Source organism: Haliotis rufescens, unplaced genomic scaffold, assembly GCF_023055435.1.
Source record: "Haliotis rufescens isolate VD_foot unplaced genomic scaffold, xgHalRufe1.0.p SCAF_67, whole genome shotgun sequence".
NCBI classification, from domain to species: Eukaryota; Metazoa; Mollusca; class Gastropoda; order Lepetellida; family Haliotidae; genus Haliotis; species Haliotis rufescens.
The window spans coordinates 1,014,692-1,142,500 of NW_025964358.1; the positions used below are offsets into that span (position 1 = coordinate 1,014,692).

The 127,809-nt window shown below is 41.7% G+C and overlaps 4 protein-coding genes across 12 annotated transcripts; 2 read left to right on the forward strand and 2 right to left on the reverse strand.

Annotated features, from left to right (window-relative positions):
* Positions 1-17,613: 17,613 nt before the first annotated feature.
* Positions 17,614-76,034, reverse strand: LOC124110674 (apelin receptor-like). 3 transcript variants are annotated; one of them, XR_007218895.1, is made up of 3 exons: positions 27,507-27,631; positions 18,178-19,587; positions 17,614-18,078 (listed from the first exon to the last, which is right to left on the reverse strand). XR_007218895.1 is itself a non-coding variant. In XM_046470014.2 (2 exons), the coding sequence occupies exon 2, from the start codon at positions 19,527-19,529 to the stop codon at positions 18,333-18,335; it is 1,197 nt and encodes a 398-aa protein (XP_046325970.2). In that variant the 5' UTR covers positions 19,530-19,587; positions 75,266-76,034; the 3' UTR covers positions 17,614-18,332. The 3 variants fall into 3 exon arrangements, 2 of the variants coding, with proteins under 2 accessions (XP_046325970.2, XP_046325971.2); XM_046470014.2 differs by lacking the exon at positions 27,507-27,631 and adding an exon at positions 75,266-76,034 and having other exon boundaries at positions 17,614-19,587; XM_046470015.2 differs by having other exon boundaries at positions 17,614-19,587.
* On the forward strand, positions 47,712-94,504 carry LOC124110676 (serine/threonine-protein kinase PAK 3-like). Of its 6 annotated transcripts, XM_048387163.1 has the most exons (16): positions 47,735-47,853; positions 53,038-53,107; positions 63,061-63,161; positions 74,521-74,597; positions 80,563-80,672; positions 82,218-82,374; positions 83,029-83,090; positions 83,953-84,063; positions 85,576-85,748; positions 86,845-87,031; positions 87,456-87,548; positions 88,981-89,080; positions 89,869-89,965; positions 90,229-90,328; positions 92,925-93,062; positions 94,374-94,504. In XM_048387163.1, exons 3-16 carry the CDS (start codon positions 63,106-63,108, stop codon positions 94,455-94,457), a joined length of 1,545 nt encoding a protein of 514 aa, XP_048243120.1. In that variant the 5' UTR covers positions 47,735-47,853; positions 53,038-53,107; positions 63,061-63,105; the 3' UTR covers positions 94,458-94,504. The 6 variants fall into 6 exon arrangements, with proteins under 6 accessions (XP_048243119.1, XP_048243120.1, XP_048243123.1 ...); XM_048387162.1 differs by lacking the exon at positions 53,038-53,107 and having other exon boundaries at positions 47,712-47,853; XM_048387166.1 differs by lacking the exons at positions 53,038-53,107; positions 63,061-63,161.
* Positions 94,505-104,715: 10,211 nt separating this feature from the next.
* On the reverse strand, positions 104,716-113,272 carry LOC124110671 (eukaryotic translation initiation factor 4E type 2-like). 2 transcript variants are annotated; one of them, XM_046470008.2, is made up of 8 exons: positions 113,183-113,272; positions 112,684-112,747; positions 111,757-111,879; positions 109,002-109,106; positions 108,045-108,197; positions 107,299-107,435; positions 106,584-106,622; positions 104,716-105,391 (listed from the first exon to the last, which is right to left on the reverse strand). In XM_046470008.2, the coding sequence occupies exons 1-8, from the start codon at positions 113,200-113,202 to the stop codon at positions 105,385-105,387; spliced, it is 648 nt and encodes a 215-aa protein (XP_046325964.1). In that variant the 5' UTR covers positions 113,203-113,272; the 3' UTR covers positions 104,716-105,384. The 2 variants fall into 2 exon arrangements, with proteins under 2 accessions (XP_046325964.1, XP_046325965.1); XM_046470009.2 differs by lacking the exon at positions 113,183-113,272 and adding an exon at positions 113,092-113,150.
* Positions 113,273-113,371: 99 nt separating this feature from the next.
* LOC124110670 (mediator of RNA polymerase II transcription subunit 4-like) lies at positions 113,372-119,485 on the forward strand. The gene is made up of 6 exons (XM_046470007.2): positions 113,372-113,484; positions 114,436-114,557; positions 115,042-115,157; positions 116,133-116,277; positions 117,258-117,368; positions 119,269-119,485. The coding sequence occupies exons 1-6, from the start codon at positions 113,420-113,422 to the stop codon at positions 119,457-119,459; spliced, it is 750 nt and encodes a 249-aa protein (XP_046325963.1). The 5' UTR covers positions 113,372-113,419; the 3' UTR covers positions 119,460-119,485.
* The last annotated feature ends 8,324 nt before the right edge of the window (positions 119,486-127,809 follow it).

Here is a 127,809-nt window from a genome sequence, read left to right on the forward strand (position 1 = left end):
TAATACATGTACAACTCGTGACAAAAGACATGGGATAATTTAATTAAATACACGAGACTGCAGAATAATATCAGGTACGGTAGAATTAATCCGCGGGTTGGCGGGGCAGGAAAGACTGGCACTCTGTCACCTGTCAGCCTCCCGCGGGAGCTTGGTGCCACGCCTCGTGGTTGTATATACAGATCAAGATGAGATGTGTACCTTCATGTATGTCAGATATAAGCAGAGCTGTAAGACTGTGTCAGGTATAATCAGAGCTGTAGCACTATGTCAGGTATAAGTAGAGCTGTAACACTATGTCCGATATAAGCAGAGCTGTAACACTATGTCCTGGACAATAGTAGGGCTGTAGCGCTATGTCAGGTATAGGCAGGACTGTAACACTGTGTCAGGTATAAGCAGAGTGGTAACACTATGTCAGGTATAAGCAGAGCTGTAACACTGTGTCAGATATAAGCAGAGCTGTAACACTATGTCCTGGACAATAGCAGGGCAGTAGCGCTATGTCAGGTATAAGCAGAGCTGTAACACTATGACCTGAACAATAGCAGGGCTGTAGCGCTATGTCATATATGAGCAGGACTGTAACACTATGTCAAGTATAAGCAGAGCTGAAACACTATGTCCTGGCGATAGCAGGGCTGTAACACTATGTCAAGTATAAGCAGAGCTGTAACACTGTGTCAGATATAAGCAGAGCTGTAACACTATGTCCTGGCGATAGCAGGGCTGTAGCGCTATGTCAGGTATAAGCAGAGCTGTAACACTGTGTCAAGTATAAGCAAAGCTGTAACACTATGTCCTGGACAATAGCAGAGCTGTAACACTATGTCAAGTATACGCAGAGGTGTAACACTATGTCCTGGCGATAGCAGGGCTGTAGCACTATATCAGGTATAAGCAGACCTGTAACAGTATGTCAGGTATACGCATGTCAGGTATATGTCACGGACATTAGCGGGCTGTGGCACTATGTCCAGGACAATAGCAGGACTGTAACTCTATGTCCAGGACAATAGCAGGACTGTAACACTATGTCCAGGACAATAGCAGGACTGTAGCACTATGTCCGGGACAATAGCAGGACTGTAGCACTGTGTCCAGGACAATAGCAGAACTGTAGCTCTATGTCCTGGACATCAGCAGGATTGTTGCACAATGTCACGGACAGCTGCAAGACGGTAGCACTATGTCTAGGACATTAGCAGGACTTCCATTGTCAGCTATCGCTTCCTGTATGAAAGAAGTGCTATTGTTCATACGGCCACAACACTTTAAAACCTCAGCAGGATACGAACCTGCAAACTGCTGATTTGACATCATAACACTACCACCTGCAATATTCTGTAGTCACCATGTAGTCCTCTTATCAAGGAGATCGTTGGGATAGTAGTTGGGCGCAGTGTTGGATAGCAACTATGTGCTGGCATTGAAGTGTGCGAACCTTGGATCGTTACATATTGTTGTAAGCGTTGTTTCGTGCCTGTACATATACATACACATGTTAATATTGTACCAATTTCGTTGTTAGTCCTGGTGGTATATGTGTTAAGAGAATCCAATTTTAACATCTGATTCTTATCCATATTTACCTTAATGATTTACACTTCTCATAGCTTGTATAGTATACACCCCAGGGAGCTGATAGTGCAAATTTAATCCACACGGATTTCTTGGCTTGGTTTCCATAGCGTCTTAAGCATTCACTTGGTGAATGGAATCTGGCGCATTATAAATGGACTTATATCTTACAAGAAAGTCAACGCTCATTGAAGCAAAGTGTCCTGTAACTCCCTGTGAGACTACGTATTTTCCAGTAAACAAGAAGACAGAGCATTAGCGTGCCCGACCTCGACAGAGGAACTGGCAGACTTGATGGAGGAGAGATGCTGACAATCTCTTGGCCAACAGATGACCTACAGAGGGCACACGACCCGTCTGTCTGGCTACAAGCCCGCAGGACATTAAACGATGTGGTTGGACTACAGAGAGTTCTAACATTCCAGCTGAAAGTCAAATCTTTGAGTGTCTGTGTGAGTGATTGAGTGACTTGTCCTTCCCCTTATATCTCCCGGCCTGTCAGCTGCAGTTCCGTATGTGTAGCATCTTCTCGAGGCAAGGGAGTTAACTGAATGTAAAAGTCCAGTTTCAATCAATGCCGAACTGGGCTGTAATGTCTGGGTTCGATTGTAGTGCCACCGGTGGATATTATGAGTTATGTCCCCTCTATGTCCCTCCTATTGACCAATCAGATTCTACCTCTCATATCACTTGCATTTGCTTCAAACAAAATGGCGGCGCAAAATCTTTATTGTAATAATATAACGGGTCTTACATGTATTTCGCGAAGTGCATCAAATCATGTGGGCACCTTGATTTAAAACATGAAAAGGTTTGGAAAATATCAGTTGACTCCGAGTTGGCGGTACACATTCTCTGCCAATCTGCACTGCAGCCTACCAACTATTGGACTATGCATAGCCTCGTTTGTCCAGCCAAAATATAACTCCATAATTCCAGTTCGGCAAGGGTGGAAACTGGACTTTTATAATCAGTTGACTCCCTTGTTGACTTGGGAAGATGTATGGGTAGGCTCGCATATTAAAAGGAGAACTAGGCTCAGGCAAATTTGAACTGCAAGCAAGTTTGTCCATCAAACACCGTGTAAACATGCACAGATACAAGATCACAATTCAAACACAGTCCTACTAGAACCGCAGATTAGACAGCAGACTGTGTATACCCAAGGGCCTATAAGATAACATGCTGTGACTTCACCCACTCCACTTGCAATATATTGTTAGCATTGAAGAAATAGTATTGCAATAGGGATTTACTGGTGTAATAATATGGCAATAGTGATTATACTGGTGTAATAATATTGCAGTATTTATATCTCAATATTCTGCTGGTGTAACACTATAATAATAGTAATTAAATAATATGCCACTATTGCAATCACTTTTTCGCAAATAGAATTAATAAAATTAAATCCTTGTCTTAAAGATAAACCACAATCCTTAACACATTCAGGGAAGGACTTTCTTTTTTTCTTTCACAGAAAGTATTAGAGTCAAATGGAATTAATACCATGTGGATTCTTACAAACTCAAAGGATTTGCTTGTTTTTTTCTGTAATCTCATAAAAAAAACAAATTCAATTCTGTCAAAACATTTGATTTTTCAAATTTGTATTCCACACGATAAACTCAAGGAAAAACTTTATTCCTTGATCCATTGAGCTTTTGTTACAACACATGGTGACCATAGATATAGTTACAACTCTCTCTCTTCAGAGATTCAAGACAATTTGTCAAAAATGGATGCAAATGTCATCTTAAAAAAAATCTGTAAAATGCTTGACTTCCTCATTGATAACATCTATGTAAACTTTGAGGATAGGACATTGGAATAGGCCAAGAAGTGTAACTTGAGCTTCAGGTATATCGGTGATCTGATATCGTTCAATGAAGGTTAAATAGCCAATTCCCTTCCACTGATTTACTCACCTGAACTAGAAACAGAAGATACAATTGAAACTGCCTCATCTGTTTGATATTTAGATCAATGCATACAAATTCGGAATGAAAAAACCTATTGACAAGAATGTATGACAAGATGGGTGTCTTCAACTTTCCAATTGTCAACTTTCCCTGTACGTCGAGGAATATTCCAGCAGCTTCAGCCCTTGGTGCCTACATTAGGTACCTTTAGGGTACAATTGAGCATACTCTTTCTACGAAGAAAGAGCGTCATACGACTCTTGCTGAAAAGTTACACATTTGAAAAAAGCTCATTAAAGCTTTCAAAGTGTTTTATGACAGACATGTGGCGGACATTTCCAAACTTGAAGCATCAGTGACAAAAAGGATGTCAGATGCAATTTTCTATTTTGACATATCATATGTTTCAGTGTTTTCCCAGATGAACACATGACTTGCCTTTGCATGTGTTTGGACGGGACCACGAATTGGGCCGGATACGCTCAAGTGTTCGAGAACACCTGGTGTCATCACTATTTTACAGTGAGTCATAACGACATACCCAAGATATAGTCGATATCGTCCAATCGACTCTGCTTTTCTTATATTTCTTATGAATATGGAATGAGTTTTGTCGCTTTTATTTACTGGTGTAATACAATGGCAACTGTGTTTTCCTTGTGTAATTTTATTGCAACACTATTTTCGCCATTGTAATACAATTGCAACTGTGTTTTCCTTGTGTAATATTATTGCAACGCTATTTTCGCCATTGTAATACAATTGCAACTGTGTTTTCCTTGTGTAATATTATTGCAACACTATTTTCGCCATTGTAATACTATTGCAACAACGTTTTCCTCGCGCAATACAATAATAATTGCAACAGTGTTTTACTGTGTAATACTATTGCAATATTGGTTTACTCTTGTAATATTATTACAATAGGTAGAATGCCTTTCAAAGTCACGCCAACACAGGCAGGGAAGGAGATCGTTGGGATAGTAGTTGTGCGCAGTGTGGGATAGTAACTATGTGCTGGCATTGAAGTGTGCGAACCTTGGACCGTTACATATTGTTGTAAGCGTTGTTTCGTGCCGGCACATATACATACACATGCACACACACATACACGTATAATAATTTACACAAACACTCATACACATTCACATACATACTTGTATATACACACTTACACATTTACACACATACGTTTATATACACACTTACACACTCATACACATTCGCACACATACTTGTATACATACACATTCACATACTGGTATATACATACATACACATATACACAGAAACACATGCACTATTACCAAGGTTTTCAGTTGGCCACGTTTTACGGAGAGGTTTACCAAAAGACGTCTACTTCAGAATAGTTAAGCGATACCACAGTGTTGGGGCATATATGCATCCGTGTTTTAGTGCCGGCTTCCTGGGGACTGCCTGCAAGTCCTATCTGGGAGGAACCTGTCTTCTTCTGATGTCCCTGCCAGACAGCCGTACTCGTGCTGATGTGTTCACCAATACTACTGTCGGTACTGCAGATGGAAACAGAGAAGTTCAAGATGGAATTTACTGAAGTTTCTTCGGAACGTTTTGGGAAATATCTGAAACACGTATCATGGACTATTCGCTACATGTCATTGGAAGCATATGTTATTCCTGATGTTGGATCCTGCCTCGTGATATGGCTGGCATAACAATATTCACTCACTCACCACACTCCCTATGCCAACCACACACGCCATACCGGCCATACTAACTATACTGACCACTCTCACTATACCAACCACACTCGCTATACCAACCACAATCGCTATTCTGACCACACTCACTATACCAACCACACTTGCTATGCCAACCACACACGCCATACTGGCCATACTAACTATACTGACCACACTCACTATACTAACCACACTCGCTATGCCAACCACACACGCCATACTGGCCATACTAACTAAACTGACCACTCTCACTATACCAACCACACTCGCTATACTGACCACGCTCATTATACCAACCACACTCGCTATGCCAACCACACACGCCATACTGGCCATACTAACTATACTGACCAAACTCACTATACCAACCACACTCGCTATACTGACCACGCTCACTATACCAACCACACTCACTATACCAACCACACTCGCTATACCAACCACAATCGCTATTCTGACCACACTCACTATACCAACCACACTCGCTATGCCAACCACACACGCCATACTGGCCATACTAAATATACTGACCACACTCACTATACCAACCACACTCGCTATACTGACCACGCTCACTATACCAACCACACTCACTATACCAACCACACTCGCTATTCCAACCACAATCGCTATTCTGACCACACTCACTATACCAACCACACTCGCTATGCCAACCACACACGCCATAATGGCCATACTAACTATACTGACCACACTCACTATACCAACCACACTCACTATACTGACCACGCTCACTATACCAACCACACTCGCTATACTGACCACGCTCACTATACAAACCACGCTCACTATACCAACCACACTCACTATACCAACCACACTCGCTATACTGACCACGCTCACTATACCAACCACACTCACTATACCAACCACACTCGCTATACCAACCACAATCGCAATTATGACCACACTCACTATACCAACCACACTCGCTATGCCAACCACACACGCCATAATGGCCATACTAACTATACTGACCACACTCACTATACCAACCACACTCGCTATACTGACCACGCTCACTATACCAACCACACTCACTATACCAACCACACTCGCTATACCAACCACAATCGCTATTCTGACCACACTCACTATACCAACCACACTCGCTATGCCAACCACACACGCCATACTGGCCATACTAACTATACTGACCACACTCACTATACCAACCACACTCGCTATACTGACCACGCTCACTATACCAACCACACTCACTATACCAACCACACTCGCTATACCAACCACAATCGCTATTCTGACCACACTCACTATACCAACCACACTCGCTATGCCAACCACACACGCCATACTGGCCATACTAACTATACTGACCACACTCACTATACCAACCACACTCGCTATACTGACCACGCTCACTATACCAACCACACTCACTATACCAACCACACTCGCTATACCAACCACAATCGCTATTCTGACCACACTCACTATACCAACCACACTCGCTATGCCAACCACACACGCCATACTGGCCATACTAACTATACTGACCACACTCACTATACCAACCACACTCACTATACCAACCACACTCGCTATACAAACCACAATCGCTATTCTGACCACACTCACTATACCAACCACACTCACTATACCAACCACACTCGCCATACTGACCATACTAACTATACCAACCACACTCACTATACCAACCACAGTGAACTATACCAACCACACTCGCTACACCAACCACAGTGAAGACATTCCTCGAAGCAAATGATTGATTGATTGTGACCTAAACGTGCGTGAGTGAGTATAGTTTGACGTCACATACAAAACTGTTGACACTTGTTGTAGACCAGTTGTATCATAGTGGGGGAAGGACACTTGCGCATGCGAAGACACGGACACGATCTTGGAATATTGCTGAGTGCGGCGTTAAACAACAAACGAATGAACGAAAGAATACTATTTATGTGAGATTAACATTGTGTCTTAGTCAGTAGTTGCCTAGTCATCTAGGACGCTGCAGCTCGCTTTGCAGAGTTGCGTCCCTTAGATGTGCCAGAAACCAGCGATCGTGGGTTCGAATCTCAGATTTGTTTCTTCCCGTGTTCGTGGGTTTCGCCAAAATGTTAAACTTCTGAGACCTGCTTCACTTCGGGCTTTCCTCCCACATTAAGCTGACACGCCGTGGTGTAACTGAAATAATGTTAATATTTGCATTAACCCCAACTCACTCAGCTGGTGGAGTTTTGGTAAAGGACCAGGTTCTCCTCAAAAGAACTGTTAAAGGCGGCGTTAAACCCAACTCACTCACTAGTTACAGACTGAACAAAAGTTGTTATTCTAAACTAACAATCACAACAGAATATGGGTCAGATATTCAGTGGTAAAAGACCGTTTTGGGATGATGACGTCCGTATAAGTGTGGCTCAGTTGCAACATGTGAGTTATCGTCTTTAGCTAGCACTTAATGTGTGGTGTAAACTGTGTTGAACAGAAAAATAGCTCTCCAACAACGGATATTTAAAACATTTCACACCCTCTTTGCAGCAGGTTTTAACCTGTGGAAGCCCCGAGGACTCTCTGTAGAATATCCTTGGCAGTCTCAGGCGGGAAGCACAAACCGACATTAGTCACGACTAATACACGCACGCACGCACGCACGCACGCACGCATGCACGCACTCACGCACGCGAGCGCATACACACACTTGCATGCACGTCGCGATATAATTTCACAAATCTTCAACGCGAAGTCAGATCACAGGCTTTTTAACACTTCTGAATGTGAGACAAGTAACTGTATTTTACGTTGGCTTCATGTACTTTGTAAAAAAAAACGGCCCGAGATAAGAAGGGACATAACTCCTATCGACGTCTGTGATTGTATCAGGCAGTATTCAACGGGCAAACATAAATATCTGTTTTACGCATCGCTAATCCTGTTTAAGCTACGGAAACCTTTCAGGGCCATTTGTCTTTTGGATATAGTTTCTTTTTAAATTTCAAGTTACTTAGTTGATATTTCAAGATACTACAATTACATTTCAAGATATTAACTTGAAATTTCAAGATACATAAGTTGAAATTTCAAGATACATACTAAGATGAAATGGGTGGCCCAGTCGTCTACGGCGCCGCGCTCCGCTGTGAAGAGTTGCGTCCCTTGGGCACGCCAGAAACCTATGATTGTGGGTTCGAATCCCGATTCGCCATGATTATGTTTCTAGGTTTGTCAGCACCATACCCGTCCTCGTGGGTTTCAACGAAGTGGTAAACGTCTGAGACCTGTATCACTTGGGGCTTTTCTCCCACATTAAGCTGACACGCCGTCATTTAGCTGGGATATTGTTAAAAGCGGCGTGAAACCCAACTCACTCACTCACTAAGTTGAAATTTCAAGAAAATGTTCCTGAAATTTCCAGATGTTATGTTTAAATTTCAAGATACTAAGTTACTAAGAAATTTCAACTTAGTAGCTTGAAATGTCACATATTTATCTTGAAATTTCAACATAGCATCTTCACATTTCAAGCAAAAAGTATATAATCAAATGGCCCTAAAAGGCTTACGTATAAAGCTTTACATGTTGGTTTATTATTTCCTAAGTAGGGGCGGTGGGGTAGCCTAGTGGTTAAAGCGTTGGCTACCCGCCGAAGACCCGGGTTCGATTCCCCACATGGGTACAAGGTGTGAAGCCCATTTCTGGTGTCCCCCGCCGTGATATTGCTAGAATATTGCTAAAAGCGGCGTAAAACCATACTCACTCACTATTCCGGGGTTCGATCCCCGACCGCGTCTTACCAAAAGACGTTAAAAGATGGTACTTGTTGTTACCCTGTCTGGCGCTCGGCATTAAAGGGCTAAAACAAGGACTGGTCGGCTCGGAATCAGTATACTGTGTCTGAGTGGGGTATTCATGTTAAACTGCGGCATGGTATCTCAGTGAGCTAGCACTATAAATCGGCATCAGTCCGGCCTGGTACAAGCAGCCACACACGTGCATGCACGTCGCTATATAAGTTCAATAATCTTGGACGCGACGTTAAACCCCATTTCACCTCATCAGTATAAGGAGGAGGGATGTAGTCTAATGTGCCGGAATTTTGTGTAGAGTTGTGTCCACACCTATGCTCCTGGGTTCGAATCGCTCTGTATATGCTTCCAGGTTTGCCAGTACCAGACCTGAACACAGGGGTATCACCAAAGATATAAACCTATAGAATCAGCGTCATGTCGGAATTTCAGCTGAGACGCCGTGATGCACGAGTGTAAATATCGATATAATCTGAGCCTCACTCCTTAAGTTTGTCCTTTTTCCCAAGGTCACGGACCCCTGCTTATTCTCTGAATTGCTCAATCAAGTTTCAGTGAGTGAGTGAGTGAGTAAGTGAGTGAGTGATGAGTGAACGATTGACCACTAGGTTATCCCACCGCCCTCAAGGTGTTGTGGATAAATTTGCACGGCACCGTGTTTTGTTTCTTTGTTGTTTAACGCCGCATTGTGTGTTTGTTTGTTGTTTAACGCCGCACTCAGCAATATTCCACCTATATGACGGCGGTCTGTAGATAATCGAGTCTTGACCAGGCATTCCAGTGATTGACATCATGAGCATCGATCCACGCAATTGGGATACGATAACATGCATCAACAAAGTCAGCGAGCCTGACCACCCGATCCCATTAGTCGCCTCTTACGACATGCATAGTCGCCTGTTACGACAAGAATGGGTTGCTAAAGACCTATCCTACCCCGGATCTTCACGGCACCATGTAATGTCCACAACGACAAATTTCACTATAACGCCTTTCCTTCTATGTGAAGCTCAGTTCAATCAACCCTGGGTGGAAAGCTGTTGAAAGCGGCGTTAAACTCAACTCACTCAACTCTAGACTAAGATACGCGAGATATGTGCAGCGAGGCGTGAACCCAGCCAACAAACTCGCACACACGGTTGACTAAACACGTCTGTCAAGTCCCGTATGAATAGCTTGAGCAGACGAGATACAAGTCATTGTCGTCTGATCGTCCCCTATAGATCTTCCACAAATCACGGAAACAGGGCCTCTAGCGTGAGTATTGCTCCAGTTTTGACACTGTTCTGATTATCATAAGTGATTAGTAAACCCCCGTGATAAACAACCCCGCCGTGTGGTTGGCGGTGATGATTTATAGGAGTAATTCACCTCTGTGAGATTATTACCTGTTTGAGAGTCACGTTCAGTCGTTCTGAATTCTCACTGTTGGGTTCGTGTAAACAAGACGTGTGACTCGAGAGCCTTCCCGTGATGCATAGCTGTTAACAACGAATTTTTCTCCTATTTAGGAAATCTTAGCACTTTAGAAAGTAGTTTGGTAGTGCAAAATGGCCTAAGTCCTTGCTGCTTCTTCAAAGTAGGTCAAGCCCAGTGTAAACAGGTATGTCTGTTTGTAGGCCAGGTAGACATATGCTGTATTTGTGTCTGACCCAGTGTTTGTTTAGTGTTCGGGGGCCTGTTGGAGAGGATTGTTAGGCTGTCTTCAATCGCGGAAGCATCTTTTTGGAAAAGAAGGTGCATTTGGTGATATGGTAATCTCTCACAGTAGCTGTACTTGTGTTATTGTGTGGAAAGTATACGTATATCACCAAATGAGTTAACCTTGTTTCACGTTGTTTTGATTTTTATTTAACCCTATAACCTATACAGTTTTCGAATGAATGCATGTTTTGTATGCTTCAAATGAGATGCAGGTGCGCACCCCTGCACCCTCTCTCACCCCTCCCACCCCCTTGAGATCCTCGCATGACATATAACATTCCTACGAAAGACGTCATGTGATTTCGGAGTGCGTCATGAAAGAACAGTTTGCTGGTGGTCTGTGTTCAAGTTAGGTGAACGCTGGTAATATGTCTGTCTGTTTGTTTGTTTGTTTGTTTGTTTAACGCCGCACTCAGCAATATTCCAGCTATATGACGGCGGTCTGTAAATAATCGAGTCTTGACCAGACAAATCAGTCAATGACATCATGAGCATCGATCAACGCAATTGGGATTGATGACATGCATCAACCAGGTCAGCGAGTCTGACCACCCGATCCCGTTAGTCGCCTCTTACGACAAGCACAGTCGCCTTTTACGGCAAGTATGAGTTGCTGAAGACCTATTCTACCCCGTATGTTCACGGTCTGGTAATATGTAATATAATAAAGAGATACTACCCCTTTATCATCTTTGTACGAGTGAGTATGGTTTTACGCCGCTTTCGGGAATATTGCAGCAATATCACCAGGCTTCACACATTGTACCCATGTGGGGATTCGAACCCGACGTAGCGAGCGAAGGCTTTAACCACTAGGCTACCCCACCGCCTGATCTTTACAGAAAGATTACAGAAGGCCCTTACCCCACTTTATGTTGTCCGTATACAAGTTGTATTTCGGAGTGAAAGTGAGATATTGTATTTCCGGGTATAAAGATATTAATCACAAAGATTGAGTTAACAAATAAAGTCAACTTTGAAAGATTTGAATGAAATGTGCTTGGATTGCCAACCAGAACGATTCTCGTCACCCTGTAATTATGTACCGTCGGAGTCGAAGACGTTCTGAAACCGGTTTGTGCAAGGGAGTCATGTTGCACCAACTGCTTTCACCAGTACTATTTTCAACATATCTATATATCTATATTAAAATAGTGCTTGCAAAAATTAAAATAATCACAATTCTTACCTTTTTAGATTGAATTCATGAATGTTTGTGTGTGTTTTAAGCAAAGGTGTGGTTTGGGAGTCGAACCTTTTCATGTAAAGCCAACGCACTGACTCTATTGTCTATAGTCCTATTGGAATTAGCGTTAACTCATTCTGTATCATGGCGGGATAAAACACCCGGCATGCATGATGAAACAGGTTCGTTGATTGCGACGTAGACTAACTAGTCTATGAAAGTATATAACTTTGATAGAAACAAACTACATATAAATTATAAAGGGACCCCTGTGAGATGGGATATTCAGAAATCTAGACTTGGTTCATTTAGGTTTATATTATTCCAGTGAGGACTGTACAGAAGGGAGAATAGCATGGTTCATGACTGAGTAATTGTATTGTTATATGCAGAGCAAGATTTAAAGTTCCAAATTACCCAACGCCACCTGTTTTACTTCTTAAAGAGGCGCTATACTAGGTCATATCGACAGTCCCATCACGTACCATTCGAGACACTGGAACATGTTTTGTTTCTTTGCTATTTCAAATTGTACGATTGTGAAGCTGGTTGTTAATGATAACCCCACTTGGCAAATGTGTTTTGAAAAAACCCTGTTCGGCTCCTTCATTCAGTGGAAATAGTCGTATGTCTTGTATGTCTTACACATGTACACAGACAAACAGACACGGACACGCACACGGGAATGCAGACACACACGTACGCGCACACATGCACACGCACCACACTCGCAGACACAAACGTTCACGCACACGCGTACACATGCACACACGCGCGCGCGCACGCGCACACACAAACACACGCACACACACGCCCGCACACACGCATGCACACACACGCGCACGCACAAACGCACACACACGCACGCACGCACGCACGCGCGCGCACACACACACACACACACACACACACACACGCACATAGTACCAAATAGTCGTGCTTTTATCACCGACACCATTAAGATTACAAACAGACTTTGTTTCCTGCTTGTAAGAAATGTACGCACCCAGAAGTGACGATCGTCCAAACCTGGTAGAATAATTTATGACACAGGTCTTGAAACATGTCCCCGCTCTCTGACATCCAGCATGGGGTACTAGTGTGAGCGCTGGCAGACAGAAGAGGGCTTGTAAATGCCAAGTGTAGTCAACTCAAGTCCTTGCATGTAGCCTACCAAGGGGAATAGTGCATAACAAACAAACAAACAAACACACAAACAAACACACAAACTCTAACCAGTTCATTGTCGCTTCTCGCCTGATAATTGCACAACTTCTTAACTGAGCATCGTGTTTACATTGATTCTCACCCAAACCCACGGAGTCGTGTTTTATCCGTAACAAAAGCAGTCGTCGTTGGCGTCCATTGGGCACGCCAGAAACCTATAATCGTGGGTTCGAATCCCGGTTCGCCCCGACTCTGTTTCAACCCTTGGGTTTCACTTAAATAGTACACGTTTAAGGCCTGTATTATTCTTTGAGTTCCTCTCACGGGGGATACCCGTGCTCGTGGGTTTCACCGAAGTGGTAATCGTCTGCGACCTGCATCACTTCGGGCTTTCCTCCCACATTAAGCTGACACGCCGCGATATAACTGGAATACTGTTAAAAGCGGCGTTAAACCCAACTCACTCACTCACTCACTCACTCACTCACTCACTCACATGGGGTTGACACGCCGTGATATGAATGGAATTCTGTTCAAAGCGGCGTTAAACTCACTCACTCACTCACTCACTCACTCACTCACTCACTCACTCACTCACTCACTCACTCACTGAGGTTATAAACGTTGTTCACGTTTTTCCTTCTCGTACAGTTCACGACAACGATGGAGACACCGGAGAAGCAGTATCATGCGGACGAGGAGCTAGTCATGACGTCAATGGACAAAATGAAGTTCGGCTTCCTCGTCGCATTCCCAGTCGTCATGTTTGTAATGACTGTCATCCTCATGGCGAAGTACAACTAGGTCAACGTCGAATATATGATGAAGGTCAGTATATTAGTCATTGACCTCCACCTTGCCAGGGTTAGTCCCCAGCAACATATACTGGTCGTAAGAGGCGACTTAATGAATCAAGCTCGCTGGCCTGGTTGACGGCGTGACATCGTTCCCAGATCGCGTAAATAGTTGCTCATAATATCAATCCCTGGATTGTATGGTCCAAACTTGTTACTTACCGGCCGCCGTCATATCGGTAGAATAGTGCTGAGTGCGTTAAACAAGAAACAAACAAATAATAATAAAATATCTTCACTATGAATAGTCTGGTTCATTAAACTGTCAGTTGCCAGTTTACAATATCCTGTGTTTCAGATGCAAGGAACAGTTAGAAAATGGGAGCCATCGGCAACACCACGGCCATAGCGGCCACAGCAACATCACGTCCACGGCAGTGACAACAACAACTGAAGCTATTAGGTGCAACAACGTATCCATTCATCATGAATTGTTTGTCTATCAACAATACGTTGTTGCTTTTGTCCAACGATGTATCAGATCTCAAGGAATTGCATTGTTAGTTGACCTAATGTTTCCAAGTAATATATTTTGTATACAATTTTAATTTCTATAAATAAAACCAGTAATAACAGCTCGTGTTTTGATTGAGGTGAGGTGAAATGGGGTTTAACGTCGCGTCCAAGATTATTGCACTTATAAAGCGACGTGCACGCTGCTTGTACTAGTCCGGACTGATGCCGATTTATAGTGCTAGCACACTGAGATACCATGCCGCAATTTAACATGAATACCCCACTCAGACACAGTATACTGACTCCGAGCCGACCAGTCCTTGTTTAAGCCCCTTAATGCCGAGCGCCAGACAGGGTAACAACAAGTATCATCTTTTAACGTCTTTTTGTATGACGCGACCGGGATATCGATCCCCGGGCGGACGCTGTACCACTAGACCACGGAAGCGGTCTATAAGCCTAAATATCCACTTTGGTTGTAGTTTTTTTAAAGAAAGGATAAGTTTTCGGACACTATTTTAAACAACGCAAAAAATTCTCTGAAAGGACCTGAACAAATAATTCTGACAACAATTCAGCATGTTTGGCCAACATTCTTTTTCTTGAGGCAAATTTTTTTTTTCTGTGTATTTTTTAACAAATTGTTTTGTCAGAAAATATGCAGGATTCGTTGAATGAATGTTGAATCGCACGCTATTCGGCATCAACAGCCGGGCACGCCTGGTCATAGAAATAAAAATAAAAAAACACCCTCATTCTGAAAATATTATGTCTTCAGCACAGACCGAATCGCTTCACGAATGCAAAATATAAATGGTTTGTCTGAAAACATTGGCAAAATACGTTTTGTTTCCATGCAAAAAACTATTTTATTCGGTAGTCGTGTTGTACAGGATGCTGGCTACATAATGATGAAACAAACATCTAGTAGACTAGTCCTAGTTTGCATGTTACTCGCTCATTAACTGTAACAACATGAATTTGAAATATCACAGATATTGTTTGACTGACATTCTAGACGTCGCTGAGTAGATAAGAAAATATACAACTGTATGGATAACGGTGTAAGTATTTACATCGAAACGTCGCTTTATGCAATAAACCAGAGGTTGTTATCCATAAAGTTGTTTGTGTTCTTATCACATATATTGATGATTTCAATGTAACACAAATAACAAAAGTCTTCGAAAGGGCTAGTAATTATATCATAATAATTAATAAACATGTCAATTTATGTCTACAAAATAGTACTGTGACGTATATTCATGAATGCTGATACGATATAGTACTGTGACGTATATGCATGAATACCGGTGATGTAGTACTGTGACGTATATGCATGAATACCGACGATATAGTACTGTGACGTATATGCATGAATACCGATGACACAGTACTGTGACGTATATGCATGAATACCGACGATATAGTACTGTGACGTATATGCATGAATACCGATGATATAGTACTGTGACGTATATGCATGAATACCGGTGATATAGTACTATGACGTATATTCATGAATACCGATGATACGATATAGTACTGTGACGTATATTCATGAATACCGATGATATAGTACTGTGACGTATATGCATGAATACCGACGATATGGTATAGTACTGTGACGTATATTCATGAATACCGATGATACAGTACTGTGACGTATATGCATGAATACCGATGATACGGTATAGTACTGTGACGTATATTCATGAATATCGATGATACAGTACTGTGACGTATATGCATGAATACCGATGATATAGTACTGTGACGTATATGCATGAATACCGATGGTATAGTACTGTGACGTATATGCACGAATACCGATGATGTAGTACTGTGACGTATATGCACGAATACCGATGATATAGTACTGTGACGTATATGCACGAATACCGATGATGTAGTACAGTGACGTGTATGCATGAATGCTGATACGATATAGTACTGTGACGTATATGCATGAATACACCACCAATCTGTTCTCGCGAGTGTATATGTACGGGACGTTTGCTTTCACTTGAGGCCATAACTACATACATGCATGTGAAGTACATGTCCAGACAATAGCACACACGTAGATGACGTAATGTCCACTTGAGTAAATACGTAGATGACGTAATGTCCACTTGAGTAAATACGTAGATGACGTAATGTCCACTTGAGTAAATACGTAGGTGACGTACATATCCACTCGAGTACTTACGCAGGTGACATGCATGTCCACTCGAGAACTTACGTAGGTGACGTACATGTCCACTCGAGAACTTACGTAGGTGACGTACATGTCCACTCTAGTACTTACGTAGGTGACGTACATGTCGACTCTAGTACTTACGTAGGTGACGTACATGTCCACACTAGTACTTACGCAGGTGACGTGCATGTCCACTCGAGAACTTACGTAGGTGACTTACGTAGGTGACGTACATGTCCACTCGAGTACTTACGTAGGTGACTTACGTAGGTGACGTACATGTCCACTCGACTACTTACGTAGGTGACGTACATGTCCACACTAGTACTTACGTAGGTGACGTACATGTCAACTCGAGTACTTACGTAGGTGACGTACATGTCCACTAGAGTACTTACGTAGGTGACGTACATGTCCACTTGAGTACTTACGTATCTGACGTACATGTCCACTAGAGTACTTACGTATCTGACGTACCTGTCCTCTTCAACCCTTACCTATGTGACGTACTTGTCCGCGTTAGTCCATACGTTGGTGACGTACCTTTCCAACAATACGTTAAGTTCAGGTAAACCTGACCACATACGTATGTGCGTGCCCTATCAATGAAGCCACATAACAGTTCGCGTTGATCTTGAGGCACCGGTTCTTACCGATTTCATCTTAAACCATATACACAGTGAGTTACACTTTAAAATTGTGTCAGCCATGTTTTAGCCATATACCGATGAAACACACGAAGACTATACAAGCACACAAGCAGTTAAGCACACCTTTTCAAAGCAGCATGGTACCCTGGCATCGTTATACGTCATCCCATGGTAGAACCGCCATGTCAACATCAAGTATACAGTGAGTGAGTGAGTTGGATATAACGCCGCTTTTAACAGTATTCCAGTTATATCACTGCGTGTCAGCTTAATGTGGGAGGAAAGCCCGAAGTGATGCAGGTCTCGGACGTTTACCACTTCGGTGAAACCCACGAGCACGGGTATGGAGCTGACAAACCTAGATACATAATCGGGGCGAACCGGGATTCGAACCATCAATCATAGGTTTCTGGCGTGCCCAAGGGACGCAAATCCACACAGCGAACCGTGGCGCCTAAGACGACAGGGCCACCCGTGCCTCCTCAAATATACGTATCCTTATCACATCCAGTACAATCGACCTGGAGTAATCGAGTCTGGATCACAGAATCCGTGATTGATAGTTAGAGCAGCGACCCGTATCAGTACAGTGATACTGTCACGGGAAAGCATACTGATCATCGTCGAGGAGAATCTGGATTTCGAACCCTCGAATAGCGGATACTGGCATTACTAAGGGAAGTAACTCTAAACTCAGAACTGTGGCACCTTATTCACTGCTCTAGACGTGAACGCAATGTATCCCGTTTACTTTTGTTTTCACATATTGAAAAAAGTTCCAAACTTCTGTACCGTCTCCAAATAGAATGTAAATCTGATGTTAACCTGATGTAAACCTAATGTAAATCTGATGTATATCTGATGTAAATCTGATGTAAATCTGATGTACATCTGATGTAAATCTGATGTAAATCTGATGTTAACCTGATGTAAACCTGATGTAAATCTGATGTATATCTGATGTAAATCTGATGTAAATCTGATGTATATCTGATGTAAATCTGATGTAAATCTGATATAACTCATGTATGGTGGCCAGATCAGATAGTGATCGGACTTAATGTCGACGGTGACTTCTTTCAGTGATACGGATCGAGTGTGACGCTTGGTTCAGCATTAACTTTGTTTTTCGGGGACATCATTCGGAGTAACTCCCTCCTGAATCGTGGTCCCGTGAGACAGTAGAGAAAGAAATGAGCGGCATTGTTCGTGTACTGCAACAGATTCACCAGACACCAGCCCAGATGGAGCCGAGCCTCGGTTTGAGGATCAGGGTCCTCGCGCCATGTTCCGAACCCGATCATGTACACAACAATTGGTGACGTCAGCAGCAAGAACAGGCAGTTGACTGATAATAACATCACCGTGAGGTGGGACGATTTCGGACAAGCTGATCTGGCTTTTGTATTGTTGTTGTTGTTGTTGTTGTTGTTGTTTGACTGCGTGCTTATGACGCTGATCTTCGGATGTTTTGATTGGCCAGGCGGAGTACTGATGTGGTGTACGTTCTGATTGGTCGATTTTAGTTCATATTGGAACCTCTCACGCTCGGAAACGGTGTGCCGACGAATCTTGCTGGCAGAGATGGCGAGCTTCCTGATAATGATGACGTTGCAGATGATCATGATGGTGAACGGGACGAAACATACGATGAACAGATCAATCCAAGGCCAGATGACAGTAACAAATTGTTTCATGTCGTCGTTAGCAGCATAACAATCTACCCCTTCCCCGAATATCGTACGAGGACTGAGACCATACGACCAGGCGAAGTGAACGTTGATCACCATCAAGAAACCCAACATGGCGGCGGCGGTAATTCTCGCCCTCCGCAGGGTACAGTACTTCCGGGCTTTGAAAGGTGCGAATACGAAGAGACACCTATCAACGGTGAGCGCAACCAGTATCCAAGCTGCGAAGTCTAGAGACACATACACAAGAAATATATGGAATTTGCAAGAAAAGTCTGAATAAATGCGAATATCTTCGTCAAACGTGTAATTTAGCCAGTAACGCAGTAACCCTGTATACAACACGAAGACGTCAGTGACCGCCAACACAGCCAAGTAAAACATCGTCGTCGAGGTTCGCATCCGCTTGCGGCATAACACGATGACAGACAGCAAGCTTCCGAACGTACCAATCAGAATGAGCAGCGGAGAGATCGACTTCCACATAATCACCCCTGTCTGGTATTCGGGAAAGTCCTTGTAAGTCAGATCAGTAATGTTCATTGCAATGGGGACGCCATCGGGTTGAAGGCGGAACTTGATCATCGTGAAGTCACGGGATCAGTAGCACCAGTGACAATGGCAGTCCGAAGTTGTCAGCTACCTGAAACAGATAAATGACTGATTAAAAAAATGAAGCGTACTTCACATTTTGTTTGCTTGTTTGTTGTCTAACGCCGCAATCAGCAATATTGCAGCTATATGACGGCGGTCTGTAAATAATCGAGTCTGGACCAGACAATCCAGAGACTGATATCATGAGCATCGATCCACGTTGGGATCAATGACATGCATCAACCAAGTCAGTGAGCCTGACCATCCGATCCCGTTAGTCGCCACTTACGACAAGCAAAGACCTATTCTACCCCGGATCTTCACGGGTCCTTTTCATTCGTCGGTGAAAAGTGAGAAAAGTAGGTATCTATACAAATGTTATTGTTTCCTGTTTAACGCAAATGCCGCCTTGACAATGTTTAATATAGGACCTCGGGCTGAAAAAAATCTGGACTGGACCGGACAAACCAGTGATCACGATAAGGATCGGTTAACGATCTTAATTTCTGAACCGAAATTCCGGGGGACAATCAAAATGTCAGAACATACCAGTGAGTGAGTGAGTGAGTTGGGTTAAACGCCGCTTTTAACAATATTCCAGTTATATCGCGGCGTGTCAGCTTAATGTGGGAGGCAAGCCCGAAGTGATGCAGGTCTCAGACGTTTACCACTTCGGTGAAACCCACGAGCACGGGTATGATGCTGACAAACCTAGAAACATAATCGGGGCGAACCGGGATTCGAACCCACAATCATAGGTTTCTGGCATGCCCAAGGGACGCAACTCTGCACAGCGAATTGCGGCGCCTTAGACGTCTGGGCCACCCGTGCCCTCTCATACCAGTGTCAGTAAGTAAAACGGCGTTTTTTAATGTAGGGAACGACCCACTTTACATCATCAGTAATTAAGGGGCACGATGGCGTCAAAGGGTTCGATTCTCTGGGTCGTGCTGATTATGATTCCTGGTTAGTCAGCATCCTGCCAAGTTTCACCAAAGACCTGCATCCTCTCGAGCTTGCCTTCCACGTGTTAACTCACTCACCGTCTCAGACATTAGGAAGTCATTGTTTGACATACCCACACCCGTACTCCATGTCACCATCGATCCCAATCGCGTGGATCGATGCTCATGATAACAATCATTGGACTGCCTGGTCCAGAGTCGATTATTTACAGACCGCCGTCATATAGCTGGAATATTGTTGAGTGCGGCGTAAAACAACCAACCAACCAACCAACTCCATGTCATCAAATCCAGCTCGTGGCGACATGTAAAAGGATTGTCACATGAATGTTCGTGCCATACCTTTTACCAAACAGGTATCAAAGATTATGTCAACAGTTGTGTCTATCTCAGGTTATCACGTCCCCAATGGTATTATACTGAGTCAAATTAAAAACTTCACATTTTTTAAAGTAATCCCATATATGATATACAACGGACGAATGTATCAGAGAAGGTAATTTTTAATCATTCATGTCCAAAGAAGGATTTTAATTAACGTAGGTCACCATAATTTGTTCCAAACACCTACGGTATTCGGTAATAACATCAACAGTTTAAATCATAAGTCCCAAGCACGAGAATCTGATGGCACACACGTTCAGTAGCGTGTATGGCTACCATGTGCGTTGTCAACTGCCACACAACGCCTCCGCATGGACCTTGTGATGCTTGTGAACACATGATTGGGAAGACGACGCCATTGTTGCTGCAAAATGGTGCCAAGATCTTGCAAATTCTGTGGTTGGTTCTGGAGAGTGCGTAGACTTTTGCCAAGAGCATCCCAGACGTGTTCGATGGGATTGAGGTCGGGAGACCTTGACGGCCAGTCCATGACGTTGACTCCCGCATTCTGAAGGAAATTCCTTGTCAAAATTGCTGTGTGGGGTCTGGTATTGTCGTGTTGGAAGATCAAACCGGGTCCATGTGCTGCCACAAAAGGCAGAAGTTCTGGTGCCAGTACCTGGTCGCGGTAAGCAGCAGCGTTGAGGTTGCCACGGATGACAAGAAGCCTTGAACGTGCATTGCCACAGAAAGCACCCCACACCATGACACTTCCGCCTCGAAATCTGTCAACTTCCTGTACACAACACTGGGCGTAACGTTCATGACGGCGCCTCCACACCCTCGCCCTAACATCAGCAAATCGAAGATTAAATCGGGATTCATCACTGAAGACGACTTCATTCCAATTCCTCTGAGTCCATCGTAAGTGTCGTTGTGCCCACAATTGACGTTGACGTCTGTGTAATCGAGTCAGAATCGGCCCGCAGTCGTGCTTGAAGGTTAGCAGTTCTCAGACGGTTTCTAACAGTTTGCGCACTCTGTCTACCCCTAAACAGTTCATTTCTGGTTGATGTAGCCGTCAAAAATCGGTTATGGAGGTGACGTTAGACAATCTGACGATCCTCTGCATGTGATGTCACACGTGGTCGACCTGGCCGAGGGCGATCAGCGGTGATAACCGTTTGCCGTAGACGCGTCTGTAAATCATAAACAGTCCGCCGACTACAACCCATCGTCCTTGCGACTTCAGCTACGGACGTTCCCGTCTGCAACATGCCGATGGCACGTTCACGTTGCACATTTGAAAGGCGTGGCATGACAAATGGCCGTAAAGACTTTTGTTTTCTTGTGGTTTTCTTTATTTTGTTAATGACTGCTAACAAGTATGGCTGAAAACACGTGCGGTATTATGGCCACGTGACCAGTTGCACGTGAAAAAACACGTTTGCCACTATAGTGCTGTGCACATGATTTTGATCGATTCACCTGCACAAAAACGGGTGTTATCTGAAGACAATACGTGGCCATAACTGTTTAAATACACAATAAGGGCCCACAATGATAACTGGTCAAAATGTTAAAATTTTAGGATTGTGAAGTTTTTAATTTTGTTCAGTATATATAACATCAAATACACGTCAACATTCTCATTCACGTCAACAATGGTATATACCCAACAACAGAGGTAACGCTTACTACAGAAACATATAGACAAGTATGTACGTTATGAAGACACTTAATGACAAACCTATCACAGAGTGACTTTAGTCTCATCACGATATGCTGCATGTGATTTCCAAACTTTACACGCTAATTATCCACGAAACAAGCATCTATATATATTATAGTTCGTCAACAATAGCGTCTAAAGTACGTCAACAATGATGTCTCTATTACGTAAACAATGGTGTCTCCATAACGTCAACAATGGTGTCTCTATTACGGCAACAATAGTGTCTCTATTACGTCAACAATAGTGCCTATAGTACGTCAACAATAGTGTCTATAGTACGTCAACAATGATATCTATATTACGTCAACAATGGTGTCTATAGTACGTCAACAATGGTGTCTATAGTACGTCAACAATGATATCTATATTCCATCACTAATGGTGTCTCTTTTACGTCAACAATTGTGTCTTTACTTTGTCAAAAAGTGTGCCCATCTTAAGTCACCATTTTCATCTCTGTTGCGTCAACAGTGGTGTCTGAACCACGTCCACAATATGTCTATTTCACTTCATCAATCGTGTCTGTATAAGTAACAAGGGTGTTTGTCAACAATACATGTCATGTTGGCAATACCGTCTTTATTATGTCAACAATGATGTATATTATGTCAACAATGATGAGTATGATGTAGAAAAATGATGTGAATTATGTAAACAGTGGCGTCTTGTTTTACGCCTACGTATGGCAAGCCGTTTTCACATTCATTACGGAATTACAGATATCTTCAATTGTTTTAAAGATATCTGTATTTTATTTAAAGATATCAATAATGTTTTAAGATATCAAAAAATAATTAAAGTTATCTTAAATTCATTTCTAATATCCATAATACAGTTACTGTATCTTAAAATGTTACAGTGATATCAACAAATTAGTTTGTGATATCTCTAAATGTATTTAAGATATCATTAAACAATTACCATCCTACTGTACATAAAATTTATATATGTTAGAAATAAATTCAAGATAGCTTAAGTTCAATTCAAGATACCTTGAAATAAGTTGTACATATCTACAAATGCATTGCATCATTAATTCGTTTTAGATATCTTTAATTCAATTAGAGATATTTTTAATCCAATTTAAGATATTATTAATTCGAACCGTTATTGATATTAAAATGCCAATTAAAGATATCATTAATAATTTTGATGATATATTTATATCAATTATTGATATCAGTTATCTAATTAACATCTAAGTAACATTATTAAAGTAATTAATAATTGATATCTGCCTTTAGTTTCAAGATATCAGGAATTAAACTACTGACATAACAAAACATGACATTTTGATGTCTTTAATTATATTTTGACATCAATAATCGAATTCAAGATATCAGAAATTCTTTTCAAGATATCAGTAATACGCTTCACCAAATCCTTAATTCATTTCGTGATATCTTAAATTTTATTGCAGATATCTACAATTATCTTTAATTAAGATATCTTCACCTACATTCACGATATCTTCAATTCAATTCAGGATATCTGTAAAACAATTGAAGATATCTGTAATTCCGTAATAAATGTGAAAACGGCTTGCCATACCTACGTAGGTTTAGGTCTGAGTCTGTATTGTGTCAACGATGTCTGTATTATAAAGGGGCACGGGTGGCCCAGTCGTCTAAGGCGCCGCGATTCGCTGTGCAGAGTTGCGTCCCTTGGGCACGCGAAACCTATGATTGTGGGTTCGAATCCCGATTCGCCCCGATTATGTTTCTAGGTTTGTCAGCACCATACCCGTGCTCGTGGGTTTCACCGAAACGTCTGAGACCTGCATCACTTCCGGCTTTTCTCACACATTAAGCTGACACGCTGTGATATAACTGTAATACTGTTAAAAGCGGCGTTAAACCCAACTCACTCACTCACACTGTATTTAATGAAGTCAACAATGAAGTTTATATTATGTCAACATTGATGTATGATAACGTCAACAATATTGTGTCCATTACGCCAACAATAAAGTTTATATTATGTCAACATTGATGTATGTTAACGTGAACAATATTGTGTCCATTACGTCATCAAAGATACTTTTGTTATGTCACATTGATACATTTTTACGTTAAAAAAATGTCAACATTGATGTATGTAAACGTCAACAATATTGTGTCCATTACGTCAACAATGAACTTTATATTATGTCAACATTGATGTATGTTAACGTCAACAATATTGTGTCCATTACGCAAACAATGAAGTTTATATTATGTCAACATTGATGCATGTTAACGTCAACAATATTGTGTCCATTACGCCAACAATGAAGTTTATATTATGTCAACATTGATGTATGTTAACGTCAACAATATTTTGTCCATTAAGTCAACAATGAAGTTTATATTATGTCAACATTGATGAATGTTAACTTCAACAATATTGTGTCCATTACGTCATCAAAGATACTTTTGTTATGTCACATTGATACATTTTTACGTTAAAAGAATGTCAACATTGATGTATGTAAACGTCAACAATATTGTGTCCATTACGTCAACAATGAAGTTTATATTATGTCAACATTGATGCATGTTAACGTCAACAATATTGTGTCCATTACGCCAACAATGAAGTTTATATTATGTCAACATTGATGCATGTTAATGTCAACAATATTGTGTCCACTACGCCAACAATGAAGTTTATATTATGTCAACATTGATGTATGTTAACTTCAACAATATTGTGTCCATTACGCCAACAATGAAGTTTATATTATGTCAACATTGATGCATGTTAACGTCAACAATATTGTGTCCATTACGCCAACAATGAAGTTTATATTATGTCAACATTGATGTATGTTAACTTCAACAATATTGTGTCCATTACGCCAACAATGAAGTTTATATTATGTCAAGATTGATGTATGTTAACGTCAACAATATTGTGTCCATTACGCCAACAATGAAGTTTATATTATGTCAACATTGGTGTATGTTAACTTCAACAATATTGTGTCCATTACGCCAACAATGAAGTTTATAGTATGTCAACATTGGTGTATGTTAACTTCAACAATATTGTGTCCATTACGCAAACAATGAAGTTTATATTATGTCAACATTGATGTATGTTAACTTCAACAATATTGTGTCCATTACTCCAACAATGAAGTTTATATTATGTCAACATTGATGTATGTAAACGTCAACAATATTAGGTCCATTACGCCAACAATGAAATTTATATTATGTCAACATTGGTGTATGTTTACGTTAACAATATTGTGTCCATTACGTCAACAATGAAGTTTATATTATGTCAACATTGATGTATGTTAACGTCAACAATATTGTGTCCATTACGCCAACAATGAAGTTTATATTATGTCAACATTGATGTATGTTAACGTCAACAATATTGTGTCCATTACGCCAACAATGAAGTTTATATTATGTCAACATTGATGTATGTTACCGTCAACAATATTGTGTCCATTACGCCAACAATGAAGTTTATATTATGTCAACATTGGTGTATGTTAACGTCAACAATATTGTGTCCATTACGTCAACAATGAAGTTTATATTATGTTAACATTGATGTATGTTAACGTCAACAATATTGTGTCCATTACGTCAACAATGAAGTTTATATCATGTCAACATTGATGTATGTTAACGTCAACAATATTGGGTCCATTACGCCAACAATGAAGTTTATATTATGTTAACATTGATGTACGTTAACGTCAACAATATTGTGTCCATTACGCAAACAATGAAGTTTATATTATGTCAACATTGGTGTATGTTAACGTCAACAATATTGTGTCCATTACGCCAACAATGAAGTTTATATTATGTTAACATTGATGTACGTTAACGTCAACAATATTGTGGCCATTACGTCAACAATGAAGTTTATATTATGTCAACATTGATGTATGTTAACGTCAACAATATTGGGTCCATTACGCCAACAATGAAGTTTATATTATGTCAACATTGATGTATGTTAACGTCAACAATATTGTGTCCATTACGCCAACAATGAACTTTATATTATGACAACATTGATGTATGTTAACGTCAACAATATTGTGTCCATTACGTCATCAATGATACTTGTGTTATGTCTCACTGATACATTTTAACGTCAACTGTGTTGTATCCATTACGTCAACAATGTTTATATTACGTCCGCAATCTCAGTAACGTCATCAGTGTTATTGGACGCGTCGATATGAAAATTAACTGAGCCTGGATTAGGTAAACCAGTGTTAATGGTGCGAGTGGCGGTCGGGTAGCCTAGTTGATAAAGCCTTCGCTCGTCACGCCGAAGACCCGGGTTCGATTCCCAACATGGGTACAATGTGTGAAGCCCATTTCTGGTGTCTCCCGCCGTGGGAAATTGCTGGGATATTGATTGCAAAAATCGGCGTAAAATCAAACTCACTCACTTAAAGCGAGCACTGATCCCCGCCACGTGTGCAAGATGACACACAACTGAAGGCAGTATTCCCTGGTTGTAACGCAAGTAGAATCCAAACTCAACGGCCATTCTGACCACTGCATTCGAAACGTTTAGGCGATACTTCCGCAAAGCTTACATATGGCCCTACCTTATGTGAAGAAACACCGCCGTCACATCGCTGGACTATTACTGAGAGCGGCGTTAAATAACAAACAAATAAAACAAAAACACACAACCTACTTGCCATATGCGTGTTTATACTGAAAGAGAGACTATCCACGAATTTCCAGTCTAGATTGCGGCGTTGTAGATACATGGCAACCTTTGTCAAATTGTGACCCTGTCACACTGTGTAATTTGGATAATCGTTAAAAATGCAAGATTGATAAATATAGATGGTCCCTTATAAATATCGTAAATTGCAAATACAAAATGATTTTTGAATGACTTCATCCAAAAGGACTAGGACTGGTTCGAACCTTGTCCTCATTTAAGGAATAAGGTGAAGGTCGTACTTACGCAGTTTCGTTCCACCGTAGTGATTTCGTACGCATTGTCCAAGTTTGAACTACGAGAGCGACAAGTAAAAGCATATAAGGAACGTACACACCGGGATCACAATGCATGAGGTCCGGACTGTGTAATCTGAGTCGCTCTCAACAATATATTGTGTCTGACAGATGGTGACAACATAAAAATAACGATAACTTTAATGACACACAAGAACGCCGTTGTTGACGCTGTTCTGTTAATTGTTCAGACCCCCGAATGTCGTCGAGCCGTCGCAAACAAGTTTTTTAAAAGAGTGTATACATCTTATTTTTTTGGGACTGGGGGTACCTTTGTGGGAAACGGGACAACATAATGTGTTTATTGTTGTTGATGATTGCAAGTGGCCTTGAAACAGAGTGTTTGCGGGGGTAAGAAGCAACAGCACCATTAAGTGATGTCGTAAAATGTGAAGTACAATTTCTGGTACTCGACATGCCGTAAATCAAACGTTGGTCAGAACGTCAAATAGCGGTTCATAGCGATAATCTATCGTAAAACGGAACAAGAGGCAGGTGTATCCTCGTTCTACGAGAGTGGGGACGTCGCATGGAGGTTTTATGATGCAATCGCCAATCTTTACAACTTTCGAGCACTAACATATGTGAAACAAGGCGAGCCCGAATGGTGCACGGAATAGGGCATGTCGTAAAGATCCGAGTCAAGTCGCTTTTAATGTGTTTTTGCTAATAACATTTATGAGCATCAGATATTTGTGTTCTTAAAGACTCAATAATACAACTGAAATACTGCTTACCAGATTTTGGTCGGATTTTGTCAGTCAAAGTTGTATTGGTATCTTCTTAACCGTACAGTTGTTGGTTTGTTGTTTAACGCCGCACTCAGCAATATTCCAGCTATATGACGGCGGTCTGTAAATAATCGAGTCTGGACCAGACAATACAGTGATTGACATCATAAGCATCGATCCACGCAATTGAGATTGATGACATGCATCAACCAAGTCAGCGAGCCTGACCACCCGATCCCGCCTTTTACGACAAGCATATGGTCACCTTTTACGGCAAGCATGGGTTGCTGAAGACCTATTCACTTTTTACCGTACAAACACGATATACATTATGTTAGTATACTCTGCACACACAAAAACCCGCAAAAGTAGTCAATCGTAAATATCTGACAGTGTTGCCGACATCCATACAAAATTAATACCAAAAATGAATTGGTCATTTCTGCATGGATTGGGATTGATTTGTGTGGAAAGAATGAGGTACTACAAAAATTTGGTGAAACGATTGAAAATCGCAAAAGCATAACCACGTGAGAGCCTGGCACCAACATGGCATGCACGTGCAACATCACTTGTTGGTCTATAAAAATGTTAGGTTTTCATTTGCATACCATCACAATCTTACAGCAAGTGAACAGCGAAAACATGCCACGACTGACGCAACAACGCCACCGGCCGACTGCAAAATGGAGAATCATCTTCAGCTGTAGCCAGGTTTTTCCACGTAGCGCCAAGCACCATTACACGACTTTGGAACCATTATCAGACACGCGGGAGAACACGTGACGTTCCCAGAGCCGATCGACTAAAGCATAGGACATACGGCTACGTCATTTACGTGAAAGAACCACCACGGCCACCTCTACAACTACGACAGAATTGCGTAGGATATCAGCCCAGACATAGGCTTGCTCCAAGGCTGTCCATGGGTTTATAGTAATTCTTTCCTAGTAATAGGATAAATAAGCGGACGCCAGTCTCTTAATTACAGGGAAAACTTGTTCTTGTTATTTGTATAATCTAGAAATTATGAATTAGTCTAATAATTTTTGCCTTAGAGCCTTGTGTTACATGGATGAGATTCTTCGGCCACACGTCCTTCCCATTTTTCAACAAGCGAACGTCATTTTCCAGCAAGACAACGCCCGACCTCACACGGCAAGACTGACAACAGCCTCTTTCAGGAATCACAACATCCAGGTACTGCCGTGGTCCAGGTCTCATGATTTAAACCCAATGGAACATTTATGGGATGCACTGGATCAACGACTGCGAGCACGTCAGCAATAACCACAGAACCTCCGACAGATGGCACGTGTACAGCACTGCAGGCAGATTGAGTGAATATTCTCCAGACCATAATTCGGGATCCGATTGCTTCCACGGAGCGACGATGCCAGTCGGTTTTTTTACTCTTATGGTGGCAATACACGACATTGACCTTGCCATATGGAAACGATATCACAGGGGCTTGTAACGCAAAAAAATAGCAGCTACAAGATATATGGCCACACCCAGTGTCAGTATACTAATATAAAAGGAAAGGGGTGCAACGAGACCAACTCGAGGACGAATGAAACAGTGAAACTGTAAATACCCTATAAAACTATACACTCATTTCAAGCCAATACATATAGCTACACAATGAGACATAGATAGAGAAAATGGAAGCCGTACTCTTGGAGCTAGCGTCTTCAGAAGCTCAAAATATCGTGCTTTTTCGATTCCGAGCCAAAATCCCTGCACAGAACTTGTACCGATAACTTGCCGATTTCTTGGTTTATTGGATCGTGTACACAAATACCACGCGCCAAAGCACGTTCAATCGATGGCACCTGTCAGCCCGCCCATCATCATTATTTCCGAGACACATAATCCTGATGGTATAATGAGTTGACATACGTTTAATCGTTTCAATAAGCCCTTTGCCGTGCCCCGTCCGCCGTAGACGACCTTGGCCTTGATATACCCAGCACTGAAAAAGGCAAAGGTTTTTCTTCTACATTGCCTGCTCGATGAATGGCGCGACCGAATGAGATTGACCAATCAAAGAGCAGAACTACTGCCCTAAAATGAGACCGTGTACCGTCAGTAACAGCCATCTTGAATTTTCCAACACCAACTTCACATATTTCGCATGAAAATTCTGGTACAGAGGGCGGTCGGGTAGCCTAGTGGTTAAAGCGTTAGCTCGTCACGCCGAAGACCCGGGTTCGATTCCCGACATGGGTACAATGTGTGAAGCCAATTTCTGGTGTCCCCCGCCGTGATATTGCTGGAATATTGCTAAAAGCGGCGTAAAACCTCACTCACTCACTCACTCACTCTGGTACAGAAATTCGTTATTCGACACTGTTGTGTGTTTTTATATAATTAATTGTGATGTGCAAGGACATTAAACTTTTTTACATCACGTTCGTGACTCTATTGATAAAGATTATAGGAAACGTGTACTGGTCCTGTCATTAAACTTTTTTAGATCACGTTCGTGACTCTATTGATAAAAATTATATGGAACGTGTACAGGTCCTGTCATTAATATCGGTTGTAATGTTTGAAGAGTAGTCTCCCTTTGACCCTTAAAGTCAACGGTTGTAAGTGTCAAGTTTTCATTTTGGCATGACACGTGCGATACGGATACCCACAAAAAGATTGAATCAACTGTGCAAATTGTTTCGCTGGGACAAGTAAGTAAAAAAAGCAGGTTTCTGTGACCTTTTGAAAATGGACGAACTTGAGGGACTTGCATACTTAATTCTTGTCAATCAACACTTTTATACGTGATCCCATCCAGGTCAGATTGTGTGATGCCTTCACAGACCGAATAATATCTCAAACAAGGACAAAATATCCGCACTGACAAAGCATTTTGCCCACGAGATTTCTAGTGGTTAAAGCGTTAGACCGTTAAGCCGAAGTCCCTGATTCTATTCCCCACAAGAGTACAAAATGTGAGCCCTTTCTTGGGGCCAAGTAATGTGATAATGGCGTATTAAATCACAGGTATACAAACACCACAAACTCGCACGTTATTTAGTTTACCCCGAACTGTTCGGGAATGCCGGGAATGAACGAGTGCTGACGAAAAGTCCCGAATGGGAACGAGACACTGAATTACGTCATTGGTACGGGTCCGTCATCCCGGAATGGTTGTCAGATATTGCAAGTGACGACGGTATCGAATTCTGGTACCAAATTATCATCTTATTAGTCAGTATTAATATTTATGTAAATAATGCAATCTTGTCTGCATGCGTGCGTTCGGCGTTAAAAAAGCATACAAAAGTATTTTAAATGTTGACTGATCACGAAATATAAACTTACTACACACTCCTTGGAATATTTACCTTTTATTAAAAACTAACAAATTGAAGCGCATTTCAATCTCCAGGCGTGTATCGTTTAGGGGAGACAACTCTGTCAATCGCTCGTGTAGCGCGTGATTGACAGCTGACTGTGTTAAACATTCCTGACAGATAAGAGCAGGGGGAAAACGTGCAACTATGTGGAACCGACACTGCTGAGTTACAAAATTCACACACCGCCGCTTGGAGCCGGGAACATTATTTAAAGCGACGCCTCAGAAACACACCGTGCCTGGCTGAGAGTGAGAACGTTTTATGGTAGCGTTCCCTTCTGTATTTCCAACATTTATCGCGAGTCAAGGTTAAATAATATTAATAAATACGAGATCTGCAGTTTATTAGGTAACGTCTACTACTACTACTACTACTACTACTACGACTTCCAGGACCTTTACTTTCACCATCACCATTTCTTCTTCTACTTCTACTACTAATACTACTACTGTTGCCGTGCTTCTATTACTGCTGTTGCTACTACTGCCTTTGCCACTACTACTACTGCTGCTGCTGCTGCTGCTGCTACTACTACTACTACTACTACTGCTGCTACTGTTGCTGCTGCTACTACTACTACTACTACTGCTGCTACTGTTGCTGCTACTACTACTGGTGATGATGATGATGATGATGATACTACTACTACTACTACTGCTGCTGCTGCTGCTGTTGCTGCTACTACTACTACTACTACTACTGCTGCTGCTGTTGCTGCTGCTACTACTACTGGTGATGATGATGATGATGATGATGATACTACTACTACTACTACGCGATGTTAGTATTAACAGAACCTGTTGTTTATTTTATTTGAAGTAGAAAATGCACAAATAGTAGTAGCTGTAGTAGTAGTAGGGATGGTAGTAGCAGTTCTAGTAGTAGTAGCTGCAGTGGTAGTAGTGGTTGTTGTAGTAGTAATAGTAGCTGTAGTAGTGATAGTGGTAGTAGTTGTAGTAGTAGTAGTAATGGTGGTAGTTGCTGCAGTAGTAGTAGTAGCAGTAGTGGTAGTAGTAGAAGTAGTAGTAGTGAGTGAGTGAGTTAAATTTTAAGTCACATCGGCAATATTTCAGCCATATCATGACGGTAGTAGTAGTAGTAGTAGTGGGAGAAGTATCAAGTATCAGCAGAAGTAGTAGTGGTGGTTGTAGTAGTAGTAGTAGCTGTAGAAGTAATTGATAGAAGTAGCAGAGCGAGTGGAAGTAATTGTAGCAGTGGTGGTAGTGGTAGGAGAAAAAAAAGTAATAGCAGTCGTAGTAGTAGTAGTAGTGGAAGAAGTATCAGCAGAAGAAGTAGTGGTGGTTGTAGTAGTAGTAGTGGTTGTTGTAGTAGAAGTGGCTGTAGTAGTAGTAGTTGTTGTGGAAGAAGCAGCAGAAGTAATAGTAGTAGTTGTGGAAGAAGTATCAGCAGAAGTAGTAGGGGTGGTTGTAGTAGTAGTAGTGGTTGTTGTAGTAGTAGTTGTAGTAGTAGTAGTAGTTGTAGTAGTAGTTGTTGTTCTTGTTGTTGTGGAAGAAGCAGCAGCAGCAGAAGTAGTAGTAGCAGAAGTAGTAGTAGTAGTCGTACGGGGCAATCCCGTGGCAGTGGTTGTAGAAGAGGTTAAGGGTATAGAAGTTATTATTACATCTATAGTATTTCCGACCTTTATATCAGCTGACAACAGCTGACGGTTCCCTGTGTTCTCTGCTGCATACAGAATCTAGCAGCAACCCTTTGAATTCTTCAGGGATATTCGTGCGGTATGTTTATCCATTCGGCTGTTGACGTCCACCTATCTTGTTACCAGACACAAGTAAAATTCAAGCTGTTTACCACGTGACCCCTCGACCTATGACGTCAGATAACGCGAGAAGACGCTTGAGATCTCCCGCATCAGCGCTCAACGTGTGCGTAAGATTTAAACGCCCATATCAGTGTTTCGACTTTCTTTGGAAGATTTCATCTTTTACGATGAAATTTTCATTTGTAAGGTCGTCTAAACATGTTATAAATATTTTTTGAAGTTTTGAATTTTGTTTTGTTTCACTTTTGCTCTCATTGCGGTCGTGAAGCTGAATGTCAGAAAACGTCACTCGTTTCACTCCTTTCTCCCAAAGACTGTAACTTATTGTTCAAATACTCCCGTGGGAGGCCTGGGTTAGATTTAACCCCCAACAACCGACGCTGGTCCTAAGAGGCGACTAACGAGATTGGGTGGTCAGGCTCACTGAGTTGGTTGATGCATGCCCTCGTATCCCAATTGCGTGGATCGATGCCCATGATGTCAATCGCTGGATTGTCTGGTCCAGACTCGATTATTTACAGACCGCCGTCATATAGCTGGGATATTGCTGAGTGCGGCGTTAAACAACAAACAAAACAAAACGTTAGAGATATGGTGGTCTGTCTCTGTCAGTTGGTTGTTAGGTGTCATCGTACCCCGTCGGTGTGGACCGCTGACCACAATATCGATCACTGGATTATCACGTACAGGCACGGGTATTTACAAGCTGACGTCATATAGCTTGCTGGAATATTGGTGAGTGCGGCGTTTAACAAGAAACTAACAAACAAACAATAACAATGATGTTCAAATGTATCTACAGCAATGTTCTCAACTCAGTAATGGCGTCGGGGGTACGGGTGGCCCAGTCGTCTAAGCCGCCGCGATTCGCTGTGCAGACTTGCGTCCCTTGGACACGCCGGAAACCTATGTTTGTGGGTTCGAATCCCGGTTTGCTCCGATTATGTTTCTAGGTTTGTCAGCACCATAACCGCTGGTGGGTTTCACCGAAGTGGTAAACGTCTGAGACCTGCATCACTTCGGGCTTTCCTCCCACATTAAGCTGACATGATATAACTGGAACACTGTTAAAAACGGCGTTAAACCCAACTCACTCACTCGTCACTGCATCCAAATAATTCAGCATATGAATAATATGAGCCTCTAGATCAAACATTAACTGCCGGCGAAACAAAGTATACACATGGAAATTGGAATTTACCAAAACGTTATTTGGGTTGAAAGCAGTCGGCGAAACACTGCACACCTCAGGTTCAAAAACACAACATTGATACCCGAATCGTTTACATCAAACGTAGGTGTATACTTTCTTTTCTCCGGCAGTTTAGTTTGGTCACGGGTAAAATACCTTCATTACATAGTTGAATGTGTTCATTGTGTTACGTGTCGATTCCCAAATTGAAACAATATGTTAACCCAGAAGTCTGTACGTAACAGATTTTAGTGTAAAACCAACAAACAACCAACAAGTGGTATACAATCAACAAATACATTACAGAATTAACTAGGTTTACAAATCAATACAAATTACTGTAGATCAATTACAATGGCAGTACACAAGAGTGTGGTAGTACAATATTCAGTGCACTATATAATATTATAGCAGGGGTCAGTATCAAATATGAAAATTCAGTGGTTACAGCAATAGTCAGTGATAATAGTATAGTGGTCACGCTACTGAGAAAGGCCAAGGAAGGGAATCTTGGATGATGAGTGATCTTCACACGAAAGCTGGTATTGATGTAATGAAATATGTGAGAGACACGAGAGGCATGCTCCTGTCTGTGCCCTAATGTGCAGTCTAACTTGCTTCTGGAGCTTTCTACACATTGCCATCACTAGTCTTTACAGAATATTCCATATCAGTCCACGGTATATCACACTAGGATCTAAATATAGTAACTTCCTCAAAACTGTTTACGCTAAACTACTTCATTCCTGACAACTAACCACAGTCCAAACTCAATGCAATGCGCTTAATAACCGAATCTCAACAGAAACAATGTAACAGAGCCACAATCACTGTTCACCAAGAAAATACACAGCAATATAACGACTGAAACACCTAACATGTCCACTAACAATTGTTCTCGTCCATCAATCTAGTAGCAGCCATTTACCCTACTTAAACACCCGGGACCTAACTTCAATCTAGACTTCGACCCAAATAGGCACAGAAACACAGAACGAGTTCGTGTGGTACCTGAAGCCTGTGCTTCCTTTGAATGCTGCCTGTAATGACGTCATGCTTGACTCCTCGCGCTGTTCCCCATCCTCGATTGTCCAGTGTATTATATCTTCTAACTACCCTGGATCTATTTGTTACCATGGCTTCGTTTGGAAAGTGACGTGTCCATACCCATCCCTCTTTCAGTTGCACCCACTGAAGTTATCTCGCACATTTGTGTAATTTGATTGGACAGTTATTTTTAGCGTTCTTCCATTCAGATAAAAAGTAAAATGTAATTCTAGTTGGGAATGGTTCAGGCGTATTGAACATAACTGAGACATCTAATACAATTTATAATCGAATGTGAGTCACTGAGGTATGTTTGTTTGCTGTGTAACGCTTAGGGCTGGAACGAGTCCGAATTTACTACCCGGGTACCCAACCCCCTATTATCCGACCCTACCCGGGTACCCACTGTAGGTCTCAAGAGATAGTACAAAATGTCCGATTGGGCATTCACTGACGTTGTCTCAAGTTATATATTTAGTCAAAGATATGAAAAGTCAGTAGGAATGAGTGCATAGTCAGAAAGAAGTGTGACTTGTAGTGTAACCATAGAGTTCTAGACACTTTTTGTCATTAAACAATATGACACGTGACTAACCACGGGTCTGGGTAGTCCTGTGGGTACGCGGGTCCTACTCAGTACCCACCCGACCCGAGTACCCGAGTTACCCGTCCAACCCCTAGTAACGCTGCACTCAACAATATTCCAGTTATGTGGCTGTAATCTGTGAATAATCGAGTTTGAACGAGAAAATCAAGTGATTGATATTATCAAAAACCACCCACGCCGTCGGGGTACGATGACACCGAGCTTGGCCACCCGATCCATTCTGTCGCCTCTTACGACCAGCGTAGATTGCTGGGGACCCATTCCATCCCGGAATCCACATCAATATTTGTTTGTTTGTTGTCTAACGCCACACTCCATTCGTCACCACTCGCCCCTTTCCGTAACCTTCAAGATGATCGCTATTCGGCTTGTCCCGGAATAACACGAGTTGGTCACGAATGGCCACACTCATCAATATTCCAGCTATATGACGGCGGTCTGTAAATAATTGAGTCTGGACCATGACAATCCAGTGATTGACATCCACTTGTTGAGAACAGAGTGAGAAGCGTTCTGTTGCCATGGCGACTTTATCACTTTTCTAAAACTAATCTGATTATTTCAAGTGATTGTGACCAACACATCATTTTTATATAGTTTTTAATTAATATGTTCCGATCACCTGGGACAATTTTAGGAAAGTGGCCGGAAAAGGAAACTTTAATATGTTTCAATGAGTGATTATAAAGGCAAAATCCATCAACAGTACTAGATCAATAATTTTCATCGCATTTGTAGAACTGACTGATTTTATATAAACGACAAATTAAATTTCAGTAATCACTTCAGTGCGTCCAGCGCAGGGCGCCTGTCTAACCAAACGAGTGAAAACCGCTAAGCTGACTGCGCAAACTGACAGGGAAACCAGTTTATGTGATACATTACAGAGACTACCAGCAAAAACACAATCTCATTAAAACCAGAGCTTAATGCTCGCTACACAAACTTGTAGCCGGAGCAAGCATGTGCACTAAGATCGGAATTTGATGAGATGGACAGAAACCGGTCATGCTGACATTCATACAGTCATAGATATAGACAATTTATATGAATAGAAATAGTGAAAAACATAATTTGTTTGTTTGTTGTTTAACGCCGCACTCAGCAATATTCCAGCTATATCACGGCGGTCTGTAAATAATCGAGTCTGGGCCAGACTACCCAGTGATTGACATCATGAGCACCGATCCACGCAATTGGGATAGGATGACGTGCATCAACCAAGTCAGTGAGCCTGACCACCTGATCCCGTTAGTCGCTTCTTACGACAAGCAAAGTCGCTTTTATCAGCAAGGCAAGAGAACATAAGTCCTCCGTTGTATTTGATTTAGCTATAGGATCGGTGGTCGAAACTTACAAGAAATAAAATCGGTGGATGAAATAAAAAGAATTAAAGAAAGACACGTTGCTTCACAAATCCAGATGTATATGTAACTTGGAAGTTGTTTGTTTATCTGTGTTAACAGACGATTCAGAAAGGGCAAGAAAAATGTTCTTAAGATTTTGTTTTTGATTCACTAAACCAAATATAAACATTAATAAAAAGGATCACATCTTAGAAGCAAAAAGAGAATTGATCCAGGTTTCGTGAACCCTGATCTTGTATTAACCTTCAAGTGAGCATATTTCGGATTTTTTTATTTGCTTCCTGGGGAGGAAACTTAGAAGTTTTACTGAGGTAGTATAAACGAGACCTTTACTTTCTACCGGGTACCCATAAGCAGGAAAATACCAGTGGTGGGTTGAGTAACATTGATCCTCGGAGAAGTGCTGGAACAAACTTACACCATGGCATGCACAAACATTTACTAACGCTCGAGAGATCATTCCTTGTTGCCTGGCAACAGGTATATGCATATAAAAACATATATTTATCATAAAGTTAGTGCGGTTGTATCCCGTGATATAAATTGTATTTATATACTGAACAAAATAAGATAGCGATCATGAATATTTTGGGGGATATTTTTGTAGTGGAGCCTGAGCACACAATTTCATTCAAATATTCCCAAGAACATCCGTGATCTCTAACTTCTTTTGATCATTATTCATACAATGTATTGAAATGAAACTGAGTCTGCAAAGTAATCCAAAATAAATTCAAATGTAAGTTTTGATCGGAATATTCTCAAGACATTTATGATATGGAAATATGCGTAGATGTGTACGTAAATATATTCGGTTCGACGTCGAATCAGTTGTTCCAATCGAAAGCTCCAGATGTGTTCTCGACAGGGAGGCTTTTCTCTCTTTGAGCATTCTACACCTCTCTCAGATAGTATCGTGTTGGAGTACCGCCTAGAATTACACTGCTACACCGCCAGGGAGCCTTGCTCCAAGGCTGTACTGAAGGAAAAGTCCATGGATGTGTAGTAATTATATCCTCCTAATAGGCAAGTCTAGATATCTGGACAGAACAAGACTCCATTCTCTTATAGAGACAACCTGTTCGTATTATTTACATAATCTCGAAATTATGATTGAAACTGATAATTATTGCCTTAGAGACTTGTGCAAGTCTAACCGCCAGGCAACCGGTTCCCAACACGATTCCACAATATTTACAGTCGGTCTCCGCGGTAACCCACGTGCCTTTTCGCGTACTGAAGTTACACTCTCTTTCTGTGAATAGTTTTGAAGTGAACGTACCAGAAGCTAGTTTTCGAGAGTATTGTAAATGGCTATTGAGAGAGTAATATAATGTCCCGGAAAGAAGTTGTGTATAATTTCAGAACAAAAAATATTATGAAGGATGTGTCTAGACCCAATAAAAACGTCAACCGTTCCTTCCTTTGCCTGTCCGTGTGTTGCAAAGACTACCTGTCATATCCATACGAACATACACTGCCAGGCAAAAGAAAGTATACACTTATACTTATCAAAACGTTAAGTCGCCAAACAAATGTAAAACTTAATGCCCAAGACAAAACTATGATACCCGTATCAAATACAACATCATTGAATAACCGTTTTGTGTTCGTTTCATTTTTTCACAATCAAGCATGGGTGTATGCCTTTTTTGCCCTGTAGTTTATTAAAACTCCTCTGCAAGTCTATATTAAGCAAGTCTAGATTCTCTAGGCTTCTTTCCATTATTTATCAAATGGATTTAAACATGTTTTCGTAAAATAGTTTAACCTCCGGGTATCCATATCAGATCTACTGGTACTTATAGTATACCCTACCCATAAGGGCATTTCGAGTCTACCGGTACTTATAGTATTCCCTACCCATAAGGACATGTCAGGTCTACCGGTGCCTATAGTATGTCCTACCCATAAGGACATGTCAGGTCTACCGGTACCTATAGTATGTCCTACCCATAAGGACATGTCAGGTCTACCGGTACCTACAGTATACCCTACCCATAAGGGCATGTCGGGTCTACCGGTGCCTATAGTATGCCCTACCCATAAGGGCATGTCAGGTCTACCGGTGCCTATAGTATGCCCTACCCATAAGGACATTTCAGGTCTACCGGTACCTATAGTATGTCCTACCCATAAGGACATGTCAGGTCTACCGGTACCTACAGTATACCCTACCCATAAGGGCATGTCGGGTCTACCGGTGCCTATAGTATGCCCTACCCATAAGGGCATGTCAGGTCTACCGGTGCCTATAGTATGCCCTACCCATAAGGGCATGTCAGGTCTACCGGTGCCTATAGTATGCCCTACCCATAAGGGCATGTCAGGTCTACCGGTGCCTATAGTATGCCCTACCCATAAGGGCATGTCGGGTCTACCGGTGCCTATAGTATGTCCTACCCATAAGGACATGTCAGGTCTACCGGTGCCTATAGTATGCCCTACCCATAAGGACATTTCAGGTCTACCGGTACCTATAGTATGTCCTACCCATAAGGACATGTCAGGTCTACCGGTACCTACAGTATACCCTACCCATAAGGGCATGTAGGGTCTACCGGTGCCTATAGTATGCCCTACCCATAAGGGCATGTCAGGTCTACCGGTGCCTATAGTATGTCCTACCCATAAGGACATGTCAGGTCTACCGGTACCTACAGTATACCCTACCCATAAGGGCATGTCGGGTCTACCGGTGCCTATAGTATGCCCTACCCATAAGGGCATGTCAGGTCTACCGGTGCCTATAGTATGCCCTACCCATAAGGGCATGTCAGGTCTACCGGTGCCTATAGTATGCCCTACCCATAAGGGCATGTCAGGTCTACCGGTGCCTATAGTATGCCCTACCCATAAGGGCATGTCGGGTCTACCGGTGCCTATAGTATGTCCTACCCATAAGGACATGTCAGGTCTACCGGTGCCTATAGTATGCCCTACCCATAAGGACATTTCAGGTCTACCGGTACCTATAGTATGTCCTACCCATAAGGACATGTCAGGTCTACCGGTACCTACAGTATACCCTACCCATAAGGGCATGTAGGGTCTACCGGTGCCTATAGTATGCCCTACCCATAAGGGCATGTCAGGTCTACCGGTGCCTATAGTATGTCCTACCCATAAGGACATGTCAGGTCTACCGGTACCTACAGTATACCCTACCCATAAGGGCATGTCAGGTCTACCGGTGCCTATAGTATGCCCTACCCATAAGGGCATGTCAGGTCTACCGGTGCCTATAGTATGCCCTACCCATAAGGGCATGTCAGGTCTACCGGTGCCTATAGTATGCCCTACCCATAAGGGCATGTCGGGTCTACCGGTGCCTATAGTATGTCCTACCCATAAGGACATGTCAGGTCTACCGGTGCCTATAGTATGCCCTACCCATAAGGACATTTAAGGTCTACCGCTACCTATAGTATGTCCTACCCATAAGGACATGTCAGGTCTACCGGTACCTACAGTATACCCTACCCATAAGGACATGTCAGGTCTACCGGTGCCTATAGTATGTCCTACCCATAAGGACATGTCAGGTCTACCGGTACCTATAGTATGCCCTACCCATAAGGGCACGTCAGGTCTACCGGTACCTATAGTATGTCCTACCCATAAGGACATGTCAGGTCTACCGGTACCTACAGTATACCCTACCCATAAGGGCATGTCAGGTCTACCGGTACCTACAGTAAACCCTACCCACAAGGGCATGTCAGGTCTACCGGTACCTATAGTATGCCCTACCCATAAGGGCACGTCAGGTCTGCCATGCAAGTGTACTACTATTGCGTTTGCAAGTTTTGTCATTTGTAGTTTCGTTTATACCTTGATTCTACGCAAAAATATCCGTTCAGCGAAAGATTTGTTTGTTTGTTGCTTAACGCCGCATTGAGCAATATTCTAGCTGTATGGCTGTGGTCTGGGTCTGGGCCAGACAATCCAATGATGCGATGACATGATCAGCTAAGTGAGCAAGGCTGACCACCCGATCCCGTTAGTCGCCTCTTACGACAAGCATTGTTTCCTGAAGATAAATAACCCGGATCTTCACGGGTTCGTTGTCAAGGTTTTAATGCACGTGGGGTATATTCATAAATGTGTATTGGCATGCAAACTCAAATATTCATTCACGCGTTTAAATATTTGTCGTAAATGAGCTTGTATCTCTTAAATTGTATCTCGAACCTTAAGCATGATTAACTCTGCGTATCATTTACCGATGATATATACTGGGTAGTGCCAAATGAGCTTGACAAATAAAAGTTTTTTTCGGTAAATATATGTATGGCTAGGAAGACCACGACATGGACGCGCCATATGCAAGCGAACACTTGACCATGTTCAAGGTGAATGCAGAATGCATGTGTACCATCTTGATGCATACTGCATACAGTTGTAACGACTGTGTGAAGATGGGAGCTTGCTCTTCAGCCGCTACGTTCACCGTGAGTAGATGTTAATGAGTCTATGATCTGGGACGAGCCAGACTTACTACAGCGTCTCACATCACACAACAGCTGTGTGGAGCTTTGGCTAACCGCAACACGGCTGAACCTAGTCCGATTCTCCCGGTCGCGGAGACCCTTCTCGTGTTGCACGGCTGTTCCAGCAATCCGACTAGCGAGGTGTAAATGACAGCAAACATTTTCGAGCTAGGATCAACATCACACATTGATATAAGCACATTCAGAGATATCAATGAATTGCCCTACGTGGCACAGAGTACAGTATATAAAGCTATTTGATTATATAAACAACAAACAAACAAACATATATCTGTAATAGAGACATTGCTCGAATTTGTTGATTCCGAAACCAAAAGATTTGAGAGATGTCAACGTGATTGGATGTGTTTCAGAACACACAATTAAGTGCAACACGCATTTACCACTGTGCAGGGGCTATTTTGGCAGCCATGTTTAGCCACGAGTGACGGAAGTTCGGGTTGGAGAGATAGTTATTCTGATTATGATTTACTGTTTGGAAGATATTTTAAACCAGCTGACAGGTGACTATGTTAGTCGTAAGAATGGTCAGGCTCGCTGACTCGCATGTCATCGATCCCAATTGCGTGGATCGATGCTCATGATGTCAATCACTGGATTGTCTGGTCCAGACTCGATTATTTGCAGCCCGCCGTCATATAGCTGGAATATTGCTGAGTGCGGCGTTAAACAACAAACAAACAAACCAGCTGACACATAAGTACAACTTCAAATAAATAAAATCCTGTTTCTTGGGGAAGTAAATTCTTTCAGCATTATTATTATTATTTTTCTGGAGGCACGGGTGGCCCAGTCGTCTAAGACGCCGCGATTCGCTGTGCAGAGTTGCGTCCCGTGGACACGCCAGAAACCTATGATTGTGGGTTCGAATCCCGGTTCGACCCGATTATGTTTATAGGTTTGTCAGCACCATACCCGTGCTCGTGGGTTTCACCGAAGTGATAAACGTCTGACACCTGCATCACTTCGGGCTTTCCTCCCACATTAAGCTGACACGCCGCGATATAACTGGAATACTGTTAAAAGCGGCGTTAAACACAACTCACTCACTCACTATTATTTTTCTACAATCTGACACCCCTACAATGGGAGATGTTTTATTGATATATACATGTCGCGCTAATTTCCATGAAATGACTTGGTTATGTCAAAACTGTGCAGTACTATGTTTTGAACCGACATTTTGAACTAGTCAGTTATGACTATGAATATTTTAGTCTTGAACTTTAGTAATATTTATTACATTTAAAACGACCTATGACCCCTTTTCGGAATGTTCTAAGTTGACGGACTTTTGTTCTCATGTAACCGCCTCCGTGGTCTAGTGGTAGAGCGTCCGCCCAGAGAGCGGAAGGTCCGGGGTTCGATCCCCGGCCGCGTCATACCAAAAGACGTTAAAATATGGTAATTGTCGTTACCCTGTCTGGCGCTCGGTATTAAGGGGCTAAAACAAGGACTGGTCGACTCGGAGTCAGTATACTGTGTCTGAGATGGGTATTCATGTTAAACTGCGGCATTCCGGACTAGTACAAGCAGCCACACAAACACACACACGTGCACGTACAGATAAGTGCAATAATCTTGGACGCGACGTTAAACCCCATTTCACCTCACCTGTTCCCATGTGTAATTACGCCTTCCGAAAGAGCACCGTTTTAACTAGGCTCTTGACTTAATGGTAGAATGGTGATAAACATGCTGTTTGTAAATTTGATGTAGTCAAATTTGGAACCGAGTTGGAAACATACTACACTGGATTATCGAGGATGATATCCCTCGAATCGTGGCATAAATCGGAAGTCGGTCCTGTGTTCGGATAGTGAGTGAGTGAATGAGTGAGTGTGTGAGTCGGTGAGTGATGTTTTAGGTTGCTATATGCAATATTCCAGCAATATCACAGCGGCAATCGAACCCGGGTATAGTTGCGAACGCTTTAAGTGCTATATACTACCTGACCGCCCCAACCGAGTATAGTAAGGTTTGCCAAATGACGAGGTTCCCACGTGGTGTACCACATGTGGTGCCTCCTTAGGTGAGTGACTTTGTTAGAAATGTGCCTCTGTTCACCCAGCAGTGAGTGGGTACCCGGTAGGAGGAGATGGTAATGTGGTTGTTAACCTTCTAGCGCTTCACGGGCAGCTTGAGTTGTATACTCCCCAGGGAGCTGAGAATGAAAATCGAGTGCTCACTGATCCATTGACCGGTGAATAAGAGTGTAGCGCTATGAGCATCCACTTGGTGAATGGAATCTGGCGCATTATTTATGTATTTATTTATTTATTTATTTATTTATTCATTTTTTATTTTTTATTGTTTTTAACGGGGTTCCACTTTCGAAGTTCCATTGTGATCAACAGTATCTCACAGCACAGGAATTTGGTCGCACTATGTAAACTGTACTACAGCAACCTATGTTGGTCGTAAGACGTGATTTCGTGGATCGGCTATTTGTGTGATTGCAAGTCATTAGGTCCCAGCGGAGTTCATCAATGACAATACCAATCACTGGATTGTCTGATCCATATTTGATTATATACAGACCGCCGTCATATAGCTGGAACGTTGCTGAGTGCGGCGTTAAACAACAAACAACAACAGTATAATGAACTGTCGTGAATTTCACTAAATATTACTGGTCTACCATAGGTTTGTGGAGGCTTGAGTGTTCGGACTAGGTTGAGCGATATCTTAATATAACAACGCTTCACGTAACATCTGTAGTAAGCATCAACATTCTCAGCGACCTCGCGGCGCTCTGTTGGCCGATGCTGCGAAAAGGCAATCTACTTGTGTGCTGACAAAACAGCGGTAAAGTTCAACCAAACCGTGGGCCTGGCTCATTTCTCTCTGTATTTGACAAAACTCTTTAGTATACAAGACGCTCCTACATATACACGAGTAGCTACTCTCTTTCCAAAGATCAAGTGGGACGCTTATTGCATTTATCGGATCCATGTTAGCTCACCATAACTGATGGTAAGAATGCCATGTCCGTTCTATGCGAGTTGTAAACTTTTTACATTTTCAATATTTCCCAAGAAACAATAAGGTCAGTTCCGACCCGATTTTACACGGCAGCTTTTACAAAGTGATTTTGTCCCATTAATTAATTCATAGATCAGTTGGAAAATTCATATATTCAGTCCACGTGTATATATGTGCGATGTTAATGCTGCCATGCATTGCTGACATTGGCTGTCTCAGGCGTCGCATTCAACCGTGCAGGGTTGCGTCCTTTCGTCCTGCCAGTATCCGCTAATAACTGGTTCTAATCCCAGATTCGACCCGATTAAGAACCTGTGCTTCGATAGCAAGCTGACACGTTGTGATATTAATGAAATACTGTTTATAGTGGTATAAAGGCCATCTCACCCTCGCCTCGACTGGTGACAACCAAGAGACACATTAAATGATTAATTCATGTGCAATTGGCCATTATAGTCAAGGTAGACCGCCTCCGTGGTCTAATGGTAGAGCGTCCGCCCGGAGAGCGGGAAGGTCCGGGGTTCGATCCCCAGCCGCGTCAAAGACGTTAAAAGATGGTTACCCTGTCTGGCGCTCGACACTAAGGGGCTAAAACAAGGACTGGTCGGCTCGGAGTCAGTATACTGTGTCTGGATGGGGTATTCATGTTAAACTGCGGCATGGTATCTCAGTGGTCTAGCACTATAAATCGGCACCAGTCCGGACTAGTACAAGCAGCCACACAAACACACATGCACGTCGCTATATAAGTGCAATAATCTTTGACGCGACGTTAAACCCCATTTCACCTCACCTTATAGTCAAGGTAGACAGAATTTTGTCTATATCCTTTGCTCTAAGTCCCATAGTGACAATGACTAAGCGAGACCTGATCCGGGACTTCAGTTACCCTTCTCAGTGGTATACAGACTTGGGTGTTGACGGAAGTGTGATGTATACATTCTGACAGAGACAGAAGATGTTGTCAGAGAGACAGAAGACGCTGTCGGTGTGACAGAACACGTTGTCATCGGGGTTTCACATCGCCGAGTCTGTGACTCTTCTATCTTATCCGCGAACCTTGTCCCCATTACATCCGGGCTGTTTTGGGCGGTCAGACTCGCCTTCAGTTGTGTTGTGGCATAATCATGTAATGTGTTGTACATGGGGATACATCACCCGATAATGTTGTGCACAGATACAGATATTAAATATGATTAAATCTCACAAAGTAACAATATAGCAACACTGCCACAGCAATATTGCAACGATAATACAGCAATATATGACGACAATACTAAACCAAGACCGCAGCAAGATCATATCATCGCCGCAATATCACAGTCCAACTCAAGTCTAGAATGATTTGGCAAGTCTAGATTGCCTCAGCTCTAGCTCTGACATTAAGGATTGTTCTGGGCTCCATTTGGATTATATAATTTTATTTTGTAGAGATATATTTTTAAATAATAACTTTATTTCTGGGACTAAATGTCAGTCTAGCAACATCACAGCAATATATACATTTATACCGCAGTAATTTTACAACATCACAAAAAAATATTACGGCAATATAACATAACTATTACAGGATTATTGGATTAATATCTTAGTAATATGACATAATATTCGTGACTATGCTATGTCTGGTTTGGGTCAGGTAAACATGTGGTTGAGTATATGAGCATCGATCCAGTCGTCAGAGTGTGACACACCGCCAGCATGGTCAAGGCAGCAAGCAAATGTGTGCAAATAGTCCCACGCAAACATGGATCCACGCTCAGCTTTTCCATGTACTTCAGATGCATAAGAACGGAACGCGTGAATATGGTTTTAGGTCGCTTTGAACAGTGTCTCAGTTATGAGTGAGTGAGTTTTGTTTAACGCCGCTTTTAACATTATTCCAGTTATATCACGGAGTGTTAGCTTAATGTGGGAGGAAAGCCTGAAGTGATGCAGGTCTAAGACGTTTACCACTTCGGTGAAACCCACGAGCACGGGTATGGTGATGACAAACCTAGAAACATAATCGGGGCGAACCGGGATTCGAACCCACAGTAATAGGCTTCTGGCATGCCTCAAAAAGTGACGCCTTGGACGACTGGGCGAGTTGTCTTAGTGTCAGTGAAAACATCGGGAAATTACTATCTTTCCCTTTAGAGAAATTAGGGAATTGTGTGTGTGTGCGTGCGTGTGTGTGTGTGCGGTGTGTGCGTGGGTGCGTGTGCGTGCGTGTTAACAATGACATTTAATGGTTTTAATGCGGTCTTTTTCATTGTTAATAACTATGCTTGAATAGTTTTAACAATTTCCATGAAAAAGTTCCTTCTTTATACAATATTTAAGGTTTGCAGTCATCACTTCATAAAATTCGATGAATATTGAATAGTGAGAAATTGTTTTCAACTCTGAGATGATAAATATTTTTGCGGGCAAGTACAGCACCAAAACTGCTTTTGTCTTCTTCGTTTTGTCGTATTTTAAATAAATTAAACTATCCCGGCCTTTGAATAACCAATGATTACGGTGCGCTGGGTGAAACACATTCTGATTCACTTTTGCCCAAGCCCCGAGAGATGAGATGAGATGATATTGTCTTTCAAGTCTCGCACGCACCTGCGAGAGTTCAGCGAGATCGATGCAGCCATCTTGTTGACTTCCTGGAGTTTCGTGCTGCACCTAGAACGAATGTCTGTCTCATTGCCGTTGTAATCGGCATATTTATACATTCTTACCGTAAGTACTTTTGCGGATAGTATGTTCGACTTGATTTTTATTGTTAATAAGATTGTATTGACTGTAGTTCTTGATCCTCTGACTAATGACAGACCGGCATGACAGACGAAGTTCGTGGACTGGATGTTTGGTATTGATCGCGACACAACTTATAATTTAACATCACTGATTTAATACTTGTAACATTGTTGCAGTGAATTTCAAACAGAATTAATTCAACTGTAATATTATGAATCATTACTGGTTTTATTGAGAAAACCTTTCACCGATAGCTACGTTATTTAGTAAAATAATTTCATCTTTTTTTCTGTCTGTAAATTTCGCCTAAGACGTTTCCATTTATAAACATATGTTTTTTCTTTGGTTTGAATACGTTTGTTAATATATTTGGTGAACAGTAGTTAATATTATCTCGTATAAACACTGTGATTTTGTCTTTTGATAATCTGATAATCCAACAGAGGATTACTCATCAATTGTCAGTAGTTAGGAAAGTAGTCTGGCTGTCCAAGCTTGAGTCACCAGTCGCCCACAAAGGATGGGCATGATACGGAATAAGTCAAAATATGTTTCACGCTTGTGCAGATTAGCACAATGAAACATTTGCTATCTACTCATGTATACTAAAAAATACAAACATATCACTCTGACATGATTGAAAAGTTCCATTGAATGATATGTCTTAGCCCGACACCCAAATGTTATTGAAAATAAAGCCATTTGAAGTCTCTTGGAACGAGATTATGGCACTGTTTATCACTGACACAGTTGTCAGTGACAATATAACAGATAATGACTCACTTGCTTTTTTTGTAGATTAATGACTGTGTCTACAAAATAGGAAAGAGATAGTACATGACATAATATTTATCAATAGGGCTGGCTATCGATATAGATCTTAGATTCATAGAGCATGTAGAGATCGATAATTGCTTACTAAATATCGATCAATTATTAATAAATATCAGAAAAGTAACTTCAAGTAAATATGCAAGAAAGTTCCGAAAGAAATCAACATTTTAGGCCACTGGTGAGCACTGACACGTGTGCATGGATCAGTTTGTGGACATTTGAGATATAACAAAAAAACAGTTGCCATTCGTCTTCGGCAATTGACATGATTAACATTTTGTTACTGACGTGTTTCATTTTCCTTTTGAATGTCCTTATTTTCAGTTGAGTAGAGAAATATTTTTGACGCCCTTTTATTATAGTTATACTAATCCTTCCATTGATAATTTATCCCAGCTTCTTTCATCAGCGACCCTGCAGTTATTAAAAGTGTATCTTTATATTTATAAAGAAACCAACCCAGATAAGCACCTTACTGGTATATCTGTTTAGTAACAGTGTACTGTATGCATTTTTGTATATGCAGCACTATGCATGCTATGGGTCATGTGGCCTCTTATGCAAATAAGAAACTTGTCACTCAAATTTCTCACATGATTGACGATAATTCCAATTATCGATCCTTTTAGCCAGCCCTAATTATTAATGGCATGAGACATGCTGGTAGAGATATCACTTCTTAATCATGGACAGCGGAGCAGTGCTCCTGTTTACCTGTTTACTGCAACATGTACAGTTCGAAGAGCCAAAGATTTAAGGTGCAGCATGGAGAATCATCATCATGATCATGGATCACATGATATTCAGGTTGTGATTTTCAATCCCAGTTTCACTACCTAATGATTTCCTTGCACTCGATACAGTGCTAGCTGGCTTTTCAATTGTGGTAGACATCCACTGCCTGCAACACTGTGGACTACTCCATAATGATGATTATTTAGCAAACGTAATTTGAATATCAGAACTGAAAATAGTTAAATGAATAGCAGAGTTGACTCCTGAGTTGTGTGGGTTGTGGTCTCAATAGGAAATAGAAAAGATTATGTCCCATACATGCCATATCATCATTGTTGGCAGCTGAGGGGTGGTAATGATCAGGTTCTATTGTTTGTGATCTGGCGAATTGTGTTGTGAGTGAAGTCTGTTTTTGACACAGATAGCAATATCATGCACAGTTTTGTCACACTTCTGTCATGACACGGGGGGCGGTCGGGTAGCCTAGTGGTTAAAACGTTCGCTCGTCACGCTGAAGACCCGCGATCGATTCCCGACATGGGTACATTGTGTGAAGCCCATTTCTGGTGTTCCCTGCTGTGATATTGCTGGAATATTGCTAAAAGTGGCGTAAAACCATACTCACTCCCTCATTCACTCACTGTCATGAGCATCTGCCCAGTTGCCTAAGAAGCGGTAATTCGGTTGCATCCCTTGGGCACACCAGAAACCTGTGATCAAATCCTGATTTGCCCGATTATGTTTCTGGGTTTATCAGCACCATACCCTTGCTCGTGGATTGAATCGAAGTGGTTATCGTCTAAGACGTGCATCACTGGATGCTTTCCTCCCACATCAAGCTGAAACGCTACGATATATTTGTTTGATAGGCATTTTTGATGTTGACAGATGATAAAGTAGACACAATTTATGGATAACAACTTCCTTATTTTACTGTAATGGTAACGTTTGGGTATAGCTCCTTATTCCGTTGTTAAGTAAGGCTGAATAATGAACATGGTACAGAATATATGTGGTAGGTTAACACTAACAACGATTGCATACATGACAGAGGTTAACATAAGAAGGTTTAATAATAACAGAAGGATAATACTGTCACAGCATGATGGACAGAAAACACAAGATGAGGAAGCCAGTGTCAGGATCTAGATATGTATTTTGTCGTTGTTTTGTAGAAAGTTTGCCACCTTCCTCGCCATTGAGATTGATAATACCATTTTCTGAACATGCCATTTAGCTTGTGAATCGTACGGAAAATTATTTTCCATGTTGTCTTATGCCCTTGTGGGGATTTCTGGTAGGAATAGGTCCTATCAACCTATGCTAGTTGTAAGATACGACAGAATGGATCGGTGGTCAGACAGAGTGACTTGGTTGATACTTGGTCCCTGTCCTACCGGACTCGCAGAGTAACTCATGAGCGTCCACTCTCAATTTGTGTCATATATATATACTACTCAAGAGAAGTTAAGGGTCACCTGATTCTTTCATATTACTATAGTTAATCTCTCATGTCATGACAGATTAACTTTACCATTATGAAAGAATCGGGTGATCCTTAACTTCTTTTCAGTAGTATATTATGTCCAATAAGACCGCGAAGACACAGGTGGTGGTCAGATTATGAATATATCAATATGTTCCTGATAACTGGTCATGACTCTTTAATGTCTGCATTTAGGTACAATGGCAGTCTTCATTAACCTCAAATGTTCTTTGTTGTCATTTATCATCTGACATGTTTCAGCTGAAACAAGCATGTGGTTTAGAATGCTTTTGTATAGCATTGTACAGATAATGACCTAATAATTAAGATTGTCTACTCAGAAAGTTTGAAAATATTAAACTTTTATACATTTTAACTACTCTATTTACTGTTATTAATTGTGTGTCTGGGCCGGCATTTGTCTTGGCAAATGTGCTAGTGCCTCTTTAATTTTTTTAAGAACTGATTTCTGCCTACACCATGTATACAAAGTGTGTACAATGGTTTTTAGGTTTGCACCCAATAAACACACGGATCTGGTAAAGTCATTCCTTGTGAATAAATAAGTCAGTAATAACTGCTTATTTAATCATTAGCACAAAATCTGTAGACGTAACAAAGTCGGTGACATCTATATCAGTGTAATCATGCAGCACAGGCCCCACCTCCCGGTATATGTTTATCAGCCAATCAGGGAAACAGTAGCTCACAAGTGGATGCCACCTAATTTTTTAGATTACCATATTCGACGTAATAAGCGCCCCGCTCTAATAAGCGCCCACGGCGATATTTGCTAATATACTGACTCGTGAACAATCCCAGTTAGCACCCTTACCGATTGATCAATGTACACAAGATTTATGTATTCGTGTATAATACACACTCGTTTGTTATATGCACCCTTAATTATGGGCAATTAAATTCTCGAAAATATATCTATCGTGTATAATACACACACATACTTCTTTTATATCATTTCAGGCTGTCTGCATAAACCACAAAATTTACAATCTTTCAACCTCGTTTTTTATCGCACCAAAATTATATTCTAATAAGAGCCCCCTATTTCTAATTTTGAGAGCGCCCTGGGCGCTTATTACGTCGAATACGGTAATGGAAACAAACTCTAGTGCTGGGATGAAAACTGTGTGATCAGATACATATCACGATTCTTGCATGTGCTGTTTCCTGTGGTGTATAAGCCATCTTTTTGAAAGACAAGAGGGCCAAATACCTGGCACACTAACGATTTACAGTTGGCAATGCCAAGTTTGGCACAATGGATGAAAATATTTTCGCTATTCATTTCACCAGTAATTAGTGATTTGGTTTAACATTTATTGAAGAATACATTTAAGTTAAGAATCGATACTTTTTACTTTGTGTGTGACTGTGATCGATATTTGTATAGAGAACTAAGAAATCACATTCGACCGAAACATCGGTGTATCATCCCGATACTAATAAACGCTTCAAATACTGCTTGGTTAGCCAATCAAATGGCACATGATGACATGGAATCACTTGCAATATATTTATTTTGTAATTTTATTTCTGTTTAGATTGCATACATATTGTTAAATAGATTACTACTTTGTGACAGTAGGTAGAAATATTCTGATTGTATCAGAGCTCCAGATAAGCTTTTGGTGTTATGGGTATTTTACCCATGCATTTTAAAATCATTGAGTATCAGTAATTCTATCTGGGTATTCAAATTTCTGTTACCCACTAGTTTTTACACATGTGGGTATTTAAGTTAAATATTTAAAAACACTATTCATCTAGTCCCTGCAAACTGGTGTTGTGTTTGGTTTCGAGAGCTTTATAGGACTCAAAAGTACCACGATACTTCCACACGAAAGTGTGATGGCAAATGATCATGATGTAACTGTCATCGTGGAATTTGGCAAGGTTGACGGAATGCCCGTTTATAATTTCAAAATAAGTTGCTGATTTGCTAATCGAATACGCAGGGTTACTTCACAATAATTTGATGATACACACAAGTTTTATTTTTGTAGCATATCTGTAATGTTTGTTGCGTATTTGATACGCTTGGATTATATTTGACTGCATATTTCTGTATTTCTGATGCATATTTTACGCAGATACACAGCTTATCTGGAGCTCTGTTGAATGCAGTACCGACCCATTGTATGGGAAGGTGAATCTCCTAAGGTACTTTTGTCAGTAGCAGAGGACTCACTGTACTTTGGTGCCTAAATGTATCATGTGTATTCTTGTCCTCAGCATCCTTCTCATATGTTCCTTCTGTCTTGTGAGTTGTTAGCTTCTACGCGAAGCACCTGTCACTGTTGTTGTGTCCAATAATAACGCCTCGCTGCTTTACAATAACACTTCCCATTTGTCTCAGCTCACCTCACCTGGCCAACCTTTCACAACAACAGCATAATAAGGTGTCTAGAATTATATCTGAAGAGCTTCACATACCATCTTCCCAAGGCAAGCGTGTCCACTAGCCTATATCAAAGCCTAGTTTCTACCCTTGCCACATCAAGGCCACTTTTCTGGGCTCGACTCTGGCGCCACCTCGTGTAGATCACAAGTTGTGCCCCTTGTAATGAAAACGCAATATCCACTCAGATCGCAGTTCTTATCTCATACAGCTTCACAAAGATGGCAACTACCATAGGTGGTATATCCTAGTCGATCAGATAACGAAATCATTAGCGATTTCATCCCTGACACAAAAACATAGACAATCTTTCGATGAAAAAGGCGTGTGAACAAAGACAGGCAGCGGCAAATCACTTTCGTACGAAGGTGCACCAGTCGTGGGTGTTGATTTTGTGAAACGTTCTCTGGTTGGACTATCGATATGTTTGATAGTCAAATCATATTTAGCACAGAAAAGTGGGCTTGGTGTGGCAAGGTTGGAAACAAGACTTTGATAAAAAGGCTAGTGGACGCTCTTGCCTCGGGAAGATGTTCACAAATGTGAAACTGATTGAGTGAATTGTGCAGATTCTTGAATTGTATTCTTTCACAGGTGTTTATCCAAATACTCACTCTAAAAACACTGTACGAGTCACACAACTTTTTATTAACAAGGCTTCTAAATAGTATAAATGTGACATAACGGTATGGCTGCTTAAGTTTTCCAGCATGGATTGTTTTACTTGTGTAGTAAACAGTATACATGGTATTTATAGCACACGGTAAATGTCAAACCCGAGTCAGATCAATCGCTGGCCTAATCACTGTAATTAATCATGTGTTAATACATTAGTTAATTTGTATATGAGTTTGTTTCAGAATGAGTAATATGAACTGACAGTACCACAATTGCAAAGATAAAATATTTTACACTCCCTCCTTCCTTCTCCAGAACAGCCCCCCTCTTCTCTTCTCCCTCCCCCCATCTTCCATTACTCAATTTATGTTTCTCTTTCCCTCTCTAGCACAGTATCACCGGTATCTTGGTAAATGGAGGTTCATTCTCTCCACAATGCAAGTCACAATATCATTTTTTATTACGTTGTGTAACGGGTGATGTAAAAAAGCAATTGTATTACATGTTTATGTTACACACTTGCCAAATACCCAGCATGCATCCCTCCATATTTATTGAATGAGTAAACATGTTGTACCAGCATCTTGTTTTGTTCCATAAATGAATTTCAAATCATACACTATTTTTTTCAAATTGTTTCTAAATTCAAATTTGAGATATACCGTATATGACCGCGTATAAGCCGAATTTTGAGGACCAGAAAAAAGATTCTGTAGAAAGGGGTCGGCTTATCCACGGGATACGCTTTCATGATAGTATTTTTCAGATCGTGATCTGTTAGAAACATCGCCTGAATGACGGTCCGATAGATTACAACTTCCCGAAAGTTTGGAAGTTGCCACGACTAGAGCCATTATTGTTATAAATTATCAATAAAGTTATTATTATACACCAATGTTGTCATTATTAAAAAAATGTTATGCATGTTACTACTTCCGATAATAAGTTTTCAATTGAATGTTCAAAGTTTATCGTTTTTCGTAAACTCCGCGATCTTTACATGCCTTTCAATTCCTGGTTCGGCTTATCTGCGGGTCATATCTTTTTCTTTTGTATTTCAATGGTCAAGTTAACACCTCGGCTTACCTACGGGGTCGGCTTATCCGCGGTCATATACGGTATGCAATATATCATGATACAAATCGCAATATGGCCTTTATGCATTGTAAAATATTGTGATACACTTTAAACCTCCAATGCCCTTCCCTTGGCTGCAGTATCGCCAAACAACACACACACACACACACACACACACACACACACACACACACACACACACACACACACACACACACACACACACACACACACACATTATCAGGGATAGAAACGAACTGTTTTAGTCCACTAGTCGTTATAATGATAGCATATAGCAAAACCCTTAAAAATGACTTGGGCAGTTTGGCAAGGACAATGGGACTAGAGCCAATTTCTAACGCTGATTATCAGCAATCACTGTTTGCATCAGATCTGCCAATAGTGACATGACGGGTGCCTCTGCCATGGCTGCATTTATTTCCGATTCTTAAACCAGGGAACAGATCACGGTGATAAACTGGAAGAAATAACCCATAACGAGACTAAACCCACGGTAGTAATTGTCTGCCTTGTCCAGACAACAGTTTGCCAATATTGATTACAAGCCTGCACGCTGCCCACTGCTCTCATGCTAACAGGCTGTGATAGTCCTGACTTATTACTCCCACTGACATTCTCAAGCCTTTGTACTCACAACATGCTGGTGCAGGTGCCCCGGGGCACTGGGTTTCTGTGACTGTTTGGTAGAAATCAATGATAAACCTATTACATTATCCAATGCTGAGTCAGCAGAAAGGAGGCCACATGATGTTGTAATGGATTCTAGCACTTCACACTAACCAGGCAGTTAGGATGGGTCTTGGGTTGAGACTCTAGTGTTTGGGGGTCTGATGGAAGGCTTCTTGTAGATGGCCACATCACAGGAGGATGCACTGAGTGTGTTGCTAACCTCTTCATCCTCTTGTAGTCGTAGCAACGATCAAAGGAAGAACTTCGCTGAGGAGGAGTTTGAGATGGTTGTCAAGAAAGTATTTTGGGTGTCGCGGCTTGATGAGGCATCGATACACAGGCCTCACAGTTTGGGTAGGTTCTGTGGAGCCAAGTATCTCTGAAATAATTTTCAAGGAGCCAGTAAAAGAAAAGTATGGAGTCAAGAGGAATCTGTTGTAATGAAGGGGCGCAAGCAGCCTGGTGGTCTTGGGGCACAGCAGGCAGAGTTGTGTCCCTTACTCATGCCAGGCTGTCCCTTGTTGGTTCAAGTCCAAGTTATGCCCTGATTATTTACATGGGTCAGCATCATATCTAAGCTTGTTGGTTTTACTGAAGTGGGGAACATCTGGGGATTTGCAACCTCTTGTTACTTTTGACGTTCTACCCAGCTCCACATCCAGCTGACATGCTCACTCACTCACTCACTCACTCACTCACTCACTCACTCACTCACTCACTCACTCACTCACTCACTCACTCACTCACTCACTCACTCACTCACTCAGATTCCAGGATAGATTAGGTCAACATCAACCTATAACAGTCGATTCTGCTCGAAAGTTAGCCATTTCTGGATTGGGAGGTCAGGATCAGCAACTTTGTTGATTGCGTGCTATCGTAGTGAAATGAAATAAACACCTTTGCTGGTTGGCAACACACAAAAATTAGATCGTTATTCATCATGTTCATGTTAAATGTGAAGTTAGATATTTCATTACAGAAAAACATGTAAGCGCTCGGCTTGTCATTGCTCTGTCCAGTCAAAGATTTATGGGTAGTGTTTAATACCCAGTCATGAAGGCTGTCTAATAACAAGGTTGTGGGCAGAGTTTTTACCAACCATCATTAATGGCGGAAACCATTTTCTAAATAATAAAGATGATTGATTTGGAACAGGATGCATGTACAATTACACAACTCTCCAAATAATGCTTGAAAGGATGGTCGATAACTTGGTGGTGGCAGATAAGAGAGGGTTATCAATCTCAGTGCTGTGAGTGTCGAATGTCCCATGTTTTAACAGACTTGCTACAATCTTCGCAGTTCGCATGTTTTGTATAAACATGGTTAAGATGTTAAGATTGCAGTTACTTCCAGATGTAATGCCACAGAATCGTAACTCTCTAGCCTTACCATTTGCTTACAAAAGTGGTGGTTCCCACACAAAAGCACAGACTGCCACAGACTTAGTTTTGTGGTGACCGCCTCCATGGTCTAGTGGTAGAGTGTCCGGCCAGAGAACAGAAGGTTCATGGTTCGATCCCCGACCACGTCATACCAAAAGACATTAAAAGATGGTACTTGTTGTTAACCTGTCTGGTGCTCTGCATTAAGGGGTTAAAACAAGGACTGGTCGGCTCGGAGTCAGTATACTGTGTCTGAGTGGGGTATTCATGTTAAACTGCGGCATGGTATGTCAGTGGGCTAGCACTATGAATTGGCATCAGTCTGGACTAATACAAGCAGCCACACACACACACGTGCATGCACGTTGCAATGTAGGACTATGCTTGTCGTAAGAGGCGACGAACAGGATCGGATGGTCAGGCACGCTGACTTGGTTGAAGCATGCAAAACAAACGTGGAACGTCTCATTGTGAAAAGGTAATGGTGTGTCAACGAAGATAATAATTCGACGTAGATGTAACAGTACACATGACCCGTGAAGATCCAGGGTAGAATATGTCTTCAGCAACCCATGCTTGTTGTAAAAGGCAACTAACAGGATCGGGTGGTCAGACTCGCTGACTTGGTTGATGCATGTCATTGATCCCAATTGCGTGGATCGCTGCTCATGATATCAATCTAAGGATTGTCTGGTCCAGACTCGATTATTTACAGACTGCCATCATATAGCTGGAATATTGCTCACTGCGGCGTAAAACAACCAACCAACCAACCAATCATTAGGTCCAATTTTAGTATTTTAGGCTACTCAAGGAATAATGTTACCTCCTGGATGCTTTAGTTAGTGGGCTTTGAAATCAGGCTTGGAACAACAGGACAATTACCTCCTTGTACCAATCAGGAACAATTATCACTGACATTCCAGTGAAAGTAATTATAGACATGAGGTTATCCTGGAGAGAACCAAGCCTTGTGACACCACATGTCAATGACATATTTCATGTGAACATGCCTGCTGACAGGGACCACCATTTACTATTTGGGGTGGTGGGGAGCTGGCTTTATTTAGTCAGAGACACTCTGGGAGAGGATGCACAAAACAACTTACATTATTTTCATAGCAATTTTCTGGCAGGTCATCAGCATCTCACTCACTTTCCTCCCACATTAAACTGACACGCCATGATATAACCGGAATGCTGTTCAAAGCAGTGTTAAACCCAACTCACTCACTCACTCACTCACTCACTCACTCACTCACTCACTCACTCACTCACTCACTCACTCACTCACTCACTCACTCACTCACTGCCTCCGTGGTCTACTGGTAGAGCGTCCGACCGGAAGGTCCGGGGTTTGATCCCCGGCCATGTCATACCAAAAGACCTTAAAAGATGGTACTTGTTGTTACCCTTTCTGGCGCTCGGCATTAAGGGGCTAAATCAAGGACTGGTTGGCTCGGAGTCAGTATACTGTGTCTGAATGGGGTAATCATGTTAAACTGCAGCATGGTATCTCAGTGGGCTAGCACTATAAATCGGCATCAGTCCGGACTAGTACAAGCAGCCACACAAACACACACATGTACATGCACGTCGCTATATAAGTGCAATAATCTTGGATGCGACGTTTAACCCAATTTCACCTCACTCACTCACTCACTCACTCACTCCACAAATATTGTGCTATGAGATGCAGGCCAGTTGACCGAAGCTGATCATGCCTGTCCCTGGGGCAGTGTTCAGTGATAATGTTTTCAGGGCATAATAAATGTTTATTGGGAAGAGGGTTATCCATACAATGTATTTCCATCATCTATTATGATCGTCAGAGAGGTCACTGGGATACCTTCATTTAATACTCCTGATTATCACATCATTGATACTGCATTAAGTCTCTTGTCTTTGATTTGTATTGCTTTTGATGGTGAGACAATTGATTATTACAATTGATTACCTGGTTAATTTTTCATACAAGAGGACTAATTTTTCATACAAGAGAACACATGTTCATGAAGAGATTAATCCCTGAGTCTGTAGAATTCCATTGGCCATGAGTTCAGTGTCTGAATTAAAGGAAATGACAGGGTGCCATCAGGACCCACAGACTCTAGAAAATGCAGGCCCTGAGTAAACCCGTCAGCCCCTTAATATTTGAGTGAAAGTTGAATTTCCTTAAACAAACCTAAAATTATTTCAATTAAAAAAAAAAAATACAAATGAAATTCCTGAGAAAAACAAATTCTTCATCCTATTTTTTCTATTTTTGTCCTGCAAAGTTTCTCCAGTTGCTGCATTACACCTTCCACGTAATGCAGCATGTTGATTTGTGATGAACAGTGATCGTACAGAAAGGAGCTTGCATTATAGACAGGCTACAGCAAATATTGAAAGGAAGTGATTGTGCTAGCTATAGAAATTAATGTGCAAGTTGCAAAGTATGTTGAGGAACTGTTTGCATATATTTGTCATGAAAAACGAACAAAAAGAAACAGCTTATCGTGACAAATAGACACGTAAATTACTGCAGGCCATAAGGACCTATACAAGTTTGAATGAGATTGGGGTGGTCAGGCTCGCTGACTTCATGACGCATGTCAACGTATCACAATCGAGGCTCATGATCACAGGATTGTCTGGTTCAGACTCGATTATTTGCAGACCGCCCGGGCATATTGCTGGGTGCAGCGTTAAACAACAAACAAACAAATTAGTTTGAAACTATGGACCTGACACAAGATCTCTCTGCCTCAGGCCTACGGACAGGCGCTTCTTTCGAACACTGCTTGGCTTTGAAGCCTTGGGTCACACTCATTCAGAGCCTTGATGCCCACTCATTCAGAGCCTTGGTTCACACTCATTCAGAGCCTTGGTTCCCACTCATTCAGAGCCCTAGTTCACACTCATTCAGAGCCTTGGTTCGCACTCAGAGCCTTGGTTCACACTCATTCAGAGCCTTGGTTCGCACTCAGAGCCTTGGTTCACACTCATTCAGAGCCTTGGTTCGCACTCAGAGCCTTGGTTCACACTCATTCAGAGCCTTGGTTCGCACTCAGAGCCTTGGTTCACACTCATTCAGAGCCTTGGTTCCCACTCAGAGCCTTGGTTCACACTCATTCAGAGCCTTGGTTCACACTCAGAGCCTTGGTTCACACTCATTCAGAGCCTTGGTTCACACTCAGAGCCTTGGTTCACACTCATTCAAAGCCTTGGTTCACACTCATTCAAAGCCTTGGTTCACACTCATTCAGAGCCTTGGTTTGCACTCATTCAGAGCCTTGGTTCGCACTCATTCAGAGCCTTGGTTCACACTCATTCAGAGCCTTGGTTCGCACTCAGAGCCTTGGTTCACACTCATTCAGAGCCTTGGTTCCCACTCAGAGCCTTGGTTCACACTCATTCAGAGCCTTGGTTCCCACTCAGAGCCTTGGTTCACACTCATTCAGAGCCTTGGTTCACACTCATTCAAAGCCTTGGTTCACACTCATTCAGAGCCTTGGTTCGCACTCATTCAGAGCCTTGGTTCACACTCATTCAGAGCCTTGGTTCACACTCATTCAGAGCCTTGGTTCACACTCATTCAAAGCCTTGGTTCACACTCATTCAAAGCCTTGGTTCCCACTCAGAGCCTTGGTTCACACTCATTCAGAGCCTTGGTTCACACTCAGAGCCTTGGTTCACACTCATTCAGAGCCTTGGTTCACACTCATTCAAAGCCTTGGTTCACACTCATTCAGAGCCTTGGTTCGCACTCATTCAGAGCCTTGGTTCACACTCATTCAGAGCCTTGGTTCGCACTCAGAGCCTTGGTTCACACTCATTCAGAGCCTTGGTTCCCACTCAGAGCCTTGGTTCACACTCATTCAGAGCCTTGGTTCCCACTCAGAGCCTTGGTTCACACTCATTCAGAGCCTTGGTTCACACTCATTCAAAGCCTTGGTTCACACTCATTCAGAGCCTTGGTTCGCACTCATTCAGAGCCTTGGTTCACACTCATTCAGAGCCTTGGTTCACACTCATTCAGAGCCTTGGTTCACACTCATTCAAAGCCTTGGTTCACACTCATTCAAAGCCTTGGTTCCCACTCAGAGCCTTGGTTCACACTCATTCAGAGCCTTGGTTCACACTCAGAGCCTTGGTTCACACTCATTCAGAGCCTTGGTTCACACTCATTCAAAGCCTTGGTTCACACTCATTCAGAGCCTTGGTTCGCACTCATTCAGAGCCTTGGTTCACACTCATTCAGAGCCTTGGTTCACACTCATTCAGAGCCTTGGTTCACACTCATTCAAAGCCTTGGTTCACACTCATTCAAAGCCTTGGTTCACACTCATTCAGAGCCTTGGTTTGCACTCATTCAGAGCCTTGGTTCGCACTCATTCAGAGCCTTGGTTCACACTCATTCAGAGCCTTGGTTCGCACTCAGAGCCTTGGTTCACACTCATTCAGAGCCTTGGTTCCCACTCAGAGCCTTGGTTCACACTCATTCAGAGCCTTGGTTCCCACTCAGAGCCTTGGTTCACACTCATTCAGAGCCTTGGTTCACACTCATTCAAAGCCTTGGTTCACACTCATTCAGAGCCTTGGTTCGCACTCATTCAGAGCCTTGGTTCACACTCATTCAGAGCCTTGGTTCACACTCATTCAGAGCCTTGGTTCACACTCATTCAGAGCCTTGGTTCACAACTAGTACAAGCAGCCGCACACACACATGCATGCACGTTGCTATATAAGTGCAATAATCTTGTGAACGTGACTTTAAACCCAATTTCACCTCACCTCACCTATATAAGTGCAATAATCTTGGACGTGAAGTTAAACCCCATTTCACCTCACCTCACCTATATAAGTGCAATAATCTTGGACGTGAAGTTAAACCCAATTTCACCTCACCTCACCAGCTCCATACCTGGATGTTATCTGCCATGATATCAAGTGCATCACTTTGGGCTTTCTTCCTACGTTAAGTAGGTTAGCCGACACACCATCATGTAGCCATGGTAACTGAACCACTGTTCAAAGTAGCTTTCAAGTAAATCCCAACTCACTCAGGGAAGATTTTTGATAATAGCCTACCATGACCAGTGTTTATTCCCACCAACTCTCCGAGTTAGGATGTTTTTGTGTAGGTCTGTTAAATTATGAGACATCCGATGATCTGAAAGATTTTAAATTTTATAGGATATAAAATTATGAAGTGAGTGGCATTTAGGTAATGACTTGAATATATCGCTAAATACGCTAAAAACTTGCAATGATTTGTTACTCCACTTAGATAAGTTATCGGAATTTAAACACTGCCATAATACACAGATCTGTTACCATGGTAACATCAACTAACATATCTGATTGAGGGTAATTTCATATTGTGGAATTCTGTGTTAATGACTGATCAAGATGCTTAATGATAATCTAAATTACTGCCTGCTTTTACTGTGAAGAGATAGGACCTCATAGTGATCATTCTATTAGTATTGATACAATGTCAGAAAGATGATTCAGTGTAACCTTGGTAACTCCTAGTAGAGCAAGAGTAGAGCAGGGTAGACAGTGAAAAGGCCACATCACCAGGTGGCAATGTTTATTTTGTTTCTACAGTGTAACCATGATTACCTCTCGTAGAGCATGAGTAAACTGTAGAAAGGACACAACACCAAGTGGCAATGTTTATTTTGTCTCTACAGTGTAACCATGGTAACCTCTAGTAGAGCATGAGTAGACCGTAGAAAGGGCACGACACCAAGTGGCAACGTTTATTTTGTCTCTACAGTGTAACCATGGTAACCTCAAGTAGAGCATGAGTAGACCGTAGAAAGGGTACGACACCAAGTGGCAACGTTTATTTTGTCTCTACAGTGTAACCATGGTAACCTCTAGTAGAGCATGAGTAGATCGTAGAAAGGGCACGACACCAAGTGGCAACGTTTATTTTGTCTCTACAGTGTAACCCGTAGTGGAGAGAGGGCACACCAGTACTTGCTGACACAATGTCGGAGGATGTAGACAAGCCCCCAGCCCCGCCCGTCAGACTAGAGAGTGCCAGGTAAGTCACCCTTTCGTCACTGCCCTGGGGAGAGACTCCAGGACATCGTGGCCACTGAGAGGTCAGAGGAATATCTTTTTGCAAATTCCCGACAATTCCAAAACCTGAGTCTTTCAAAAATGTTGTCCTGTCCAACTAGAACAGATAATATGTTCGCACTGAACCCTACAGCATTGAAAAGAAAAGACTTTTGTTAGGGGGCATGAACGTTTTTGGCTCAGACTGGGCTTCATCTCAGGGGCGGTCAGGTAGCCTAGTGGTTAAAGTGTTCGCTCGTCACGCTGAAGACCCGGGTTCGATGCCCGACATGGGTACAATGTGTGAAGCCCATTTCTGGTGTCACGCACTGTGATATTGCTGGAATATTGCTAAAAGCGGCGTAAAAGCATACTCACTCTCTCACTTCATCTCCTCATCACAGCCCCTGTCAGGATGGCCCCATGACAGACGTATTTGACTCTGTGCTCCAGATAATTTTTCTACTGTACTGTCCCTTATCATGCTTATCAGAACTGACGAGTACTGCTCGTTTCTATAATTGACAGGTACTGGTGCGATATTGCACTGACATCATTCAAGGTTGGTTGTTTGTTGTTTAACGCCACACTCAGCAATATTCCAGCTATATAACGGCGGTCTGTAAATAATCGAGTCTTGACCAGACAATCCAGTCATTGACATCATGACGCATGACACCCACGCAATTTGGATATGATGACAACCAAATCAGTGAGTCTGGCCACCTGAACCCGTTAGTTGTCTCTTACGAAAAGCATAGTCGTCTTATTAGGCAAGAATGGGGAGGAAAAATGTCAACATTTGATAACAATAACAGGGTTTGAAATTCATTGCATTTTAGTAGTGATGGCATGGTTAAAAATCATAACGGCATGGTTAAAATCATTCCTGATACCTGAAGGTCATACTTCATAACAGATGTTATTTTAACAACAACACATTGTGACATATCTGTTACATCAGCTGTTATATTAAACCACAAATTAAAAAGGACAAATAAATGATAAAAAACAAACATATGACACGTTTTGTACATTAATGAATTGGGTAGTATCAATTTTAATGACAAGGATTGGGACAGATTGTACAAATTAAAACTGTCTTGGTTGCTACGATTGTAATAGTATGTGCTGCGATTGCAATAGTGTGTGCTACTATTGCAATACAATCGCAGTAGTGTGTGCTACTATTGCAATACAATCGCAGTAGTGTGTGCTACTATTGCAATACAATCGCAGTAGTGTGTGCTACTATTGCAATACAATCGCAGTAGTGTGTGCTACTATTGCAATACAATCGCAGTAGTGTGTGCTACTATTGCAATGCAATCGCAGTTGTGAAAATAGCCCCACTTGTCATCCCTAGTTCCCTGACACATTGGCCTCTAGACCAGCGCCAGCACATTTCTTTAGGTGTACGAAGCATAGCTTATGAAAGCCTTGTACTTTCACTTAAATCTTTGGGAAATAATGCTGAGTGATGAGAATATGATTCAAATGACCTGTGAATTCCAGAGCTGTTGGCACAGACTGCCTCCTAAGGTGACACTGACAGAACCAAAGCTGTGGTAAACGTCTCATGACATACTAGCAGCATATACAATGGCCCAGGGGAGTAGTCCTGTATGTTGGCCCAGGGTAATGTTGATGGTAAGAAACACCATCCAAAGGATGGACATGAGACCCACCAAAACATGTTTGAGTTAGAGTTGACCTAGTGGTCAGATGCCACAAATTACCAAAGTGGACATCAGTTTGGATTGGCTTGCCTGGCACAACATGATCAGGGCTGTAGTTTGACCTGCTCAGAGGCCCATTTCTGGCTCCAAGTCGGACTCAAATAATGGGAATAATTCCCAAATTAGAATAAAAAAATTCAAACTTCATGATAATAATGTCATAACAAATTTTACAGCATTGTAGAGGTGACTTGTATTTCACTGATAACAGTACCAATAAAAAGGAGGAGACCTAAGTGCTTTAGCTTACATTGTGTTTTGCATACAATGTCAAACTACTTCTGAATATAAAAAACCAAACAGTTTCAAAAATGCCAGATTTGAACAAAACAATTTTTTTCCCAACGTGCTTTGTTTGGAGTTCCAGATAAATCAGTGTGTGATATTACAGAAACATTGTTCAAAGGAGCATTAAGCCAAAGTTACTCACTCACTCTGCGTTATGTCACTATTAGTCACACATAACGAGGGCGTGTCGGATCAAAGTAAGTATGCCTGAATTATATGTTTATGAAACTAATTATCCCACATCAATCAGATCTTCTAAATATACCTCTTCCCTGTAATGATACTTACAGCTTTGAACCATGACAAGATATGGATTTGAGGTGTATTGTCATGGTAATGAATGGCAAGCCCTTGTTCAGCTCGACCAGACCAGTCACCGCCCTGTGATATCAGCAGTATGTTCAGGACTTGTTAGACGTACGACATCTGGGCCAGTGAGTTAGCGACTGATCTACCTGATGCAGGCTAAAGTGTTGATGAGGAAAAAACATGTCCGGTAAGGCCGATCTAGTTGCGATGAAGAGACAGGTCTATTTTGAAAAAAAACCTGTCTGCTAAGGCCAATCTAGTTATGATTAAGAGTACGTCTACGTATCTATTTTGTCTTTCATTACATCATGGCAGTGTAAATATTGATGTCAATTTCAAATACCTGAGAAATAGGGTTTTCTTTTTGACTATACATGATCAATCGTATTGTGTGTATTCTTACAAAATTGTACATAATTTTTCAACTAGTGCGTTAACATTTGTCATTGAATATGTGTAAAATTAAAATAAATAACATTGTTAATTTTGACCTCCTATAGAAATTTGACCTAAAGCATTTGCATTGGGAGGCCGTAACAAGTATGTAGGGACATAATTGATACAATTTATTAGTCAATATTATGTTTTATTATGAATAAATTTGAAGACCCAGTAGTAACACAACACAGTGTAATAACCCAATGTAACTTTTTTAACTTGTGTACACGTGTCACTTCAGATGTTTCCCAGCTGACTGACGCAGGCATCGTGTATATGTGAACTGTAGTGGATAATGTATCACTGTTATGAGATACTGCGACATGACTCATTGCGGCAGGCCAACATATTGTCTATGAAATCTTATATTGCACAATACACTTCTCTCTTCTAAATTTATAACAAATAATTATCATGATGCTAATAGAGCTAACAAGAGCTGGCTAGACTTGCTTTTGTATATTCATCTAGATTGGTTTTGTTTTCATTAAATAAATATATTCCACAGTCATGGTGCAGGACTGTCATTGCGGTAGCACACCAACATATACTTTTTCAGAGCTCCAGATAAGCTGCGTATCTGCGTAAAATACGCATCAGAAATACAGAAATACGAAGTAAAATAAAATCCAAGCGTATCAAATACGCAATGAACATTCAAGATACGCTACAAAAATATAACTTGTGCGTATCATCAAAATATTGTGAAGTAACCCTGCGTATTCGATTAGCAAATCAGCAACTTATTTTGAAATTATAAACGGGCATTCCGTCAACCTTGCCAAACTCCACGATGACAGTTACATCATGATCATTTGCCATCACACTTTCTTGTGGAAGTATCGTGGTATATTTTAGTCCTATAAAGCTCTCGAACCCACACAACACCAGTTTGCAGGGACTAGATGAATAGTGTTTTTAAATATTTAACTTAAATACCCACATGTGTAAAAACTAGTGGGTAACAGAAATTTGAATACCCAGATAGAATTACTGATACCCAATGATTTTAAAATGCATGGGTAAAATACCCACAACACCAAAAGCTTATCTGGAGCTCATGTTGATGTTACTGGAACAGCAAAGTAGGATTATTTTCAAAAATCTACTCATTGGTTTACAAAACCCAAAAGACTGGCTCCAAGGTAGTAAACTTAAGTAGAATACCCAAAGAAAACCCAATATCCAATGTGAATGATGTGAGTAATACTCCCTGACTCAGTTATCTTGAGGGGGCACGGGTGGCCCAGTCGTCTAAGTCGCCACGATTCGCTGTGCAGAGTTGTGTCCCTTGGGCACGCCAGAAACCTATGATTAGGGGTTTGAATCCCGGTTCGCCCAGATTATGTTTCTATGTTTGTCAGCACCATACCCGTGCTCGAGGGTTTCACCGAAGTGATAAACGTCTTAGACCTGCATCACTTCGGGCTTTCCTCCCACATTAAGCTGACACGCAGCGATAATAACTGGAATATTGTTAAAAGCGGCGTTAAACCCAACTCACTCACTCAGGTATCTTGAACCTGGTAAAGGGTTTTGGTTTGTTTGTTGTTTAACGCCACACACAGCAATACTACAGCTATATGACGGGGGGGGGGGGGGGGGCTGTAAATAATCGAGTCTGGACCAGACAATCCAGTGATTGACATCATGACCATCAATCCCACAACAGGGATACAATGACATGCATCAACCACCCGAACCCGTTAGTCGTCTCTTACAACAAGCATAGTCGCCTTTTACGACAAGCATGGTTTGCTGAAGACCTATTCTACCCCGGATCTTCAGGGGTCTGGTGAAGGGATCAGTATCAGGATAATTATTGTATAACTTCATGATCAAAAGTGTCTCTACTTTGTGTAGGTGAAAGGCCGCTATCAACCACCCCATTAACACAGGTCATGGAGGGAGAATTGCTTGAATCTAGTATTCAATACTTGCTAGTAAGATTTGTTAGGATGTGTTATAATCAGGCAATTAATTTTTTTTTCGTGTTGTGATCATACAGGTCATTGATATTACCGTATTCGACGTAATATGCGCCCTGCTCTAATAAGCCCCCACGGTGATATTTGCTTACATATTGGCTAGTGAACAATCCCAATTAGCACCCGTTCCGATTGATCAATGTACACAAGACTTATTTATTCGCGTATAATATGCACTCATGTGTTTTATGCACCTTAAATATGGGCAATTAAATTCTGGAAAAATATACCTGTCGTTTATAAACATTTCAGGTTGTCAGCATAAACAACGACATATATCTTTCAACTCTGTTTTTTTCCCCAAAAATAATATTCTAATAAGAGCCCCCATATTTGTAATTTTGAGACGGCGCTGGGTGCTTATTACAGCGAATACGGTATGCTATGTGAATCATTTTCAGGGCGGTCGGTATCTTTTGGTTTTTGTCCTGTTTTAATATCAGATCTGGATTTTGTTGTCAGAGTTGTCTTTTCTTAATCATGTTAATTATGCTGACATATTGGTGCATTGTTTTCTGCCTTCTGAGTATGGCTGGGACGGCTAACTCGGGTACCCAGGTTAGAAGGGTACTGAGTTGGATACCCACAGGACTACCCGGACCCGTGGTTAGTCAGGTGATATATTGTTTAATGACAAAAATTATCTAGAACTCTATGGTTACACTACAAGTCACTAATGTTCGCATTTTTTTCTGACTGTGCACCCGTTCATTCTGATTTTTCATATGGTTGAATAAAGATATAACTTAATTCAACTTCAGTGTATGAATGACCAGATTGTTTAATACATGTATCAAAATACGTTTTGTCAGGGCTATGCTAAAAATGTTTCCAATCGGACATTTTGAGACATCTCCTGAGACCTACAGAAGGTTCTCGGGTAGGGTCGGGTAATAGGGGGGTGGGTACCGGGGTAGTAAATATGGACTCGTCCCAGCCCTACTACTGAGTCAAAAAGGGAACATTAATAATTTTAGGGTTTCAGTAATATTACTTATTCTGAGGCCATTGTCAGCAAATATTCCCAAACTGGAATAAAAGTAATTGGCAAGTTATGCTGTATAAGTAATAACTAATGTTATGGCTTTGCCATCAGTTGACTTACATTTCATACACAAGAAGAGGCTGTAATGTATAGTTTTACATTTTTGCATTGAATGAAATATACAATACCTCCAAATTTCAATCAAATTTGTGACTTTGATTACCGTATTCGATGTAATAAGCGCCCACAGCGATATTTGCTACTATACTGGCTAGTGAACAATCCCAATTAGCACCCCTTCTGATTGATAAATGTACACAAGGCTATTCATTCGTGCATAATACGTTTGTTATATGCACCCTTAATTATGGGCAATTAAATTCTGGAAAAATATATCTGCTGTTTATAAACATTTCAGCATAAACCACAAAATTACGCTCTTTGAACTCTGTTGTTTTTCACCAAAAAGATATTCCAATAAGAGCCCCCTAACTCTAATTTTGAGAGCGCCCTAGGCGCTTATTATGTCGAATACGGTAAGTCCCAAATTTGATTGAAATTACAATTTTGTTTGCCAAGGACATCTAGTTTAGAATGCCAGTTAAATCCCAGAACTATTGAATAATATTTGATGTCGATATGATAATGGATACTGTGCATGTCGGAAGTAGGGCTGCTGGGAAAATCTCATGTTGTAAAAAAGCGCATGAACGCCGGCGTGACATGTTTTATGTGAATGGATGTGAACAAAGAAGAATAAAGAAGTGAAGTGTCTACTGCCATTGGTTTGGCAATAACAATTAGTGCGTAGTCCATCAGGAATGTGGAATTATGTTAATGATGAGTTATTTTCTCTAATTGTCCTCATTGTCTGCCCACATAAGGAGCATATGGTGATAACATAAAACAGGGTGCTAGCATATGGTGGTAACATAGCACAGTGAAGGGCTGCATGGAGGTGTTCAATACCAGGGATACTTCATTTAGGTGTTCAACACAAGGGAGAATTCATTATCACCAGTGCTAATTATGCTTTTTCGGGCTTTCAAAAAGAGGTATGTTTTGGAACTTATTTTCACAGTGGCCTGAAGTTCAATATTTGTAAATACTCTTATGCACTTCGCAATATGTCGACGGGATCACAGTGCCCTGCAAAGATCAGATCGTGATTTGGAGGTGGAGAGCCTCTGGTGTAGTGGATTGAGGGCCTGGGAGAGAGCGGAAGGACAGTGGTGAGATCCCCTGTCCTTGTTAAAGACATAAAAGATGGCACTTGCTGTTACCCTGCCTGGTATTAACAGGATAAAAGAAAGAGGTGCGAGCTTGGAGTCAGTAGAATGTGTTTGAGTGGAGGTATCTATGTTAAGCATCGGTATGGTGTGTCTCAGTGGGCTAGATCTATAAAGCTAGCGTGCATGTACATCGCTGTATGAATGCTATGATCTTGAAGAAGTTGAACACAACATTAAAGTGAGCATATATTCACAGGCTCTGAATCTTTATAATTATGGACAGTGTTCAGAATAATAATGGGTTCCGTCGTGTGTGCGTGTGTGTGTGCGTGTGTGCGTCCCGAAATCGTTTCCGGAGAAACCATTAAATATTTCTCTACGAAACTTTGCATGTCTATCAGACTCATGCTGAACTGGTGCCTTTTGCTATTTAGGAATTTTATAAATTTTCATTTTTCACGTTTCCATTGCAACAAGTTGGACTTAGGTTCTATAGGGTAGAGTTTGTTTCTGGAGCATAACTCAAAACCCATTCAATACTTTCCAACAAAAACTTTGCATGTTTACCAGACACATACTGGATTCGTGCCTCTTGCTATTAAGGGATTTTAGACATTTTTATTTTTCATGTTTCCATGGCATTAGGTGGACTTAGGTTCTACAGGGGTGGTGTTCGTTTCCAGAGCGTAACTCAAAAACCGTTTAATACTTTCTTACAAAACTTTACATGTCTACCAGGCACATACTGAACTGGTGCCTTTTGATATATAGCACTTTTAGAAATTTTTATTGTTTATGTTTCCATGACAACAAGTTTGATTCAAGTTTTAATATAGGATTGGTTTACTTAAGGAGTATAACAAATAAACTGTTAAATATTTCCTTGCCAAATATTGCATGTCTATATATAAAACGCATACTGAACTAGTGCCATTTGATATTAAGGAGTTTTAGAAATGTTTATTTTAGAGTTTCCATTGCAGCTATTTTGACATGGGCTGAGAGAAATGTTGGGTCAGTTACCTGGTTTGGGACCATAACGTGTTCAAATGGGCAGGGGATATAGATGACTTTGTCAACTATACGCTTGTTTAGTTTAAATCTAGCTACCCCTCTCCCCCTCCTAATTTTTGTAGTTTTAACGCTTTTTGTATATCTTAAACAACAGGGTCTCAATATGTTTGAAATGAGGTCTGAATATACACACAAACAGAAAGGTCACAATATGTTTGTAATGAGGTCTGAACATACACAAAAACAGAAAGGTCTCAATATGTTTGTAATGAGGTCTGAACATACACAAAAACAGAAAGGTCTCAATATGTTTGAAATGAGGTCTGAATATACACAAAAACAGAAAGGTCTCAATATGGTTGTAAAGAGGTCTGAATATACACAAAAACAGAAAGGTCACAATATGTTTGTAATGAGGTCTGAATATATACAAAAAACAGAAAGGTCACGATATGTTTGTAATGAGGTCTGAATATATACAAAAAACAGAAAGGTCACGATATGTTTGTAATGAGGTCTGAATAGACACAAAAGCAGGAAGGTCTTAATATGTTTGTAATGAGGTCTGAATATATACAAAAAACACAATATGTTTATAATGAGATCTGAATATATTCAAAAACAGAAAGGTCACGATATGTTTATAATGAGATCTGAATATATACAAAAACAGAAAGGTCACGATATGTTTATAATGAGATCTGAATATATACAAAAACAAAAAGGTCACAATATGTTTGTAATGAGATCTGAATATATACAAAAACAGAAAGGTCACAATATGTTTGTAATGAGGTCTGAATAGACACAAAAACATGATGATCACCGGAACTGACTACAGACCCAAGTTATCAAATATGTAAATGAGTGTGTCCCTGCACACATTAAAGTAACACATTTTTATCTTGAAATATTGGAGTATATTGTCATACTCTGCTCATTTACGTTCAAAGGATTACACGGACTGGTTTGTGACAACACATGGAACCATACAATCTTCGTCGGTGACAATGGCAGGGCTAACTGCATTTTCCCATGATGCATTTCAGGCATTTTACCCAGACGTGGTTAGTCACGTGATATATCGTTTAATTACAAAAATTATCTAAAACTCCATGGTTACACTACAAGTCGATAATGTTCACATTTCTTTTTGACTATGCACCCATTCCTTCCGATTATTTAATGTCAAACATATAAAAGTCAGAAGGAATGGGTGCATAGTCAGAAAGAAATGCTAACATCAGCATGATTAGTGACCCACCCGAATACCCAAGTTACCCTTCCCAGCCCCTAAAACCAGGCTTCATCAGTAGATATCGCTTGGGTGATATCAAGTGATATATCCTAGGAGATATTGCTACAATGAAATTGCATCACAGTGCTTTGCAGACCATTGTGACATCATCAGTGTCCAACCCAGAATTGAAAATCAATGGGGGACTTGTCCCCCCATCATGTACAAAATAGGGGAGATTTTGAAAAAGTAGGGAGGATAACTGCTTACTTAAAAAATGTCTTATTCTGTATTATGTACTGGAACATCATCATATAAAAGTGTAACAGATCAGAATAAAGAACTGCTTTTTTTTAAGTCACTAGGACCGGGATCGATTTCCCCTTCAGTTTGAGAAGTAATTACAGTGACTGTGGTTTCATCATTGTCTTTTTTAGAACATCTATTTTGATTAAAAAAGTCTGTAATTTTTTGTTTTTGTGCGACATTTTCACTATTCAAAAGCTCGTCTGCAATGACAGTCGGCGATTCATATTGTGTGATTTCAGAAACGAAACGAAAACGAACTAAAATGCTCAAAATTATTTTCAGAACTAGTCAAGATAGAATATTTATTGTCTTTTAACATCTTGTCAAAGGTTTTTGATTACTAAACAACAAAATACAACATAATTTTGATCAAAGTTTTGATACGCTTTCTACTAAAGTAAATTAAATTTTGTTTCCCATGCAAATCCTGTCGATAATTTATTCAGCAACCCAAGGGACATAACTCGTGTTCGAACTTCCGGTTATTATCGATCGGTCTTCGACAGTTGTTTACAATGTTTGCTGTGAACTGTCTTCCTTCGTTAATTGATTAAAGACTGAGTGAGTATTGAATCTAAAGGTAGGGATAAACAGCTGATAAAGTAAGTGACTGTTCAAGAAATGACACTGGCCACAGATCGCGCTTTGAGTTTTTTAGGAGGGGCGATTTGATTTTTTTTAGCGTGAATCGCGCAATTGCCCGGTCTGGGTTGGACACTGCATCATCAGTTACCATGATGTCACAATCAGAAGATCTCTAATCTCTGGAAATGGTTAGCTGTACTTTTTACACACAGACCCTTATTATTCTTGTTTACAAAGTAATACAGGTGGAAGAATCATTTCAATGGAATCACAGCCTTGTATCTTCCAAGTTCAAATATATCACGACTCACTGATAGAAGTAAAAGTACCCTTGGCAAGCCTCAGATATTTGTAACTTTTACAAACCCATATTGATAATATTTAATCTCGGAAGACAATCAGGTGAGATTCTCTATGTAGTAACTCAATGCATTCAAACTGTTGAGGGAGGCACGGGTGGCCCAGTCATCTAAGGCGCCGCAGTTCGCTGTGCAGAGTTGCGTCCCTTGGGCACGCCAGAAACCTATGATTGTGGGTTCGAATCCCGGTTCGCCCCAATTATGTTTCTAGGTTTGTCAGCATCATACCCGTGCTCGTGGGTTTCACCGAAGTGGTAAACATCTGAGACCTGCATCACTTTGGGCTTTCCTCCCACATTAAGTTGACACGCCGTGATATAACTGGAATACTGTTAAAAACGGCGTTAAACCCAACTCACTCACTCACTCACTCAAACTGTTGAGGGTGTACAATACATAGTTCATAGGCTCAGAACTTTTCTACAACCCCTCGTAAGTGTGTGACCTGAGTGTATTAGTGTGTACACTGTACTCAGTGATGTGGGTGGATGCACACCAGTTTCTCTCAGTGCTCTGTCTGCCTCAAAGTTTAATTACAGTTCTCACAAATTACACACTTATGGGAAGTGATAAAGCTGTACAGCTACTTTTCCTAAGGAGATCCCATAATAGGCTTGGTACCCAGCACTCTATTGCTTGTCATAAGAGGTGAAAAAATGAATAAGGTGGTCAGACTGTGCATGCTTGATTGTTGGCTGTGCACCCCAATGGTGTGGTTATTTCTCATTATGTCCCCCTCTGGCCAGGCTTCGGTCATTAAGAAGCCGCTGTGATAAGCCAGGAGTATTGCTGACCGTGAGGTTAAGCAATATGCTCACTCGCTCTCTCACACTCACTCACTCACTCACTTCTGTTTCAGAGAGTCCTCCATGCCGCAGGAGTACAAGCCGCTCCCTAAGGAGCCGGAAGAGAGAAGAAAGATGAAGACACCTAAAGGTAAAAACCCCTTGACCCTTTCTTTCACTGCTAGAGAAAAGGTAAAACCCCTGACCCTTTCTTTCACTGCTAGAGAAAAGGTAAAACCTCTGACCCTTTCTTTCTACGCCAGAGAAAAAGTAAAACCCCTGACCCTTTCTTTCACTGCTAGAGGGAAGGTAAAACCTCTCTCCCTTCTCACCGCTAGAGAAAAAGTAAAACCCCTGACCCTTTCTTTCACCGATAGAGGAAAGGTAAAACCTCTGACCCTTTCTTTCACCGCTAGAGAAAAGATAAAACCCCTAACCCTTTCTTTCACTGATAGAGGAAAGGTAAAACCCCTGACCCTTTCTTTCACTGATAGAGGAAAGGTAAAACCTCTGACCCTTTCTTTCACCGCTAGAGAAAAGGTAACAGATTTTTATCTGTTTGGAACAAACTGATTATAAGCAATGACTATTCAATGATGTAATCCCAACCAAATCTGAACCGACTGAACACTCAAGTTAGAATGTTTTTAATGCAATGACTCCTCCTGAGCATGCCTAATGAGCTTTGATGCTACTAGAGATATACTCGTCCACATTGACTATATTAGAGAGCATACTTATGTCCTACTTATGGCACAGTGTCTCTCCAAAAAGACAATGATACACAAGCATACACATCTACAATGAAAGTATACCTACCTTGTGGTAGATGTATCAGTGAGTACGTCCCTCGTTGCCATGGTGTCGACAGGATTAGGAGTATCAGTAAGTAAGTCCCTGGTTTCCATGGTGACGTCATGGTAGGCGTATCAGTAAGTAAGTCCCTTGTTTCCATGGTGTTGACAGGACAGGAGTATCAGTTAGTAAGTCCCTGGTTTCCATGGTGACGTCATGGTAGGCGTATCAGTAAGTAAGTCCCTTGTTTCCATGGTGTTGACAGGACAGGAGTATCAGTAAGTAAGTCCCTGGTTTCCATGATGACGTCATGGTAGGCGTATCAGTTAGTAAGTCCCTGGTTTCCATGGTGACGTCATGGTAGGCGTATCAGTAAGTAAGTCCCTGGTTTCCATGGTGTTGACAGGATAGGAGTATCAGTAAGTACATCCCTGGTTGTCATGGTGACATGGTAGGAGTATCAGTAAGTCCCTGGTTGTCATGGTGTCATCAGGGTAGGAGTATCAGTAAGTCCCTGGTTGTCATGATGTCGTCAGGGATGGAGTATCAGTAAGTCTCTGGTTGCCTTGGTGACGTCATGGTAGGAGTATCAGTAAGTAAGTCCCTGGTTGTCATGGTGTCCACAGGTTAGGAGTATCAGTAAGTAAGTCCCACACTGTAGCAGTGCCAGAGTCTGGAGTGTGTTAATTAACAGCCAGCCAGCTGTGGTGGGAGTAGCAAGGGCACTTAAATAAGCTGCTACTTCCTTCCTAGTGCTGACTCCAATGTACAACACTTTGCAGGATGTAAAACTCCCACAGACAAAGAGCTAGCCTGATATGTGGTGATGTATATATAGATGCTGCTGACAGCAATACGATGACTCACTGTCACTGCTAGGGTTTGTATTAAAGTATGATATGCAAGTAGGAGTAACCAACTGTCACAACACAGGTGTTAATTAGAGTAAGTACGGTATGTAGTTGAGAATAACCTGATTCACTGTGACAAGGGTGTATATTAGAGTAAATACGGTATGTAAGTGGGAGTTACCAACTGTCACAACACAGGTGTATATTAGAGTAAATACGGTATGTAAGTGGGAGTTACCAACTGTCACAACACAGGTGTATATTAGTGTAAATACGGTATGTAAGTGGGAGTTACCAACTGTCACAACACAGGTGTATATTAGAGTAAATACGGTATGTAAGTGGGAGTTACCAACTGTCACAACACAGGTGTATATTAGTGTAAATACGGTATGTAAGTGGGAGTTACCAACTGATTGTGACAGCAATGTTTTACGTTGGAGTAAGTATGGTATGTAAGGGAGAATAACCTGACTCACTGTCACAAGGGTATATGTCAGAGTAAGTACTGTATGTAAGGGAGAATAACCAACAGACTGTCACAACAAGAGTGTATATTAGAGTAAATACGGTATGTAAGTGGGAGTAACCTGACTCACTGTCACAAGGGTATATGTCAGAGTAAGTACTGTATGTGAGGGAGAATAACCAACAGACTGTCACAACAAGAGTGTATATTAGAGTAAATACGGTATGTGGCTGGGAGTAACCTGACTCACTGTCACAAGGGTATATGTCAGAGTAAGTACTGTATGTAAGGGAGAATAACCAACAGACTGTCACAACAAGAGTGTATATTAGAGTAAATACGGTATGTGGCTGGGAGTAACCTGACTCACTGTCACAAGGGTATATGTCAGAGTAAGTACTGTATGTGAGGGAGAATAACCAACAGACTGTCACAACAAGAGTGTATATTAGAGTAAATACGGTATGTAAGTGGGAATAACCTGACTCACTGTCACAAGGGTATATGTCAGAGTAAGTACTGTATGTAAGTGGGAATTACCAACAGACTGTCACAACAAGAGTGTATATTAGAGTAAATACGGTATGTAAGTGGGAATAACCTGACTCACTGTCACAAGGGTATATGTCAGAGTAAGTACTGTATGTAAGGGAGAATAACCAACAGACTGTCACAACAAGAGTGTATATTAGAGTAAATACGGTATGTAAGTGGGAATAACCTGACTCACTGTCACAAGGGTATATGTCAGAGTAAGTACTGTATGTAAGTGGGAATTACCAACAGACTGTCACAACAAGAGTGTATATTAGAGTAAATACGGTATGTAAGTGGGAGTAACCTGACTCACTGTCACAAGGGTATATGTCAGAGTAAGTACTGTATGTAAGTGGGAATAACCAACAGACTGTCACAACAAGAGTGTATATTAGAGTAAATACGGTATGTGGCTGGGAATAACCTGACTCACTGTCACAAGGGTATATGTCAGAGTAAGTACTGTATGTAAGTGGGAATAACCAACAGACTGTCACAACAAGAGTGTATATTAGAGTAAATACGGTATGTAAGTGGGAATAACCTGACTCACTGTCACAAGGGTATATGTCAGAGTAAGTACTGTATGTAAGTGGGAATAACCAACAGACTGTCACAACAAGAGTGTATATTAGAGTAAATACGGTATGTAAGTGGGAATAACCTGACTCACTGTCACAAGGGTATATGTCAGAGTAAGTACTGTATGTAAGGGAGAATAACCAACAGACTGTCACAACAAGAGTGTATATTAGAGTAAGTACTGTATGTAAGTGGGAGTAACCTGACTCACTGTCACAAGGATGTATATTAGAATAAGTACGGTATGTGGCTGGGAGTAACCTGACTCACTGTCACAAGGGTATATGTCAGAGAAAGTACTGTATGTAAGTGGGAATAACCAACAGACTGTCACAACAAGAGTGTATGTTAGAGTAAGTATGGTATGTAAGTGGGAATAACCTGACTCACTGTCACAAGGATGTATAATAGAATAAGTACGGTATGTGGCTGGGAGTAAACCGAGCCTACTGTTAGTGTGACACAGGTCCAGGATGGAGCTGCAACAGTCACATGGAGCTCTAGTCGCCATGACCACCAGACACCGATAGTCCACATGACCACCAGACACCGACAGTCCACATTACCACCCAGCACCGATAATCCACCATTATGTTAGGAAATGTTAGGCACTTCACAGCAACCCTGAAGCGAAGAAGTGGTAAGGTTGTACCGTCAGTCAAGCATCTGTATGTAGGATTTGAATATTTTTTCTGTTCGGATATATTTGGTGAAGATGTAATTCTCACGATGCTGTGTTGTTGTTTTTGATAATGCTGTACATCAATTAAATTTTGGCAGCAAAGTAAATCATCAATGAAAATATCTTTTTCATTTTTATAAGAAATTTGAAGGTATATATGTATTTCCGGGTAATTGGGAAGTGGCGAAAGTAGTTTCAGTGATCTGAATTTGATGCCTATGATTACAAGAGACTTAAGTACCAGTAGTTATTAGGAAATGGTTGCGGTCCATTCTGTATTAATTTCGTATGGTAGGAGTTCATGCAGGGTTGTTTTAATAAGATGTTGTTTTAGATTATGATGTGTGTAAACAAACACAGCAAGAAGGAAGTGCATGTGACACAATGGCAGAGCTCCGCGACACACAAGGGAGAAATCAGGTTATACACATGTATCATGTAACCCTGTCCAATTAGTTGGTCAGGCGCTGGTCTCTAGTCATTGTATCCACAGTACACTTGTAGCACCAAGCACGGATGAAATATCACACGAACACAGATAGAAACTGGCACTGGCCTCCTAGTGTCTTAGCTATACTATAGCTTTTCATCCTTGATTAGCTGGAGCATTATATTTATATTCTATTATGATGAAGCCTGTGACTAAGGTTGTGAGGTATTACCAATATATCAGTAAATTGAGGTTCATTCTTTCCACGATACGTACCACAATATCACTTTTTCATGCTCGATATATCAAGTGATTTCAAATTGGGATTTTTATCATGTGTTTAATGTTATATACTTGCAAAATGCCTTCACTTCCCAGGAGCGAGCATCCAAGATGGCTGCGTATTTGTTGACTGAGTAAACATTATGTTGTACCAGCATCTTGTTTCGTTCCATTTATGAATTTCAGTTCATACCTTAATGTAACAGATTGCCTCTGAATTAGAAATTTAAAATTATGCAATATATCGTGATACGTATGCAATATGGCCTTGTGCATTGCAAAATATTGTGATACACTTTAAACCTCCAATCCCATCCCTACCTGTGACCCATTCTCTACTATGTAGTTTCAGGCCACTCAAATGTACTATGAAATATGCCACTCAAAAGAAATGAAGGATGGGGCAGGGTGAGCAGTTGCCCCCCTGGATTTGTTTTTATAGAAAACAGTTTTATTTGAATCATGAAAATACAAGTTGGGGACAAGTGATACTTGTACAAATATTTGCCCCCCTTGTCAAAAAAAAGTTAATTACGGACTTGTGTGTGGAGATGATGTGCTGCAGGGACGAAATTAGTGTTTTGGTTGGTTGTTTAACGCCGCACTCAGCAATATTCCAGCTATATGACGGTCGTCTGTAAATAATCGAGTCTGGGCCATATAATCCAGTGATTGATATCATGAGCATCGATCCACGCAATTGGGATCGATGACATGCATCAACCAAGTCAGCGAGCCTGACCACCCGATCCCGTTAGTCGCCTTTTACGACAAGCATGGGTTGTTGAAGACCTATTCTACCCTGGAATCTTCACATGTCTGAAATTAGTGATGTTGTGGTGATCAAATAGGGGTGCCATGTACCCGTGAAGATCTTGATTAGTATAGGTCTTCAGCATCACATGCTTGCCTTGAGAGGCGACGAATGGGATTGGATGGTTAGTCTCGCTGACTTGGCTGATACATGTCATTGTTTCCCAATTGCATAGATCGATGCTCATGATGTCAATCACTGGATTGTCTGGTCCAGACTCGATTATTTACAGACCGCCGTCACATGGCTGGAATATTGCTGAGTGCGGCGTTAAACAACAAACAAACAAAAGGAGTGCAATGATATGGAGGGCCAATAGGTACCTCGATATGCCGGAATAACAACACATTGGCCATGAACTGAAAAGAAGCAAAGTCTCGTACATGAGGCTCACTTCAGTCGTCACTGGTAATAGCAACTTTTGAAGCCATTTCAATCCCTTCTCGGAAAACAAGTTTATCAACAGGGCACAGTTTGGATACGACAGGATAGGGTTGTAGTACTGTTTATATAATACTGCATGTATAATACTGTATATATAATACTGTATGTATTGTGTATTGTGTTGACAGCCTTGAGTCTGAATGCAGTTTTTATATATCGTTATGAGCAAATATACTCACAGGCTAATCTGTTTGTAGTGCAACAATTAATAACATTTTTTTTCATTTCAGGGAACAAAATTGCAAAGCAGAAAGAAAATGAAAAGCCAGTCATATCAGCCCCTTCCAATTTTGAGCACACAGTTCATGTGGGCTTCGATCCTCACACTGGAGAGTTTACGGTAAGTGTGGGAACCATCACGTGCACATTGAGGTGGGGTGAGCTTCGATCCTCACACTAGAGAGTTTACAGTAAGTGTGGGAACTATCACATGGACATTGAGGTTGGGGTGGGCTTCGATTCTCACACTAGAGAGTTTACGGTAAGTGTGGGAACTATCACATGGACATTGAGGTGGGGTGGGGTGGGCTTCGATCCTCACACTAGAGAGTTTACGGTAAGTGTGGGAACTATCACATGGACATTGACTGGTGTGGGGTGGGCTTTGATCCTCACACTAGAGAGTTTACGGTAAGTGTGGGAACTATCACATGGACATTGAGGTTGGGGTGGGGTGAGCTTCGATCCTCACACTAGAGAGTTTACAGTAAGTGTGGGAATTGAGGTGAGATGGGGTGGTCTTCGGTTTACGGTAAGTGTGGGAACTATCACATGGACATTGAGGTGGGGTGGGGTGGGCTTCGATCCTCACACTAGAGAGTTTACAGTATGTGTGTGAACTATCACATGGACATTGAGGTGAGGTGGGGTTGGCTTCGATCCTCACACTAGAGAGTTTACAGTATGTGTGTGAACTATCACATGGACATTGAGGTGGGGTGGGGTTGGCTTCGATCCTCACACTAGAGAGTTTACAGTATGTGTGTGAACTATCACATGGACATTGAGGTGGGGTGGGGTTGGCTTCGATCCTCACACTAGAGAGTTTACAGTAAGTGTGTGAACTATCACATGGACATTGAGGTGAGGTTGGGTGAGCTTCGATCCTCACACTAGAGAGTTTACAGTATGTGTGTGAACTATCACATGGACATTGAGGTGGGGTGGGGTTGGCTTCGATCCTCACACTAGAGAGTTTACAGTATGTGTGTGAACTATCACATGGACATTGAGGTGGGGTGGGGTTGGCTTCGATCCTCACACTAGAGAGTTTACAGTAAGTGTGTGAACTATCACATGGACATTGAGGTGAGGTTGGGTGAGCTTCGATCCTCACACTAGAGAATTTACAGTATGTGTGGGAATTGAGGTGAGGTGGGGTGGGCTTCGGTTTACGGTAAGTGTGAGAATAATCACATGGAGGTGGATGTAGGATGGGGTGGCCATGTATTACCAGGGTTACTGTCCTTGACTTTTCTCCTTCCAGTATTTGTGAAAAAACATCAGTAGTAACTAAGTTGTGAGGTAGCCTAGTGTTTTAAGTTTTTAAGTGTCCAAAGACCTGGATTTGATTGCCCACATAGGTACAAATGTGCCCCTTCTTATGCTTCGGTTTGAACATGATATTTTCCTAGGGGAGCATAGGTTTGTTTATTTTTTTTAGTGAAACTATAGATGTTCTCTAAAATATTTGCAAACAGTATCTAGTGTCAGGTTTAATAAAAAATATTTTTTAATGGATGTCCCGTACAAAACTTCAAAGGTACGTCTTTTAGGTCTGCATTATTATATACTATAGGATTTTCTAAAACGTTGTGTCTTGAGGTTTTAACAGATATTTTTCAACAATATTCCCCACACATTGCTGATGATGATGATGTTACAGGGGATGCCAGAGTCATGGGCGCGACTGCTGCAGAACTCCAACATCTCCAAGATGGAGCAGAAGCGGAATCCGCAAGCTGTGCTGGACGTGCTCAACTACTACGAGACATCCAAGGACGTGAAGGAGTCCAAATACATGCTCAACCTGAAACCAGCAAGTGAGTCCATCATCACTTGAAAATGTCAGAAAAATAATACTTCATCTTAGACAACTGTATGGATTCTGGGCAATACTAGCTCCCAAGTATCCCCAATTTGTCATGGGAACCAGCTGCAGAGTCTAGTCGGTTTGTTTGTTGTTTAACGCCGCTCTCAGCAATATTCCAGCTATATGACAGCGGTCTGCAAATAATCAAGTCTGAACCAGACAATCCAGTGATTGACATCATGAGCATTAATCCATGCAATTGGTATACGATGACATGATCAACCAAATCTGTGAGCCTGACCACCCGATCCCGTTAGTCGCCTCTTTCGACAAGAATAGTTACCTTTCAAGGCAAGAACGGGTTGCTGAAGACTTATTCTACACCAGATCTTCACGGGTAGATTTCACAAGTAGGCAATGGGATGGCCTAGTGGTTAAAGAGTTCACTCGTCATGCCGAAGGGCACGGGTTCTATTCCACACATGGGGCCATTATGTGAAGCCCTTTTTGGTGTCCCCTGCCATGATATTGCCGAAACAATGCTAAGCATGGCGTAAAACCATTCTCCCTTCACAAGTGAGATTGTTCTGTTCAATGTGTACACCACTCCACAGCTGTTACCATGGTTACACATTGCTATGTTCAGTTCTGTTCTCTTATTCAGGTAGTGCTTCCACAAAGTCGAACCTGTCTGATAAACTCTCGTCTCCCGTAGTACTCACACAGGTATGTATTCAGCTTTAGCTTCTGTATATTCAACTTCTGGGTTCACCCCAGGGAACAAATGGATGCTGCAGCTGGATTCTAATCATACGGACACTACTCAAATAAAGTTAAGGATCACCCGATTCTTTCCTATTACTTTAGTTAACTTAATCTGTAGGGGTGACACAATACAGCAAGGTCACATTATGATACTTATCACGATACATAGGTCACGAAATGATGCGTATCACGATACATAGATCACGAAATGATACATATTACGATATCCATATTTACGTCAAATTGTGTGGAAACTTTTAATACGATTAATACTTCAGAGCAAGTTCAATAGGTAAAGGTAGCTGCAGACACATGTTCGCAGGGCTGGGCAATTTGATTCTGTTCATTGTTTTTGGATCAACTGCATTAATTAATCAATCATACAATATTCTGTTTTCTGAGCTAAGTACTACTAAAGTACTACTTAACTTTGAATGTTTTATTTCACGTTTTGAAAACATTTGTATTTTTAACATGGTTTTTTTTCGAAAAAAACATATTTTACTTCAATTTTTATCAGAGTTGTCATCTTTGCCTTAACTGTCAGACTCTCTATGTAAAATAGCATTCATTGAACATTTTGATCAATTACTTACAACATGACCTTGTAAGCATCCCAGCTTCAGGATGTTCAGTGATATTCCTTGGTGAAGGACGTTGATGTTTCATCGTCATCCATCACTTGTAATCTACAGTGTCCATTATGGACTTATATGTCAGGAAAGTGAACTTGGTGAAAAACTCCAGTTCGAATCAGTGTCAGTCTTGCATATGAGTAGCTTCAATCCGTTTCTCTTAGGAACCATTAACTTGGATTTTGTGGGATACGTTTCAGTCGAAGGAGCAGAATTCGGCAACCCCCACCCCCAGTGAGGAGGAAGAAGAGGAACCCCCACCCCCCATAGCTGCCCGGCCCGACAAGACCAAGTCGATAGTGAGTCTCACCCTGATACTAGGGGCGGTCGGGTAGCCTAGTGGTTAAAGCGTTTGCTCGTCACGCCGAAGACCCAGGTTCGATTCCCGACATGGGTACAATGTGTGAAGCCCATTTCTGGTGTCCCCCGCCGTGATATTGCTGGAATATTGCTAAAAGCGTCGTAAAACCATACTCATTCACTCACTCACACTGATACTACCTTGATAACCCAATGTATTATATCCAGGGCTGGCTAAAAAGATTGATAATCAGAATTATCATTGATGTGAAGAAATTTTAACGATTATAGATATGAAAATTGTGTCATCGATAATATCTTACATAATCTATTGTGATGAAGTTTTAATTACCGAAGCAGACTTGTTATGTCCATTGCCAAAGACAGAAAGCAACTCGTTTCGTTACATCTCAAATGTCCACAAAGTAATCCATGCATAAATGTGTCACCACTCAACAGTGACGTGAAATATGTTGTTTTGTCTCTGAGCTTTTAGATATTTGCTCAAAGTTACTTTTTGATTTTTATCGATATTTAGTTAACGATTATCGATTTCTAAGGTCGAAATCAGCCCTGATTATATCACCATTCTATTGTGTAAATACCCATATTCCACGTGGGTACAATGTGTTAATCCCAATCCTGGGGTCCCCAGACTTGATTTTGATGGAATATTGCTAAAAACTGCATGAACCTACAGTCACTCTCTAAATAGGGGCGGTCGGGTAGCCTAGTGGTTAAAGCGTTCTCTCGTCACGCCGAAGACCCGGGTTCGATTTCCGACATGGGTACAATGTGTGAAGCCCATTTCTGGTGTCCCCCGCCGTGATATTGCTGGAATATTGCTAAAAACGGCATAAAACCATACTCACTCACTCACTCTCTAAATACCCAGGCCCAGTTCCACAAATCTGTCTTAGGTGACTGTTGTAAATCAGTGTAAATGTATAGGAGTTAAGATTGTCTTAGCGCTGGACCATTTCGCAAGAACACCTGCAATTTAATCCTAAATATGAACTAACCTGACCTAGGTAGATGTTTAATATTCATTTATCTGCCTTCTAATTGTCCATCTCCAACATGATAATGTTAATGTAAACATTTCTGTGGCATTGAGTTATTAGGTTTGTGTCGATATTCATAAATTATTATCGATACAGTATCTACATGAAATATTCACCAAGCATCGATATTGTGATATACGATGACATCCCTAGTTCTTGCCTGCATCAGCCAGTAGAATGCCAATTCAGGACTAACTAATAAAGCTTACAAAATACATCTTCAACTTTCACAAGTTGTATAACTATGTTTGCTTTTTGCTATGACGGGACGGTCGGGTAGCCTAGTGGTTAAAGTGTTCGCTCTTCACGCCGACGACCCGGGTTCGATTCCCGACATGGGTACAATGTGTGAAGCCCATTTCCGGTGTCCCCGGCCGTGATATTGCTGGAATATTGCTAAAAGCGGCGTAAAACCAAACTCACTCACCCACTCACCTTCTGTTTCAGTACACAAAACCAGTAGAAGATGAACATCCAAATGAGAAAAACTCCGACAACAAAACTGAAAAGCCAAAAAAGAAGAAGATGACCGATGAAGAAATCATGGAGAAACTTCGTACAATTGTTTCACTGGGCGATCCCAATAGGAAGTACACCAAGATGGAGAAGATTGGCCAGGGGTAGGTGATAAGACAGGACATACACGTCTCCTCCAGCTTGTTTTGTCATTGATTGTTGGGGGAGTGGGTGAGCCAGTTGTGTATGCTGGGGTGCCCGATACCTATGGTTGTGGGTTCGAATCCTAGAATCGCCATAATTATGTTCTAGGTTTGTCAGCACCATACCCATGCTCGTGGGTTTCACCAAAGTGGTAAACATTTCAGACCTGTGTCACCAGGCTTTCCTCCCACGTAGAGATTGTTAAGTGACTGAAATACTGCTCAATGTGGTGTTAAATCCAACTCACTCATTCAATACATGTAGAAGGGGCACGGGTGGTTCAGCAGCATTAGAAATTGGCACTAGTTCTGTAGTCCTTGCCAAACTGCCCAATAGTTAGGTATGATAAGGACTAGTAGAAATTTGCCATTTTTAAGGGTTTTGCTATATGTTATCATTATAAGGACTAGTGGACTAAATATGTTAGTTTCTACCCCTGTCCAGTCGTCTCACGGGCCACAGTTCGCTGTGCAGAGTTGTGTCCCTTGGGCATGCAAGAAACCTAGGATTGTGGGTTAGAATCCCGATTATTTTTCCAGGTTTCTCAGCACCATACCCATGCTAGTGGGTTTCACTGAAGTGGTAAACATCTAAGACCTGCATCACTTAGGGCTTTCCTCCACATTAAGCTGACATGATATAACTGGAATACTTTTAAAAGCAACGTTAAACCTGTAGAATGAGAATTCCATCCGTCAAAACATGAAACCTTTTGTGGAGGCTTTTGTCCAAAAGATAGTGTAAAATCAGGTGAAATTAAGCAATGCTTGTGAAGGAATAAGCTTGACTCCTGAGAGTTTCTTGGGCTCATTCCTGTCCAACACTGCAACACAGGCATAAAACATGTGGCGTAGTCATAGTCCAGTGTCTTCGTTTGAAATTTGCCCCTTTATATCTATATCCATCCAGAAGCAAGTGGGTACCCGGTAGGATGAGTTGGTAACATGAATGCCAAACTGTGGTCCTGCCTGAAAGGTTTACAAGCTTATTGGATGTCTTCCTAAAGTATAGTCCTGTCACCAATTCTTGGAGATAAATCTATTGTGTTAATTCCAGAGCTTCGGGCACAGTATACATTGCCATTGAAGTGGCGACGGGGCGCGAAGTTGCCATCAAGACCATGAACCTGTCTCAGCAGCCGAAGAAGGAACTGATCATCAATGAGATCCTCGTGATGCGGGAGCACCAGAACCCCAACATCGTCAACTACCTGGACAGCTACCTGGTCGGGGAGGAGCTCTGGGTAAATGCAGCAGTACTGTAGTTCATGGAGTCAGTCTCCTGCTTTATAGGAACTGACCGTTTTATATTCGGAGGGGGCTTAGAATATGTTTGTTTTTAATAATGTGTTCTCAAAAATCCTGAAAAATAATTTCTCAGGTTTTGCAGAAAAAATAAACTGTTCACCAGTTTTCGAAATAAGTGCCTGCCCGTAGGCCTGTGGCAGATAGATCTCTTGTCAGGCCTGTGGCAGATAGATCTCTTGTCAGGCCTGTGGCAGATAGATCTCTTGTCAGGCCTGTGGCAGATAGATCTCTTGTCAGGCCTGTGGCAGATAGATCTCTTGTCAGGCCTGTAGTGTCCAATGTGTATGGGTCCTTATGGCCTACAGTAAATTGGTCTGTGATTTTGCTCACTCAACGCTCACTGTGGTTGACACATTCCAGGTTGTTATGGAGTTCTTAGCTGGAGGATCACTAACTGATGTCGTCACGGAAACATGCATGGATGAGGGCCAGATTGCTGCTGTTTGTCGAGAGGTGAGTTGTCAAGGGGTGGGAAGAGTCCTTCCTCCTGTATTGGGCACGGAGTGATGAGGGGTCAGGGACTGGTTCACTGATGTCAGGGATGGGATGATACACAATGATGTGATAAGATACGTCTTCCCAATAGTGAGATTAGGATACGATACATATCACAATAGTGAGATCAGGATCCGATACGTATCACAATAGTGAGATCTGGATAAGTAACGTATCACAATAATGAGATCTGGATAAGAAACATATCACAATAGTGAGATCAGGATACGTTATGTATCACAACAGTGAGATCAGGATATAATATGTGTCACAAGAGTGAGATCAGGATACCATACATATCACAATAGTGAGATCTGGATACGATACGTGTCACAAGAGTGAGATTAGGATATGACACATGTCTCAAGAGTGAGATCAGGAGGTCAGTGTCACCAGTGTGGTCATGGTACAGTACATATGTGTTATGAATCACCACAAAAAGGGAATATTAGTACTGGAAACATGTATGTTTTTCCTCCAGAATACAAAGATTGTTAATGTCATGCAAGTGAGCAAAAAAACGTCCAGGGGCGCGGTTGGCTCAGTCGTCTCAGGCGCCGCAATTCGCTGTGCAGAGTTGCATCCTTTAAGCACGCCAAAAACCTATGAATGTGGGTTTGAATCCCGGTTCACCCCGATTATGTTTCCAGGTTTGTCAGCACCATGCTCATTGGTTTCACCAAAGTGGTAAACGTCTGAGACCTGCATCACTTCGGGCTTTCCTCCCACATTCATCTTAACTGACTATAAAAGTCCAGTTACCACCCTTACCGAACTAGGCTGTTATTATGGCGTTACATTTTGGCTGGACTAACGAGTCTATGCATAGTCCAATCAAAATCGCGCACCGAAATCGAAATCCAGTTTGTAAACTGTTGTGCAGATTTCGGTCGATTGCAGGATTTGCAGAACATGTGCACTGCCAACTTGTTGTCAGCAGATATTTTCCAAATCATCTCATGTTTTAAGTCAAGGTGCTCACGTGATTTGATGCATTTCGTGATGTAAGACCCCTTTAATCACAATATAGATCTTGATTATCAATCAGATCGTCCTGACTGGGTCCCACCATTTTGTGTGAAGCAAACGCAAGAAATGCGAGAGGTGGAATCTGATTGGTCCATAGGAGAGGCTTAGAAGGGACAAAACCGGTAATAGCCACTGGTGGCGCTACGATCGAGCCCAGTAATTCCAGCCAAGCTCGGCAAGCGTGGAAACTGGACTTTAAAAGTCAGTTCACTCTCTTGCTTCGGGAAGATGTCCCACATTAAACTGACAGGCCGTGATATAACTGGAATATTGTTCAAAGCGGTGTTAAACCCAACTCACTCACTCACTCACTCAAGTCAGTCTATGCATGGAACCCAGCAGTGTCTGTTTCTTCCCCCAGTGTCTGCAAGCCCTGGAGTTCCTGCATGAGAACCAGGTGATCCACCGAGACATCAAGTCCGACAACATCCTCCTCGGCATGGACGGCAGCGTCAAACTGAGTATGTACATCTCCCCCTAGTTTCAGGGTCACACGAGTCTGTCGGGTGGACAAATTTATTGAACTAACTGAACACAAAGCTGTGTTCCTTGTTTACATATTGTAGGGAGTGTGTTCAATACTGTAATTTCCACTCTATTTGGTGATAAACGTGACAAAAGACGCCCTAAAGGACAAAAAGGCTACTGTCAAACTCACTGTCAAGTATACATCTTGTTGATCATTTAGATCATTCTGTTTTTAAATCTCCTCTGAAGCGGAAATAATCCCAGCTATAGTGTTGGGGTCGGGTAGCCTAGTGGTTAAAGCGTTCGCTCGTCCAACCGAAGACCCGGGTTCGATTCCCGACATAGGTACAATGTGTGAAGCCAAATTTTGGTGTCCCCCACCGTGATATTGCTGGAATATTGCTAAAAGCGGTGTAAAACCATACTCACACACTCACTGTTGGAAAAGTTTGCTCATAGAATAACTCGACCCGTGAAAATCCAGGCTAGAATAGGTCTTCAGCAACCCATTCTTGCCGTAAAGATGACTAGCGTTGTCATGAGAAACTACTAACGAGATTGGGTGGTCAGGCTCGCTGACTTGGTTGATGCATGTCCTCGTATTCCAATAGCTGGGACGGATGCTCATGATGTCAATTACTGGACTGTCTGGTTCAGACGCGATTATTTGCTGTAATATTGCTGAGTGCGGAGTTAAACAACAAACAAACAAACAAACAAACAAATAAATTTATATGGAGATAAAGAGACATGATGACATCTGAGATTGTTTGTCTTTCAGCTGACTTTGGTTTCTGTGCTCAGCTGTCTCCGGAGCAAAGCAAGCGGTCCACCATGGTGGGCACACCCTATTGGATGGCTCCAGAGGTTGTCACCAGGTACTCCAGCATGGAAACATCATTAAGCTTTGGGCCTATTGAAAATATGCGTTCCTCCTGACACACAAGGGATGGGTTAAACTTGGAAGTACTAGCAAGTACTCTGTTGTCTGTAAGGGGCGACACTTGATCAGTGTTTATGTTTAAATTGTTACTGTTTGAGATTGTTACTTAAATGTAGTTGTCCTACTCCAGCTGTCTTGGTGTTTGGAGCACATGATGGTTCTGAGTGACTTTCACACATGAGGGTCTGTGTGTTTCAGGAAGCAGTATGGGCCTAAAGTTGACATCTGGAGTTTGGGTATCATGGCCATTGAGATGATTGAGGGAGAACCACCCTACCTGAATGAAAACCCACTCAGGGTAAGTCCACTGAATTGTACAGTCCCGAGACGTCCGACCTATTTCCCTGTACAGTCCTGGGATGTCAGACCTATTTCCCTGTACAGTCCCGAGACATCCAACCTATTTCCCTATAGTCCCGAGACGTTCGACCTATTTCCCTATAGTCCCGAGATGTCCGACCTATTTCCCTATAGTCCCGAGACGTCCGACCTATTTCCCTACAGTCCCGAGATGGCGACCTATTTCCCTGTACAGTCCCGAGACGTCCGACCTATTTCCCTATAGTCCCGAGATGTCCGACCTATTTCCCTATAGTCCCGAGACATCCAACCTATTTCCCTGTACAGTCCCGAGACATCCAACCTATTTCCCTGTACAGTCCCGAGACATCCAACCTATTTCCCTATAGTCCCGAGATGTCCGACCTATTTCCCTATAGTCCCGAGACGTTCGACCTATTTCCCTGTACAGTCCCGAGACGTCCGACCTATTTCCCTATAGTCCCGAGATGTCCGACCTATTTCCCTGTACAGTCCCGAGACGTTCGACCTATTTCCCTGTACAGTCCCGAGACCTCCAACCTATTTCCCTATAGTCCCGAGATGTCCGACCTATTTCCCTATAGTCCCGAGACGTTCGACCTATTTCCCTGTACAGTCCCGAGATGTCCGACCTATTTCCCTGTACAGTCCCGAGATGTCCGACCTATTTCCCTGTACAGTCCCGAGACATCCAACCTATTTCCCTGTACAGTCCCAAGACATCCAACCTTTTTCCCTATAGTCCCGAGATGTCCGACCTATTTCCCTATAGTCCCGAGACGTTCGACCTATTTCCCTGTACAGTCCCGAGACGTCCGACCTATTTCCCTATAGTCCCATGACGTTCGACCTATTTCCCTGTACAGTCCCAGATGTCCAACCTATTTCCCTATAGTCCCAAGCAGGGGTCCGGAAAATTTAAAATCCCAATCGGACATTTGCATTTAGGCCACGCCCCCTTCAAATAGCGTATTTTAGTACGACTTTCACACATTACAAGTTTACGTTTTCATAATATGATGAATTATGAATTATTTCAATTTAAATTGTTTAATTCACCGGACAATTAATAACAAATAATATCATTTTAGATTTACATGGAAAACATACGTTTGTTTCTGTTATAATAACGATCTGTTAACGTAGTGAACGGTCTAATTAATATTCATGAGTTATATTCATGAGTCTGCTCAAGTGTACACTTTGTAACATTTGGATCGAGACTATTATCCCATATTTGGTTATCACGTGACCTCACGGGAAAAGTTTTTTTTTAAACTAAAGATTTTTTTAAAAACAAGACAGATAATTTAATCACAAATACTAAAATATCGTTGATAGCAATAGTTATTTGAATACGTTTTTCATCTGTACTTAATTATTGACCATAAAAAAATTGGATATCGATCGTCCGTGAAAGCAAAATGGCGGTCAATCAAGATTCAATATACGACTAGCTACTGAAAACAATCAAATCTGCAAATCCTCATTGTATGTCAACCAAGTGAAAGTCGTTAGCCACGACTTACAAAATGATCGTCCAGACTTTGAGGGTTTGGCAGATCTGCTCGACTGATCTGCATCGGTCGACTGGCTGTCGTCACGCTTTCGCTTCTTGTCTGAGGTTACGTATCGTAGCATTGTGAGGATAATGAGGTACATCGATGATGCAAGGTATTAATGTACAGTTGTAAACACCTTTCACTCAAATTAACAAGATGTTCTCAGTAATTAATCCTCGATTAATCGGTGTCAACTCAGTTTATTGCCTATTACAGTGATTGACCGATTGGACTATCATGTACCTGTACGATGTATTTACAGCAATCAAAACAAACAAGGCTTGTCAGTGTAGTTAATCTTCATTGTGTTGCAACTGCAGACAGAAACTGCTCAGTCCTAACTGTTGATCATGTCCGGTCAAAATTTAAGAATGTCCGGACAATACTTTTTAAAATGTCCGGTAAGCAATATTTTAAAACGGACATTTGAGATTCCCAATCGGACATGTCCGGCGCATATGACGGTTTCCGGACCCCTGGTCCCAAGACGTCTGACCTATTTCCCTGTACAGTCCCGAGACGTCCGACCTATTTCCCTATAGTCCCAAGACGTCTGACCTATTTCCCTGTACAGCCCCGAGACATCCGACCTATTTCCCTGTACAGTTCCGAGATGTTCAACCTATTTCCCTGTACAGTCCCGAGATGTCTGACCTATTTCCCTGTACAGTCCTGGGATGTCCGACCTATTTCCCTGTACAGTCCCGACAATGCCTAAGATCTGCATCTTAAATATCTAGGTTAGTAATGGTCTTCAACAACCCATGCTTATCATGAGAGGTAGTTAGGCTCGCTGACTAGTCTATGTCATAGTATCCCAATTTTGTAGATCGATGCTCATGATGTCAATCACTGTATTATCTGGTCCAGACTCGATTATTTACAGATCACCGTCATATAGCTGGAATATTGTTGAGTGCGGCTTTAAACAACAAACAAACAAACAAACATAGATGTGGATGTTGTAGAAGCTGTCTTGTTAAGTATTACCTCTTTTTTCCCTGTCATTAGGCTCTGTACTTGATTGCAACAAACGGCAAACCAGAGATCAAGGAGAAGCAGAAACTGTCTCCAGTCTTCCAGGACTTCCTGGACAAATGTCTGGAGGTGGATGTGGAGAAGAGAGCATCGGCTTCAGAACTACTAAAGGTAACTGAGAATTATCTCCTTCTTAATGGGGGTCCCAGTCGTCTAAGATGCTGCGATTCGCTGTGCAGAGTTGCGTCCCTTGGGCACGCCAGAGACCTATGATTGTGGGTTCGAATCCCGATTCGCCTCGATTATGTTCTGCACCATACCCGTGCTCATGGGTTTCACGGAAGTGGTAAACGTCTGAGACTTGCATCACTTCGGGCTTTCCACCACATTAAGCTGACACACCGTGATATAACTGGAATACTGTTAAAAGTGGCATTGGGGGCAGTCGGGTAGCCTAGTGGTTAAAGCGTTCGCTCGACACGCCGAAGACCCGGTTCGATTCCCGACATGGGTACAATGTGTGAAGCCCATTTCTGGTGTCCCCTGCCGTGATATTGCTGGAATATTGCTAAAAGTGGCGTAAAACCATACTCACTCACTCACTAAAAGCGGCATTAAACCCAACTCACTCATTCTCCTTGTTAACATCAATAATAATATTTTTTAACTTATCCTGCATTACTCCCTAATGCATTTAGTAGCTAATACTCAAATGATTCTAAGTGTTCATGCTGAGACACAAAAACAGGTCTAAACAGCAGTAATGTGCTGATCAGCGATGTCACTACTTCTGGGGTCACATGGGAGCTGTGTGATAGGGTAAGCCACACAACCAGTTGGAACAACTTCTTCAGCAGCAAGACCTCATAAGCACTTTCTCTCTATCAAGAACAAGCAGTAAATGCATTAAGGAGTAGTGCAGGATAAGTATGCAAATATAAAAATTATCTAAGATTTTACTAGAATAATAATAATATGAATATGAATATGATTAAAGGCTAGTTGTCAGCTAGTTGAACATGTCTGATATTTTCAATATCAATATAACTTTAAAATTTGACATTTCTAGTAGGCCACAAAGGGCCCTCATCCTACCTACCTTGTCTTTATGTGAGTAGGGGGGTACGGGTGGCCCAGTCGTCTAATGTCCCTTGAATGTGGGTCCGAATCCCGGTTTGCCCCGATTATGTTTCTAGGTTTGTCAGCACCATACCCCTGCTCTTGGGTTTCACCGAAACGTCTGAGACCTGCATCACTTCGGGCTTTCCTCCCACATTAAGCTGACACGCCGTGATATAACTGTTAAAAGCAGCATTAACCCAAACTCACTCACTCACTCAATAATTAGAAACACGTGAGTAGTGAGTAGTATGTGAGTAGTGGAGCTCATAATGTATAACGAATGATTTCACCTGTTCTGTGGACACATCAAGAATTCAATGTAATTTGGGATGCAATTAAACCATGATGTCTCTCTTTCAGCATCCGTTCCTGCGACTAGCAAAGCCATTAGCCAGCCTCGTCCCGCTCATTCTTGCCGCTAAGGAGGCACAGAAGGGACACTGAGTTGTCTCCCTTGACCTCTCGTCCAAATAGGAAACTGCTTTCCACATCTCCTGGAAACAAAGTGGAAACTGAGATTGAGGCTTCTGTCGTTGTACATTGAACTGAAGCGGTACACAGATGAATCTTCTAATGGCTGTGTTTTACGTGATGCTCATATGTTGATCATGTGATTGCTCAGTGGACTGGCTAGATCTGGTATGAAATCGGACAGTTGAGACTGACATAATGGGCCGTAAACAGGCTGTTACTCTGTGGCAGAATGAATGGGTGAATGAATGGCATGTGAACAAGTGCTTCAGGAATTGAAATCAGATTTTTTTCATGTTAGGTGAGATTTTGTTTTTGCGAAATACTGTTTGCGTTTTTAGGAAAATGTATGACTCTTTTGAAAGTCTGCTTCACAAATTTACGAGTCAATTTCTTCATGATATTTTTTTAATTTTTTCTTTCTGCTTGATGCTCAAGAGGTTCATTTGATCCTGCTGATGAAAACATACCAAAGAATTCTCTCATTAAAAGGCCTCATGACAAACCTTAGTTTGCCAAAACATGGCTCACTTCATATCAGTATTCAGAAGATAGAAAGTAACTTTCTATTAGCATCGTTTTTCGTTGTCTATGAAAATCAATACCCTTGATGTCAGCATTTATAGCAACCATTATCAGTATCCATAACAATCCTCTATCTTGAAGTCAGTATCCACGGAAACCAATTGTGTTGATTTCAGTATCCATAACAACCCACTATCTTGTAATCATTTCCCTAGAATCCGCTTTCTAGACGTCAGTGTCCATAGCAGCATGCTATTTCCCAAGCAACCATACATGAGGTAGATGGTTTTGAGATGACATGGGTAGATTCACAGCGGAGTGTTGGTCATCACTTGTTCGACTTGGTTCAAAACACAACAGGGGAACGATAACACTTCACTGTGAAAAACTGAATTGTTAAAGAGAGGATTCATTCAGAAGCAATGTGTGCATGATTGATGTGTGTTCGTCAGCCATTTTCTGTGGCCATCAGATGTATGGATGAGTGGGTGTTCTTTTGTTTGGAGTCATTGTACAAATCTCTCAATATTCAACTGTAGTGTAGTCAATGGACTCATTGAAGACATTCTCCATAGTGGCTTTACACAATCTCATTAAAATCAGACCTTAGTTCTCGCTACCGCTAAACAAAGATCTGAAGACACCCCATTAAGGGTCACGTCAGAACGACCTTTCATCCGACCAATCAGTGCGTCGCTTACCAGATTATGAAAGTGACAGACGGAATGTGATTTCTAATCATGCAATCTCGAAAACTTTATTCCGAACGATAGTTACGGGTTTAATCCATACAATCTAGACCATCGATTAGCCATTCCAGAATTGTTTTTTTTGTTCAGGTTTCAAATTTGTAATCGAGAATTTGTCAAAATATGTTTCGAAGCGTAGGCGCCAATTTGAAATTTGTGCCGTAAAGCACGAGAAAACTGCCTTCTGATTGGTCATTCCATTGGTCGGTCAAAGTTCGCGCTAGGTCGGCTTGACGTGACCCGTAATGGGATGTCCTCAGATCTTTGTTTAGCCACAGCGAGAACTAAGATCTGATTTTAATGAGATTGTGGCTTTACATGTCCAGCAAACCCACCACTTGGTAGTGTCTCAGCTAGATTTAGTTGATGCCTGTTGGGAAGCCCAGATGACCCTTTTTGTTCATACGATGTGGATTGGGTGGACACAGTGATGCTAAGGATGGATCTGAGTTGATTGTCAGGAGGTTCGATTCTTATGATGACCTGTTTGATTGCAGTATATGTATCGTGGCAACATGGAGAATTGTTCATGCTGTCCACCAGTGGTTGAAGGTCATCGTGTCCTGCAGCAATGGTCACTGCTCATGATATCGATCACTTGTTTGTGGACATCGTGTCCTGGCAACACCGATCATTACTCATGATATCGATCACTTGTTTGTGGTCATCATGTCCTGGCAACAATGATCATTGCTCATGATATCGATCACTTGTTTGTGGTCATCGTGTCCTAGCAGCAAGGATCGTTGCTCATGATATCGATCACTTGTTTGTGGCCATCATTTCCTTGCAACATGGATCTATGCTCACGTTTTCGACTACTCTTTTGAGGTCATTTCCTGGCAACCTAGATCCGTGCTCATGCTGTCCACCACTAGTTTGACTGGTCCAGACTGGGCAGGATGTCATGACCTAGCTGAAATATGCTGATTTGGGCAAAGAAGCCCCAACCAGATTTATGAACGCAACTTATTGGTATGGTAGAGATGTACTGGTGACATGTTCTAATGTGTGGTGTCATTTTGCTCTATGTTAATGGTTGCACCATGTAATAAACAAACCGTTTGCTTCAACACTGGGAAGACATGTTTATCAGGCCCATCAACATTTTCTTGCAACTTACATTCATCAAAAGATTAAATACAAATGACAAGACTGGCCCCAGTTTTGCAAACTAAGTCACAGGAATATTGTCTCACTATGGAATATTGTGGCAAGCACTAAGCTGTGTTGGTATTGTCTACAAGATTGGACGACAGAGTTGGTGAACTGAAGCGGTAGGGATGGTAGTGTGAGATTTTTGTCTCTTCACTACTTCTGAGAAAACTGATTATTTGAGATAAATATGCTGCTGAAAGAGTTAGGCCCTTTATTAGAAGGGAACGCTAGGGCTGAATATGCTACTTGAACTTACTCTATGCATTTAGTCAGTGTTGTGAAAGTTGGTATTGTACTTTGTAATCCCATCTTTGCGGTAGATTCTTTCCTTAAAAGCAACATAGGTAGTTTTGTGTCACCTAGATGCTGGTTAGGTTCTGAGACTCGTTATTTCATTTGAAGCAGAATGGGGATCAGTTTACCCACGTTCAAACCAGGAAGACTCATCCAGTCTTGAACTAGTGGCAAGAGATTAACAGTTTCACGTTCTTCAAGGAAACAAGACTTCTTAAGCCAGACAAATTTAATTTTCATTTCATTGTCAGATCTACACTAAATTATGAAAGGTAGGGGTGTTTTTAAAAAGAAGAAGTTATTTTAAGTTTTTATTTCTAATTATATTATGAAAATATGATAGAATCAAACCTTATATTTGCATTTATTTTGCCTGATCGTTTTGGTATTTATATCGAGAAAATCTGTAAGACAGTAAATGAATTGACCTGACCTGGCCTCTGTAAATGTTGCGTTTTCTGTCAACTGCTCCATGAAACAGGTGTTTTAGGCGCTGTTTCGTCACTGAACTTCCAACATGGCTACTGAAAAAGTTCAGCAGGAAATTAACATCTGTTCCTGGTTCCCAGGCAACTAGAATGTTAAACAAACTAAAGTTGTTTGAACTGGTATTACGCCAGGGCATTTTGTATGTCTGTGTTTGGTAAATAAAATTGGAAACACAAATAGTATTTTCTAGACAACTGTCTACATGTTTGTTTTGTTCTAAAACGCTAGTGCTACCAGTATCTTTGTGTGCTAACCCATTCTCTGCCTATCACATAATGTAATCAAACTGTTGTTTCTTTAACCCCATTATGTATAAATTGCCACCATTCATTGACTGATCATAGCAATGTCATGACATCCGCCTCTCTTCATGGCTTCTGTGGCGTCCTGTTTCACTGTCTTTATATCAAGGCAGGCCTTGGTAGCCTCATGTTCAGTGTTATTTGGTTGTCACTGAAATAAGTCTTTAGGTTTACAGCACTCGGACCATTGTAACATGGCTAGTTCATATTCTTGCACTTTCGGGTTAAGATTACTAATCACTAATAATGTAGTTATGTCTCGCGTATACTCATATTGCAACAGCTGGTAAACAAACTTCAAAATGAATCATGGATTGCATTTACAATATTAAGTTGTAAGGCGTGTTATTCCGGGACAAGCTGAATAGCGACTCGTGCCCCCCTCATGGCGTAACAGGATGTGCTTTACCTTTAGCTTTGTACATCATTCCTGACCAACTCGTGTTATTCCGGGACAAGCTGAATAGCGACTCGTGCCCCTCTCGTGGCCAAATTTGCGACTGGGTTCCGTTTAAGCGCAAACGGGCATTGTTAAAAGAATTGTCAACTTGTTTCGTAATGATTCATGTATTTTCCCCCCATATCATATATTTTCCAGATGCTATTTAAAAAACACCGGGACTTAAGGTATTTATACAGTATGACTGAACACATTAACTATATCTAGGGTATGTTTATAGGTGAAAGACAAAATCAAAAATTATTCCTGAGGGAATCTTTGACCGAAGTACTTGAAGTCACAAACCCATTCTGATTGGTTTGTCATATTTTGGCCCATAACATTCATCGATAGGGGGACGAGTCTTCTTGCAGGTTACGGAAAGGGGTGAATGTTGACAAATGTTTGGTACATATGAAAATAAAAAAATACTGGGCTCCATTTTTTTCCATGTGTATTTTCCTGCCAGCAGCACTGTAGTTCAGATGTATTTTCTACCACTGGATGTTTCAGGCTAAGTCTCAAAAATCAATCTCTCCGTTGGCTGGGGAGTAAGCTTTGTCAGTTCTAGTGCTAAAATTCAGAGATGCCGCCTATTCGATATCACAAAATTTCCTTATTCCACCATTACAATGAAGTGAAAATATATGATCAACTTCACAAAAAGACTCAGATGTGATGATGCCTCTTTGGTTCCATGGGGCAGATGGGTAGCCAAGTGGTTAAAGCGTTCGCTCGTCACACCGAAGACCCGGGTTTGAATCCCGACATGGGTACAATGTGTGAAGCCCATTTCTGGTGTCCCCCGCCATGATATTGCTGGAATATTGCTAAAAGCAGCGTAAAACCATACTCACTCACTCACTCCTGGGTTCCCTTGGCACTGTGCTTGTGGTTAATGGAGAAAACATATTGGTTCAGAAACAGACCCTGTATTGATTGACAAAGTAAAGTAAATTCATCAGCAGTGTCCTTGGTTAGTTTGTCGAGTTCATTGTTTCTTAGCATCGTAAAAGATCATTTATGTTTGACAAAAGAGGATAATTGTGCCAATGATGATTACAATGGATTTTGGGAAATTGCTAAATTCACATCCCTTATCAACCCAGATATTCCTAACTGCTTCAAAATGCTGTTGGCGGGATTGGGTGGTCAGGTTCGCTGACTTGATTGATGCATGTCATCATATCCCAATTGTGTACATCGATGCTCATGATGTCAATCACTGGATTGTCTGGTCCAGATTGGATTATTTACAGACTGCCGTCATATAGCTGAGATATTGCTGAGTGCGGTGTTAAACAACAAACAGACAAACAAAATGGTGTTGGCATCTCATGTTATTTTGCGATCAGCCAGTACTAAAAAATCCATGTTAATTCTGAAGATTGTTTACCATCATAGCTAGAAATGCGGCTTCACCCTCTCGGCGCTGTGGTATTGTTTCCGTCGTGGCATCTTCAATGGACCAAGTTAGTGTTAAAGGAACCAATGTAATTTATGGAAATGTCATTTGTAAATAGAAGTTAAGGTTTTGGTTGTGATCAATGTTGTCATAATTAACCTCGTGGAATTTGTAACCATGTATATTTGTTTTAATGTGAAGTATGACTTACTGTTCACTATAGCTATTCAGGACCTATTGCATATTTATATCAGAGAATTTTAATAAAAACTGTCAAAAAATAAATCAGGATTGATTAAAATTAAAGAAAAAGGAAAATCATACATTTGAATAAACTATCATCTAATTACGAAGAGACAAAGATGGTTTGACCTTGAATTCCAGATTGCAGTGCCATTGAAATGCTCTTTCCAGTCTGCCTCCTTTGTAGAAGCTTGCCTCGAGTGTCATTGTGGAAGAATACCGCCCCCTCTGTTAGCTTACAGTCAGCCACAATAAATCACTGAGGCCTTTCATTTTATATGCTTTGTATTTTATTGGTGCTATGAGGTTTATTTGAGAACATGTACAAGTATTTGCTAGCATCTAGATAGGTGTATACTCCAACATGAATGAGTTTAACATTGCACAAAGTGGTCACGTGGTTGCGGTGGCCACATGTAAACATTACGTACGGGCTGAACTGTACAGTATAAACTTTGTCATGTCACGACGTGTTCTGTTGTTTGTTGAATAGCCGAAGTGGCTTTGGAGAATAGTGAGTGAGTGAGTGAGTGAATTAGGTTTAACGCCGCTTTTAACATTATTCCAGTTACATCGCGGCGTGTCAGCTTAATGTGGGAGGAAAGCCCGAAGTGATGCAGGTCTCAGACGTTTACCACTTCGGTGAAACCCACGAGCACGGGTATGGTGCTGACAAACCTAGAAACATAATCGGGGCGAACCGGGATTCGAACCCACAATCATAGGTTTCTGGCGTGCCCAAGGGACGCAACTCTGCACAGCGAATCGCGGCGCCTTAGACGACTGGGCCACCCGTGCCCCCCTTTGGAGAATACCGCTTACAGAAAATCGGTGATACTCAAGAATGTCGGAAATGCTTTTTGCCCGTTAAAAAAGGATATAATTTTTCACAGACTGTTGCTATTGAAATATCCAATAACTACCGAGCGACCTACCTGTGGTTTGAAGTTTTTCGGTCATGAGAAGACCTATTGACAATTTTACAGGAGAAAAATTTGAACAGAGTGAGTGAGTTTGGATGTATTTTAAGTCCAATGATGGCAATCTAAAACGGACTATAGAAATAGGAGGTGAGGTGAAATGGGTTTTAACGTCGCGTCCAAGATTATTGCACTTATATAGCGACGTGCATGTACTTGTGTGTGTGTAGCTGCTTGTACTAGTCCGGACTGATGTTGATTTATAGTGCTAGCTCACTGAGATACCATGCCGCAGTTTAACATGAATACCCCACTCAGACACAGTATACTGACTCCGAGCCGACCAGTCCTTGTTTTAGCCCCTTAATGCCGAGCGCCAGACAGGGTAACAACAAGTACCATCTTTTAACGTCTTTTGGTATGACGCGGCTGAGGATCGAACCCCGGACCTTCCGCTCTCCAGGCAGACGCTCTACCACTAGACCACGGAGGCGGTCCTATAGAAATATGAGCACATGAGACCATCCCCAATACGGGTGACATTTGCACCTGTGAGAATGCACAGGCCGGTGTGAGGTCATCACCTTGGGACAGGTGTTAGGTAATTACCTCGGGTTATAGGCCGTTTCATACATGCATGACAACACACGAATATTGTCTAAATCATCATTTTACCTGTAAAAGTACATTTTAAGGGTAATCACAGTGTCAGTTGGATAGGCTAGATTAGGTCAATTTGCGTTACTTTGATATATGCTATTGTCATAGCCCTATGACTCATATTAAATGAAGCCAGAAAAGCATTTTTCATGTGGAATAAAATGCAGCTTTTTGAAGATCATTCAATAATTTCCAGATAAAGTGTGTGGTCTGATGCTGATTCTTTAAAAGGGCAAGTAAAATGATTGCAATTTTGTTGCGAAGATCAATTTTCCTGTGTACATTTCCCAAGAAAAATTCATTACATTCGGATATAAAAATAAATACTTTATTTAAATGTCCAAGTAAAAGTGCTGAAATCACACTCCGTCATCGTCTTCCCTAACAAACCTATTTGGGGGTGTGGCCTACAACAGTTTTTATTGGCTGTTATGTTTGCTGCATTTGTGTTTCTCTTGTGGTTCTTAGCTGTTATAAAAATGATACTGTTTCTGCAATTTCTGTTAATCCTACAAAATTAACATCACATACATTGTTGAATGTGTGAAACCTTTCATTTTGACTTTGTAAACAAACAATCACCAATCAGTAACTAGCATTTTATTGCCAACATCCTGTTTGCGTAATAAAACACCAGACGCCCATGATACAATAAGTGCCTGCCATCTTCAGTGTTGTTGCATGTGTGGACACGGTAATCAAATGGGTGATCAGACAGAAAAAAGACAATGTATTATAAAATCTGCGGCAGAAGAGGGCAGGCTTGGCGTCAGATCGTTCCACAGTACCAGGAAACTGTTTTAACTTCAATAAGGGGAATCCCCTCAGTGACATAATTTTTCATTTAGGGAATGATTTCACCAGTCTGTTTTACCCTATTGCCGTTTTTATTTTTAAATATAATTTTGGTCAAGCATTTGTAATTAAGTATCCCCCAAAATCTGCAAAGTTTCGACATGATTTTACTTGACCTTTAAAGCAATATTCCAGAAATATCACGGCTGATGACAGTGGGGAATTGAACCTGGGTCTTCAGCATGACAAGCAAACCCCTTAACCACCCCTATGGTTGAGGTATTCCACTTCCATCAGTATTATTCAAGCTGGCAAAGTAGTCATGCCATTCTGTATGGGTATAATGACTCGACCAATTCTCCAGGCCTGCACATCTGACCATGCCAGTATAAAGATAGCGACTCATGTATTTCTGTCAAGAATAGATACCGGTATGTTGAAGCTGAAAAATAGTGACAAGTCCCAATGCTTCTGAAACAACCGGCATCTCGGTAAAGCTAACACCACTTTCAGTATAATCTTGAACTGATTCATTCTAACAATCAGCAGAAGGTTTGTGATGCCTTAGATACTGTATCTGGTTATCCTTTCAAACAATAACAGACACAAATATAGACTTGAGACTTTTAATTACAACTGTACATTTTTTTCAAAAATAAACAATATTGACAAAAAAGAATTCACCCTCTCTCCTTTGTTTATGTGGTCATGTACAGTTTGAGGACAGGATGAATTCTTATCTAAGGAAAAATGATGAAGCCTGAACCAAGGCTATAGTAACATTCACTCGTGCCATTTTCACATCTCTAATCCTCAAAACAAATTTTCTTGTATAAAATCTCTTAGAAATGTCACACATACATATTAGAATTATGCAACAAATACGTCAGCTGGTACCCATGGCAACACAAATATCATTTGACAATATCTTCATTGTCATTCACTAATTTCTAAGAAATGCCTATCGAACAATTTACCAATATTTGTGCCAAAGCGTTTTTGACTGATGTTGTTTTTCAAGACATGGTCCACATAGCTTTAACTACACATCAAGTGCACGGGAACGGTTTAAAGTCATCTTGAAAGGACATTTGAAATAGCAGTACGAAATCGAGGCCATAACAGATGATGTTTTTCACCTTGGGTGACACACATGGGAGGTGTGCTCTTTACCTGGAACACTTTTTCAGATGTCAATTAGCACCATGTGGAGGATCGACTCACGTTGCCACCTTGAAGATAAGCTTATCTAATTAGCCAACACAGGACCTCTGGAGCGATCACAAATACTTAGTGCTCATTTACAAAGAAACACCACCCCACTGGGTTTTTTTCTCAGCGAAACGTTATAAAAATGTTACTAAAATTTTAGGAAAATATGTTCCATCTAAAAACTTTTTACATTTGCATTACTTCTTAATGCATTTACAGCTTAACTTGCGACAATAAAGAACAGCACCTAGCGGTGGTAAAGCCTGACCCCCAATCCCGGTAGTCACCTTTTACGACAAGCATAGTTCGCCTTTTATGGCAAGCATGGGTTGCTGAAGACCTATTCTACCCCACGTCTTTTGGTTTGCAAGTGTAGAAGGTATTCAGCTAAGAATTGTGGTGACGATTTCGTGGGATCTTGATTTGTTGCCTTGCAATAGTTTTCAAATGATCCCCATTTGTCTTAGAATAAACCTAAGGTAGAGGAATGCAATAGTCTTGGCAGCCTGTGCTGAACAGCCCTACGCACTTAACGCCTTTTTAAGACGAAACAAGCGTGCAGATGAAATCTGCCTGGCTTTAGGTGAGGCAATTTGCCAAGCTGAGATACCGCAGTAATGTCATAGGCGATATTCCATCAAGGTCACATGACAGCGGCGATAATCCATATAAAAAATGGGATCTGAGAGCGAAACAAATTTTCTCTTCAACCAAGACCACCGCTAGGCGCTGTTCTTTATTGTCGTGAGGTAATTCAGGATAAGTAAAAAATAAAATTAATTCACTAAAAGAGATAGCTAACCATACCCAAGCTTACAACAATTCCTTAGGATCACAAAGGGATTCTTGATCAGAATAGGGATTCAAGAGCTAAGTGAGTAAGTTAGTTGGGTTTAGCGCCGCTTTTAACAGTATTCCAGCTATATCATGGCGTGTCAGCTTAATGTGGGAGGAAGTGATGCAGGTCTCAGAAGTTTACCACTTCTGTGAAACCCACGGGCACGGGTATGATGCTGACAAACCTAGAAACATAATCGGGGCGAACCGGGATTCGAACCCACAATCATAGGTTTCTTGCATGCCCAAGGGACGCTACTCTGCACAGCGAATCATGGCGCCTTAGACGACTAGGCCACCTGTGCCCCTCAAAAGCTAAGGATAGAGTTGGGGGTAACCAACCCTAAGGATGGAGGAGGCACGGCAGATCTGTGAAGCAAGAACGACAGCCTGAGCCAATTATCACCATCTCCATAAGCTGCGCCCGGTGAACTGTGTTGTTGCCAAACATTTTCACAGCAAAGCATATTTTAACAATTTGATAGATAATAACTGAATTCAACACATCTGCAATCAATAGCTAAAACCACCAATTTGTTATGCATTTTCATGACTTGTCATCTGCTACATGTATTCCAATGTATACATGAAATCATATCAGCACATGGCACATTAATTTCAAAGTAGAATGCCTCTTTACACGTGTACTGTTTGTACATTATGGCCTTTTACAATACAAGTTATATTACAAAAAAATATTTGCGAACACAATAACATGGTCGAGCATTGTTGAGAAATATTAAGACACCAGATACAGATTCTTAGATTTTTCTGCAACAATGAATATATGTATCTGATTTAGAAACGACTAGAATTCTCTCTAATCAGGACTTCCACCACGGTTTCACGTATTCCTCTGCTTCTTGTCCTTGTTAAAACCTGAAACAAGTGTATAGGTAAGAGTTTGATTGTATCCAAAACTTACATTGAACGTAACAAAAGTGATCATACTTTTACTTAAAACTTATACTTGAACTCTGACAAACAAGCAGCGCTGGGGATCTTTATGACCAGCAAGCAGCACTGGGGATCTCCCTGACCTACAAGCAGCGCTGGGGATCTCCCTGACCCACAAGCAGCACTGGGGATCTCCCTGACCCACAAGCAGCGCTGGGGATCTCCCTGACCAGCAAGCAGCACTGGGGATCTTTATGACCAGCAAGCAGCACTGGGGATCTCCCTGACCAGCAAGCAGCACTGGGGATCTTTATGACCAGCAAGCAGCACTGGGGATCTCCCTGACCAGCAAGCAGCACCGGGGATCTCCCTGACCAACAAGCAGCACCGGGGATCTCTCTGACCAACAAGCAGCACCGGGGATCTCCCTGACCAACAAGCAGCACTGGGGATCTCCCTGACCAACAAGCAGCACTTGGGATCTCCCTGACCAACAAGCAGCACTGGGGATTTTCATGACCAGCAAGCAGCACTGGGGATCTCCCTGACCAGCAAGCAGCACTGGGGATCTCCCTGACCAGCAAGCAGCACTGGAGATCTTTATGACCAGCAAGCAGCACTGGGGATCTCCCTGACCAACAAGCAGCACTGGGGATCTCCCTGACCAGCAAGCAGTGCTGGGGATCTCCCTGACCAACAAGCAGCACTGGGGATCTCCCTGACCAGCAAGCATCACTTGGGATCTCCCTGACCAGCAAGCAGCACCGGGGATCTCCCTGACCAACAAGCAGCACTGGGGATCTCCCTGACCAACAAGCAACACTGGGGATCTCCCTGACCAACAAAGAGCACTGGGGATCTCCCTGAAAGAATATGTTGGACCTATTCTGCCTCGGAATTCCCATGGGTCCCACACTGACAAGCATGCTGTCCTGAGAACCAATGTTCTCCCTGAATCCCAAGAAGGAACTCTGTATAAACAAATTCAGATATGTACCCTGAAATTCCATATCAAACGTTCCTACCCAGGAAAGTCATACATAGCAATCATTGTCGGTGTTGATGGCATTCCCAACATCCAGTCAATATCACTGGCTATCCATGCAGACCCACAGGCTCATTGAAATGAAGTATGGTCAGTTTGAGATGACCTCATTAAGCATGGAAATCTCACCTCATGAACACATCAGTGTTGCGGAAACTTGAGTTGTCTCTGAAACAAGAGAATCATGTTATGAATACTGTTATTTACTTTCCGAGCTTAATATACTTTATTGGGTTACCATTCAGTAGTCTATTTTAAAGTAACAGTAACGAAAACAGTTTAAAATCACCAGACTGAAACAACATTCATGTCAACAGCTATTTTCATTTGAAAATTCCCCCCCCCCCCCCCCCTAATTTGTCAAAGGTGAGGTGAAATTGGGCTTAACATTGGGTCCAAGATTATTGCACTTATATAGCGACGTGCATGCACGTGTGTGTGTGGCTGCTTGTACTAGTTTGGACTGATGCTGAATTTATAGTGCTAGCTCACTGAGACAACCCCGGACCTTCCGCTCTCCGGGCGGACGCTCTACCACTAAACCACGGAGGTGGTCAATTTGTCAAAGGAGTCATAACTGTGTGTTGTTCTTGTTTGTAAAGCTACACTCAGCAATATTCCAGCAGTCTGTATATAATCGAATCTGGACGAGACAATCCAGAGATTGATATCATGATACAATGACATGCATCAACCAAGTCATCGAGCCTGACTTCCCGTTAGTTGCCTCTTACGACAATCATATTAGTCTTTTACGTCAAGCATGTGTTGCTGAGGACCTATTCTAACCTGGATCTTCATGGGTAGCGTGTTATTCTTAACAAAACTGCCAACTGTTTCTTACTTGATGCTGTCGGTGTGTGTCTTGTACTCCATGATTGTGTTGGGAGGAAGATTGAGGACCCGCTTTAGTGTGTCCCGGATTCTAGAGGTAGTCACTTGGTCATAGGCTGTTCGGTTCCATAGCGCCAGGATATCCTCCTGACAATATACCAACATGCATTTGGAATTTAATTGTTTTACACAAATTGCATCAGCAACTTTGCAGCTATTTAATGTAAAATCAAAGCAGCCTCAATTATGTAGGATCCTCAAAGTATCATGAAAGGTCAGACTGCAACCACACACTTGGTCTCAAAAGCCACATGTCTGAATCCTGAGTCTAGTACAATTTCTTCCTGTCTAGCCAATCCAAGGTACAAAAAGACAATACAAAATCTGAAAAACTACATGCTATCTCTTTGGCTGTATTTCATGACTTTCTTGTATTATTACATGACCTTAGAAATAAAAACATGGTGTCGTGACCTAATACAGCCTAGTTTAGGTACTGTTGCCTGCTACCCTGTTTGTTGTTTAACGCTGCACTCAGCAATATGATGGCTGCCTGTAAATAATCAAGTCTGGACCAGACAATCCAGTGATTGACATCATGAGCATCGATCTACGAATTGGCATATGATGATATGCATCAACCAAGTCAGTGAGCCTGACCACCTAATCCTGTTGGTCATCTCTAACGACAACAAGCATACCCCCCCCCCCCCAATAGATGGGTTGCTGAAGACCAATTCTACCCCTGATGTTTACCTGGTATCTGATTGAGACGACGGCGCCACAGATCTCCTCCCCCACCATGAACTGTTCCCCCAGCATGGCCAGCACCAGGTTCTCCCAGCACCGAGACGCCAGGCCCTTCTTTAGACGGATGATCCACTTGCCTCCAGACTTGTTGGCGCTGTCCTGAAGTATCAATACTGAGAACCTTTTACCCCTAACACCAGTACTGTTAACAGGAATAAAATAAACCCCATTAATTAGCAATCAACCAGGTCACTGGACGTGTCCACCGTTCCACTGCCTCATACGACAAGCACAAGCTGCTTGTTTGTTTGTTTGTTTGTTGTTTAACGCCACACTTGGCAATATTCCAGCTATATGACGGCGGTCTGTAAATAATCGAGTCTGGGCCAGACAATCCAGTTATTGACATCACTGGCATCAATCTACACAATTGGGATACGATGACATGCATCAACCAGTTAGCGAGCCTGACCACCCAATCCCGTTAGTCGCCCCTTACGACAAGTTGCTGAGTTTATTTAACTGGGTTGTTGAACTCGAACAGATTAAAACACACAGAACTCCCTCCACTGCCCCAACATCAACATCACAAAGCATTTTTTATATGCAAAACAAACTTGTTTATCTGTATATCACCATCACATGCAAGCAAATATTTACTTACAACCATCGTCTTTGCAGTGCAACTTCCACAAATATAGAAACTAAATTCAATAATATCCAGATACATCAAACTTGATTTATCGAGTAAAATAAAGAATTGATGACTGTTGCCAATAGCAACAAGCATAACATACAGAGCAGCAGATCCGGGACCTGTTCCACAACGCAATCATCGCGCTACAATTGTCTTTAGTCTGTTAAAGGATAGAAGTTACGATCATCTCAGCGGAAACATTGCTTTGTTGAACAAGGCCCTGATCTTTAATCCCATTGGGGGAACGCTTTCGTGAATATATTCACCTCCCACATGGGTCTGATTCCGTCTTTAAACAGATGGTAGTCGCTGTGCCCCGACAGATCTCCCGGCCGGACTAGGTGGCTGTAGTACATCCAGAACTGCTCCACCTGTAACATGGGGAGGGACACACACAGTAGGGGTGACTATTGGTCTGGAAATCACTATTGCGATAACTATTGATATTGAAAGAAACTATTGCGATGACTATTGATATTGCAAGCAACTATTGCGATAAATATCGATAGTTTCAGTGTATCATTGTAGATGGATTTTATAGTTGAAGTAAACCTTGGAACAGAAGTTTCCTTTTCATAACAACAAATAAAAAGTAAAGTTTGAGATATGACTGATTTGGTTTTTCTTTATTCTAATTTAAGAAAAAGAAACTTCCACATTACCACGTGTAAATTACTACCACCCATGATCAAAAGAAAAAACAATTTGTACAGGATTGCATGTATTTTATTGATATGGTAAATACAATCGAAACTATCGATATTCCTAACTGAAATCGATACTATTGATCGGAAACTGATTAAACAATCGATAGATTGACTTTAGGTGCTTACCAATAGCAATGTGTCGATATTTCGACTTATCGTGACACCCCTAACACACAGTCTTCAGTTTTTACCAATCTTCCAGCACAGTTAGGGACACCAGAACAGGGCTTCTAAAGTAGTAGCAAACCTGACCCCTAGCCATCAGCATACAATCTCTGTGCAAGAATATATTAACGTTACCATTTAGAGTTGACTAGGTGAGGTGAAATGGGGTTTAACATCGCGTCTAAGATTATTGCACTTTTATAGCGATGAGCATGTGTGCACGCTAGTCCTGAGATACCATGCCACAGTTTAACATGAATACCCCACTCAGATACAGTATAGTGACTGAGACGACCAGTCCTTGTTTTACCCCTTAATTCCCAGAGCTAGACAGGGTAACAACAAGTACCATCTTTTAACGTCTTTTGGTATGACGTGGCCGGGGATCAAACCCCCTATCTTCCACTCTCCGGGTTGATGCTCTTCCACTAGACCACTGAGGCAGTCTAGGAGTTGACTATATATCACACTATTAATTTTTTGCAAATGTTTCCCCTACGATTGTACTATATCAATAGAAATTTAAAATACCATTAGTATTGTCGATAATATGGTGAACGCAATAGTGAGCGAGTTAGGTCCAGTTATGTCCAGCTTAAAGTGGGAGGAAACCCCGAAGTGATGCAGGTCTCAGACATTTACCACTTTGGTGAAACCCACGAGCATGGGCATGGTGCTAACAAATCTAGAAACATAATCAGGGCGAACCGGGATTCGAACCCACAATCATAGGTTTCTGGCGTGCCCAAGGAACGCAACTCTGCACAGTGAACTGCGGCGCCTTAGATCACTGGGCCACCCATGCCCCCTGGTGAATGCAATAGATACAATAAGCCATAAATAAGATATGAAATGAGCATCAGAAATATGCCTTGTGTTTATTAGCAAGGATTATGACAATTTCAAATGAGAGTTACTTCCCTTTGGTTTGAGCAACAGGGAGGAAAATGGTGGATTTTGGCATGGTCAGCAATACTTCATTCACTTCTGTCACACTACCATACTCATCAAGCCCTTAAGTGTGGGTACTACTGCCATACAATTGCAATAGTGAAAATAGCTACAATAGTCACCCATAATTACCATTATACTAAATATCATTTGTTTGTTTGTTTGTTTACACTACACTCATCAATATTCCCGCTTTATGACGGCGGTCTGTAAATACTTGAGTCTAGACCAGACAATCCAGTGATTGACATCATGAACATCGATCCACGCAATTGGGATACGATGACATGCATCAACCAAGTCAGCGAGCCTGATCACTTGATCCCGATAGTCGCCTCTTATGACAAGCCTAGGTGCCTTTTACGTCAAGCATGGGTTGCTGAAGACCTATTCTACCCCTGATCTTCACGGGTAACTTAATATCAGCCACTTGAGTGTACATGAAGCACAAAAAAGCACCACTTTTCCATGATGCACAAATTAGTAACCTGACTTTTATTACAACATAACAGTACTTAGTCTTTATATTTGTCACCTCGTGTCAGTAATGTTCAAATTACATCATGGGGGCCTACATATAAGTAAATCTGGGTCATGCAAACCAAAGGTTGACAGCATGAAGCTTGATTCAAGCCATCAGGGCACAATGACATATCAGTCAGGTGACCAGCCGACCATCGTACTTATTCATCATAATTACAGGGTCACCAGGATCAGTGGATGAGTACAGCATGTAACATTTAGAGATGCAGTGTTTCAGTGAACTGTTTGTTATTAAACACCTGATTCTGCAATACCTCAGCTATATAACAGCAGTCATTAAATAGTCCAGTCTGGACCAGGTTGCCATCATCGGGGCAAGATGACTGGTAACAGCCAAAGCACTAAGTCTGGCCATCCCCTTCATAAACTTGCCTCTCCTAACCAGCATATTTTTTTCCTTGGCAGGGACGTATTTAAGATTCTTAACTAACCTCCCGTGGCAGGCATCTTTGGAAAATACTAATATTTTTCATAATTCAGAGGTATAATGCAATAATATACAATTGTGAAATGTTAAGTTCCAAATTGAGAATTTTTATTAACATTTGCTGCCGACTTGGGGCAAATATCAGCCTCTAAGCAGGTCGAGATAAATCCTTGTGTGGACTACTATTGTTACCCAGAATGCCCACAGTGTCTGGTAACTACTACTTACAGATGCAAATGATGCTACCAATTTGAGATTCTGATCATAGCTTGTTGTCTGTTTGCCCGGCGTTCTCCGAGAAAACCAGTAGGAGTAGTTGTACTGCAGGGGGTGTTCACCAGGACCAGGTTTCTGGAATCACAAACGACTTCTGTCAACAGATCTACTTTCACCCAAAACAAAACTGGAGGACCACATCTTATGGGATTTGTTTTGTTGTATCAGTGCACTCGGCAATATTACAGCTGCAGGACTGCGGCCTAACATGCTGATCAACTGATCAATTTGGTCGCCTTTCATGACAGCAAAAGTTGCAGAAGACCAATTCTAAGCCAGAACCCCTTCAGGGTAAGAATGCATGAGCTGAGCATCAATTCATACACTTATATTGGAAACATACTGAAGTGCTGCAAGTGCTGACATATACATTTCATATAAAAACACCAATAAATGAGGAAGGGATTATCGTTTGAAACCATTGAATTAGAAATAATTATGTTTATGATCGTTAGTTATTCTTTTCCCCACATAAAACAGGTGCCCAATTTGTTTTTCAAAGATAGAAATAATAAACTGTATTCTTTACTGGACACTAAAAACTCTGCAAAAAAGTGAAAAGTGAACATTATTTTTCTCCACTACTATGCAAGGCATATGTAAAATAAATTTCAGTAAAACATAGCTTGATTATTTCCTTAGAAACAATCCTGGTACCCCGTCAAAGTGATGCTGGTCTCAGAGGTTTGGGTGAATCAAATTGTAACTGGTTAATTATTATCACAAACAGTTCCTGATGGTGTTGTGGATCCTCACATTTCATAAAGAATTTCTGAAGAAAAGTTTAACTGGAATACAAAGTTTTCAAGATTTCAGTTCAAATGTCATTCTGATTAAAATTTGAGACTAATGAGGCACAGGGAAACCTGATGTATGTACCGGGGGTGGTCGTGGTGGTGCATCTAAGTTATCTTCCTCTCCACTGTCATCTGCAACTTTTAGTCTGGAAAACAAATACGTTTATATAAACAAACATATTTACACGATACAAACTATCATCCTTAACAATCGTTTATTTAGAACTAAAATGTTTACAAAAACAAATGAACTTAACCAGACCACATGGCTTTTTGGTGTCCGTTTTCACCAGAACATTTATGCTTTATTAACCAATTTCACACTTATGTCTAGTCAGGCCTGATTCTATCAAAGAATAGTAAAAGAAAAGTTATGTTTAAACACGAAGAATATCATTATTCTGTAATCATATGTTCAATCCAAAAAGGTGTGGGTAAATTGCATCCAGATACGGATTGAGATAGTGTGTGTTGATGAAAATGAATGTACACATATCCTGGACTCATCATGTTCGTTCCAGCGGTAACGAACGACTGACTACGATGCTGGTAAATGGCGAATGAACACAAAACAAGCTTACGCATCAAATTTGTTATTCATTTTCTTCGTAAATTTGTAAAAAGTCGTGTTCTGCCGTGACTTTTATTATGGTTTCTTAAAATGTTTTCCATTGGTCAGTGTTTCATTTCCTTTATCTTTAAGACCTATTTTGATTGGTTTAAAGCCTTTGGGTGAAACAGGCTATATCATTGGCTAATCAATCCAACAATACATTGTCACGCGTTTATGTATTGGCTGTATCATAAACCTAACAATCATGGCGGCAGCAAGTACCCGATTGAAGTTGCTCTCACTGATAGAAGATATTGAAATAATATCTAAGTATGATAATCAATTTTTTAATCAATTTAATTAGTACCCACGCACCCTTCAGTCATTTCCACATTTCATTGTCCCACGGAAACGTTTTCTATCGGCAATATTTAGCCTCTTCAGCATTCAGTCTTTCAGTTTCATTGTTTGACAGTGGTCCCCACTTCTATCTGCACTACAGATTTTGTTTGTATTGAAATATTTTAACAATGTTGACAGTGAATTATTATTATTCGTTATTTCATTTTTTTATTTTTTTTCTCAACACGGCACAACAGCCTATATACACTGACGGAGTGAAAAATCATCACTCTCTTGATACATTCAGGTTTTACTTTTGGTTGTTTATACACGCACATATTTGAAGAGATGATTTTTTTTTGTATCAGCTACACAATTTCATTATTTATATTTGACATTTCTTTGTTTGTTTCCAGCTGAGTTTTTGAGAATTTTTTTTTTCTCATAAAATTATAATACTTTGAAATCATTGAGAAAACAGATAAACAATAATAAACATATTCAAGCTGAATAATTATAGTGAAGGTCCTTCTGTAGTGTCATGGGGGTTTGTTTTTTAATGAAACAAAGACAACAATGTTATCGGAGTTATATGGGTTTTTTGGAAAATGTCACTTCATGGGGGGACACGGGTGGCCCAGTCGTCTAAGGCGCGGCGATTCACTGTGCAGCGTTGCATCCCTTGGGCATGCCAGAAACCTTTGATTGTGGGTTCGAATCCCGGTTGGCCCCGATTATGTTTCTAGGTTTGTCAGCACCATACCCGTGCTTGTGAGTTTCACCGAAGTGGTAAACATCTGAGACCTGCATCACTTCGGGCTTTCCTCCCACATTAAGCTGACACGCCGCAATATAACTGGAATACTGTTAAAAGCGGCATTAAGCCCAACTCACTCACTCACTCACTTACTTCATGGTGTAAATTCTTTCCAAATTCAGAGAGTTGTTTGATTTGATGAGCACACCTAAAGGTCAGCAGAGGTCTGATGCCCCCGACACAGTATCACTGATGGAGCTGTTGATGGAAAAAGACAAAGATGTCAAGAAGACACTACAGTTAGGTAAGAGTTGCAGGCATTAACTGGGTTATTCGGATCGATGTAAAATCAACGTGATGCCCACTGCTGTGTAGGGAATAGGACTAGGCCTGTTTATGGTTTTGAAGGAAGGACTTTGCTCGTCAGTCAGGTGTTAGGAGGTAAAAGTGGCATTTGTATGACTTGATTCCAACTACTACTTTCTACTTTTTAACTAATTTGAGCATTGTCAGCATTCATTGTTCCATATCAAACATTAAAGTAAAAGGAACCATGTCATTACCCTAATGTTAACATGTGAAGATTTAAGGGGTTCCTTGACTCAAATACCATGGCAGCAGATCTCAGAACCCACCATAAGTTTGAACACTGATATTGATCCAGTATTTGACTCAAAGTCTATTGAAATTGTTTTCGTATTTAAACTTAGCTAATAGAAGTTCAAGTTCTGATTCTTTGGCAGTTTGTTGCTCTTTCTTCAGAATACTCACAATGACTTAATTTTCAGCGGAAGAACAAGCAGGTATTCAAAAAATATTAGATGGGCTGAAGTCCGAGGTTGACAGTCGGGACCAAGATATCAAGAATTTACAGAGGAATCTCAAGGAGGCAGAAACAATTCTGGTTGGTTTGTTATGTTGATGATGTCTACATTGTCTCTTTTCAATGGTTCAGGACACAGCCTTTTTCTGCCCATTCTGGTGCAGTGTTTACAAATAACCATTTAAGTTGAAGGGTCCTTCTCATAGCCCTGACTGCCTCCATGGTCTAGTGGTAGAGCGTCCGCCCGGAGAGCGGAAGGTCCGGGGCTGATCCCTGACCGCGTCATACCAAAAGACGTTAAAAGATGGTACTTGTTGTTACCCTGTCTGGCGCTCGGCATTGAGGGGCTAAAACGAGGACTGGTCAGCTCGGAGTCAGTATACTGTGTCTGAGTTGAGTATTCATGTTAAACTGCGGCATGGTATCTCAGTGAGCTAGCACTATAAATCGGCATCAGTCCGGACTAGTACAAGCAGCCACACAAACACACACGTACATGCACGTCACTATATAAGTGCAATAATCTTGGACGCGACGTTAAACCCCATTTCACCTCACCTCACCTCACCTCTCATAGCCCTAAAGTAAATTAAAGTCCTTCAATACCTACAGGAGCAAACCTCAAGGGAAATGCTGCTAGTGTTCTTCTGAAAGTGATAAATGACCACGACTTGTTACGTCACCTTACGTTCCAACATCAAGCTCTGTCGAGATACTGGAATACTGTTCAAAGCGATGTTTGTCCAATTCACTCACTGCTGAGCTTAGAATCTGCAACTGTAGCCACAAATCCATAGTTGGAGTCTCGTGACTCATCTTTCTGGCTACTCATGTTTGTGAGGTCAGCTAAGAATTGTTTACAAACTTTGATAATGCTTTCCAGATGATCTAGTCTTCCATTTTATTTGAGATGGATGGTAGCCTTGTGGTTGTCAGTTGAAACGAGTTAAGTTGTCAGACTAAGAACCTAAGTTTCATTCACCACATGGGTAAGTGTGTGAAGCCAATTCTTCATGAAATCTTGATTCTTGGAGTATTGTATTAAACTCACTTCAGGAAACAGCAATGTACCAGGCCAAGCAGAAGCTGAACACAATATCCCAGGCCAGCAAGAAGGCAGTATCCTCAGAAGAACTCATCAAGTTTGCCCACAGAATCAGCGCCAGTAATGCAGTAGCAGCACCAGTCACGTGGCAGCCGGGTGAGTGCATGGTGCAGTTGGGGAGCACAATGTGCATGTATTCTGCATGTTATACGCTATTGTTTGTTTGTTTTTTGTTTAACACCGCACTCAGCAATATTCCAGCTATATGATGGCGGTCTGTATATCCAGCCTGGATAAGAAAATCCAGTGATTGACATCGTGAACATCGATCCACGCAATTGGGATACGATGACATGAACCAACCAAGTCAGCGAGCCTGACACCGGATCCTGTTAGTCGCCTCTTACGACAAGCAAAGTCGCCTTTTACGACAAGAATGGGTTGCTGAAGACCTATTCTACCTTGGATCTTCACAGGTCCGCTGTTGTGTGTTGCAGCTAAGTTGTGTTGGCAATTCAATAATTTTTTTGTTTTTAGTTCATTACAGCTCAGTACAATGTTGATATCTACATGTAATGACCAGTTTTTCACACATAATTTACTTTGTCCAGTAGGGCACTGGTGACTGTGTTGTCTTGATTACGACTTTTGCTCTGTGAAGATCTGGGTTAGAATTGGCCTTCAACAACCTACATGTATCATAACAGGCAAGTGACAGGATCAGGTGGTCAGGCTCGCTGACTTGGTTGATGCTTGTCATCATACCCCAATTGCGTACATCGATGCTCATGATGTCAATCATCGGATTATCAGGTCCAGACTCAATTATTTATAGACCACTCTCATTTAGCCGGAATATAGCTGAGTGCAGCATTAAACAACACACAAACAAACAGATCCTAATGATTTTCAAACTGAAACAACCTGGTGAGTGAGAGCTGATGAAGACTGGATGGGTGTAGTTCATAGTTTGTCGTATCGCACCATGTCCCGAAGGCAAGGATCACTGTTGCTGTCCACTGCTGGTGTGCTCGTCCCAGACTTATGTACAGACCACAGTGATATGGATGGGATATAGCAATCTGAATATGTTCTCAGTTCCTCATGAAGTGACTTTTGCTTGATCATGTTTCCAGGAGATCCACGGCGACCTTACCCAACAGAGCTGGAGATGAGACACGGTGTGTTGGCTCAGGGAACATATACAGATGCCTCAGTCTCATCCAGGCCAGGGCAGCTTAGTCAAGGTAGGACAATACTTGGTGTCATCCAGGCCAGGGCAGCTTAGTCAAGGTAGGACAATACTTTGTCTCATCCAGGCCAGGGCAGCTAAGTCAAGGTAGGACAATACTTTGTCTCATCCAGGCCAGGGCAGCTTAGTCAAGGTAGGACAATACTTTGTGTCATCCAGGCCAGGGCAGCTTAGTCAAGGTAGGACAATACTTAATGTCATCCAGGCCAGGGCAGCTTAGTCAAGGTAGGACAATACTTGGTGTCATCCAGGCCAGGGCAGCTTAGTCAAGGTAGGACAATACTTGGTGTCATCCAGGCCAGGGCAGCTTAGTCAAGGTAGGACAATACTTTGTCTCATCCAGGCCAGGGCAGCTAAGTCAAGGTAGGACAATACTTTGTCTCATCCAGGCCAGGGCAGCTTAGTCAAGGTAGGACAATACTTAATGTCATCCAGGCCAGGGCAGCTTAGTCAAGGTAGGACAATACTTAATGTCATCCAGGCCAGGGCAGCTTAGTCAAGGTAGGACAATACTTGGTGTCATCCAGGCCAGGGCAGCTTAGTCAAGGTAGGGCAATACTTAGTCTCATCCGGGCCAGGGCAGCTTAGTCAAGGTAGGGCAATACTTGGTGTCATCCGGGCCAGGGCAGCTTAGTTAAGTTAGGACAATACTTGGTGTCATCCAGGCCAGGGCAGCTTAGTCAAGGTAGGACAATACTTTGTATCATCCAGGCCAGGGCAGCTTAGTCAAGGTAGGACAATACTTAATGTCATCTAGACCAAGGCCCTAATCCACAAAGCCATCTTAGCGCTCCGGTGATCTTAACTCCCATACTTTAACCCTGGCTTACGATAGTCGTAGCCCTAAGATCGCTTTGTGGAAGGGTGCCCAGGGCAGCTTAGACAATGATTCAATTCTTCTGAAAATTTAAAAATTAATAAAATATATTTGAATCTTATAGTCTGTGAAATTGAGATGTAGAATTATAAACAGAAAGTATCACGTTTCAAGATATCATAACGGAACTTGTTAATTCTACTTACTTCACTGAATCATATATCACTGAATTTCACTGTACAAAAACATGATTCCTTCACATTTGTAGATTACAGATTTGCTTTTCCACATTTTAAATCCTTTTTAATCTATCCCTTGTCAATAACTATGGATATTAGTTAAGCTGGACTTTTTCCGAAGGTTTAGCAGGGTTTCCCTGTACACACATTGTTGTAACTGCCTATGTTGTGGCCTGGTTGTCCTTTGAAGAGTACTACCGACGCTGTGGTGTAGTGGTTAGATCATCTGCCCAGAGAGCAGATTGTCGGCGTTTTGATTCCAGGGTGCCTCATACCAAAAGTCGTTAAAAGATAGTACTTGTTGTTACCCTGCCTGGCACTCAGCATTAACGGACGAAAAAAAGAACTTTGAGTCAGTATACTGTGTCTGAGTGGTGTATCCATGTTGAATTACATCATGGTATCTCGTGGTCTAGCATTATAAAACTGGCGTTAGTCCAGACTTGCACATGCAGTCACACATGTGCGCATGTCGCAACATTATGTGATGTGAAGCCCCATTCCAGCTCACAGGAAGATTACTTTGTGACCCACCCGTGAAGATTCGGGGTAGAATAGGTCTTCAGCAACCCATGCTTGCTGTAAAAGATGACTAAGCTTGTCGTGAGAGGCGACTGGCGGGATTGGGTGGTCACGCTCGCTTACTTGGTCGATGCATGTCATCGTATCCATGATATCAATCACTGGATTGTCTTGTCCAGAATCGATTATTTAAAGACCGCCGTCATATAGCTGGAATATTGCTGAGTGCGGCATTAAGCAACAAACAAAACAAAGCAAAAAAAGCCTACAAAGTTTGTGACCATCATTTATTAAATTCAAGAATCTCTTCCTTTCAGATCAAGGCACACCTACAACAGTTGGTGCCAGTGCTGGGTTGTCATGGCAACCGCCACAAGACCTGCCCGTATCCCTCCCGTCAAGCACCCCCCAGCCCCCTTCAGACCCCCTCAAGGGACATAACAAAGAAAATGAGGAAGTGGAGCTAATGTCTAGTGACTCCTCCAGTAGTAGTTCCAGTGATGAATAAAACATGTACACTAAAAAATGTCTTCTGGTCTATAGAATAGACGGGATACTTTAAAAAAGATCCTTATACAAATTCAGTCTTCCACAGAATGCAAACGTATGTGTTCAACACAAGGCACAGTGTGCAAAACAGCACAAATTGACACATGGCTCATGGCATGAAATGCACATATTTTTTAGAAAAAAAGAGTTGTCAAATTATAGTTATTAAATCAAATATAGAGGAGCCCAGAGACTTTCTTCATTTTGAATCTAGAGTTGCAAAACATAGACTTGAATGGGCTGCATTGGATATATTAGTTTCAGGGTCTGTAGGACAGCTGAGCTTAAGCGGCGAAACCCATGGATAGGATTCATAAACTTGATAAACATGCTTGTTTGGCAGAATGTGTGTCACCAGTACACCATGATTGCCAGGGCAGTATTAGTCACCAGTACACCATGATTGCAAGGGCAGTATAGGTCACCAGTACACCATGATTGCCAGGGCAGAATGTGTGTCACCAGTACACCATGATTGCCAGGGCAGTATTAGTCACCAGTACACCATGATTGCCAGGGCAGTATAGGTCACCAGTACACCATGATTGCCAGGGCAGTATAGGTCACCAGTACACCATGATTGCCAGGGCAGTATAGGTCACCAGTATACCATGATTGCCAGGGCAGTATAGGTCACCAGTACACCATGATTGCCAGGGCAGTATAGGTCACCAGTACACCATGATTGCCAGGGCAGTATAGGTCACCAGTACACCATGATTGTCTGGCAGAATGTGTCACCAGTACACCATGCTTGTCTTGGCGTATTGGTGACTTATACTGCCCTGACAATCATGGTGTACTGGTGACTTATATTGCCCTGACAATCATGGTGTACTGGTGACTATAACTGCCCTGACAATCATGGTGTACTGGTGACTAATAATGCCCTGACAATCATGGTGTACTGGTGACTATAACTGCCCTGACAATCATGGTGTACTGGTGACTAATAATGCCCTGACAATCATGGTGTACTGGTGACTATAACTGCCCTGACAATCATGGTGTACTGGTGACTAATAATGCCCTGACAATCATGGTGTACTGGTGACTATAACTGCCCTGACAATCATGGTGTACTGGTGACTATAACTGCCCTGACAATCATGGTGTACTGGTGACTAATAATGCCCTGACAATCATGGTGTACTGGTGACTATAACTGCCCTGACAATCATGGTGTACTGGTGACTAATAATGCCCTGACAATCATGGTGTACTGGTGACTAATACTGCCCTGACAATCATGGTGTATGAGTCACCAGTACGCCATGATTGTCAGGACAGTATTGGTCACCAGTACACCATGATTGTCAGGGCAGTATTGGTCACCAGTACACCATGATTGTCACGGCAGTTCAACCTGTGACCTATATATTGTATAGCGTCTTAACCATACTGTACAGAAAGTAGAAAGAACAAGAAGACAGACCATGCATGTGTATGTAAAGAGAGGATAAAAGCGAAGCAGATCCACCAAGCTGTACACAACCAAAGGATACTGGTACCAATATTGTGTCAATAATCGTGATGGGACTCTTCATCTGATTGTTAGTCTTCACTTGACGAGACGGTACTGCTCGACCCCAAAGGGCCAGAGAGAATATTGAAAGTGTACCTATCTTCAGAGGGTAGCTATGCAGCGCGAAATCAATCCGACAAAAACATGCTTGGGATGTTCTCCAGCACCTGCTCCCGGACTCCTGCAGGTTCTTGAAGATGCTAAAGCACTAGCAGAATATAAGTCCTGGGCCCACTTGCACAAAGCGATCTGAGCGCTAAGATGATAGTAGCTCCCATACTTTAACATAGGCTTACAATAGCCGTAGCGCTAAGATGGCTTTGTGCAAGTGGACCCAGGAGTTACGTTTGGTGGTAATATCTCCACAGCCTTGTCAAATTGTGATTCATGTGACTTGACACCTCTGTCGTTATTGTGTCAGTTTGGGAGGTGTCAGGGTTATTATGATAACATGATAACAAACGTGGCCATTTCCACTGATAATAATTTCAGTATATTCCTGAATATGTCTTCAATGTCTTATCAAAGTATTGCCACATTTTCGGCCCTAATATGCTAAAATATTGTTTACTGTGGTGTTAAAAAAATTTTATTCATTGTTAAAATGGTTTACTTGCTCATTGACAACAAACAAATGCGGTTAGTAATTCAGAAAAAAACAATTCCGAGACACAGAAATCAGTTTAGCTTGAAGCACTCATAAAATCAAAACAACAATTGATATTTTCTGTTTATCATCCTAAAACATCAATATTTTACAGTAGTTTCAAGTGCAACTGATGCTGAGAATGTTATCTGTCGGCATATTGGACTAGTTAACCCTGGTTGGTGTCAGGGACGTTCTGTCCACGAGGAAGCATCACGGTGTTGCTAGGTAGCCAACAGTGAATCAACGACATGGAATTTGGTGGCTTCCGACAGACATGTTATCCGGAGATTTAGACAACCAAATGTGTATAGACATTGAGTGAGGTGAAAGGGATTAACATCGCGTTCAAGATTACTGCAGTTATATGTTGACGTGCTTGTGTCGCTGATTTAAGTCCGGACTGATGCCGGTTTCATAGTGCCAGCCCACCGCCGTTTAACATGGACACAGACCGCCTCCGTGGTCTAGTGGTAGAGCGTCCGCCCGGAGAGCGGAAGGTCCGGGGTTCGATCCCTGGCCGCGTCATACCAAAAGACGTTAAAAGATGGTACTTGTTGTTACCCTGCCTGGCGCTCGGCATTAAGGGGCTAAAAAAGGACTGGTCGGCTCGGAGTCAGTATACTGTGTCTGAGTGGGGTATTCATGTTAAACTGCGGCATGGTATCTCAGTGAGCTAGCACTATAAATCGGCATCAGTCCGGACTAGTTCAAGCAGACATACACACACGATCATGCACGTCGCTATATAAGTGCAATAATTTTGGACGCGACGTTGAACCCCATTTCACCTCACCTAACATGGACATCCCTCACAGACACAGCATGCTGACTCCGAGCCGACCAGTCCATTGCGATATTTAAGCCACACAGCGAGTGAATAAGTCCACCTGGACATTGCCCATCTATCAGTGACCGCATACTTTGTTTCATGAACAGATGCTATAGTTTGGCAAACAGCAGGAAACACAGAACAAACCTGCTATGCTGGACTATTTTCTTATTAAGAGAACACGAAAGCTGTAACGATTGTCAATGACCTCCAAGTACTTTCACAACACGTGTTTCATGATACAAAATGCCAACACAAATTGGCAGTGCTTCCCTTCGTCGTCTTCACCGCGTTGTCTATGTCATGTACGCAGGCTACGTGTCATTGTATATTTCACGGCTTAGTGACAGCTAGATAGTCCAGAAGGGGCCTCTTTTGTGTACATAACACACAGCCTCCACACGACAGAGGTATATAACAAAACTTTTTTTAGGTGTTGCACACGGCAGGTGAGTTTCTACGTGGTTCTTCTTACTGCTTTTTTGTTTTGATGTTTGCTTAATTATGAGTGTCTACACTGTGTATTTAGACATATACGTGTATCGGGAGAAAAAAGTTAATCATCAAACCTACTTTTTTATTCCGAACTTCCACGTCTCTTTTGAGAATATCCTCTCTTGATGCTATGATACCACGATACCACTGATATCTCTTAGCAGTTTGGAAAGATGGGTTCGAATTCCCGTACGATCTGATTATGTTTTTAGATTTATCAGCAACACATCCGTTCTCGATGGTTTCACCAAAGAGGCAAATATGTATGACCTGCATCACTTCGGGCTTGCCTCTCTCATCAAGTTGACAAATTTGTTATATACTCTTCAACAAAAGTAGGGGATCATAAAATATTTGTTTGTTTGTTTGTTGTTTAACGCCGCACTCAGCAATATTCCAGCTATATCACGGCGGTCTGTAAATAATCGAGTCTGGACCAGACAATCCAGTGATAATTGACATCATGAGCATCCATCTACGCAATTGGGATACGATGAAATGCATCAACCATGTGAGCGAGCCTCATCGCCCGATCCCGTTAGTCGCCTCTTACGACAAGCATAGTTGCCTTTTACGGCAAGCATGGGTTGCTGAAGACCTATTCTACATCGGATCTTCACGGGTCGGATCATGAAATATAAAGGTTCATACCAAGTATCAGAACAAAGATGCGTGTTGACGATGAATATTCCACGCAAATACGTTTTTGTCTAACATTAACACTGAAACACATCCGATAAGTAGTAGCACCACACCCGTTCTTAGCATGTCATTCCTGATTCTGACACTCGTGGAAGGTGGATTATTACTGTCAAAATTAATTATTCTGCTTATCATACAGTTGTGATTTACTTCATTTCATTCATTGTTTGTGTATGAACTAGCTATGCGGCGTCTGCAATGCGCGGACGGTCTACGGTTTATTGGCATGCTGGAATGCTGGAATCTGAGAAAGAGAGTCGTCAGCGTGCAGTGGCCATCAAGTTCAATGTTTCATAATTTGTCATTAGCAGACTATGGAACAGGTACCATCAGACCAATCGACCTCGTTCAGGGCGTCCCAGGTCAACGACAAGAGTACAGGATCGACTGATCCGAAACCAGCTGGAGCTCAAACGGGATGGAATTGCTGCAAACTTTCATGAGGCTACTGGAGTACAAATTATGGGTCAGAGGATTAGAAATCGTCTACATGCAGCTCATCTTCATGCTCGACGGGGGCGGTCGGGTAGCCTAGTGGTTAAAGCGTTCGCTCGTCACGCTGAAGACCCGGGTTCGATTCCCGACATGGGTACAATGTGTGAAGCCCATTTCTGGTGTCCCCCGCCGTGATATTGCTGGAATATTGCTAAAAGCGGCGTAAAACCATACACACTCACTCATGCTCGACGGCCTCGTGTTAATCGTCGCTGGTCACGTGTCATGATTTCAGATGAGCCCCGATTTACTTCGCACTTACTTGATAGGCGTGGTCGTGTCTGGCGGCGTCGAAATGAACGTCAGGCTGATGTCAACCTGTGACAAATTTGGCGGTGGATCGGTTATGGTGTGGGGTGGCATCACTGTGATTGAACGAACCCCGCTTCACAGCGTGCAGGGAAGTATGGAATACTGTAAGGGCCTTCTCGCGATCTCGCATTCTCGCGATCTCGACCTTTGGAAACGAGGTAAATATGCCCAAAACACGAGAATGCGAGATTGCGAGATTGCGAGATTTTGCATCATGTCCAAATGTCGCATTCTCGCGTTGTCGACTTTTGACAAAAAGTGCTATGTACCAAAAACACGATAATGCGAGATCGCGAGAACGCGAGATTTTGACCAAATCTCGCGTTCTCGCGATCTCGCATTCTCGTGTTTTGGGCATATTTACCTCGTTTCCAAAGGTCGAGATCGCGAGAATGCGAGATCGCGAGAATGTCCCTTACAGTATTCCATAGGGAAGAGCCACTGGACAGTTCTGTCGAGACAACATACTGACACCCTTTGTTGTCCCGCTTGCAAGGCGTGTAGGTCGACGTTTTGTCCCTCAGGACGTCAACGCCAGTGTTCACCGTGCACGATTCGTCAGTGCTCACCTCCAGCAGCATAACATCCCATTTTCCAACGGGATCAGGTCGTCGATGCATGTCATCGCATCCCAATTGCGAAAATCGATGCTCATGATATCAGTCACTGGATTGTCTGGTCAAGACTGATTTTTTTACAAACCGCCGACAATAGCTGGCATATTGCTGGGTGTGACGTTAAACAACAAACAAACAATCAATCAGAATTCATGTCGAGCACTATTCCAACAGCTCCAGCCTTTGGTGTTTACATTTCACAACTTTTGAGATGCAATCGAGCATGAAGAAGTTTGGACGCATCGTTTTACTCGATATGAGCTAATTCCGCTGTTGAGATCAACGCTGACATAACGTTCAACTATATTAACTGCCTCCACCTTTATGTGAAGGATATGCACGACTCGATATGGTCGAGGAAGTAAGACCGAGGCAAGGGCGTTATACCAATGTAACCGATGCGTCATTTTTTTAACAAAAACGACATGTCTCATGCATGCAAAACAAACGCGGAACGTTTCATTGTGAAAAGGTGAAGGTTTTTCAACGAAGATAATAATTCGCCGTAGATGTAACAGTACACTCGACCCGTGAAGATCCAATGTAGAATATGTCTTCAGCAACCCATGCTTGTCGCCACAGACGACTATGCTTGTCGTAAGAGGTGACTAACGGGATCGGGTGGTCAGGCACACTGACTTGGTTGATGCATGTCATCGATCCCAATTGTGTTGATCGATGCTCATGATGTCAATCACTGGATTGTCTGGTCCAGACCGCCGTCATATAGCTGGAACAGCGGCGCTAAACAACAAACAACAAAAATATTTCCTAGCCAGGATGATAGATTCAAATTGCGTGGATCGATGTTCATTATGTCAATCACTGGCTTGTCAGGTCAAGACTCGATTAATTACAGACCGCCGTAATATAGGTGGAATATTACCGAGTGCGTCGTTAAAAGAAACAAACAAACAAATAGTACATTCTCAATGGACATTGTGGGACTTAGGGACCGACAAAGTAATATTCTGGGGAAATAAAAAAAATTCAGTCATTGTTAAAAAACATATATTTTCTGCTCTGAACGGGGACGGGAAACTCTTTTTTCGACCCACAATGCGCCGTCATAGTTTTTTAAGCAGTGGGAACGTATTACTTATTTCATAAAAATACGACAACAACACTGCAGAGTTGCTCCCCTTAGCCATCCGAGGATCCTTGGTTCGAAGCCTATTATGTGACTGATTGTAATTCCTAGTTTGTCAGCATCATACCCATGATTTAGGGTTGCACAAATTGATAAGCGCACGACTAAGCTCTGTGTCACTAGGCACCTTCCTCCAACAAAGGTGATTCGCACTGGTCCTGCTAAACACTCTCACAAGAAGCGTTGACAAAAGAGCACTGTTTGTCCACGATGATGGTCCTCTAGTATCATGGTGTTGTCACGTGAACAAATAGACGGGAAGGTTTGAACTCTCGAACTCGTGACCCATCTTGGCAATTTGAATCTATCATCCTGGCTAGGAAATATAATTGTTGTTTGTTGTTTAACGCCGCTGTTAGCAATATTCCAGCTATATGACGGCGGTCTCGACCAGACAATCCAGTGATTGACATCATGAGCATCGATCCACGCAATTGGGATCGATGACATGCATCAAACAAGTCAGCGAGCCTGACCACCCGATCCCGTTAGTCGCCTCTTAGGACAAGCATAATCGCCTGTTATGGCGAGAATGGGTTGCTGAAGATCTGTTTTTCCCCGGATCTTCACAGGTCCGCTGTTTATTATGTTTTGGCAATGTCAATACATTTTTTGTACATTTTTTGTTTTTAGTTCAATGAAGCTCAGTGAAATGTTGATATCTCATTGTGTTGCTGAAGACCTATTCTACCCCGGATCCTGGTAGATCTGGCACGGCTCCCATTTACTAATGTCAGAGGGGTACACAAAGTTCGTGATCTAGACTACCAGTGTCGGACTTTTATTTACAGTAAAGTACGTTTATAACGAACACGCTTATAACGAACTGACGGATATAACGAACCGATTTTTTTGTCCCGATTATTTGCTATAGCTATGCTGTATATATGCTTATAACGAACTACGGTTATAACAAACTAAAGTTAGTGGTCCCTTCGAGTTCGTTATAACCGTAGTTTACTCTATATGGAAGCCTCGGTAGCTGAGTCTGTAAGATTGCTGACTTTGTGTTCTGACGACAAGACGTGGGTTCGAATCCGGACGGGACTAAAAAAAGTACGAGAATCGGTACATTATTCAGAAAATGTTATCCCAGAAAAACATTTGTTATATTTGACGCTCTCTAAATGGCATCGTGTCTTCAAACATACATGTGTTTTGAATTATGAGATGTGTTAAAGCTACTAAATGCTCCCGCCGTAATATTGCTGGAATATTGCCAAAAGCGGCGTAAATCCATACTCACTCACTCACTCTTGAGTTCGACGCGTTGGCCTGATTATTTTAGGAAGCATATCGATGGAATATTCACCTATTTTACTGCAAGCAGTATAAAACCCACCTTGATGCTGCCCATTAGTGGGGGGCACGGGTGGCCCAGTCGTCTAAGGCGCCGCGATTCGCTGTGCAGAGTTGCGTCCCTTGGCCACACCAGAAACCTATGATTGTGGGTTCGAATCCCGGTTCGCCCCGATTATGTTTCTAGGTTTGTCAGCACCATACCCGTGCTCGTGGGTTTTACCGAAGTGGTAAAC

What these genes read in the sequence shown, in the direction of transcription:
- LOC124110676 (XM_048387162.1), top strand. Translation starts at nt 63,106, where the DNA reads ATGTCGGAGGATGTAGACAAGCCCCCAGCCCCGCCCGTCAGACTAGAG. An exon ending in GGACGGCAGCGTCAAACTGA is followed by an intron (nt 89,081 to 89,868) that starts GTATGTACATCT and finishes TTTGTCTTTCAG; the next exon opens with CTGACTTTGGTTTCTGTGCT. An exon ending in GCTCCAGAGGTTGTCACCAG is followed by an intron (nt 89,966 to 90,228) that starts GTACTCCAGCAT and finishes TGTGTGTTTCAG; the next exon opens with GAAGCAGTATGGGCCTAAAG.
- LOC124110671 (XM_046470008.2), bottom strand. Translation starts at nt 113,202, where the DNA reads ATGAATAACAAATTTGATGC. An exon ending in CACCACCACGACCACCCCCG is followed by an intron (nt 111,880 to 112,683) that starts GTACATACATCA and finishes TTGTGATTCCAG; the next exon opens with AAACCTGGTCCTGGTGAACA. An exon ending in ACACACACCGACAGCATCAA is followed by an intron (nt 106,623 to 107,298) that starts GTAAGAAACAGT and finishes CTCTTGTTTCAG; the next exon opens with AGACAACTCAAGTTTCCGCA.
- LOC124110674 (XM_046470014.2), bottom strand. Translation starts at nt 19,529, where the DNA reads ATGATCAAGTTCCGCCTTCAACCCGATGGCGTCCCCATTGCAATGAAC.
- LOC124110670 (XM_046470007.2), top strand. Translation starts at nt 113,420, where the DNA reads ATGGCGGCAGCAAGTACCCGATTGAAGTTGCTCTCACTGATAGAAGAT. An exon ending in ACCAGTCACGTGGCAGCCGG is followed by an intron (nt 116,278 to 117,257) that starts GTGAGTGCATGG and finishes TCATGTTTCCAG; the next exon opens with GAGATCCACGGCGACCTTAC. An exon ending in GCCAGGGCAGCTTAGTCAAG is followed by an intron (nt 117,369 to 119,268) that starts GTAGGACAATAC and finishes TCTTCCTTTCAG; the next exon opens with ATCAAGGCACACCTACAACA.